The sequence below is a fragment of the Myxine glutinosa genome, chromosome 3 (assembly GCF_964187855.1).
Source record: "Myxine glutinosa chromosome 3, kmMyxGlut1.1, whole genome shotgun sequence".
In the NCBI taxonomy this organism is placed as follows: Eukaryota; Metazoa; Chordata; class Myxini; order Myxiniformes; family Myxinidae; genus Myxine; species Myxine glutinosa.
Genome location: NC_136263.1, coordinates 117,681,169 through 117,825,347, shown reverse-complemented (window position 1 = coordinate 117,825,347; position 144,179 = coordinate 117,681,169). Strand labels below are relative to the sequence as shown.

The 144,179-nt window shown below is 47.6% G+C and overlaps 1 protein-coding gene and 1 long non-coding RNA gene across 2 annotated transcripts; both read left to right on the top strand.

The window, feature by feature from the left end:
- Positions 1–56,296: 56,296 nt before the first annotated feature.
- Positions 56,297–74,441, top strand: LOC144891220 (uncharacterized). Its single transcript, XM_078773603.1, has 6 exons — positions 56,297–56,886; positions 57,017–57,189; positions 57,322–57,785; positions 58,021–58,635; positions 58,774–58,947; positions 74,385–74,441. Exons 1-6 carry the CDS (start codon positions 56,297–56,299, stop codon positions 74,439–74,441), a joined length of 2,073 nt encoding a protein of 690 aa, XP_078629729.1.
- An 854-nt stretch (positions 74,442–75,295) lies between these two features.
- Positions 75,296–127,852, top strand: LOC144891156 (uncharacterized). The gene is made up of 3 exons (XR_013622745.1): positions 75,296–75,368; positions 83,670–83,755; positions 127,807–127,852. It is a non-coding gene; the product is annotated as an uncharacterized LOC144891156 (long non-coding RNA).
- The last annotated feature ends 16,327 nt before the right edge of the window (positions 127,853–144,179 follow it).

Below are 144,179 nucleotides of genomic sequence, written 5' to 3'. Positions count from 1 at the left end.
CTCCGCTGCCCGTCTACTCACCCATTCCCGGACCCGTGACCACATCACCCCCGTCCTTTTTAAGCTTTACTGGCTCCCCATCCCCCAGAGAATCCAGTACAAAATCCTCCTCTTGACCTACAAAGCCCTCCATAACCTGGCCCCATCCTACCTGACTGACCTCCTCTCCAGACACACTCCCACCCGCAACCTCCGCTCTGCTGGTACCAACCTCCTGACCCCCCCCCCCCCCCCATCCGGACCAAATTCAGATCCTGGGGGGACAGGGCCTTCTCCATCGCTTCTCCCACCCACTGGAACTCACTACCTCACACCATCAGAGACTCCTCCTCACTCACCACATTCAAAACATCACTCAAGACCCACCTGTTCAACACTGCATTAAACATTAAACCCACAGCATTTAACCCATGACTATCTCTTCTCCTTCTCCTTCCTTTTGCTTTGATTATTTACCTATTGATTTTTGTCTTTTTGCACTTGTTTTTTGTACTCTGTCAAAGCGCCTTTGGGCTTTTTGAAAAGCACTATATCAAATAAATGTATTATTATTATCATTATTATTATTATTATTATTCGTGGATGTTTCGTTTGGTTTTGAAGAAGCGTCATTTATCTTTTCAAGAATACATTCAAAGTCAGCATATATCACGAACGGATGTTTTATAGTTTTATCAAAATCTTTGAATGTTATGTTTGAACCATATTCAGGTGTAGTAATTCTGATGGCTTTATGTTTACCACAGAATTCTAAGTGTTTGTTTAACGCTTCTTTGCTCCTGTGGGTGAGGGAGTGACATCGCAAACAGGGGTATATTTTACCCTGATGTTTACTTGCTTGTGAAGAAATTAATCTTGAAAATTTTTTGATATAAGCGTAATGTGAATTTTCTCGTGAATTATAATATAAAAGGTTAATATGAGTTTCATCATTTTTATTGTTATCAGAAATGTACAAATTCTGAACATTGTTTTTATCCGTTAGTCCATAAACATTAATAGATAGATTATTCATTTTCTCAAATTTAGGAATATCTTTCATGGACATTGAAAATGGTAAACCAGTAACATTTAACTCATTTTCATATTTCTCATAATGTGATACTCTTTGTACATTATGTTCAGTGGGATGTAGGCATGCAATAACACCCCACTGCTCCCCTCCCCCAAGGTGTCCCCCAAGGTTCAGTTCTTGGCCCCCTCCTCTTCATCCTGTACCTGTCCCCCCTTGGTCACTTAATCTGCCATCATGGTCTCCAATTCCACTGCTTCGCCGATGACATCCAGCTTTTCATCTCCACCAAGTCCATCTCCACCGCCACCCACTCAATCCTGACAAACGGCATCACTGAAATAAAATCCTGGCTTCAAATCAACTTCCTCAAACTTAACTATGATAAATCTGAAATAATCATCATTGGCCCAAAAACGCTCACCAAATCCACCCATAACTTTGCCCTCAACATCGACGGTTTCCCAGTATCCACCTCCCCTCACATCCGGAATCTTGGTATCATCTTTGACCAAACCCTCTCCTTCGACAAATACACTAAACAGATCACAAAGACAGCCTTCTTTCACCTGGAAAACATCGCCCGTCTCCGTCCATCCCTCTCCTCCACGGCTGCAGAAACCCTCATCCACGCCTTCATCACCTCCCGTCTGGACTACTGCAACAGCCTCCTCTATGGTTCACCCTCAATAATCATCAATAAACTCCAATACATTCAGAACTCCGCTGCCCGTCTACTCACCCATTCCCGGACCCGTGACCACATCACCCCGGTCCTTTACAAGCTTCACTGGCTCCCCATCCCCCAGAGAATCCAGTACAAAATCCTCCTCTTGACCTACAAAGACCTCCATAACCTGGCCCCATCCTACCTGACTGACCTCCTCTCCAGACACACTCCCACCCGCAACCTCCGCTCTGCTGGTACCAACCTCCTGACCCCCCCCCCCCCATGCGGACCAAATTCAGATCCTGGGGGGACAGGGCCTTCTCCATCGCTGCTCCCACCCTCTGGAACTCACTACCTCACACCATCAGAGACTCCTCCTCACTCACCACATTCAAAACAGCACTCAAGACCCACCTGTTCAACACTGCATTCAACATTTAACCCACATCATTTAACCCCTGACTATCTCTTCTCCTTCTCCTTCCTTTTGCTTTGATTTTATTTACCTGTTGATTTTTGTCTTTTTGCACTTGTTTTTTTGGACTTTGTCAAAGCGTCTTTGGGCTTCTTGAAAAGCGCTATATAAAATAAATGTATTATTATTATTATTATTATTATTATAGAAAACATTTATGATCTTTGTTTTGAATATTAATAACCGCATTTATATTTTTATAACCGTCGGCAATTCAATGTAAGAAGAAGCTTTTAGGAGGTTTGATTTTAGAACATGTATATCAAAGAAAAGTATTCTAGTAATAGTAAATCCACTACCCGCAAGCGAATGATCTACCTGTTCTTCTTGTTCTATAAGTTTATCATAAACGTCCGTTAATAAGAACCCCTGGAGTGTTATGATAAAGCAAGATTTTGTTCTCATATAACGTTTTATAATAAGATCCCCGATTTCAGTATTTGATTTTTTCAATTCTATTTTTACTCCCATATAAAATTTAAGGGGTTTAATCTCATCCAAAACATTCTTTACATAGCTTTCAACGGCGGGTTTGATTGTTTCAATCGCCTCAGCTATTGATTTTGGTTCTGGGGGTGGTAATTAAAAATCCTTATTTTAATATGTCCATTAAATGCCCCATCACAGTCCTTAATAGGGTATCCCCACAACTTTATGTGTTTTTTTGATTTAAGATGAGCAGGAAAGCTCCTCTTCAAGACTGTCTTATCACAAACGCGGCAATATTTTGTTTCTCGTTCGGGCGGAGCTACCATATGTAAAAGTTTGAGTGTGTGTTTGCGTGATTTAAGACGTATTTTACATTCACTTTTATAATCACGTTTACAAACATCACAAAACCATGTTTTTGGTTTTTCTTGTTCAAGTGGAGCCATCATCTGTGAAAGTTTGGCTTTGTGTTTGTTGGATTGAAGGTGTTGTTTATAATTGTTTTTATAATCGTGATCACAAACATTACAATATGTTGTGACCCGCTTTTTATATGTCCTCATATTGTTCATTTTATATAAGAGAAAGTTCTTTAAACTAAAAATCAATTTTTTCCCCACAACGTAAAATGAATAAAATTAAAATGTTGGTGTAAATGTCCACCCCAATGTGTCAAATAAGTTATGACAAATCTTATCATGAAATAGTTTACGCTCAATTGTTTTTAAACCAGTAAAATCTTCAAGATTACATTTATGATTATGTTTATACAATAACTGAAATAATCAATATTGCATATTCAGAATTTTTTTTCTATCTAGTGCTTCAACCTTATCTCTACCATGTTTTTCATAGTATAGGTTTAATAATGTTTTAAAATCGGTAATTAACGCTTGTTCTAAATGAGAAATATCATCCAATTTCTTCTTGGTTAATGTTACATATATTAGATTAATATTACCATAATGTTTAGTATATTTTAATTCTTTTAGAAACATGGTGATATGAGTTTTCGTGATATTGGAATATTTTACAACCTCATCTTCATGGTTGATCAAAAGTCTATATGCTTTAAACTTTTCATTCAAATCGTTATAAACCTTTTCTGGTATTTTACAATATTGTTTACCTTGATATCGAGTAATACATTTTTGGAAATGAGAAACTCGATTGTAAATATATTTTCCTATTATATTTACTCTCTTATAATCATTATAAGTCATATTAGTGTTAAAACTTAATTGTTGGTTATTACACCACAAACATGTTTTAATATTTGTGTTAGTTATTTCAAAATCAGATAAGTTTTGATTTTTACAAAACGAACAAGTAATATTAGCGATAGGTTTAATTTCATATAAAAATGGGTATATTCCATAATTTTAACCTTATTATTTCTCTAACAATATCTAAAAACTCATTTATAATAGATAATTTCTTTTTAAAGATTGGATTATGTGTATTCATCGGTGATAATGGTTTAGATAAAATTGATTTATATTCATGTATCAATAATCCTGTCCTTACAATGTAAAACATTTAATCCTGATTAATATTCTGTAGTGTTTGTTCAATATTTGCAATATTTGTTTTAATATCAACTGACGTTTCATTATAAGTTACAATTAAATCTTTTATCCTATTTAATTTTCCATGAAGTACATCAAATTCCATGTTAAATTTATGAATTATTTCATTATCAATGTTAATAATATCAATTTTTTCATTTAAGTTATTCATTTGTATTTATAATTCTCATCCTGTTAAGTAAAATTTCAATATTTTTATTTTTATAATTATTTTTGTGAAAATCGGATATTTTGGAAATTTATGGAAATTTAGGGAAATTTTAGAAAATTCGAGAAAATCGTGAAAATCAAATAATTAATTCGTCACTTCAGGTTTGTGGCGAGTCACTTCCTGTTTTTGAGTTGAGGCAGTTTCGGTTTGGGGACAAGGGGGATGTGGAGAATCTGGGGAGGGTGGGGAATATGGTCTGAGTTGGGGCTGGCCTAGAACTCTCCTTTTATATCTACTCTCAATAATGATACAATCAGCGGGTGGAATTCAAAATTGAAACCAAATCCAACTAGAAAGCATCTGGAAATGCAAAGCCCGTCTGAGTCCGTTTGGATTCAACGTCTTCTTCTTCGTCCATATGCTCAAAATAATGAAAATAGTTTAATAAATACAAAATGAAAATTGATGATTTTATGCAGCCTTGACCTTTGACTTATTGATCTAAAACAAAAACAAAAAAACAATCACTTTCTATCCTTAGAACCAATTTAGTGACCCAATATGACCTTTAGATCTAAAATAATAATCAGCTTCTAGCTTTTGATTAGTGAACTAATTTAGTCACCCAATATGCAAATTCCTTTAATTTCAGGTCAATTGGGTAAAAATTGGCAATTTTATGCAACTTTGACCTTTGACATTTGACCTTTTGATCTAAAAAAAAACGAACAATCAGCTTCCAGCTCTTCATTTGTGAACCAATTCAGTGACCCAATAAGCAAATTCTTAAAATTTCAGGCCAATCGGATGAAAATTGACGATTTTAAGTGATGCTGAACTTTGACCTTTTGACCGAATTATTACTTTTTTTAGGACAGTGACTACTAGTTGTCATGTGACACTTGAACGGTAAGTCCGATTTGGATGCCTGTGGTATCAAAATGCGGACAAGACCCTACAGAAAAAACTCATAAAGTGAGAATTTGAACCCCCCAGCGATTGCGAAAAATGTCGAGGGGGGCTTCCCAGCCCCCCACCCCCATTCCAGTTAAAGGTGAATACTCATCCTTACATTTCCTTGCGAAGCACAGTGCATTTGATGTGGTGCCCCTTGCTAGCTCTGCTTGGCAAAGGATTCTTATCAAATCACACTAAATCACCAATAAATATCACAGTGAAGATGTGAGAACGTAAGTTATCTTTACAATAATTATGCATTCATTGGTACTCTTGCGTTCCTAACATTATTCTCTTAGTAAACATGTTATGAAGTACAAACACCAACTTATTGAAGTTTTCAAGACCAAACACCACCAAAAGTATGGTGCACTAGCATGTGCTTCTCACCCCTCAGCCCAATGGACTAAGGGGTATTGTCGTCACGGGCGTCCGGGCGGGCGTCCATCAACTTTTGGTTTCCATCAATTTCAAGAACGGCTTGTCCGTTTAAATCCATTTCTGCAGTGTGTGTTGGGGTTGAGTAGAGGAAGGTTCCTTTCGAAAATGGGCGTGCTGCGATTTTCAATATGGCCGCCACGGCAGCCATCCTGGCTTCCGTCAACTTTTGGTTTCCATCAATTTCGAGCAGAACGGCTTGTCCGATTAAATCCATTTTTGCAGTGTGTGTTGGGGTTGAGTAGAGGAAGGTTCCTTTCGAAAATGGGCGCGCTGCTATTTTCAATATGGCCGCCACGGCAGCCATCTTGAAATTGGTTTCCGTCAATTTCGAGCAGAACGGCTTGTCCGATTACGAGCAGAACGGCTTGTCCGATTAAATTAATTTTTGCAGTGTGTGTTAGGGTTGAGTCGAGGAAGGTTCCTGGGCGCGCTGCGATTTTCAAATATGGCCGCCACGGCAGCCATCTTGAAATTGGTTTCCGTCAATTTCAAGCAGAACAGCTTGTCCGATTAAATCCATTTTTGCAGTGTGTGTTGAGGTTGAGTAGAGGAAGGTTCCTTTCAAAAATGAACGCGCTGCGATTTTCAACATGGCCGCCTAGCAGCCATCTTGAAATTGGTTTCCGTCAATTTCGAACAGAACGGCTTGTCAGATTAAATGCATTTGTGCAGTGTGGGTTGGGGTTGAGTAGAGGAAGGTTCCTTTAGAAAATGGGCCTGCTGCGATTTCAATATGGCCACCATGGTAGCCATCTTGAAATTGGTTTCCGTAAATTTCGAGCAGAATGGCTTGTCCGATTAAATCCATTTTTGCAGTGTGTGTTGGGGTTGGGTAGAGGAAGGTTCGTTTCGAAAATTGGTGCGCTGCGATTTTCAATATGGCCACCACGGCAGCCATCTTGAAATTGGTTTCCATCAATTTCGAGCAGAATGGATTGTCCGATTCAATTCATTTTTGCAGTGTGTGTTGGTGTTAGGTAGAGGAAGGTTCCTTTCAAAAACGGGTGTGCTGCGATTTTCAATATGGCCGCCACGGTAGCCATCTTGAAATTGGTTTCCGTCAATTTCGAGCAGAACGGCTTGTCCGATTAAATCTATTTTTGCAGTGTGTGTTAGGGTTGAGTCGAGAAAGGTTCATGGGCGCGAAATGGGTTAATGGTTTCATGGGTGAAAATTTCTTTACTGCAAGATCCTACTCGGTATACAACTTCGCTTCAAATAACAAATTATCATCAATGCTTACTTTCACCATGCATGGGCTGAGGGGTTACGCCCGCTTTGCGGTGTTATTTATTAAGCCTGGTGTTGGCTTAGCAGTTAGGGTGCTGGCTTGGGATTTCTAGGATCCTGGGTTTAAATCCTGGTCAATCGCTGAATTAACACCAGGGAGATTGACTCAGCCTGTCATCCTTCAGAGGTCGGCAAATTGAGTACCAGCTCACTGGTAATTCCCTGTGTGTTGCAAGAGGTGACTAACAGGGCTGGAGGCAGGAAAGGCATCCGGCCGCAAAGCATTACTTCAAAAAGGGGACCACGGTGCCAAAAAAAAGGCCAATCCCTGCTCTGCGGGGAAAAATGGCCTCGAAAGGTGGTTCTTTTTAGCATGTGCTTTTTGATACCTTCTTATTTTTGTAATTGTGCCCTACTTTCCCTCTTTGCTAAATTTTACATTGTTATTCCAACAAGTCACAATCACTGACTAATGCATACCTTCTGTGTTTATTGTTAAATATTTTTTACAAACCTGGACTGCTGTACACAAAAGGTTCATTTGTGCCGCAGTGTGTGTGATTACAGGTGCATGCTGCTGGATTCAAACTCATTGCCAGGTCGAAGTTTGTGCATTGCCTTGGCTTCCTGTCAGGACTGATTCATTCAATAAGTACTCAAAAAACCCCTGCGATCATTGGTTTTACAATTTCAAGGTACATTTGATTTCCACAGTAAGGTGGGAAAAAGTAAAATGAAGTATTTGAAGTATAGTTTTGAAAATGTATCAATAGATATTTTAAAACATTTAGGTAGATATTTTGAGGATTAATACAGGGTCCCTCCTCCCACCTCTTCCCCTCCCTCATCCCACCACAACCCCTGCCTCCTCCCATGCCCCACCCCCTCCCTCGAACCTCCCAACCACCACTTCCGCCTCCTCTCACTCCACCCCCCTCATTTGAAGGGGTCTTATCTCCCAAACATGTAAAAAGTCTTTTCTCAAGCATGTAATCTAATCTCTCTGGCATGTAAAAAGCATGCAAAGAGGGAGTCTTCGGGGTCTTTAAAGGCTAAGGTGGTGAATGAAAGTACCCTTGGGACAATCCCCGGGTTGAACTTGTTCTGTGTGCCAAATTTGGTGGTTGTCATCCCAGCCTCTTTACAAAAATGCAAACAGACAGACAGAAAGACAGAGTCTGCTTCTTCTTTGTGACTGAAATTTTGAGAGTGGGGAGAGAGGAGGGTGAAGGGTGAGAATGGGGAAGGAAAAAGGGAGGCAAGGGGAAAGGGGTGGGGGAGAGAGGGGGAGAGACAAAGAGGGGTGGGAGAGAGACAGAGGTTGGTGGGGGAGAGACAGTGAGGGTTGAGGGAGAGACAGAGAGATATGTCTGATGATTTGATCCGATCCTGAAAATTTGCACACGCATAGATCATCACGTAATGAACGCGATGATAAACGAAAGAATGAACGCGAAAGGAACCACAACATGTGGGCTGGGCTTAATCTTTTAACATGGGAGTGGGAGAGAGAGGGGAGTAAGAGAGTCAGAGAGAGAGGGCAGAGACATCGTGGGTGGGGAAGAGAAGGGTGTGTCACTGTGTCGGTGTGTGGGAGAGAGAGAGGGGTAGTTGGGAAATAGAGAAGGATGGGTGGATCAGAGGTAGCATCAAGGCCTGTAACTCTTTCAAAGAGTAACAGGCCTTCATGGCAAAGATTGGTCACTGTGTGCACGTGACAACAATATCCCAAGCACTCCACAAGTCTAGACTGTACGGTAGGGTGGCAAGAAGGAAGCCATTACTCAAACTAGAGGTTCCAGGGAACCTGAACTCAACTGGTCTATATCAATATGGTTAGAATATGCATAATAGAACCACAAACTATATAGTTTATATGTGCGTTTATATGTTTATATGTGCGTTTATATGTGTGTTTTCAAATATCTTTAAGTGGCAAAAGGCACAAGTTTCATCAAATTTGATCAGTATTTGTGACTTTTAGAGCTTGGACGTCGTCCAAACTGATGTTTAAGGGTCAAGTCATGTCATAGGTCACGACGAGGTCATTTTTCGGATATCGTCAAAACCCGTAATATATGTGTTGAGGTTTGTTACATACTGTCTACACACCAAGTTTCAGCCTTCTAGCTACATCAGGAAGTACCAGATTGACAAAAATTGATTTTTCAATATGTCCGCCCTGCCACGCCCATTTTTGGGCGTGCAACGCCCAAATGCAATCCCAAACTAGTTTATGTCTTAACGATGCTGCATAACAAGTTTCATCAAATTTAATCAATATTTGTGACATTTAGAGCGTAGACGTCAAATTGTTTACAGACGACAGAAAGACAGAGAGACAGACAGACGACAGACAGACGACAGACGGACGACTGACACTGGGTGTCGACAAAAACTCTCCGAACCACAGCTGTCTGCATCGATGCACCACCTTATGGACCACATGTCTGTGGCTGAGCACCACTTATGGACCCCATGGGTTGGGGCATGGCCCCTCTGCTGGAACCGGCCATGAAGGCCCGAGATCTTGCTGGCGGACCTTGGTCACAGGGCACCGATGCCACACAGGTGAACCACAATAGTCGGCCCTGTGGGCCATAAATAAATAAAAACGGACACGTTTTCTGTGCAAGTTTTATTATGTCCAAATAGGCCGCCAGTAAGAAAATGACGAAGTTGACAACATCTGGAAGAATACCAATGGCCAGCAGAGGGAGCCGAAGAGCAAGACACCACCAGGGTTTGTTGGTTTATTTTTGTTATTGAACTGTGGTGACTGTGCAGCGATTGGTGCTTGATGGTGTTTTGGTGCGGTTTTGGGTGCTTCATGGTGCGTCGATGTAGGGCAAGCTGTCTCCGCCCCCCCCCCCCCCAAAAGAACAATCACAGGTCCTGGGTTGAGTTTTGTAAATACCAGTAGAGTCATTGTAAATAATGCGCCCCCACCGTAAGTGTTTAGTTTGAAAACCATTCCGCAATTCGGTTAGTTGTGGGCGTGAGTCTGTTAGGCAGGGTGCAATGGAGCAGCGGGACATAGTTATTTGAGTTTAAAACTGTCACACTCAGGGTCAGGTTAAATGTAGAGGGAACTACACCTACATGCCACACAAAGTAAAGGTAATCGGCCCGGGACGTGCCTAAGAGGAGGAGGGTGCAGTGTTGTGGAAATGAGAATTGTGTTTTTTTTATTGTGTAATAAATTGTAAAATATCACCCTCCTTCCTCCAGTTGTTGTGTATAAAGGTCAAAGGGCGTCCCTTAGTTAGGTCATATACAATCACGTTAGCCAATCATAGATTTCGTCCTTGTTGGTAGTTTATTTCCTTATTCTATGTAGGTTAAGGCTGTGTCTTCCATTAATTAATACTCCATTGCACCGAATTCAAATAGAGTAGATTCCCTTTCATTCCCATTCCTAAAGCCTCGATTGCCAACTGCATTCGCCGCCATTGCCATGTGCTCCGGCTCGGAGAAGAAAGGCATGTCTCCACCTCGTCATAGAAAGGAGTAGTGAGTCGGCCCCGCTCAACCAACCCAGCCAAAGGGGTTTGGCTTGAGCGGGCGGAGAAAGAACGATCGGGGAGGTTCAAAAAGGTTAGAGGGAGGGGCATATATAACCCGCACCACGAGGCCCCCACCTGAGAGACGAGCTTCAGAGAGAGACGGGAGACGCGTAAGGGAGGAGCCCTGAGAGCAAGCATTGAAAGAGAGTCCTGAGAGAAAGCGTTGAGAGAGAGTCCTGAGAGCAAGTAAGAGCAGTACCACGCAGCTTTGACTCCACCAGGCAGCGTTGGCTCCACCAGGCAGCTCCGACCTGTTACCCCGCGGGAGCCAGATTGCGGTGGCATCGGTGGCCATCGAAGTCCAGCCCGACGTCCCATGCGGGGTCCAGCTCCAGCCAGCTCCGTGCCTTCCTCTCCCTCCAGCCATATACCACCTGCCGTTCCTGTCATCATCCCCCGTGTAAGTGTGCTTGTAGTCTGTCTTTGTCTTGTCCTGGGGTATTAATTAAGACTGTAGGTAAGCTAGCATTGCACTGTGTCTCCTTGATTCCTTCTGTCTTTATTTTATTATCTTTCCTTCTTCCTTGGTTATTTTGGTCCTGTAAATAACAGTAATAAATATAGTAGCATTTCCAACCCTTTTGCCTTCGTCTTCCTCTTCTTCACATCCTTGTCGTTTTGGTGATTTCCCAATTGAATACCGGTGGCACGATTTGGCCAACGTTTAAGGAATCGGGTCTAGTCATGGTAAACGGCTCACGCCGCAGTTTGCTTCGCTCGGCGCAACATTCATTACGCTGCGGCCGTGAGCGGGGGGTGTTCCTTCCCGTACCGGGAAGCGCTGGTATTTAGGTCATAGGACTTGTGGGCCTAAAACCCTACCCAGCGCCGACCGGGCGTGGCGTCATACCCCCGGGACCACGTCGGTCAGTAACAGTCGAGGGGCTTAATCCCCCCTCAATAACGGGAACCGAGGCCGACGTCGGGTTCCATAACAATTGGTGTCAGGAGTGGGATACGGACCTGAAGCGCTTAGCGCGTTCAAATTACGAGTGGCCCGAGATTGTATTTTAACATCCTAAATTTAACATCGTGCCATGGATAGTCAAGGCGACGGGATACCGATGGGGGAATTAGAGGGTGTAGAGTCGACCCAGGACCTCGGGGAAATATATGTGGGAGAAAGGGAAGAGGAGAGCAATGAAGATCTGGTTGCAGAGGCTTCAGGTGCACAAAATGGCGCTCTCGCGCACGTGGTTGTGGAGGCGCAAAATGGCGCCTCGCACGTGGGTGCGGTAGCCGAGCCCGCTCTACCAGCGGGCTTTGACCTGCAGGGCCTCATGGCGCAGCTACAGGCAGTCATCCAAATGGAAATGGGAAACCAACTTGTGGAATTGAGAAAGGATTTGGGAGGCCAAATGAGGGACGAAGCGCGGGGTACTAGTGCCCAAATTGGGAAGTTGGACAATAAATTTGAGGGGTTAGACAACGGGATAAAAGAGGTGAAGAATGGGTTAACGAGGATGGAAAATAGAATGGCTGCCCAGGAGAATCAGATAGAGGGGGTGAAAAATGGGTTAACGGGGGTGGAAAATAGAATGGCTGCGCAGGAGAATCAGATAGAGGGGGTGAAAAATGGGTTAGGGGGGTTAGAAAACAAGATGGAAGACAAATTGCAGGCAATAGGGGAGCAATCTGCCCAGGAAATCAAACGGATGGGGAACCAGATAGAGGAGGTGAAAATCGGGTTGGAAGGTAAACTGGATGCTCAGAGGGATGAATTGGGACAGATGAGGGCGGCATCTAATAAAGAAATGGGGGAGCTGGGGTAGGAAATAAGACGAGGTGTAAGTGAGGAGGTCTCGGGGGTACGCGAGGAGGTAAAGCGAGGTGAGAAGCGTATGGAGAAAGAGGTGAGAAATGGGACGGCCAAGTTACAAGGGGGCATAGAAGATCTGACGCAGGAGGTGGAACAGCTGACGGTGGGACAGAGGGAATTAGTGGAGCAGGTGGAAAAGAACACTGCGGTACTAGGAGGGTTGAAAGCGACACAAAACGAAATCAAAAATGACTTAATAGCGACGAAGAGGGAATGTCCGATGGTACGTGAGGGACTGACAACGAGGTTGGACGAGGTGACGGAGGGAATGGAGACAAAGGACCGGGAGGTGAGGACGCACATGGAAACGGTCAAGGTGGCATTAGAGGATGAAATTGAGGAGACGCACCGGGAAATAAAAGAGGTGAAGCAAAAGTTAGAGGAAGTGGAAGAGGGGGTGAGTGAAATTAAGAAGAGATGGAGGGAAACTAAAAAGGAGATAAAGGAGGAAGTGATGGAGTATGTACAAGGTCGGTGCTCAAATCGTGATGGTGTGCTCGCTAACCAAATAAAGAGTTTGCAGGTGGCGAAGGAGGTGTGGAGACGAGGTGCCAAGGTGAGTGGCGATATACGCGGAAATGTATATGGTGTGAGAGGAGATTCAGTCGGCTTGGGGGATGGTTTGGACCCGGGTGTTCGTGAGAGGCCGCTGGTAAAGTGTGCGACAGGTGCAGAGTGTGAAGGAGGAGGTGTGCGAGAATGTCCGACTATGGGGTGTGTGAGGAAAAAGTGCACGCCGAGGAGTGAGTGTGCTGTCGAGGGTGAGTTGGTCGTAGCGCGTGTGCGAGGGGGCACCTGGAAGCGCGTAGTGGGGAGTGATATAGAGGATGTAACGAGAGAGTGCACACCTGTGGTGAGTGTTACGGAGGGTGTAACGGGAGAGTGTGCGCAAGAGGATGCGCGAGAAAGGTGTGTGACAGACGAGTGCATGAGGACAGAGTGCGCGGTCGAGCATAAGGGTGAATGCGCTACCGAGTGTGGTGGTAAAAGTAGTGAGAGTGACACGGAGCGTGAGTTGGTTGTGGCAGGTGAGAGAGGATGCACACCTGGAATGGAAGGATGCACACCTGGAATGGTAGAGCGCGTATGGGAATGCACACTGGAGTTGGTAGTGAGGCACGTGATTGGGTGTACGGAGGAGAGCACACCTGTGGTTGTCACAGAGGAGGTGACCGAGGAGGGGGCGTGAAGAGGTGTGTTGGTGAGGTGTGCAAATGACGAGTGTGTGCAAAGGTGTGCGGTGGGCAGGCGTGTGACAAAGTCTGTGAGCGGAATGAGTGTACCTGGGTGTGTAAGAGAAGGTGCAATGACTAGGAGCATGGGAACGGCTGGATGTATGAGCAAGGAACGGGCTGCGAGGTGTAAGCATGCAAGTGGAGCATCGACGCTAACCGGGTTAGCGGTTAGATCGATGTTTAGCCGAAGCGGGCCCTCGGTTCGTGCCGGGGTTTGCGTGCCGCGGGGAACCGCGGGGATCGTAACCGCGGCGGATTCGAAAGAGCCGCCGTACGCGATCCACGCCGGGCCGCGCTCTGAACGGCCGCGTCCGTGCACCGCCAGGCGGAACGGGCGGCCCGGTAAGAAGGGTCGTCATGGCGACCCCTTTTTGTTGCGGCGTTCCGGCGGGGCGAGATTGGGCCATTGGACGGCTCCGGGCCGAGATGGTGCGTGGGATCTCGGCCCGAGTAAACCTCCTTCCCTGCAACGAGTGCCGGACGCATCCAACCGCCGGCACCAAACAACCCGCATTCATTGCTCGGCTTTGCGAAGCTGAGCTTTGGAGATGAATTGGCGCACCGAGAGGCTCCGGTGAGTAGACGTGTGATGATGATAGTGTTTTGGACCCGAAATTGAAAAGCAAAATTTGATGATTGGCAAGGATTGGCAGAGTGATGATTGGCAGATGATTGGTAGTGATTGGCAAATTTTTAATTGGCTGGAATTTGGTGAGCAAAATTTATAGTGAGAGATACCCGATGTGGTGGGACGGCAACTCTGCCATCCCTCACAGCGGGGGCAAAGGAGCACTAGATATGGGGTTTGTGGCAGTGAAAACTAGCCCGGGAGGGTTAGAATAAAATGATAGGGATCTAGAGAAGATGACCATAGGTAACGGTAAGGTTAGGTAGTGACACTGATACCTGTAGTGGGGACGCAGGTAGATTAGTTGGATGATAATGACGAGGGAGCGCAATAGTTTAAAGGGGCGACTGGGAAGCGCAAGTTCCAGAGGGGAGTAGTTAGATGAGATGATGCCGTGTGTTTGAGAATCGAAAGTGTATTGAGCGTGGAAGTGTATGGAGCAGTGAGTAAGGAACGATGGAGATTGCACAGGTGTGCAACTGAACAGGTGTATGGAGCAGTGTATGAGTGACTGATGGTGATGTGTGTTGTGTTGACCCAATGGTCCAGGGAGGAAGGAGGGTGCAGGTGGCACCAGGTGATTGCACAGGTGTGCAACTGCAGGTGTATGGAGAATGGTTGTGTGGAATACATGGAGTGTGGAATATATGGAGTATGGAATGGATGGTCGTGGAGTGAGTATGGTGGAAACTGTGGAGTGGAGTCGATGGAGCGAAGGTGTGGATGGGGGAAAGGAGGATGGACCCCATCACGAATACCCGGGGAGGGTAGTGTAAGTGTTAGGTAGAGGGTATAGGTAAATTGTGGTTGGATATTGGCATCTGTGGAGCGTGGTGGAAGAATGATGGTTGAATGGGTGCATTAGTGTCGTGGAAATGGCTGGGCGTGTGGCCTGTTAATATGTGTAGTTGGTTGAGCACTCCACCACTGTGAGGATGTCGGCCTGGTGAGGCCGCAGGTGGGCTCTGGGGGCCGGTAGAGTTGTTGTGGATGGGGCCCGAGGAGCCGGAGGACGGACCCGGGTAGCCCAGTGCCAGAGGGCACCGAGGGGTGACAGAGCCAGGAGGGGCCTTCCCCAGTTAGATAGGTTAGGGTGAGGAGCTAGGTAAGCTCGGGTGGCAACTACAGTGGTGGAAGTGTGCAGGTGGATAGACCTGCTGGGAGAGCAACACGACTCAGCCCGGAAATTGTGCAAGGGCACCGGGAGATGAATCGGGGGAGTGAGACCCCAAATTGATGAAGCACCACAGTTTGGTCAATGGGAATTTGGTTCTTAAAACCGCAAAGAGTAAGATGGCCAATGGTTTGGCAGGGAAAGACCCCGGGTAGTGTAAAGTGTGTAAAAGTCATTTTAGAAGGTAGTTAGGATTAAGGATCTCCTCGCACCATCTACATCCACTCACCTGAGGTGACGAAACTCCACACCATGCCAGGTTGTTTTTGATTATTTTTATTGTGCAAATGTTTGGAATGTGAGACGCATCATGACGTGGGTGTGACATTGTGCTGATGTTCCATCTCTCCCTCTTTATGAGGATTGATGATGAATTGGGTGATGGCAAATTTTGGATTAGTGGGAGTGAAGACGAATTTGGTGTCGGGGAAATATGGGGAAGACGTGACGATAGCGACGGATTTGTAAGGTGGAGTGTAATGTGTAGATTGTTGTAAATATGGGGTAAGGGCAAGGGCAGAGTAGGTGACAGGGGGGGTGACGTACGGTAGGGACGAGCTTTTCTCCGCTCCGTCTCCAAACGCACTTCGCCTTGCATTGCCTTGTTTGATGTGTACCCTTGTGACCTTACCCCTCGCTCACCTGTCTTTCCCCCTCCCCCCCCCCCCTTGTCTCCCACACGAGGACTGTGTGCCACTGGGCGCCGAGGGGAGCGTGCGGGAGTCCGCCATTGTGCGCCCGAACTCTCCCAACCACAGCTGTCTGCATCGATGCACCACCTTATGGACCACATGTCTGTGGCTGAGCACCACTTATGGACCCCATGGGTTGGGGCATGGCCCCTCTGCTGGAACCGGCCATGAAGGCCCGAGATCTTGCTGGCGGACCTTGGTCACAGGGCACCGATGCCACACAGGTGAACCACAATAGTCGGCCCTGTGGGCCATAAATAAATAAAAACGGACACGTTTTCTGTGCAAGTTTTATTATGTCCAAATAGGCCGCCAGTAAGAAAATGACGAAGTTGACAACATCTGGAAGAATACCAATGGCCAGCAGAGGGAGCCGAAGAGCAAGACACCACCAGGGTTTGTTGGTTTATTTTTGTTATTGAACTGTGGTGACTGTGCAGCGATTGTTGCTTGATGGTGTTTTGGTGTGGTTTTGGGTGCTTCATGGTGCGTCGATGTAGGGCAAGCTGTCTCCGCCCCCCCCCCCCCCCCAAAGAACAATCACAGGTCCTGGGTTGAGTTTTGTAAATACCAGTAGAGTCATTGTAAATAATGCGCCCCCACCGTAAGTGTTTAGTTTGAAAACCATTCCGCAATTCGGTTAGTTGTGGGCGTGAGTCTGTTAGGCAGGGTGCAATGGAGCAGCGGGACATAGTTATTTGAGTTTAAAACTGTCACACTCAGGGTCAGGTTAAATGTAGAGGGAACTACACCTACATGCCACACAAAGTAAAGGTAATCGGCCCGGGACGTGCCTAAGAGGAGGAGGGTGCAGTGTTGTGGAAATGAGAATTGTGTTTTTTTTATTGTGTAATAAATTGTAAAATATCACCCTCCTTCCTCCAGTTGTTGTGTATAAAGGTCAAAGGGCGTCCCTTAGTTAGGTCATATAAAATCACGTTAGCCAATCATAGATTTCCTCCTTGTTGGTAGTTTATTTCCTTATTCTATGTAGGTTAAGGCTGTGTCTTCCATTAATTAATACTCCATTGCACCGAATTCAAATAGAGTAGATTCCCTTTCATTCCCATTCCTAAAGCCTCGATTGCCAACTGCATTCGCCACCATTGCCATGTGCTCCGGCTCGGAGAAGAAAAGCGTGTCTCCACCTCGTCATAGAAAGGAGGAGTGAGTCGGCCCCGCTCAACCAACCCAGCCAAAGGGGTTTGGCTTGAGCGGGCGGAGAAAGAACGATCGGGGTGGTTCAAAAAGGTTAGAGGGAGGGGCATATATAACCCGCACCACAAGGTCCCCACCTGAGAGACGAGCTTCAGAGAGAGACGGGAGACGCGTAAGAGAGGAGCCCTGAGAGCAAGCATTGAAAGAGAGTCCTGAGAGCAAGCATTGAGAGAGAGTCCTGAGAGCAAGTAAGAGCAGTACCACGCAGCTTTGACTCCACCAGGCAGCGTTGGCTCCACCAGGCAGCTCCGACCTGTTACCCCGCGGGAGCCAGATTGCAGTGGCATCGGTGGCCGTCGAGGTCCAGCCCGACGTCCCGTGCGGGGTCAAGCTCCAACCAGCTCCGTGCCTTCCTCTCCCTCCAGCCATATACCACCTGCCGTTCCTGTCATCATCCCCCATGTAAGTGTGCTTGTAGTCTGCCTTTGTCTTGTCCTGGGGTATTAATTAAGACTGTAGGTAAGCTAGCGTTGCACTGTGTCTCCTTGATTCCTTCTGTCTTTATTTTATTATCTTTCCTTCTTCCTTGGTTATTTTGGTCCTGTAAATAATAGTAATAAATATAGTGGCATTTCCAACCCTTTTGCCTTCGTCTTCCTCTTCTTCACATCCTTGTCGTTTTGGTGATTTCCCAATTGAATACCGGTGGCACGATTTGGCCAACGTTTAAGGAATCGGGTCTAGTCTTGGTAAACGGCTCACGCCGCAGTTCGCTTCGCTCGTCGGCGCAACATCCATTACGCTGCGACCCTGAGTGGGGGGTGTTCCTTCGCGTACCGGGAAGCGCTGGTATTTAGGTCATAGGACTTGTGGGCCTAAAACCCTACCCAGCGCCGACCGGGCATGGCGTCATACCCCCGGGACCACGTCAGTCAGTAACAGACGAGGGGCTTAATCCCCCCTCGATAACGGGAACCGAGGCCGACGTCGGGTTCCGTAACAATATATATATATATATATATATATATATGTATATATATATATATATATATATATATATATATATATATATATATATGTATATATATATATTATATATATATATATATATATATATATATATATATATATATATATATATATATATACACTGTATATATATATATATATATATATATATATATATATATATATATATATATATATATATATATATATATATGTGTACAGTCGGACCCCGCTATTCACGGGGGATATGTTCCTGGAAAATCCGAGAAAAACCTGCGAATAGGGGGGGCGTTGTTTCAATGGAAAAAGGGGGGATAGGTTCCCAGGTTGCGAAAATCCACGAATAGCCAGGAAAAAACCGCGAATAACGAAACAAAATCCCAAAATGGTGAGGCAAATCCCGAGAATGTCGACGATAATCCACGAAGGTTGATGAACGTCCCGAAAGTGGCGAGACAAGACCCACGAATGTCGATGAAAATCCGCGAATGCATGCCATGCCATTGTTTCAATGGGGGAAAAGGGAGACAGATAATTGCACTAATAGATACTGTGGAGTGTTTTCATACCATACAGTAACTCACATGGATGATGTGTTATGGAGCTGGTGGAATTAGACGAGAAGCAATGTTTACCGTCTGTTGGGATATCCCGTGAAACATTGTTTACCTGTGAACGGTGGAATATCACGTGAAGCTATTCACAGTGTATTATGACGGGATATATTTTGCACCCCTGAAAAACCGCGAATTCGCGGAACACAGCCACGAATAGAAAAAAAACGCATTTTGGTGGAACACATCCATGAATATAAAAAACCATGATTTGGCGGAACACAGCCACAAATAGAAAAAAAACCGTGATTTGGCGGAACGCAGCCACGAATAGGAAAAAACCCCACGATTTGGCAGAACCCAGCTACGAATAGAAAAAAAATCCACGATTTGGCAGAACACAGCCACGAATAGAAAAAAAAACCCGCCATTTGGCGGAACACAGCCACAAATTTAAAAAAACGCGATTTGGCGGAACGCAGCCAAGAATAGAAAAAAAACGCAATTTGGCGGAACACAGCCGCGAATAGAAAAATGCTATTTGGCGGAACACAGCCACGAATAGGAAAAAACCACGATTTGGCGGAACACAGCCACAAATAGAAAAAAACTGCGATTTGGCGGAACACAGCCACGAATAGAAAAAAATCCGCGATTTGGTGGAACACAGCAACAACAACAACAACAACAACATGCATTTTAAGGCCATTTTCCCTGGTAGAGCGGGGGTTAGCCTTGCGGTCCCCATGACAATCTTCTCCATCTTGCCCTATTTTCTGCATCTCTCCTTGTTAACCCCCTTGCCCGCATTTCTTCTTCCACCATCTTTAGCCAAGTCTTTCTCGGTCTTCCCCGTCCTCTACTTCCTTCTACATTCATTTCCATCCCTCTTCTCAACCAGTCACTTTCATCCTTCCTCAACACATGACCAAACCATCTCAACCGGTTCCTCTTCACAGCATCAATCACAGGCTCTATTCCCATCATTTTTCGCAATTCATCATTTGTCTTCCTCTCTCTCAACGATACGCCGCACATCCATCGAACCATTTGCATTTCCACCCTTTCCAACCTTCGTTGCTGCTCTACGTTCATTACCCATGTCTCGCTCCCATAAATCATAACACTTCTCACACATGCAGCATACACCTTTCCCTTCAGCTTCAACGACTCTCCCCTCCTCATCAGCACGCCACTCAGATCCCGAAACTTCTTCCATGCACATCTCACTCGCGCAACCGTTGCCGAGTCAGAACCACTTTCTCCATTCAGCATGTCTCCGAGGTAGCAAAATGTTTTCACACCTTCCAGCTTCATGCCGTCTCCAAGATCTAACTCAACATTTCCTCCATCTGCAGCTCCCTCTGTGCACACCTTACATTTGAATGTAGCTGCCACACTGGTTAATGACCCTCTCAGACCACTACATTTTTGATGAGCCCACTCAGCGCACATTGTACATTGAATGGAGTTCACTACGGCACCCTTCCTGCACACAGCACAAGGGACACTTCCCAGTTCTTTCCACCTCACCACATGCTTTACCACTTGCCATCACCTTCGTCTTTCCGATATTCACCTTATAACCTTTTGTCTCCATACTTTCCTTCCACTTGTTCATCTTTTCCTTCAGTCCATCCATACTTTCCGCAATCAACACCAGATCATCTGCATACAACAACTCCCACGGTAAACCCTCCTTTACGTTCTGAGCCAGCACCTCCATCACAGCTACAAATAGTAGTGGACTTAGTACCAACCCCTGATGCACTCCCACCTTCACCTCAAACTCACCATTGTTCCCGTCCTTCGTCCTTACAGCTGTGCGTGCTCTTTTGTGCATTGCCATCACTACTCTGATCAACCATTCCTCCACTCCTAACTTCCTCATTGCCCATGTCAATACTTTGCATGGACCCCTATCGAATGCTTTCTCCAGATCAACAAACCCAAGAAACAACTTCTTCCTCTTCTCCATGTACTTCTCCTGCAACTGCCTCACAATAAAAAGCGCGTCTGTCGTTCCTCCTCCTGGCATAAATCCAAACTGCATTTCGTCGATCTTCACTTTCTTCCTTATCCTCCTCTCCAACACCCTTTCCAATACCTTCATTCCATGCTCCAATAACTTTATCGCTCGGTACGAGCCACACTCCAGAGGGTCACCTTTCCCCTTGTATAGAGGGACGAAGGTACTCAGTTCCCAATCCACTGGAATGCGGCCTTCTTTCACCACCAGATTACTGATCTCTGTCATTCTCTTCACACCCCAACTTCCTGCTGCCTTCAACATATCTCCCAGAACTCCCATCGGCCCTCCCACTTTTCTACTCTTCATTGCTTTTATCGCTTCCTCAACTTCCTTCTCAGTTATCTTCTCTGCCGGTCCTAAAACTGGGTTACTCTCTATGTTGCCATCCCATTCATTCTCTGTATTCAACAGCATTTCCATATATCTTTTCCATCTTCCTTTAATTCCATCTGGGTCCACAACGATTTGTCCCACTTCATCCTTCAAGCAACTCAACCCCTTCACATCACACCTCTCTTTCGCTATCTGCTTTGCAATCCTGAATACTGCTCTCTGACCCTCTTCCGAATCCAAGCGTTCTCCGAACATTTTCCTACATGCCTCCTATGCCTTTGCTACCTCTTTCTTTGCAGCCTTCTTGGCTGCCTTATAACTTTCATGCTCTGCTGTTTCTGCTCCCGTACTCTTCGCCTTCTGCCACTCCTTGAACTTCTTCCTCTTCTCGTCAATCCTCTTTCCAACTTCATCATCCCACCACCATGTTTCCGAGTGCCTCGGTGGTCCTTTTGTCCATCCACATACCTCACCAACGGCTCCCAACAGACTAGCTTTCATTGACATCCAACCACTTTCAAGCTCAACCACATCATCCTCGACCCTACTCAGCCTCTCTTTTAATGCCTCCCTTACTGTCACCTCTTTCAAGCTCCACACCTTCATTCTCGGTTGGTACTTCACCCGCCGAGCTCTCCTTGCACCTTTCACCCTTATGTCGCAGACAACCAAGTGGTGCTGTGAAACAGCCTCCTCCCCCGGGATCAACTTTGTGTCCCGGAGGTGCCCCCTATCTCTCATACGCACCATCAGGTAGTCAACGGTTGTCGTCGACCCACCTGACGTGTATGTAACAAGCTTATTATCCTCTTTCTGGAACTGAGTATTACAAATCAACAAATCAGCTCCATCAGCAAACTCCAAAATTCTTTCACCTTCTCCATTTCTCACACCATATCCGTAACCCCCATGAACTCCCTCAAAACCATCCATACTCCTTCCCACATGTCCATTTAGGTCTCCTCCTTCCACAACTTCCTCATCTTTCACGTTTTCCATCAGCTTCTCTATCGCACACCAGAACCTGTCCTTCTCTTCATCGCTCCGACCAACATGCGGAGCATATCCCGGGATGACGTTCACCAAGAGCTTTCCAATCATCATTTTCACCATCATCAACCTATCACTCACTCTAGTCACACTCACCACACTGTCTACAAACTCCTCAGAAAACAGGACACCAACACCATTCACACCCTCCAGGCACCTTTGCCACACAAACTTGTATTTCTGTCCCTGCCTACCCTTCACCATTCTCACACCACTTCCCTTCCATCTCATCTCTTGCACACAACATATGTCCACTCTTCTTCTGACCAATACTTCCACCACTTCTCCTGATCTCCCTGTCATTGTCCCTACATTCCATGTCCCAAACCTCAGAAACCGATCTCCACTTCGGGCTGTACCCTGCCCATATGTAGTTGTAATTGTCATGATTCTCTTTTTGAGGCAATGTTTTTATGGCCGGATGCCCTTCCTGATGCCAACCCTCTTAGTCGTCTATTACGACACGCAGGGATATGGTGTACCTATTCTAATCCAGGGTAAACACTGGGAAACGTTTAAAACATGGAAATTCGGGGGGGGGGGGGGCATCACGGCTGTGGGGGCCCCGTCAGCACCATGCCACGGCGGCCCCGTCAGCACCACACCACGTCGGCCCGGTCAGCACCACACCACGTCGGCCCAGTCAGCACCACACCATGGCGGCCCGGTCAGCACCACACCAGGGTGGCCGGTCAGCACCACACCACGGCGGCCCGGTCAGCACCACACCACGGCGGCCCGGTCAGCACCACACCACGTCGGCCCGGTCAGCACCACACCATGTCAGCCCGGTCAGCACCACACCAGGGTGGCCCGGTCAGCACCACACCACGTCGGCCAGGTCAGCACCACACCATGTTTGCCCTGTCAGTACCACGGCGACCCAGTCCGCACCACACCCTTGGAAAGGACTTCGATGCTGTGGAGAGATCGAAGCAAGCCTCCTTGCTCGGGCGGACCGGAAGCGGAAGTCCATATATATAAGCACATATATATAATGTGCACATACAGTATATATAAGGACATAATATATTGTGGGCTTTCACGAAAAATACGAGCAAATAATAACGGCGGGGTAGCAGAAAAGGAGGTGGGGTTGAGAGGTTTGGGTATTAAATCAAGCCTCTCAAAATATCAGCACCACACACCACGTCGGCCCGGTCGGCCCAGAGCCTGGCGCGAAGTCCAAGGACATCAGCACGTCATCCGAAAACAGCTCCGGTTGGTGCGAACCACTCGGTAAATGGCGCGAACCAGGTCCCGACATGCCCTTGCTCGCTTGGCCCCGATGAAGGCCTCGCTGAGTGTTCTCCAAACAGGGGCAAAATCGCCCAAGCCGCGCTGGATTTCGGCAGTGGAAGCCTTGCTCGCTCGGCCCCGATGAAGGCCTCGCTGGGTGTTCTCCAAACAGGGGCAGAATCGCCCAAGCTGCGCTGGATTTCGGCGGCAGAAAGCAGCCACGAAGCGACGATATTCGGTCGGGCTGTAATGCGAAAACCACGGTCAGCACCACACCCTTGGAAAGGACTTCGATGCTGTGGAGAGGTCGAAGCAAGCCTCCTTGCTCGAGCGGACCGGAAGCAGAATCACAGCCACAAATAGAAAAAATTGGTGGAACAAAGCCACGAATAGGAAAAAAAAACGCGATTTGGCAGACCACAGCCCAAATTTAAAAAACGTGATTTAGCGGAACACAGCCACGAATTGAAAAAAACTGCGATTTGGCATAACACAGCCACGAATAGAAAAAAACGCGATTTGAGGGAACACAGCCACGGATAGAAAAAAAACCGCGATTTGGCAGAACACAGCTGTGAATAGAAAAAAACCGGGATTTGATGGAACACAGTCGCGAACAGAGAAAAAAAACCACGATTTGGTGGAACACAGCCACAAATAGGAAAAAAAACGCGATTTGGCGGAACACAGTCGCCAATAGAAAAAAACCCCACGATTTGGTGGAACACAGCCGCGAATAAAAAAAACTCGCAATTTGGCCGAACACAGCCACAAATAGAAAAAAAGCCCCTAAATTTGCTGGACATTTTTCCGTGAATAGAGGAACAGGCCGCATTTTATCAACCGCGGATACACGGACTCTGCGAATAGCGGGGTCTAACAGTATATATATATATATATATATATATATATATATATATATATATATAAAAATATAAATATATATATATATATATATGTATATATATATATATATATATATATATATATATATATATATATATATATATATATATATATATATATATATATATATATATATATAAAATATATATATATATATATATTGTTACGGACACGGCTAGGATGTTAATTGCCGAGCGGATGGCCGCCGCGCCCGAACAGTTACCCCGACTAACCCGATTCCTGAACGTTGGCCAAATCGCGCCACAGATATTCAATGGGGAAAAGACTAAGGCGACACGGATGTGAAGAAGAAGAAGGAGAAATAGGGAATACGAATATAATTTATTTGCTATTTACAGGCCCAAAAAAACCAAGGAGAAGGAAGGATAATAAAATAAAGACAGAAGGACTCAGAGACACAGTGAAAATACTAGCTTATCTAACAGGCTTACTTATACCCAGGGACAAGATAAAAGACAGACTACAAGCACACTTACACAGGGGATGATGACAGGAATGGCAGGAGGTGGATAGCTGGAGGGAGCGGAAGGTTCAGCTGGAACCGCAGCACGGTCGGGTCGGGGATGAGCAGCCGCCACCCTTTCTCGATCGGTGCGTTTAGCAGCCGCCGTTCCTTCGCGGCCCCGCTCGAAAGTGCCGTCAAAGCCCCGAAGCTGCTGTGGCTGAAGCTGCTGTGGCTGAAGCTGCTGTGGCTGAAGCTGCTGCGTGCCGCTGCTCTTTCAGGGATCCTCTCTGGCGCAACTCCTTCTTGGAACCTTTGGCGCAACTCTTTTAATTCACCTCTCCCTCTCTTGCTTACTCCAACAACCACTTCCTTGCTTGGTCCAACAACAACTTTCTCTCTGGCTTGGTCCAACAACAACTTCTCGGCTTTTGCGCGCGCGCTTTTATAGCGCCTCAGGCGATCAAGCCGCTGGTGTCCAGGACACGCCCATCGGTCAGCTCGCCTCGGCCCTGATTGGTCGGCACGGCCCTCTGGCTCCGCCCTTGATGACGATGGGCGGGCACGCCCTTCTTCCCCGAGCTGACCACGCCGTAATGGCGGCAATTGCAAACAACAGCCAAATGCAGTTGGCAATTGACGAAAGGGGGGTTGGAAGGGAATCTACCTTATTTCACTTGGTGCAATGGAGTATTTCAATTAATGGAAGACACAGCCTTACACTAATACACATAATATAGTAAGGGAAACATATGAAAATCTGTTAACTAAATTGTTACCAAAAATTTTCTTCAACAATATGTTTGTAAAGGTGTGTAATAACATGTGTTAAAATGTTGAAGGTCAACTCCCGTGGGAAACCCAGAAAAAAGCTGTTGAATTCGGGTACCGAAAAATTATTTTCGAGAATTTTTATTTTTTTTAATCGGCCCTTAAGTAACTTATGAGGGGTCAAATAAGGGTTTTTCATGATTCTGAGTTGATTGTTAACATTTATATTTCACCACAGACACTCCTTTGTGGAAAAATAATTTCTAAATATATCTCATTTTCTACTTTGCAGGACATGGAGTCTAGCAATATGGATGAAGACGTTACTCCACCTGTGCTCAATTGCTTCATCTGTGCACGCTCGGATACACCAGCTGAAAGGCTCATACAGGCAACTCCAAAGGGATACTCAACTTTATTGAAACAAGCAGAAACTGTCGAAAATGTTACTGTTGTGGAACGTATGAAGGAGGCTCAAAAGGAAGGAAAACTGAGGTACCACCAGAAGTGTAAAAATGATCTGTACAACAACTTTGTTGCAACCACCAAGAAGTCAGCTCAAGCATCAAAGGCAGAGAAAGAGTCATCAAAGTTGAAGAGAAGACGCACTACTTGTGAGTTCAGTTCATCAACTGGCTGCAGTTCTAGAAGATCACAGTCAGTTGACCTCCTGTATAAGGATGTATGCATTCTTTGCAACCAACCAGCCCAGCTCTACAAAAATAATCCAGCACAAGCTAGAAAGAAATACAGAGTGCCAGATAATTTGACTGCAGATACACTGAAGGCAAGCTTGCTGAAGACAGCACGGAGTCGCGGGGATGACTGGGGCACTGAAGTCACTGGACGCCTGGAAGGGATCAACGACTTGGTAGCAGAAGAAACACTGTACCATTTGCGATGCAAACTTATGTTTGCGAGAGGTGACAGTTTGTCCAAGACTGATGAGGAAGGAAAAAGGAAGAGAGGACAGAGGAGTATTGATGAGGAGCGAGAGGCAGTTTTTATTGAATTCTGCGAATGGTTAGACTCAGAATTAGAGCATGGGGTAATGAACATGGACCAAGTCCATGAAAAGCTGCAGGAGTTTGATCAGTCACCAGAGAAGAGCCTTTCTTATTCAAAGCATTGGCTAAAGATAAAACTTCTAGAGAAATACGAAGACACCTTGTATTTCACAATACAGGAAAGAAGGGCAGATGTACTCTGTCTCAAAGATGGCACCGACAATATTCTGCGAGAGCATCATGCTAATCTTGACCATGGAGATGAGAAGACTCAGATCATAAAGACGGCACTCAAGTTCATATCCAATGATATTGCCTTGATTGATTTAGGTCCAAAGTCATACCCCACCACACACAGTATGACTGACATCGATAGTCAGCTGACACTTGTTCCTGCAAGCCTTCAGATGTTCTTGAGACCGATTGTCAAGACAGACGAAAGAGTTGCCGTTTGGGGGCAGAATTTTATTAAGGCCTGTCGACATCGGTCTGGAGTATTCCCACACCAAATGGGGCTTGCCATACAACTTGATCATAGATTTGGGTCAAAATGGATGCTCAACAAGTTCCACCGGCTGGGATACACTGAGACTTACACGGAGACACAAAACTACAAATACTGCTTCCTTAATAGTAGGAGTGGAGATGATGTTCCAGATACTTCTGGCACTCTTGACACCATTGTGGAGGAAACCGATGAAGAGATCAATGATGAGGTTGCGGTTGATGCTGCGCTTGAGGATCAATCAGTGATGACAGCCAAAGTGCCAGCCAGTGAAAGTGAATTGTCAAGTAATGATCAGGTGGTCTTTATGGAGGTTGGGGAAACAAACAATGCAGTCACTCAGTTTGTTGGAGACAATATAGATTTAAACATTGTCTCTATTCACGGAAACACTCCCTTTCACTCAATGGGTTGGATCGAAGTCACCTCTCCGGCACCACCTTTGCCAGATCCACAGACAATAGCAGCTTTCCCCCGGGTGAAGTTGAAGGCACTCGACAAAGCTAAGATCCTTAGAGGAACTGAAGTAAAGATTATTCCCTTTACGAACAGGAAACAATAGGAACAAACGCGATCATGTTTCTCCCCCTCGCTGAGCTTTCCACCTCCCTGGCTCATGATCAGCCACTCCTCACTCCAGGTGACACACTCTGGGCAGCGGGGTGGGTGATCAAAGCCAACGATCCTGAGTTCCCACACTCCAACTGGAATGGCTGGATGAAGAGAATCCATGCTAATGATGCAAAGCAGAGCACACAGATCGAGTTCCTCCCAGTTATTGAAGGAGACCCTAATGACCTCAACACCATCTTCACCACTCTGAAAGAGTGCATACGGCGCGCTGGGGTCGCTATAGTGACCTTTGATCTTCTGATTTGGCTGAAGGCTGTGAATATAATTAAGCAGGCAAATCTACCCGTCATTCCAAGGTTGGGTGGTTTTCACCTGCTGAAGTCTTATCTTGGATCAATGGGTAACATCATGGAAGATTCTGGACTACTAGATGTGATCCAGTTGATCTATCCTGGAAGTACGACAGCCAACCACATCATGGATGGAGGATGTTTTGACAAGGCAATCCGTGTTCACCTCCTCATCGATGCAGCCATCTATCAACACATCATGAAACTTGCCTTCACTGAGGAGGAGCGTGGTGACATGGTTTTGCGAAGGGGACGCGGCTGAGTACATCGACATCTTCCTTGACACAGAAGCCACCAAGGAAACAGTGATTCAGGCTGGTACTGCGATTTTCAAGTACATTTACCATGGACGAGATACTACATTGGGTGAAATTCGGTACAACATGTTCTCAAGGAAGGCAGCGGCAGGAGTGATCAAACCAGAGACTCTACCTCCAACAGAGGGTGCAGCTGCACAACATTCACTCCGTGCCTACCTGCAGACCCGGGACTGGATCCTTCTACAGAGCATGTCTCTGAACACGAGTGACTATGGATGGACAATAGGTGTGCATGGGTATGAGCCAGTTCCAACACTGGACCCCACGGCTCCTGAGGAGCTATTGCAGTTCACGAGCTGTAATTGTCATGGAGATTGCAGCAACCGGCGATGCAGCTGCAAGAAGAATGGGGTCACGTGCATCTCGGCCTGTGGAGTCTGTAATGGCATTACATGCAGAAACTGAAGTCATGATGTTGTTGAGTCTGAAGAAGACATAGACAATGACTGTTGAAACTTCTGACATTGTGAATGAGAAATAACTCTTGAGTATTATATATGTATGTGAAATAAAAGCTACTTTGTGTGTAAATGTAAAAGTGAAAATATAAATGTTAACAATCAACTCAGAATCATGAAAAACCCTTATTTGACCCCTCATAAGTTACTTAAGGGCCGATAAAAATAAAATAAAATTCTCGAAAATAATTTTTCGGTACCCGAATTCAACAGCTTTTTTTCTGGGTTTCCCACGGGAGTTGAACTTCAACATTTTAACACATGTTATTACACACCTTTACAAACATATTGGTGAAGAAATTTTTTGGTAACAATTTAGTTAACAGATTTGTGAAATATTTCATAAAATGCCCTTACTAATAAGGATATAACTGTCAACAAGGGGGGAAATCTATGATTGGTTAACGTGTGGTGTTTATGAACGAATTACGGGACGCACTTTGACCTTTATACATAACTGGAGCAAGGAGGGCGATATTTTACAACAATTTATACAACAACAACAACAACAAAAAACCATTCTCATATACACAACACTGCACCCTCCTCCTCTTAGCCACGTCCCGGGCCTCTTACCTTAACTTTTAGTGTGGCACGTAGGTGTAGTTCCCTCTACATTTAACCTGACCCTGAGTGCGACAGTTTTAAAACATAAATAAATATGTCCCGCTGCTCCATTGCACCCTGCCTAACAGATTCACGCCCACAGCTAACCGAATTTCGGAATTGGTCTTCAAACTATACATTTACGGTGGGGGCGCATTATTTACAATGACTCTGCTTTTATTTACAATACTAACCCAGGACCTGTGATCGTTCTTTGGGGGGGGGGGGGGGGGGGGGGACAGTCTGCCCTGCATCAATGCACCAGAAAGCACCCAAAAACGCACCAATACACCCTCAAGCACCAATCGGTGCACAGTCATCACTGTTCAATAAAAATAACCAAACAACCCTGAACCCTGCTGGTGGTCTCTTGCTCTTCGGCTCCCTCTGCTGGATAATGCTCTCTTCCTGATGTTGTCATCTTCTTTGCTGGCGGCCTATTTGGATTAAAAAATGCACCCAAAGTGTCCATTTTTATTTATTTATGGCCCACAGGGCCGACTACGTGTGGTTCACCTGTGCGGCATAGGTGCCCTGTGACCAAGGTCCGCCAGCAAGATCTCGGGCCCTCATGGCCGGTTCCAGCAGAGGGGCCATGCCCCAACCCATGGGGTCCATAGGTGGTGCTCAGCCACAGACATGTGGTCCATAATGTGGTGCATCGATGCAGACAGCTGGTTCTGGGAGTTCCGGGCGCACAATGGCGGACTCACTCACGCACGCTCCCCTCGGTGCCCAGTGGCGCACAGGTCCTCATGTGGGAGACAAGGGGGGAAAAGACAGATGAGCGAGGGGTAAGGTCTCAAGGGTACACATCAAACAAGGCAATGCAAGGTGAAGTGCGTACGGAGAGCGAAGTGAGAGAGCTCGTCCCTACCGTATGTCACCCCCCCTGTCACCTACTCTACCCTTGCCCTTACGCCATATGTACAAAATCTACACATTTACAAATTCGTCACAACTGTCACGTCTTCCCCATTTTTCTTCTATCCCAAATTCGTCTCCACAATCCCTCTAACCAAATTTGCAATCACCAATTCATCATCAATCCTCATAAGGAGGGAGAGATGGAACAACAAGCACAATGTTACACCCACATCATGATGCGTCTCACAATCCAAACATCTGCACAATAAAAATAATAAAACATGGCATGGTGTGGAGTTACGTCACCTCAGGTGAGTGGATGTAGATGGTGCGAGGAGATTTCAATCCTAACTACCTTCTAATTGACTTTAACACACTTTACACTACCCGGGGTCTTTCCCTGCCAATCCATTGGCCAACTTACTCCATGTGGTTTTAAGAACCAAATTCCCATTGACCAAACTGTGGTGCTTCTCAATTTGGGGTCTCACTCCCCCGATGCAACTCCCTGTGCCCTTGCACAATTTCCGGGCTGGGTTGTGCAGCCCTCCCAGCAGGTCTACCCACCTGCACACCTCCACCACTGTAGTTGCCACCCGAGCTTACCTAGCTCCTCACCCTAACCTACCTAACTGGGGAAGGCCCCTCCTGGCTCTGTCACCCCTTGGTGCCCTCTGGCACTGGGCTACCCGGGTCCGTCCTCCGGATCCTCCGGCCCCATCCACAACAACTCTACTGGCTCCCAGAGCCCACCTGCGGCCTCACCTGGCCGACATCTTCACAGTGGTGGAGTGGCCAAACCAACTACACACACTAACAGGCTACACGCCCAGCCATTTCCACGTCACTAATGCACCCATCCAAATACCATTCTTCCACCACGCACCACAGATGCCAATATCCAACCACAATTTACATGTACCCTCTACCTAACACTTACACTACCCTCCCCGGGTATTCGTGATGGGGGTCCACTCTCCTTTCCCCCATCCACACCTTCGCACCATCCACTCCACTCCACAGTTTCCACCATACTCACTCCACGACCATCCATTCCAATACTCCATATACTCCAGACCATTTATTCCATACACCTGTTCTTCCATACACCTGTTGTTGCACACCTGTGCAATCACACCTGGTGCTTCCTGCACCCTCCTTCCTTCCTGGACCATTTGGTCAGCACAACTAACATCACTATCACTCACTCAAACACTGCTCTATGCACCTGTTCAGTTGCACACCTGTGCAATCACAATACTACTCACAATCACAATCAGTTATTCATACCCTGCTCAGTACACTTTCGATCCTCAAACACTCGGCATCATCTCATCTAACTGTTGCCCTGCTAACTTAGTGCTCCCCGTCTTACCTTTAAACTAAGCACATACCACGTCATTATCATCCACTCTAATCTACCTGCGTCCCCACTACAGGTATCATTGTCACTACCTAACCTTAACGTCACCTAAGGTCAATCTTTTCTAGATCCCTACACACTATATCCTAACCCTCCCGGGCTAGTTTTCACTGCCAACCCCATAAGACTAGTGCTCCTTTGCCCCCGCTGTGAGAGATGGCAGAGTTGCCATCCCACCACATCGGGCATCTCCCACTACCAATTCCCCCCCCCCCCAGTCCTCTGACGCTACGAGCCCCCGTCCCAAGAGGTACTGGGTCCTGCGTCGGCATCTAGAGCCGAGGCGATCCACCAGGGTGCCTGCTCGCCGGCATAAGGTCTTATCCGGTCGGCATGGATGATCCGAGGGGGGGCCCGTGCCCCCATTTTGATCTTAATGACCACGTCACAGATTTGCGACAGGACGACTCCTGGGCCTTGCCAGGGGGAGGTGAGTTTTGGGCACCTACCCTTCCGCCTCCGGGGATTAAAGAACCAAATCTTCATCCCCGGAGCGTACTGACTCCCCTGGCTCCAGTCGTCGTACCTGCGCTTCATCTTGGCCCCCGCCAGATGGAGCTGGCGGCGGGCGAAGGCATGGACCCGCTCCATGCCTTCCTCCAGGTGACGTGCGTAACCCTCCCTCGGCGGTGTATCCGTGGTGTCTGGCACGGGACCGCATAGCAAGTCGGCGGGAGCCCGTAACTCCCGCCCATACATAAGCAACGCTGGACTGCATGCGGTGGCCCCGTGCTGGCTGGTTCGGTAGGCCATCAACAAGTACGGGAGATGTTCGTCCCAGTCATCCTGACGGGTGGTGGTGAACAATGCCAGTTGTTGGATCAATGTTCGATTGAACCTCTCCACCATCCCGTCAGATTGTGGCCGCAAGGGCGTGGTCCTGGTTTTTCGAATTGACAGGAGTCTGCACACATCTTTAAGCAATTGGCTTTTAAAATTTCGACCCTGATCGGTGTACAGCTCCTGTGGAATCCCGTGCCGACATACAAATCCTTCTACGAAGGCCTGCGCCACAACCCCGGCTTCTTGGTTGGGGAGGGCGTAGGCCTCCGGCCACTTGGTGAAATAATCCACCACAACGAGGATATACTTATTACCTTGGCGGGTGCGGGGCAGCGGTCCTGGAATATCCATAGCCACCCGCTCAAGGGGGGCCCCCACCTGATGTAATTGAAGGGGGGCCCTCATCCTCCATGCTGGTCCCTTTTTGGCAGAACAGGCGTCGCATCTCCGACACCAGTCCTGTATGTCGCGCCCCATATTCACCCAATAGAACCTCCGGCGGACCCGAGATATTGTCTTTGTCCTGCCCAAATGGCCTCCGGAGCGGGTACCATGCACCTGTTGTAATATGACGTTCTTGAATTTGTCAGGGACTATCACCAGCCAGGAAGTTCTATCAGAGGGAACCTCCACCCACTTGCGATACAAGATGTTGCCTTTCAATTCCAGGGTCTGCCACTGAGCCCAATATGCCTTCGTCTGCGCCCCGAGGGGGGTGACCTCTTCCCCTTTCGGTCTTTGCCACAATTTGACCCATTCGAACACCGGCCCTAGAACGGGATCCTCCTACTGGGCCGTGCTCCACGCCAAAGTTCCAAATTCTTCATCTGCGGTTAGTGGCAAAATTGGCCCTCTCACCCGGGTTGCCCGGACGACGAGAATCGGGGCAGAATCGCCCAATTGCTCCCTCTCCTCATGTCTCGCACAAAATTTGCAGTTTTCCCCCAGACAAGGACGCCGAGAGAGTGCGTCTGCATTACCATGGGCCTTCCCGGCCCTATGGGTCACATTAAAATCGTACTGCTGCAACTTTTCCAACCACCTTGCAATTTGGCCCTCCGGTTCCTTGAACCGAAGGAGCCATTGCAAGGAGGAATGGTCAGTTCGAACGGAAAATTTCCGCCCGTACAGGTACGGGTGGAAATGGTTCATGGCAGCCAGCATAGCCAATAACTCTTTGCGAGTGACACAATAATTTCGCTCGGGCCTACTTAAGGCCCGACTATAGTAACCAATCACTCTCTCCATGCCCTCCTGTGTCTGAGACAAAACTGCACCCAATCCTTCCTGGCTCGCATCCGTGTCCAGGGTAAATGTCCAGTCACTAGTGGGGTAAGCTAGAAGGGGTGCCGATGTTAGACACCCCTTCAATTTTTGGAAGGCGTCGTGGCACTCCCGTGTCCAATTAAATCGCGTCCCCTTCTCCGTAAGCCGGTGGAGGGGACGGGCCAACTCCGCAAATTTCGCCACAAAACGGCGGTAGTAGGAGCAGAGTCCCAAAAACCCCCGCACCTCTTTGATGGTACGTGGTGCGGGCCACTCCTCTACCGCTTTAATTTTGTCTGGGTCCGTTTTTACCCCCTCGCGGCCGATCACGTGACCTAGATAGGCCACCTCTCTTGCAAGCAAGGTGCACTTACTCGGGTTCAGCTTCAACCCTGCCGGTCTGAGGCACCCGAACACCTGGTCCAAATTAGCTAACGCCTGGGGGAAGGTCTTGGCATGTACTAGGACGTCATCCAGGTATACCAGGCATGATTGCCATGGCATGCCGCCTAGTACATGTTCCATTAATCGCTCAAAGGTGGCGGGGGCGTTACAGAAACCAAACCGCATCACAGTGAACTGATACAGCCCCTTACCTGTGGAAAATGCCGTTTTCTCCTTCCCTGTCCGATCCATCTCCACCTGCCAATACCCACTCTTGAGGTCCAAAGTTGTGAACCAATTTGAGCCCACAACGGCATCGAGGGTGTCATCAATTCTTGGCAGGGGATATGAGTCCTTGAGTGTCACGTTGTTTAGCTGGCGATAGTCCATGCAGAACCGCATGGTCCCATCCTTCTTTTTGACCAGCACAACAGGTGACATCCAAGGACTTCCCGAGGGCTCGATCACGCCTGCGTCGAGCATGTTTTTCAACCTGCTCGTCAGCTTCCGCCCTCTTGCTCCAAGGGAGCCGTCGGGCGGCCTGACAAATAGGCCGGGCCTCACCGGTGTGGATCTGATGTTTCACCAGGCCCGTACGTCCAATATCCTCGGTGGACAAGGAGAAGAGGTCCAAATGGGAACCAACCAGTTTGTGTAAGGCCTCCCTCTGGGTACCTCCCAACTCTACGCTACTACGATTTACCATCTCACAAATGGGATCGGGCCAATTCCTACTACTTATTGAAGGCTCCCCCTGGGGCCGGCTCGGCTGGACGTTCTCGCTCCTCACTGATGCGACTTCTCTAACTGGGGTGCAGCCAGCTACCTTCGTGCCCCTCACTATAGTGCGTGGTTCTGTGCTAATATTAATTACTCGGACGGCCACCACCGGCCCGTCCGTTTTTACAAGGGTGCGGCCCACGATTAAACCAGGTATGGATCGCGCTGCCACCGGTTCGACCAGGCCGCAGGACTCCAGCCATGTCGGGCGAGCTGACCATCGGGCCGGCACTACGGCCTCGGCCCCCGGAGGGATGGTCATGGCCTCAGGAGCCTCCAGCTCCACCCTCTCGGCCGTGCTCACCCCCTCCAATGGTAGCTCTTCCACTCCCCATCGCAGAATCCCCCGGCTCAAGTCGATTTTACAACCGCTGGCAGTCAACAAATCCAGCCCTATTAAGCATGGGTCGCACACCTCCGCCACCCAAACCTCTATCTCTTGCTTTACCGATCCCATCTTGAGGGTCACAAAACCACGCCCTATGATCGGGGCCGTTGCCCCGGTAGCCAACTGCAAACTATGATTTTCCAGACGCTGGATTTTACCCCAGCCGTCTGCACTCGAATTAAGGATCACGGGGCTGATGATCGTGGCGCTGGCTCCCGTGTCCACCACGGCGTCTACACCCACGCCGGCAATTTTGCACCGAATTGTCAAACTACCTGTTCCAATTTGGCCACAATGAATGACCTGTCGCGTCAATGAGGGCTCCTCTCCATCCCCTACTGCCGAACACCGCCCTGCATGCCCGGCACGTTCTAGTTTCCCGGGCCCTGGTGGGGGGGTGTCTGAGGTTGGCTAGGCCGATCGATACGGGGCGGAGTTGAGGGCATCGGTTGGCGGGGAACGTCCCGGCGCGGAGCTCGACACTCCCACGCACGGTGGCCCAACCGAGCACAATTATAACACCTTACCTGGTAAGGTGCTTGCCTCCGGTATTCCGAATTTCCCACCCTGTATGTCAGAATTGGGGTACTTTGTCGTGGACTACCGGGTGCCACCGCTGGAGCCGCCTGCCATGGTCCAGGTCCCGCTAGGCGCCGATCCACTAACCTCCGGACCATGCTCTCCAGGTCAGGGCCCCCGTCGGGGGGCCACCCCCCATCACGAGCCCTACCTGACGCACCGCCACCGCGTGGCGCTCGCCTCCCCGGGCCAGGGGCCTCGCTGCTTCCCAACGGGCTGCAGCGTCGGCCGCCTGACTCATGGTCTGCGGGCGCCACAGGGCGAGCTGTTGTCGGAGCTCCAGATCCGGAAGGGCCTGGATAAAGTAATCCAGCACCAGGCTTTCCTGGGAACTCGCTGCCATGTCCGCGTGTGCAATTCCCACTGCGCGGCGAATATCGTGAGCAAGTTCCCGATGGTCTCCTGGAGCTTGCGTTTTCGCTGCGCAAGTTGAGCTTTAACAAGCTCGCTTTGCTGTTCAATGCCGAAACGATTAATTAAAGCCGCACGGAGAGCTGGCAGGGTGAGAGCACCCGGTGGTAAAGCTGTCAGCACCTCCGCCGCCACACCGCGCAGTACCCCCACCAGGTGTACTCCACCTTCGTCCGGATTCCAACCGTTGCCTTTACACACGTACTCAAACTGCGCCAGGTACGCCCTCAAATCACTCTTGCCGTCATACGGCGCGAGTGGGACCTTGTGGGCGCCCGAAGGTCGGACCCCGCGCGTCACTCCTTGTGGGATCAACGCGGGACCAAACCGTTCGGGCTCCCACAGTACGCTATTCCCGGGGGGCTCCCGCGCATCCCCCGTCCCTCCAAACACTACCCCTCCGGGTGTCGATGCCTGGGTCGCCCTTCCGCAACCCGCTACCCACTCCATACCCGCACACCCTTGCTCACCAGCACCCCCCTCACTCCCCACAGCCAGACCTCCTAGCACACCTCCTCTTTCCATACACTCCGGACCAGGCATACATCTCACCATTGGTCCCTCATGAACACCCGCGTCTACACCACCCCCCAAGCCGACTTAAGCTCCCCTCACATCATATACATTTCCGCGTATATCGCCACTCACCTCGGTACCTCGTCGTCGCACCTCCTCTGCGACCTGCAAACTCTTTATTTGGTTAGTGAGCACATATTCATGATTTGAACACAGACCTTGCACATACTCCATCACTTCCTCCCTTATCTCCTTTTTAGTTTCCCTCCATCTCTTCTTAATTTCACTCACCCCCTCTTCCACCTCCTCTAATTTTTCCTTTACCTCCTTCATTTCCTGGTGCGCCCCCTCTATTTCTTCCTCTAACGCCACCTTAACCGTTTCTATGTGCGTCCTCACCTCTCGGTCCTTCGTCTCCATTACTTCTGTCACCTCTTCCAACCTCTTCGTCAACCCCTCATGTACCATCTGACATTCCTTCTTTGTCGCCATTAATTCGTTCTTGATGTCTTTTTGTGTCGATTTTAACCCCCCGATTATTGCAGTGTTCTTTTCCACTTGGTCCACGAGTTCCTTTTGTCCCACTGTCAGCTGTTCTACTCCCCTCGTCAGACCCTCTATGCCCCCCTGTAACCTAGCCGTATTATTCCTCACCTCTTTCTCCATACGCTTCTCACCTCGCTTTACCTCCTTGCATACCCCCGAGACCTCCTCGCTTACACCTCGTCGTATCTCCTCCTTCATCTCCTCCATCTCTTTTGTAGATGCCACCCTCATCTGTCCCAATTCATCCCTCTGAGCATCCAATTTACCTTCTAACCCGATTTTCACCTCCTCTATCTGGTTCCCCATCCGTTTGATTTCCCGGGCGGATTGCTCCCCTACTTCCCGCAATTTGTCGTCCATTGTGTTTTCTAACCCCCTTTACCCATTTTTCACCCCCTCTATCTGATTCTCCTGGGCAGCCATTCTATTTTCCACCCCCGTTAACCCATTCTTCACCTCTTTTATCCCGTTGTCTAACCCCTCAAATTTACTGTCCAACCCCGCAAATTTATTGTCTAACCGTTCACCTGTACCCCTCGCTTCGTCCCTCAATCGCTCACTATCAGCCCTCGCTTCGTCCCTTATTCGCTTACTATCAGCCCTCGCTTCGTCCCTTATTCGCTCACCTATTTTGTCCATAAGGGCCCCCATTTGTAGCAAAAAAAGGTTCGAATCCACCGGTGCTGCTACGGTCACGGGCGCCGCTAAATTTGGTGCCGCTACACCCACGTGCGCGAGGACGCCATTTTGCGCGCCTGAAACCTCCTCAACCACCTCCTCATTGCTCTCCTCCATTTCCTCCCTGTGGTCCTGGGCTACCCCTAACCCCTCTTCTCGTTCCCCCACCGGCATCCGATCGCCTTGACTAGCCATGGCGCGATTTCAAAGTTCGGGTTTTTTTTTAAAACAAAACAAATTTCGGCAGTTCGTAATTTTGAGCGCGTTAAGCGTGCTTCGGGTCCAATCCCGCTCCCGACACCAATTGTTACAGACACGGCTAGGATGTTAATTGCCGAGCGGATGGCCGCCGTGCCCGAACAGTTACCCCGACTAACCCGATTCCTGAACGTTGGCCAAATCGCGCCACAGATATTCAATGGGGAAAAGACTAAGGCGACACGGATGTGAAGAAGAAGAAGGAGAAATAGGGAATACGAATATAATTTATTTGCTATTTACAGGCCCCAAAAAACCAAGGAGAAGGAAGGATAATAAAATAAAGACAGAAGGACTCAGAGACACAGTGAAAATACTAGCTTATCTAACAGGCTTACTTATACCCAGGGACAAGACAAAAGACAGACTACAAGCACACTTACATGGGGGATGATGACAGGAATGGCAGGAGGTGGATAGCTGGAGGGAGCGGAAGGTTCAGCTGGAACCGCAGCACGGTCGGGTCGGGGATGAGCAGCCGCCACCCTTTCTCGATCGGTGCGTTTAGCAGCCGCCATTCCTTCGCGGCCCCGCTCGAAACTTCTGTCAAAGCCCCGAAGCTGCTGTGGCTGAAGCTGCTGTGGCTGAAGCTGCTGCGTGCCGCTGCTCTTTCAGGGATCCTCTCTGGCGCAACTCCTTCTTGGAACCTTTGGCGCAACTCTTTTAATTCACCTCTCCCTCTCTTGCTTAGTCCAACAACCACTTCCTTGCTTGGTCCAACAACAACTTTCTCTCTGGCTTGGTCCAACAACAACTTCTCGGCTTTTGCGCGCGCGCTTTGATAGCGCCTCAGGTGATCAAGCCGCTGTTGTCCAGGACACGCCCATCGGTCAGCTCGCCTCGGCCCTGATTGGTCGGCACGGCCCTCTGGCTCCGCCCTTGATGACGATGGGCGGGCACGCCCTTCTTCCCCGAGCTGACCACGCCGTAATGGCGGCAATTGCAGACAACAGCCAAATGCAGTTGGCAATTGACGAAAGGGGGGTTGGAAGGGAATCTACCTTATTTCACTTGGTGCAATGGAGTATTTCAATTAATGGAAGACACAGCCTTACACTAATACACATAATCTATATTATAATAGCCGTAGATGATTCTGTCTGTCTGTCTGTCTATCTGTTGGGTGTCTGTCCGGGGTGTGGCTTACTCGGTTTGCAGAGTAGCTCCACCCATAGCTCCACCCATTCTGGGAGTGGCTATAAACAAATATCCACCATTTTATTAACTCGCATAGCTTTGAGTCCTGTTTTGTAGGCCCGTGGTGTCTTGCTCTCCCCCAGTTTTATTTCAAATCAAATTCGATAAATCATTTCATTTTTCACAGTCGCTAACATAGTTTTAGACTCGGTTGAAAAAAAACGGGAAGAAAATCCGATGAAAGTTGCCGTTTATAGAACGAAATGAATTCTCAAAGGCCTGTAACTTCAAGGCCATTGAGTCTCTCTCACGCCTTTATCTCCAATCTAACTCACCATATGATTTCATTTTTATCGATGGTTTTACTTTTAGACTCGGTGTCAGCAATAATTGAGAACAATCCACACACGCGGGAAAATGCAGAGATATATTTTTTAAAATCGCGTCATGGTGTATCATACACCGCCCAACATGACACCGCCGGCAATGTGTCGATATATATTAAAAATTCGCTTTTGCTTTTCCGTTATGATATATTACTATTTCGTTTGATGATAGTCGTCACAAAAACGTCAACAATGATGCCGACATATATTTCTTCGTTTTTATTTCATTCAACATATTAGCCGGAAGTAAAATATGTTTCAGGAAATTACCGAGAGATATTTCTTCGTTTTTTTTATTAGTTATGTGCGCATACACTTTAAATAGGTTTATTTGAAATCTTTAATTTTCCACAAACATTCCACACACGCGGGAAAATGCAGAGATATATTTTTTAAAATCGCGTCATGGTGTATCATACACCGCCCAACATGACACCGACGGCAATGTGTCGATATCTATTTTAAATTCGATATATCATTTCATTTTTCACAGTCGCTAACATAGTTTTAGACTCGGTTGAAAAAAAACGAGAAGAAAATCCGATGAAAGTTGCCGTTTATAGAACGAAATGAATTCTCAAATGCCTGTAACTTCAAGGCCATTGAGTCTCTCTCACGCCTTTATCTCCAATCTAACTCACCATATGATTTCATTTTTATCGATGGTTTTAGAGTCGGTGTCAGCAATAATTGAGAACATTCCACACACGCGGGAAAATGCAGATATGTTTTTTAAAATCGCGTCATGGTGTATCATACACCGCCTAACATGACACCGACGGCAACGTGTCGATACATATTAAAAATTCGATATATCATTTCATTTTTCACAGTCGCTAACATAGTTTTCGACTCGGTTGAAAAAAAACGGGAAGGAAATCCAATGAAAGTTGCCGTTTATAGAACGAAATGAATTCTCAAACGCCTGTAACTTCAACTTCAAGGCCATTGAGTCTCTCTCACGCCTTTATCTCCAATCTAACTCACCATATGATTTCATTTTTATCGATGGTTTTGGACTCGGTGTCAGCAATAATTGAGAACATTCCACACACGCGGGAAAATGCAGAGATATATTTTTAAAAATCGCGTCATGGTGTATCATACACCGCCCAACATGACACCGACGGCAACGTGTCGATATATATTAAAAATTCGCTTTTGCTTTTCCGTTAAGATATATTACTTTTTCGTTTGATGACAGTCGTCACAAAAACGTCAACAATGATGCCGACATATATTTATTCGTTTTTATTTAATTCAACATTATTAGCCGGAAGTAAAATATGTTTCAGGAAATTACCGAGAGATATTTCTTCGTTTTTTAAAATTAGTTATGTGCGAATACACTTTAAATAGGTTTATTTGAAATCTTTAATTTTCCACAATATAATTTACTTGCCATTTATCATTTGATGATTACGAGACAAATTCCTCTTGAGGATCGTGACAATTCATGCGCTGCGTGGAAACTTCTATTTCCAAAATGAATGAGACGATCGATGAAGAACGCAGACTTGAACAGGATGCAGCAAGAAAACGAATGAGACGGGCGAACGAGTCCATCGACGAACGTCAATGCAAACTTGCGGGGTCACCCGTGGGAATCCCACGGGCATGGATGTGTGTGACATTTCGACATATTGAGTTAGATGCTGCACATTCATTTTTACAAAATGGTTACTGGCAAGTCATCAGATCCAGAAATGGTGTAAAAACCACCGTTTAGAGGCCATTTTTCCCCGCAAAGCGGGGGTTGGCCTTTTCGGGGACCGTGGTAGTTGTTGTTTTTTTGTCCCCTTTTTGTTTTGTTTTACGGCCGGATGCCCTTCCTGACGCCAACCCTTTTTGCCGCCTTCAACGACAAACAGGGAATTACCAGTGAACTGGTACTCAATTAGCCGACCTCGGAAGGATGACAGGCTGAGTCAACCCCCCTGGCATTAATTCGGCGATCGACCGAGATTCGAACCCAGGATCCTAAGCCGGCACCCTAGCCGCTAGCCCAACACCAGAAATGGTGTCATGAACACAATTTATTTACGCACAAGCACAAAAGCAAGACGGGCCGATTTCCGATTCCGACGGGCCGACGGGCGAGACGGGCCGATTTCCGATTCCGACGGGCCGATTTGGAGCAAGAAAAAGAACGAGACGGGAGAAAAAGGAGAGAAACGAGACGGGGAAAGCCGATTGGAGAGGCGAGTGAGGCGCGATTGGAGAGGAGTGTGAGGCGCGATTGGAGAGGAGTGTGAGGCACGATTGGAGAGGAGTGTGAGGCGTGATTGGAGAGGAGTGTGAGGCACGATTGGAGAGGAGTGATTGGAGGGGAGTGTGAGGCACGATTGGAGAGGAGTGTGAGGCACGATTGGAGAGGAGTGTGAGGCGCGATTGGAGAGGAGTGTGAGGCGCGATTGGAGAGGAGTGTGAGGCGCGATTGGAGAGGCGTGTGAAGGATTGCAGAGGAGAGGAGTGTGAGGGATTGGAGAGGTGAGGGATTGGAAAGGAGAGGGATGTGAGGGTTTGGAGAGGAGAGGAGTGCTAGGTGGAGAGAGGAGAGTGTCAGGTGGAGACAGGAGAGTGTCAGGTGGAGACAGGAGAGTGTCAGGTGGAGACAGGAGAGTGTCAGGTGGAGAGGAGTGAGGGGTCACATATTATGTGAAATAACTAAATTCACACCATTTCTGGATCTGATGACTTGCCAGTAACCATTTTGTAAAAATGAATGTGCAGCATATAACTCAATATGTCGAAATGTCACACACATCCATGCCCGTGGGATTCCCACGGGTGACCCCGCTAGTAAGGATATAACTGTCAACAAGGGGGGAAATCTATGATTGGCTAACGTGTGGTGTTTATGAACTAATTACGGGACGCACTTTGACCTTTATACATAACTGGAGCAAGGAGGGCGATATTTTACAACAATTTACACAACAACAACAACAAAAAAAAAAACATTCTCATATCCACAACAATATATATATATATATATATATATATACAGTGAAACCTTGACTTACGAGTGCACCAACTTACGAGTTTTCCGAGATACGAGCCGTCGCTCGGGCGGTTTTTTGCTTTGAGATGCGAGCCGAGATCTGAGTTACGAGCTTACGCCACCCGCCACCAGGTGGGTTCCGGTCACGTGGTTATCTTGCCGTGCAAGCATCTCTGCCGTATATCGCTGCTGCTTTGTTTTCGCATTTTGGTTATTTTGGAAAATTTCTTAGTTTTAACCATGGGTCCTAAGAAATTGAGTGCCAAGGGCAGTGCCGAGAAGAAGAAGAGGATGATGTGCTTGGATATAAAACACGCAATCGTCGAAAAACATGAGCGAGGTGTGCGTGTTGTCGACTTGGCGAGGCAGTACGATCGTAGTACTTCTACGATATGTACGATTTTGAAGCAGAAGGAGTCGATAAAGGCTATAACGCCAGCCAAGGGCGTTACGATTATTTCAAAGCTCCGGACCTCTATCCATGAAGAGATGGAGAAGTTGTTGTTTGTGTGGTTGACGGAGAAGCAGCTCGCAGGAGATACCGTGACCGAGAGCATCATGTGTGAGAAGGCCCGAGACATTTACGGGGATTTGGTGCAGCAGACGGCGGGAACATCAACGGACAAGGCATCGGAAGTCATTCAAAGCCAGTCGGGGATGGTTTGATAATTTTAAGAAGAGGACCGGCATTCACTTCGTCGTCAGGCATGGTGAGGCAGCAAGCTCGGATGTGAAGGCAGCTGAAGATTTTATTATAACTTTTGCCGAATTGATAGAAGCCGAACGATACATCCCCCAGCAAATCTTCAACTGTGACGAGACAGGGCTCTTCTGGAAAAATATGCCGAGGAGGACGTATATAACGGCAGAGGAGAAGAGCATGCCAGGCCACAACTTGTCCAGAGTGCCGGCGATAGCTCGCCTTCTCTTTGTGGAAAACACGGTGAGATCCTTAACATCCAACAACTAATGGGACGCAAACGGGGCGCCCAGTTTAGCGGTACACACATTGATGAATCACCCTGCCTGTGATTCACCCATGACAGGTTATAGCTGGGTCGGGATTCAAACCCAGGCTGGGCAGTTTAGAGTCAAGTGTGCGTACCTCCAGTCCAGGCCATCCTGCCAACTTGTATGCTGCATACAGGTGAAATATAAAGCGCGAGATATTTTTATATATACTGTATATTTAAAAAAAAATTGGTGTGGTTTTTGGCGGGCTGGAACGGATTAATAGCATTTCAATGCATTTTAATGGGGAAATTTAATTTGAGAAACGAGCAAATTGAGTTACGAGCTCGGTCACAGAACGAATTAAACTCGTAAGTCAAGGTTTCACTGTATATATATATATACATATATATATATATATACATACACAGGTTGAATGCCGTTAACTTGACAAAGAGGAAGCAAGGCACAGATTGAGTCTCACCCCAGCAATTGCTGCCAACCTGTTAGCAACAAGTGCAGCCTGCCACGCTGACACATTGTCTCTGCCCTGCTCCTCGACAATTAGGAGGTTTGCAGTCAGGAATATTAAATTTAACTAAGGAAGCACACTAACCCTATGACATGACACTGATTAACTAACCCTATGGTATAATTTATGTCCATGACGTCAGTGTCATGTCATAGGCCAGTGTCCAAAGCATCCCGAGCATCCAAACAATTTACCTAAACCCTCTACCTAACTTTAAACTACCCTCCCCGGGTATTTGTGAAGGGGTCCCTAGATAGATATATATATATATATATATATATATATATATATATATATATATATATATATATATGTATATATATATATATATATATATATATATATATATATATATATATATATATATATATATACAGTGAAACCTTGACTTACGAGTGCACCAACTTACGAGTTTTCCGAGATACGAGCCGTCGCTCGGGCGGTTTATTGCTTTGAGATGCGAGCCGAGATCTGAGTTACGAGCTTACGCCACCCGCCACCAGGTGGGTTCCGGTCACGTGGTTATCTTGCCGTGCAAGCATCTCTGCCGTATATCGCTGCTGCTTTGTTTTCGCATTTTGGTTATTTTGGAGCCTACGCCACCCGCCACCAGGTGGGTTCCGGTCACGTGGTTATCTTGCCGTGGAAGCATCTCTGCCGTATGTCGCTGCTGCTTTGTTTTCGCATTTTGGTTATTTTGGAAAATTTCTTAGTTTTAACCATGGGTCCTAAGAAATTGAGTGCCAAGGGCAGTACTGAGAAGAAGAAGAGGATGATGTGCTTGGATATAAAACACGCAATCGTCGAAAAACATGAGCGAGGTGTGCGTGTTGTCGACTTGGTGAGGCGGATGTGAAGGCAGCTGAAGATTTTATTATAACTTTTGCCGAACTGATAGAAGCCGAACGATACATCCCCCAGCAAATCTTCAACTGTGACGAGACAGGGCTCTTCTGGAAAAAGATGCCGAGGAGGGACGTATATAACGGCAGAGGAGAAGAGCATGCCAGGCCACAACTTGTTCAGAGTGCCGGCGATAGCTCGCCTTCTCTTTGTGGAAAACACGGTGAGATCCTTAACATCCAACAACTAATGGGACGCAAACGGGGCGCCCAGTTTAGCGGTACACACATTGATGAATCACCCTGCCTGTGAAACACCGACATGACAGGTTATAGCTGGGTCGGGATTCAAACCCAGGCTGGACAGTTTAGAGTCAAGTGTGCGTACCTCCAGTCCAGGCCATCCTGCCAACTTGTATGCTGCATACAGGTGAAATATAAAGCGCGAGATATTTTTATATATACTGTATATTAAAAAAAAAATTGGTGTGGTTTTTGGCGGGCTGGAACGGATTAATAGCATTTCAATGCATTTTAATGGGGAAATTTAATTTGAGAAACGAGCAAATTGAGTTACGAGCTGTCACAGAACGAATTAAACTCGTAAGTCAAGGTTTCACTGTATATATATATATATATATATATATATATATATATATATATATATATATATATATATATATATATATATATATATACATATATATATATATATATATATATATATATATACATATATATATATATATATATATATATACATACATGTATATATATATATATATCATTCATTCATTCATTCATTCATATATATATATATATATATATATATATCTATATATATATATATATATATATATATATATATATATATATATATATATATATATATATACACAAAGAATTAAGTTAAGCACCCCCCCCGTTTTTTTACAACCTCGCACATTACAAGTTTGTTGTCGTCAAAACAGTGTAATATACCCATGATATTGCTATATTTTCTGGAGAAGTGATATTATGGTCACATAAAAACATAACAATCATGCCGTTTTCAATATTTTATTCTGAATAATTTAAGGTGAAATTTTTTGGGAATTTTAGGCATATTTTCACCTCAATTTAAGTATGGAGCTATAGGTCCATCACGGACAGTGTGGATGACGTTTATGTTTTCTAACGTACAGTCATTGTTCTGAGAAGACCTCTAGCGATCTTTGCGTCAATAACGTGTGTAGGACCCACGTGATCGGATCACTGACTCAACCCTACGTCTCATAGACCCTGTAAGCCGTCGTATGCGTTGCTGTGGCAGGTTGTTCCATTCCCGATGTAATGCACGTTCCAATTCATCCAGATTGGCTATTGGAGGGACCATCTTCGCAATTTGTCGTCCCAACATGTCCCAAACGTGCTCGAGGGGGTTCAGGTCAGGACTGTACGCAGGCCAGGGGATGGTTGTCACAGCACCTTGCTCCAGCAAGGCTCGGACGCGTCTCGCACGGTGAGGCCTGGCGTTGTCATCCATGAAGATGGGATTGACGCAAAGATCGCTAGAGGTCTTCTCAGAACAATGACTGTACGTTAGAAAACATAAACGACATCCACACTGTCCGTGATGGACCTATAGCTCCATACTTAAATTGAGGTGAAAATATGCCTAAAATCCCCAAAAAATTTCACCTTAAATTATTCAGAATAAAATATTGAAAACGGCATGATTGTTATGTTTTTATGTGACCATAATATCACTTCTCCAGAAAATATAGCAATATCATGGGTATATTACACTGTTTTGACGACAACAAACTTGTAATGTGCGAGGTTGTAAAAAAACGGGGGGGGTGCTTAACTTAATTCTTTGTGTATATATATATCAGTCACTATGCGACCTTCATATCATCAGTGGAGAACCGCCAGCAAGGTGTCCCATACAGCTGCTGCTGCACCTTGCTGGGAGCGATACGCACCGCCTGCCACGCGCTGACGTTATCTCTGGTATCCACTCATCATATGGAGTCGACCTCGACGATATATGTCAAGGTATATAGCAATATATATATATAGCAATATAGCGACGATATATAGCAAGGTGTCGACGATATATGTATATATATATGTATATATATATATATATATATATATATATATATATATATATATATATATATATATATATATATATATATATATATACATATATATATATATACACAGACTTGGCATTTAATATGGAATATTTTTTTTTTCTTGACTTGGGTTTACTTTCTTAACTCAGTATATCAATCTGGTGAGTTTCTTTTACACTTTGGTGATTTATTTGTTAAAAGTACCATGTCACTGATTGTCTGTCGCAGCAAGAAGTCAACAACAGGATTATATCACAGGTGGCGTGGCAAAATGTACGGACAGGTGCATTTGATGATTGGCTTCACAGTCGGGTATACAACGGTTGTTGCATTCTGTATTCGTGGAAAACAACTGCTGCACGTCTCCAAAAGTTATTTCCGCTTCCTCTGGAGATGGTCCGTCAACTCGACAATGCTGTTTGTCATGGAGTGGTGGCTTTACAAAATTACGGCATGAAACAGCGTGCTATTGCTCGACAGTATGGCATCACTCAAGGTCAGGTGTCAAAGATCCTGAAACGAAATGTTCTGAGGGGTGTCCCTACTCCAATACCGAGGCCAGGACGTCCCCGCAGAACCACAAGGAGGGATGATCGCCAGCTGCACCTGTTAGTCCGCAATGGCTGTACCAAGTCAGCTAATCGGCTTAGGGCTGAGTGGCAGCAACTGACAAATGTGCCTGTATCCAGAAGGCTAGTCAACCAACGACTGGTTCAAGCAGGCTATCGTGCCAGGCGTCCCCTGAGAAAGCCACGCCTGACCAGACAACACCGCCAGCGCCTATTGCAGTGGGCCAGAGAGCACCGTCAATGGCAGCGAGGACACTGGAATCACGTGATCTTCAGTGACGAGTCTAGATTTCTGGTCTATCGTCAAGATGGCCGCGTCCGAGTGCACAGACAAGTGCATGAAGCCTACAAAAAAGATTGTATAGTGCCAAGAGTCCAAGCTGGAGGTGGTGGGGTGACCGTTTGGGCTGCTTTTCATGCAGGGGGCAAAACTGACCTGGTTGTTCTGAATGGAAACCTGAACCAGTTCAAGTACAGGGCCATTCTGTAAGACACATTGCTTCCATTTGCTCGTGCAGCCTTTCGAGGAAACTTTGTCTTCCAAGATGACAATGCACGGCCTCATCGTGCTCGCATGATCCAACACTTTCTTGCTGACTGTGGTGTAGAGCATATGGAGTGGCCTGCCATGTCCCCGGATATGAATCTGATAGAGAACTTGTGGGCAGAATTAATGCCTCAAATCGACCACTTGGACCAGCAGCCGACCTCTGTGCGTGAATTGCAGCAGGCTATTGTCACTGCATGGCAAGCGATTCCTGTCCAACCCTTGGCAAACCTCGTGAACAGCATGCCTCAACGTGTACGTGCTGTCCTGAATGCTCGTGGGGGTTACACAAAGTACTGAACTGTAATTTTACTGTCCGTAATCCCAGTCGTAATTTAACTTTTGTTTTTGTTAAAAAAAAATTTGGCTAATGTGCAAAATAAAGAGATACTTCTGGAAAACGCACAGAAGTTTAACATAGTACTGTCCATGAATTGAGTTCGATATCAGTTTACATCACTTTCAAGGATCAATTTATTTGTTTCGAAATGTCAAATGTGGTTTTTGTTTCTTTTAAAGGTCACATTAACAAAATCTAGAATAATTTCAACATAATTCCAATGAACGTTTGGTTCCAAGACATCTTGAAAAGTAAGTTCACCCCCACAAAAAAAATATTCCATATTAAATACCAAGTCTGTATATATATATATATATATACATATATATATATTTTTTTATTGGGTAAAATGCCAGGGGCGTAGAAAATGCCTCTTTATATAAGGGTATGTGGGGTGGATCCAGAAAATTTTTATGGGGGGTTCACTTGAGGCTAGAATATTGACAGATCGCAAAATCTACCACCAAGCCTTATTCAAGTCAATGTATTCATCTTCTATTTTTTTCACTTGACAATAAGCTAAAAGATTTAAAATGTCATGTAAAATGACAATATTTTACAAGCATCCCGAGCATCCAAACAATTTACCTAAACCCTTTACCTAACTTTAAACTACCCTCCCCGGGTATTCGTGAAGGGGTCCTTAGTTAAATATATTGTTGCGGATCTCAGATCACGGCACTCCCCTTGCCGAGGGGGGTTTAATCCCCTTGTCTTGTTAAGCTGGCCGTCTCCGGTCCTGGAACTATCCCGCTCCTTTGCGGGATGAGATTGGCCAGGGTGATTGTTCAAAGGTTTCCCAAATACCTTCACCAATCTCTCCGCAAACCAGGGAGATGAGTCCCTGCTCGAACCGCGGATGTGTTGGTAATTGCCGAGCGGTTTAGCAATCCACGATCCGAGCCATTAGCAGAAAGACTAACCCGATTCTGAGCGGTTCCTATATCGTGCCACCGATATTCAATTGGGGACAGGACGCAAGCGATCGGATGAGAGGAACCAAAGAATAAGAAGGGTGAAGGAAGAACAAATATGGTTTATTTACTACACTAAAAGAGGAAACGAAAGAAGGGAATATGCAAGGAGAAGGAAATAAAAGGACATAGGGCAAGCCTATCTAAACAGTCTTAACTTATCACGACCCCAGGACAAACAGACAGACTCACACGGAATTGGTAGCTGGTAGGGGAGGAAGGTCCAGGCAGATGGTTCCAGGCAATGGGATGGTCCAGGCTCTGGATCCACGGGCGAAGAACGGCAGGCAGCTTCGCGTCACGTTGGCGCGTGACCGGACCTTACATATGCGAGGGGCTGGAATGCTGCTTACGTCTAGCATGCCGAACGCTCTCAAAACCACACGGCAGTTCGTATCACCCGATCGTCCCAAGCGATCCTCCGCGCAATGTTCTTATCATTCGCCGCCTCTGCACTGTTCTCTCAGATTTGCCGATCATCTGCCGATCTTCTCTCCTCTATGCCGATCATCTCCCCTGCATCTGCGCAAAAGGGCTTCGCGCTCACGCTTTTATTACATGCCTCGCGTATCAAGCCGCGTCCGCTTCGCTCCGCCTACCGGTGAACACGCCTCTGCCCGGATTGGTCACGAGGGTTCATCGGTACCTCCCCTCGTGACGTGTTGATGGGGCCACGCCTATGTTCCTGGCCGCTCCTCCCTTCTTCTCCCACTCTGCCACGTGGCTTATGGCGGCTTGGGGCGAGCTCCAGCTCAAAGGCAGCGAACGCTGCTGGCAAAGGCGCGCCATACAATTTGGAGAGGGTAAAGCCGCAATATGAATAGGATGGGAATTTGAGAAGGGGGCCTAGGTTATTTGATTAATACAACGCAGATTTAACTATTGGGAACAGATCTTTACCTGAAACACATACTATTGAAATAATAGCAAGATTTCGGGCCCTCATGGCCGGTTCCAGCAGAGGGGCCATGCCCCAACCCATGGGGTCCATAAGTGGTGCTCGACCACAGACATGTGGTCCATAATGTGGTGCATCGATGCAGACAGCTGGTTCTGGGAATTTCGGGCGCACAATGGCCGACTCACGCACGCTCCCCTCGGTGCCCAATGGCACACAGGTCATGTGGGAGACAAAAGGGGAAAGACAAATGAGCGAGGGGTAAGGTCACAAGGGTACACATCAATAAGGCAATGCAAGGCGAAATGCGTACGGAGGGCGAAGTGAGAAAGCTCGTCCCTACCGTACGTCACCCCCCTGTCACCTGCACTACCCTTGCCCTTACCCCATATGTACAAAAATCTACACATTTACCAATCCGTCGCTACCGTCCCGTCTTCCCCATATTTCCCATACCAAATTCGTCACCACAATCCCTCTATCCAAAATTTGCCATCACCCAATTCGTCATCAACCCTCATAAGGAAGAAGAGATTCTTGTGCGCGAATCTAGAATCTCTAAAAAGAAGAGAAGAGAGGAAGCTAGAAGAGATCCCACTCCTGACACCAATTGTTACGGGTCGCCGACAAGATGTTACTTTGGGCCGAGCGGATGGTCAACCGCGACCGTTACAGGATCCCCGATTAGCCCGACTCCCCCAACGTTGACCAAATCGCGCCACAGATATTCAATATGGAAACCTCTAAAGCGACCGAAAGAGAAGGAAGAGAGAAGAAGACAGAGTTCGGAGGAATAACAGGATTTATTATACACACAAGCAAAAAGAAGGAGCGATCAAAGTTATTTACAAGCAATGGATGGAAGAAGCAGTCACACAGTGAATCGTTAGCTTATCTATGCAGTTTACTTAACCCCAGGACAACGATTAAGACAGAGGACGTTCACACTTACACGGGGGAAATTGCAGGCAGGAATGGCTTGAGGATGGATGGCTATTGAGAGGCAAGGGAGGTTCAGCTTCCACGTGTATTGCTGCCTGGCGCGCCCTTTTCGTGGCCTGCGTCCTCTTAACTGCAGCGCAGCTGGTTGCACGATGGCTCGCAGGCTCGGTCACACCTGCTCGTTCAGGCGTCTTCCTTCTCCCCAGCACCAAAGAGCGACAGCAAGCAAGAGGACGGGGTCAGAGCAAGAGGACTGGGTCAGAGCAAGAGGGCGGGGTCAGAGCAAGAGGACGGGGTCAGAGCAAGAGGGCGGGGTCAGAGCAAGAGGACGGGGTCAGAGCAAGAGAGTAAGAGAGTAAGAGGACGGAGGGCATCCCGCGGCGGTTTATATTGGTTTCTCACCGAACCTTCGCGCACTTTCTCGGGGGTTCCCGCTCCGCCCTCTCTTAGCCAAACCCCTTGTTCTGGGTTGGATGAGCGGGGCCGACTTACTCCTCCCCCCTATGACGAGGGGGGCGACCCGTCTTCTCTAGCCACTCCCCTTGTTCGTAATGGCCGCAAATGTCGAAAACCGGTCAGCAGCTGCAGGTAATGCGCCGTCACGTTGCACAGCAGTTCAGTACTGCAATAAACGGTTGCTGTCAAAGCTCAAGTGGGGGAATCCCTGGCACTTGAGCTGCCATGGATCATCGGAGGGGCCTACGCTTATTTCGTTTGATGCAATGCAGAGCCAATCTAGTGGGAAACACATATTTAGCCTACATAGAATAAGGAAATAAGCTATTTAAAAAGATATATCGTGGCCTGTCTGTAGGTTCATGGAATTAACTAGGGGGACGTCTTTCGATCTTATTTACTCTACGAGGGCCAGTTAAAATACAGCAAACCAGTTCTCACATTCTTTACACTTTCCAAATTCGTTACACTGCACCCTCCTTTCTTCAGGTCCGTTTCCGGGCCTACAACTTTAATTTAGTGTGACACGTAGGTGTAGTTCCCTCTACTTTTAACCTGACCCTGAGTGTGACGATTTAAAAACACAAATAAGTATGTCCCCCTATTGCATTGCACCCTGTCTAACAGACTCAAGCCCACAGCTACCCGAATTACGGAATTGTTCTCAAACTATACATTTACGGTGGGGAGCATTATTTACAGTGACGTTATTTCTTATTTACAACGCAACCCAGGACCTGTGTTTTTTTTCTTTTTTAGGGAACAAGAAAAAGAAATTCCTGTTGGGAGGGAGGAGACAGCACGCATTGCATCGATGCACCAGTACCAATACCACCAAAGCACCCAAAAGCACCAAAAGCACCACAAAGCACCAAAAGCACCACTCGGTGCACAGTCACCACTGTTCATAATAAACACAACAAAACAACTGGTGGTGGTCTTCTCTTTTTCTGCTGGGCCGATGTTCTTCCCGACGTCTTCTGGCTTCATGCGGCCTACTTGGAAATAATAAAAAGCACAACTTGTGTTCATTTTTATTTAGGGCCTCAGGGGCCAACTAAGGGTGGTCCACCTGTTTGGTATAGGTGCCACCTTACCGAGGTCCGCAAGCAAGATTCCCTGGCCACTATGGCCGGTCTCCAACAGAGGTGCCATGCCCCAGAACCTGGGGTCCATCAAGTGGTACTTGGCCGCAGAACAGCGGTCCATAAAGTGGTACATCAACGCAATGCATGCTGGTTCTGAGAATCTCGTGCGCACAATGGCCATCTCACGCATGCTCCCCTCGGCGCCCAATGGCGCACAGGTCCTCAAGTGGGAGACAAAAGGGGGGAAGACAAATGAGCGAGGGGTAAGGTCACAAGGGTACACGTCAATAAAGGCAATGCAGGGTGAAGTGCGTACGGAGAGCGAAGTGAGAAAAACTCGTCCCTACCGTACGTCACCCCCCCCTGTCACCTACACTACCCTTGCCCTTACCCCATATTTACAACAATTTACACCTTTACAAATTCGTCACTACGTCTTGTCTTCCCCATCTTTCCCTTCTACACCAAATTCGTCTCCACAATCCCTCTACTTCAAAGTTTGCCATCACCCAATTCGTCATCAATCCTCATAAGGAGGAAGGGATGGAACAACAAAGCACAATGTCACACCCACATCATGATGCGTCTCACATTCCAAACATCTGCACAATAAAATAACAAAACATGGCATGGTGTGGAGGTACGTCATCTCAGGTGAGTGGATGCAGATGGTGCGAGGAGATCCTTCATCCTAACTATCCTCTAAATGATTTTAACACACTTTACACTACCCGGGGTCTCTCCCTGCCAATCCATTGGCCACTTACACTATGGGTTCTAAAAACCAATTCCCATTGACCAAACTCTGGTGCTTCTCAATTTGGGGTCTCACTCCCCCGATTCATCTCCCGGTGCCCTTGCACAATTTCTGGGCTGTGATGTGTAGCTCTCCCAGCAGGTCCACCCACCTGCACACCTCCACACCTCCACCACTGCAGTTGCCACCCGAGCTTACCTAGCTCCTCACCCTAACCTAACTAACTGGGGAAGGCCCCTCCTGGCTCTGTCACCCCTTGGTGCCCTCTGGCACTGGGCTACCCGGGTCCGTCCTCCGGATCCTTGGGCCCCATCCACAACTACCGGCTCCCAGAGCCCACCTGTGGCCTCACCTGGCCGACATCCTCACAGTGGTGGAGTGCCCAAACCAACTACACACACTAACAGGCTACACGCCCAGCCATTTCCACAACACTAATGCACCCATCCAAATACCATTCTTTCACCTCGCACCACAGATGCCAATATCCAACCACAATTTACCTATACCCTCTACCTAACACTTACACTACCCGCCCCGGGTATTCGTGATGGGGGTCCACTCTTCCCCCATTCACACCTTCGCACCATCCACTCCACTCCACAATTCCACCATACTCACTCCACGACCATCCATTCCAATACCCCATATATTCCACACTCCATGTATTCCACACAACCATTCTCCATACCTGTTGTTGCACACCTGTGCACTCACACCTGGTGCCACCTGCACCCTCCTCCTCTTCCTGGACCATTTGGTCAACACAACACACAATCACCTTCACTCACTCATACACTGCTCCATACACCTGTTCAGTTGCACACCTGTGCAATCACACCTGTTCAATCCTCAAACACACGGCATCATCTCATCTACCTGTTGCCCTGCTAACTTAGTGCTCCCCGTCTTCCCTTTAAACTAAGCACATACCACGTCATTATCATCCACACTAATCTACCTGCGTCCCCACTACAGGTATCCTTGTCACTAACTAATCTTAACGTTACCTAATGTCATCTTCTAGGGCCCTACACACAATATCCTAACCCACCCGGGCTAGTTTTCACTGCCATCAACCCCATAAACTAGTGCTCCTTTGCCCCCCCGCTGTGAGGGATGGTGGATTGCCATCCCACCACATCGGGGAGGTCCCACTATTAGTCTAGTAGGAAGACTAGGTCCCCCTGCACCCCCCGGAGATATACTTCTAATCAGTGTTTCTAGATTGGAAAAAATGTGTAGAAAATGACTAGCTATGGCCCCAAGCTGAAAAAATGTCCCACATACCATTTTTATGCAAATTACTGCTGCCATTATCAAAAAAACGATTTTTGACATATCTCAGCCAATATTGCAGATAATTGAAAAATGAAGGTGTCTAGACCCATGTTTTGAAGGGCATAGATCATGATAGAACTATTCATAACATGATTACATGTGTCTATGGTATACTAGTATGCATATTAATGCTGTAATTACAAAATAATCAGTTTTACAAATGATAAGGATACGTTAATACTGCAGATAACTTAACATGGTACATAAGGGGTCTAAACCCAGGTATTTTCAAGGTTAAATGTCAACAAGATGCTCCTGAGTCTTGCATAGGGGCGGGACATTGGCAGTAACATTGGTACCACTCAACTTTTCTTCCCACCATTGACTTTGTATTGCGAGAGATTTTCACTTGCTTATTTAAAGGTTTCTCACCCAGCCCACGTAAAATCTACCAACAAAGCACATTCTCCTCTGTGTGACTGTAAGGCACCTGTTCCGAAGCAAACAGCTCACCACAATACTACACAGGCTTGGACACTCTGAGAGCTACGATTTCGCCTTGGAGTTGGAAACTGCTCTCGCCAAGGTCCTGGATGAAGTCTCAACTTATCGTACACCACAAATTGTGACAGGAGAGGGCAACCTTGTATTCCACTGTGAGTGGGACAACTTGAATAAAACCACTACCAGTGTGCACGGCAGCAACATTGTAAACAGTGCTGGAGGAATCATGGTGCAGGAGGTCAAGCCCGGGTTCGAGAGCAGCAAGGACCGAATGCTACCTACCATCAATAGGTCACAACAGCGTAGCCTGAAGGTCGACACACCAAAAACTCTCCCACCCTTGCACTTTACTCACGTTGGCCCGAAGTTCCCTGAAGGCTCATCATTCACACCGCCAGCAGAGAATGACACAGTCTATGCCACTACGATGCAAGAGTACTACATCTGGCTCTTCATCAGATACATCGGAAGCTGTGGCCTGCAGCCTGTGCCTGGGCTAGGGGGTTTCACCTCTGCAACTGGTTCTCCCCCACCCAGCAAATCAACAGTCGACTACTGCACGCCTATCCACCAACCGATCACAGACAACGCAGTTGTTCGTGAGCTACTGAAGCGTTCCGAGGCAGCAACTGCTGAGGTGGGTCAGAGATGGGTCCTGAATACATTTGATCTGGGTGTCTGCATGAAAGCCCTTCCCATCATCTGGCGCTGGCCAAATGAATTTGCTAGTCATGTAGTAACGATTGGACCCTTCCACACATCCATGAACTACATCGGGATGCTCACTGGACACAAGATGCGTGGTTCTGGATATGCAGAGATTCTCTTTGAGGCACAACTAGTAACAAGTGGATCTCTCAAAGGTGTTCTCAGTGGAAAGGCCTACGCAAAGTCCCTCTTTTGCCTCAAAACAGTGTGTGAGGCAATGGAGAGGCTGTTGATGGAGAGATTCACTGAGGAGGAGAACATCATGATCTCTGACCCTGCTGTGCTTCTCAGAATGACCCAGTCTTGCAACCGAGAGCACCTCGATGAAGCCCTCAAAGACCCCTCAACTCTACTCCTCATCAAAAAGTACCATGCCTTTGAGGAAAAGGTGCGCAAGGGCCACCTGGGGAAGACAGCTGCCTTCTGGATGTCGTTCATTACCCACTGCCATCTTGTCTTCATGCTCCTCCACTCTGTGAAGACCAACAACCTCCAGCTGTTTCACAAGTGTAACGGAGAGATGGCAGATATCTTCTTCGCCTTTGACGGACACAACTACTCCAGGTTTGTGTAGCATACATGGTGAAATGTATAACCATCACTGAGTAGATTTTAATTGATACTTGGGTTCATGTATTATGAGAGGAGCTATTCCAATAAATGTCTACAGTATTTCCCTCTCTGTACTTTACAGATATCTGACTTGGCTGGAAGTCCACCTGACAAATCTGGAAAGCACGCACCCAGGGGCCAAGGACCTGCTTACTATGGGTGCAATCGCAGTGGCTCGCTCGATGATACCAGGGGCACTCAGTGCTGTCGACAAGACAATGGAAGAAACGTTCATGCGCTTTGCTAAATCATCAGGTACATCATTTTCTTTCAGTACATTATACATTTGAAACTGTAGAAACCAGCTTTATATGATGTAAACTGCTCTTACAAAACATTTCCCTTTTAATGATTGGGTTATGCAATTAAAATATGTTCACTTTTCAGGTGGCTTTGCTGGCCTGTACAGTCAGTTTGGGGCATACCAGAGATGGTGCCGAACAACCACAGCACGGGCACAGTTCTATGAAAAGACCCTTGAGATGGTGGATCTCATCGATGACCCAGACTGCCCAAGAGCAGGGAGACATCGTGAACTAGAGAAGGCAGAGATCAGAAAAGGCGAGGAGGCCGTTCAGCGAACCCTAACTACTATCAAGAACTTCACCAATCCGTTCACCATCATTGATAAGGACAAACTCTACTGCCTGGCCTCTGGTGCTCCCGTCCCCATGGATGTTGAGATGGATGTGTTACAAGCAGAAGCTGTGGGGAAAGCTGCGAAAGCTGACTTCATCAGGCGCCTGGAAAGCGGAGAACCTGAGAGCTTCTTCAACCCAATCAAGAGAAAGAAACTCAAGACCATGGAGGCTAGTAACAAGAAGATCACACTAACATCCTCACAGGGCAAGGTAAGGATGTAATCCAATACCCAAGTGCTTTTGTATTTTATGTTGTATTTTTAAATGGCGTCCTGTACATGCTATATTGAGATACAAGATTGAACTCCAAATTTGTTTATTAAAGACAGTGCACATCAATGAACAATGTAAAGATTGTAAATATGCCAATTTATAGCACATGAATAATTTTCACCTGTAGTCCTTCCTGTAGTACATATCAACCAATCACCATTTATCATTCCAGGTCATCCAGTATCAGGAGCAAAGCAACCTTGCATTCCTGCTCCTTGTCAAGTCTCAGAGTCAAGATGAGCCATTAGACCTGGGAGAACTCATGAAGTACTGCCTGATGCCAGTGCCTCCTAGCCTTGGGACACCAGATGGGTTCTTCTGCAAAACCAACAAAGCCTCCATTCTGCACTACCTTTTAGAGGACACCACACCACAAGATCTGCAATACCCCAAGGATGCCCTGTTCATCCAGGATGGAATGGCGCTGCTGCATACCCTTGCCAACCTTCCCCCAACATGTGGTGAGATATGCTTGCAGGTGCTTGATCAGATGGTGGCCAAGCAGCACTTTCTGTTCTCCACTGACAGTTACCATCCTGAGTCAATCAAAGCGCAGGAAAGGCTGAGGCGGGGCAGCTCAGAGAAGATCATTCTGGCTGGACCAGCAACCAGGAAGCCATATGACTTCAAAATGTTCCTTGCAAATGACGACAACAAAAAGCAGATGTGCCAGCTTCTTCTGAAAGTGTGGAGTGGACAAGAGGCAGCTACCAGGCTGGAGAGAACAGAGATGGCTGTGCTGATCGTGGAGGGGAAGGCCCACCAACTTGCCTCAACGAATGGCAAGGTAAAATTGAAAGCCCTTCGTGAATGGCGATTCAATTTGTAATTTTTCCTGAAAAAAAGGTGATTACCTGTGATGTTTGTCTAGATCTGAAACTGGCAGTGACTGGTGATTGAAATGCGGTGCCTTTTTGTGTTTCAGGTCGAGGTACGTGAACTCCCCACGATCTACAGCAACCAGGAAGAGACTGATACCAGGGTGGTTCTGTACCTCCATCATGCTGCTACCATCGGATACAAGAACGCTGTAGTCAGAACACCGGACACAGACATCCTGCTGATCCTGCTCCACCATGCCCACAACATCAAGCTGACGGTGTACCTGGATACAGGGTCAGGGAAGCATCGCCAACTTGTCAACGTCTCTGAGCTGGCAGAATCCCTGGGAGAGGACTACTGTGCCACTCTCCTGGGGTACTGTGTTCAGCGGAGAAGACTGCACCAGTGCCTTCAAAGGGAAGGGAAAAGTCGGGCCCTTGAAAAAGCTGGAGAAGAATCCCAGGTTTCACAGGGCATTCGGTGAACTGGGTGACAACTGGGATGCCAACCCTGAGGTGGAGAGGCAGTTAGAAAAATTCACCTGTGTGATGTACGGCCAGAGTCGCGAGTCATCAGTGGACATTGTCCGTGCCAAGCTGCTACGAAAAATGGTGGGAGAGGACAAGACCCTCACATCCAAGTCCAAGGTTGATCTGGCTCGCCTTCCTCCATGCCAGTCTGCCCTGAAGCCGCACATCCAGCGTGTGAACCACCGCGTAGCATTGTACAAAAGAGCCGATCAACCTATCATCGAAAAGCCAAAACCTTATGAGGAGCAAGGATGGATAAGGACTGATGAAGGACTGTTGAAACCAATGTGGTCCAGTGGTCCCATCCTACCAACCTCACTGGTGGATCTTCTGAACACAGGAGAGCACGAAGAAGAGGAGGAAGAGGAAGGAGAAGAAGAGTTTGACTCTGACGATTTCGATGAAAATGATGATGACTGACTCAGTGTAGAATCACTAATGCTAATGATGTTTATCTAAAACAAGCAAGAGAAGAGTGGTCACATTGAGTGCTAGGACTATTTTGACAGTTGTAATATTTAGAAAAATAAAACTTTGTGTTAACGTCTGTGTAGACGGACCTTAATATGAGTCTATTATTTCGTAAAACTGTGATTATTTTGTAAATAAAGCACTAATTAGCATACTAGTATACCATAGACACATGTAATCATGTTATGAATAGTTCTATCATGATCTATGCCCTTCAAAACATGGGTCTAGACACCTTCATTTTTCAATTATCTGCAATATTGGCTGAGATATGTCAAAAATCGTTTTTTTGATAATGGCAGCAGTAATTTGCATAAAAATGGTATGTGGGACATTTTTTCAGCTTGGGGCCATAGCTAGTCATTTTCTACACATTTTTTCCAATCTAGAAACACTGATTAGAAGTATATCTCCGGGGGGTGCAGGGGGACCTAGTCTTCCTACTAGACTATATCAATTTTGCTCACCAAATTTCAACCAATCAAAAATTTTCTATTTACTGCCAATTCTATTCACTTTCTAAATTTCGTATCAAATCCACTATCACTATCATCATCATCACAGTCCACTATATCCTAGCCTCGGTGCGTCGTGACATCATTAAACTCGGTTCGTAAAGCCAAGCAATGAATTCGGGTGGTTTGGTCACCTGCAGGTTGAATCCGTCCGGCTTTCGGTTCAAGGGAGGTGGTTTGGTTGGGCCGAGATTCCACGCACCATCTCGGCGCGGCACCTTGCGGTCCCGGGCCCGATGGCTCAATCTCCCCCGGTCGGAACCCCGTCCCCACGAGGGGCACCGTTCCGCTTCCTCCCACTCGCCCTTGAACCGGACCGGTCGCCTCGCCCGACAAAGCCCGGACTCGACCGTGCGGGGCGGGGCCAAGCCCGAATCGGCAACGACGCTTCGAAGAGAAGCGACGCAGCATCGATCCGCGCCGGGCCTCGCACCCAACAAAGCACACCACGCCCCGAGTGCTCGCATCGGCTATCCGTCGCCCTAACCGCTAACCCGGTTACCGTCGATGCTTCACCGGCATGCTCACACGCATACGCTACCCCTTTCACACTCCCAAAACCCGGCGTTCCAACGCCGTCCGCACATTCCACCAACGCTCTCCCTGTTACACACCACACCTCTCGCGCACACCTCGGTCCACACCTCTCCTCCGTTACGTCCTCCGTAACACACACCATGGGCGTGCACTCTGGCATCCATCCACTAACGCGCTCAGATGGGCTCTCCCACACTCGCGCTACCACTAACTCAGGTGTGCTTCCTCGCACACCCTCGACCATTCCAAGCGTGCATTCTCGCACCCACGCCACCACCAACTCACTCCTTGTGTCACACTCCGTACACCCCGACGTGCATTCTCGCTCGCACTCGGTTTCACTCCCACACTTTATAACACACCCACTCGCTGACGCACACTTTTTCCTCACACGCGTGCCATTTCCACTCACACGGGACCCTTCACCAACGCCCGGGTGCCATATCGATCCCAATCGCGTGACAATTCTTTTGTCGCTAAACATCCTCCTGCAAAATCTACCCGCACAATATACAGCACGACTCACCTGGGGGATCCTTTTCTCCACGCGAACCTGCAAACTTCCATTTGGATTAGCGAGTACATCATCATGATTTGAGCAGGGACTTTGTACATTTTCCATTTCTCCCTGCAATTCCCGGGCTACCTCCGTTATCTCTTCAATTTTAATTCCCAGCCCTGCTTTGTCTTTGTTCCCCTCGACGACCGTTGGCTTTAATAAAATTCCCGCTACCTCATCGGTCGCCGGCTTTTCCAAACCCCGTGTTGCGATTTCTACCCCCGTCATTGTACCCGTGCTTTCCTCCGCTTCGCTCAACCGGCGCTTCTCGACCCGCGTTACCTCCTCGTGCACCCCTGGGACCCTTTCGCCCACCATGCGATCCATGGTCTCCCCACATTTTTGCATGCGGTCACCCATTCTGTCCCCAATCTTGCCGATTCGCTCCATTTTGCTTCCTAGCCTCTCAAATTTATTGTCTAGTCACTCCCCCATTCTGTCCATAAGGGCCCCAATTTCTCCCCCCATTTCCCCCATACTGTGTTTCAAACCTCCAATTTGGTCTCCCATTTGTCCCATAAGGGCCCCCATCATTCTGTTTTCCATTTCTTCATTATTCTTGTCCATAAGGGCCTTCATTTGTATAAAAAAAGGTTCAAATCCACCGGTGGCGCTGCTACGGTCGCGGGCGCGGTCGCCGTGGCCATGTGCGAGGTGCCATTTTGTGCGCCCATAACCTCGTGCGCGAGAGCGCCATTTTGTGCGCCTGATACACCCTCAACCACCTCATTGCTCTCCTCCTCCCTTGCTTCCCCTAAGTCCTGGGTTACCCGTAACCCGTCTATCTCCCCCACCGACATCCGATCACCTTGATTGTCCATGGCGCGATCTCAAAATTCGGGTTTTATAAAACAACAAAATTTCGGCAGCTCGTAATTTTGACCAAATTTTTTTCTAGACGTTTTAAAAATTTGGTTCGGGCCTCGTATCCCACTCCTAGACACCAATTGTTATGGTAATAACACAATTGGTGTCCAAAATTTGGGCTAAATAAATTTAGTCCCAGGTTCGAATCCCAACTCCTGACTACCAATTGTTACGGACGCGGTTATAGATGTTATTTACCGAGCGGTTGGTATTACCGCGACCGAACAGTTATTCCCCGACTAATACCCGATTTGCCCCAAACTTTGGCCGGATTGCGCCACCGCTATTCAATCGGGAAAACTCTAAAGCAACCGAATGCAAAGAGGAAAACGAAGGCAAGGAAAGGTTTGGAAATACTACTAAATTTATTTACTATTCACACACATAAGCAAAAAGACAGCAGTCACGTTTATTTACAAGCACATGAGACGCAGGTGACACAGTGAAAATACTAGCTTATACAGACTTATTGTTACTACCCAGGGACAAGACAAAAGACAGACTACGAGCACACTTACACGGGGAATGATGATAGGGATGGCAGGTGGGTGGCTGGTGGATGGCTGGCGGGATAGGGAGGTCCAACTAGTTCTGCAGCTGATCGACTCGTGGGCAGCCGCCGCTCCTTCGCGGCCCTGCTCCAAACTGCCGTCCAGGCCTCACGCTGCTGTGGCTGCAGTTTCGGTGGCTCGAGCTGCAGTGAGTGCAGTTTCGGTGGCTCGAGCTGCAGTTCAACCCTGGACTTCTTCTCGTCTCTCTGTCGTCAAAGCTCATCTCCCTTGTCTGCTTTGGGAACGCCCTGCCTGCGGGTTATATAGGCCCCGCCCCTCAACCTTCGCGAACCTCCTCGATCTTTCTTTCCACACCCTCTCCAAGTCCAACCCCTTGTTCGTGGTTGGTTGAGTGGGGCTGACTCACTCCTCCCCTCTATGACGAGGTGGGGACCCGCCTTTCTTCCCCAACCCTGCCTCGTGGTCAATGGCGGCAATTGGAGCGGAGGTAGTTTCCAATCGACGAAAAGGGGGAATGGAGGTTTTTGGGAATGGGAATGAAGGGAATCTATCTCTTTCACTTGGTGCAATGGAGTACTTCTATTAATGGGAGACACAGCCTTACCCTAAAACACAGAATAAGATATAACTATCGAACAGGGGTATTCTATGTTTGGCTGACGTGTATGCTTGTGGACTAATTATGGGACGCCCTTTTGACCTTTACACAGCTCCGGAGGCAGGATGCGCAGAATAACCAATAATAATAATAAAGCACACAATAAAAAAAATACAGTCCTCATATCCGCAACAATATATATATATATTATTGGGTAAAATGCCAGGGGCGTAGAAAAGGCCTCTTTATATAAGGGTATGTGGGGTGGATCCAGAAAATTTTCATGGGGGGTTCACTTGAGGCTAAAATATTGACAGATCGCAAAATCTACCACCAAGCCTTATTCAAGTCAATGTATTCGTCTTCTATTTTTTTCACTTGACAATAAGCTAAAAGATTTAAAATGTCATGTAAAATGACAATATTTTACAACAAATCTAAACTGCGTATCAGGAAGTAACACAGAGCTCGAGGAGAAAAGTAAAGTGGCTTGGATTAATTGCTGCATGAAAGAAAAAATTGCGTGCGATTGTCCATTGTTAAATGATATCTCGCACCACGATCATGTGACAAACTACAAAGGCACTCAGTAGGGAGCATACCTTCGCCAGGTTGAACAGTGTACGTTTTGTATCCCACTGATAAACCGGATCTGGCTTCAGACTTAAACCAAAACCTCAACGGCTTCTTATTGTCGCCTAATAAACTCATCCACCAAGTTTAGTTATAAAACGTCCACAACGTTTTGAGATAACATGCTACATATCGCTTTTAGGCCTATCAAGTATCACTCAATGGTGAATATAATCAATTATAAAATTAAATAACTATCGTATTTGGATCCTGATCCGGATCTTCGCCAAAATCGGATCGATTTATCCTTGTCACAAACCCATCCTGTCAACTAAGTTTCGTTTGAATCCGTCCACAACTTTTTGAAATATAATTGTATATATCGTTTTTAGACCAATCGCTTGCTATGGTGAAGAATCATTTTTTTTAAATTCTCATATCTGGATCCGTATTCGGATCTTCATCAAAATCGAATAAATTCTTCCTTGTCACACTCCAAGTTTCGGCCAAATCCATCAACAACTTTTTGAAATATCGTGCGATAATATCGTTGAAGCCCTATCTCTCAATGGTGAAGAATCACTTAAAAAAATTAATAATTCTCGTATCCGGATCTGGATTCGGATTTTCACAAAATTCAAATCAATTCGTCTATGTCACACACTCAACCTGCCCACCAGATTTCATCTAAATCCATCAATAACTTTTTGAGATATCCTGCAAGCAAACAAATTGACAGCAGTGAAAACAACCTCGGCCCATTCTAGTTGGCGGAGGTTTAAAAAAAAAGGTAGGGGTGGAGGGGTGGGGGGGGGGAGGGCGGGGGTTCACGTGCACCCAGTGAACCCCCCTGGATCCGCCTCCGGGTATGTGCCATGTGGCAAAGTATAGAAAAGAAGGGACATTCCATAGCTTGTAGAAAATGCCAAACAGTACAAAATAAGGGGCATTCAAAAAATCTCGTGTGCATGCCAGACTACTCTTGTGTTCTGAGGAGGAACCAAGGAGGAGGAAGGGGCAAATACTCTAGAAAAGGAGGTTCTGAGGAGGAAGCAAATGCTCTAGAAAAGGTCATACAAAGGGGTGGCAATTTGATTCATACAACTGCATGAAGAAGTAATTGTATTTTACTTGCCAGATGTAGGGCGCGTTACCTTTCGTGTGGGTTGGCAATGCAAATTGGGGCACGTACCCTCAGTGCTTACTCGCATATTTAAAAGGCAGAACCATCAAGTATGCACAGGGTAATTTACGGAGCCAACTAGTGGGTCAGAACTTCCCGTCTATCGAAACTTACACACTAAATTGAGCCAATAGAGAATGAGACAAAATGGGCAGGATGGAAACAAACCGTTTACCAAATAAGGCACACGTATTTACAAGCACAATAATCAATGATGGAAAGCACATACATACAGGCACAGCAATGAAGAAAAAGACATACAAGATCAGATTCTTACACATACAGTCACATGAAAAAGTAAGTACACCCCATGTAAAGTTTTGACTTTTTCAACATATTTCAACATACAGCTATTTGACCTTCATTTCAACAATATTGATAGATAAAGGTGATATAATATAACAAATATCATGAAACATTTACATTTTATAGTCCATTGTATAATTTAAATAAACATAAATGCAAATTTTGCATGTGGAAAAAGTAAGTGCACCCTTTGCTCTAATAGGTGGTATTGCCCCCTTTGGCAGAAACAACCTCAAGTAGGCATTTCTTATAACTGTCTACCAGTCTCTGACATCGACTGGGAGAAATTTTTGCCCACTCCTCCATGCAGAATTCTTTCAGCTGTGCGATGTTTGAGGGGTTTCTTGCATGCACAGCTCGTTTCAAATTCCCCCACAACATCTCGATGGGATTTAGATCCGGGCTTTGACTTGGCCATTCCAGAACCCTCCATTTCTTTCTTTTCAGCCATTCCTTGGTGGATTTACTGGTATGTTTAGGGTCATTGTCATGTTGCAAGGTCCACCTTCGGTTGAGCTTCAACTTTCCGACAGATGGCCTCACATTATCCTCAAGCACCCTCTGGTACAATGAAGAATTCATAGTGGATCCTATGATGGTGAGCTGCCCAGGCCCTGATGCAGCAAAGCTGCCCCAAGCCATAATATTCCCACCACCATGCTTTACAGTTGGTATCAGGTTCTTGTGGTCAAATGCTGTCTTTGGTTTTCGCCAAACATGTCTTCTGGTACTGAGGCCAAATAGCTCTACCTTTGACTCATCTGTCCAGAGCACATTGTTCCAGAAGTGCTGGTCTTTGCCTAGGTGTTCATTGGCAAACTTTAGTCTTGCCCTGATGTTCTTTCTGGACAGCAAATGTTTCCTCCTGGCACACCTCCCATGTAGATCAAATTCGTGCAGCCTCTTTCTAATGGTAGACTCGTGCACTTTGACATCAACAGTGGCAAGAGATAGGCTACCTGTAGGTCCCGTGATGACATTCTGGGGTTCTTAGACACTTCTTTCAGCATCTTGCGGTCTGCTCTCGGGCTGAACTTGCTGGGGCGGCCTGGCCTGAACACGTTGGCAGTTGTTTGGAATCTTCTCCATTTGTAGATGATCTTCCGGACAGTCGAATGATTGATTTCAAATTGTTTGGAGATTTTAAAATCCCTTCGCAGACTCGTAGGCATCTATAACCTTCTTTCTGAAGGCCTCGGAGAGCACTTTTGATCTAGGCATGGTGACGCCGCACACTTCAACAACAAAGAGCAAACCAAACTAAATGTCTGAGGTTTAAATAAGACAGGTTCCTCCAAGATCCTCTCTAACCATGTTCTAATCATTTGCACCTGAGCTGGTGCACCTGATTCTAATTTTAGGTATTTGAAGTAGTGATAAATGTAGGGGTGTACTTACTTTTTCCAAATGCGAAATTTTAATTTATGTTTCTTGAAATTATACAATGGACTACAAAATGTAAATGTTTCATGATATTTGTTATATTATATCACCTTTATCTATCAATATTGTTGAAATGAAGATCAAATAGCTGTATGTTGAAATATGTTGAAAAAGTCAAAACTTTACATGGGGTGTACTTAATTTTTCACGTGACTGTAGCTCTTATTTCCTTTCTACAGTCTTATCATAGCTACACACGGGACATGGTGCCAGCAGACTCATACGAGGAAATGTAAATAGGAGGAGAAGATAGAACGGCACAGCAAGATGTTGGTTCGGCCTTTGGCTTACCCTGGCACATGTCAACGGACGTGTGCCAATCCCGAAACGTGAAACAAATATAGAATATGGATGGATAAGGAATGCATAAAGTGTAAATGTAAATGAGACTGTGTAGGCCTGCATATGCAGAGAGGAAAATGTGAGGTGCATATGTAAGGCTCACCCGGAAGGATCAAGAGGCGAGGCACCATCAGCTCTTTAAAATTATCATGCTCTTCTTGAGTCAAGGGAGACGAATTACAAATTACTAGCAGAGTACCCACCCTACATGGATCTTGTTCCAATCATGCAACACGTGCTTCTAACACATACCTTTATTTGGGCGGTGTACAAGCAAGTATCAGTACCTCAATCACTCCCGGGAAAAAAAAATAACCCGGGTTACGTGCATGAAGCAAAAACATGCCCACTGCTTTTAATTCAAAACAACTCACTGCACTGGAAAACGTGGGGAATTGTAATAACCTCTCTCACCTGGAGGTGGCGCTGCATGATACACATTTACAGGGGAGAGCTAAGAATGTCACCAGAAGAGGGACAGAGCTATGAACGCATCCAAGGGTGGAGCGATGAACGCCACCAGGGGGGTGGAGCTATGAACGCCACCAGAGGGGTGGAGCAATGAACGCCATCATGGAGGTGGAGCCCAATGCTTCGAGGGGAGGACGGTTGTCAGCGGAGACGAGGGAAGAGCTGAAAAAGGTGCAAGAAGATTGCGCAAGTTCTGAGGAGAACGGGAGGGAGCCTGAGACGTGTGGGAGAGGATTGTGCCATCTCTGAGGAGAGCTTGCTAGTTCTGAATAGATTTGAGACAGGTCTGGGGAGATTACCTACCCTATACATGCGAGAGGGTGGAGAGTTTTAAGGGGTCGTCCTGTCTGCCTGCCTTGGCGCTGCTCTCATCTCCCCCCCCCCCCCCCTTGCCTGTTTATCTTACTGCTCATCTCATCAACTCTTCATCGTCCTGATCATCTCCTCCTCACCTCCTCACCACCTGTTTGTGGCTGCTCAATGCCCCCATCTTCCTCCCTTGCTACCACGACAGCTGAGACCACAGTTTTGTCCCTTTCCCATCTGTGATTGTGTCTGGTGTGAGGCACCATAGATTCCTTCAGATTTATTTTACCTCATTGTTTACCTCATTGTACATAGTTATTTGTTGTTCCTTGAATTCCTCATATCCCCTCCCTCAATCCCATCATCAAATTCCCCTATCGGGTCAATCTTCCCTGGATATTATTTGTTCGGGAATAAACCCGTTTAGTTTTAAAAGAGATAAGGATCCTCGTTTCTCCTCAGTTCTGAGTGAGCATAATATCTCCATAAATAGAACAGAATCTGAGGGAGTTAAAGCCTGTTCGGTCCATCTGTTCAGAGGCAGTCTTAATTTTTTTTTTTAATTGATAAATTTATAATAATCAATTAATGCGTTGTTAATCGCCCTGAACACGACAATAGATCAATACCCTTAGGACAATTCCCGTGTTGGACTTGGTCTGTCTGCCAAATTTGGTGGGTGGCAGCCCAGTGGTCTTTGCTAAAACCGTGAACGAACAGACACATCTGAGGAATATTATTTATTTGATATTGTCGCGTGATTCCCCTTGGTGAAGACCGGGAAATCATGGATGGAAACGAGCGTTAATGAAGGCGTTATTCAATACGGATTTTATATCTACGTGCAGGAGGAGGAGAGAAGAAGAAGAAGCGGGAAGCTTTTACCTGTCGGTCCCGCACAGCAGCTTTCAACCCTGTGGAAATTAACTCAAGCGGGAACGGTATTAGAATATACAGGGGAAAATAATATAAGGGTTTATTTTACAATGGAATGCCGGGACAAAGGAAACGCGATAATAATAAGGTTCCTATATGGGGCGCTCCCACACCAGACGTCTACAACAAACAAGGGAATATATATCAAAAATAAAGGGGTTGTCATGCATGTGTGTGTGGGCTGAAGTGTCAGGGATAGTCAGGCCTGTTGGCGGGAAGAAGGCCTCGATGCGCCCTTGTACGCGCACTGCTAGGCCAGCGCACGCTGCCGCGGCAAGCCTTGCATCCCCGCACGATCGCTCGCGATGTCCGGAACCAAAGGAGAGAGTCGATGGTGTAGGAAGGCGTAAGGGGCAGCAGGAGAAGAAGGGAAGAGAGTCCAAAGCGAGGAGAAGGACGTCCGGGCATGAAGGGATCCAGAACCAGAGGGCAGAAGGGGTAAAATGTCAGTCTCCTCATACTTTTAACGTCAGCTCCTGACGTCACCGGTGCTTCTCCTCCAATCAGCGCATCGCTTCTTGCTCGCCCCTCACATCCTCCAATCCGAGGGAAGCTTCTTGCCCCACCCCTGGCCAATCACCAGTCCTTCCTTACTCTGCCAATCGGCGCCCTTCGTCCTGCCTGGTGTCTTCCTTCCACCAATCAGTGGCCAGCTTCTTGCCCCTGCCTTGACCAATCACAAGCTTCATCCTGCCTCGTCTCCCTATTGGTGGTGTCTTGTCCAATGGTGTGATCTAGCCATCATACCCTTTGACCAATCCTTCGTGAGGTGGGCGTGTCCTCAGCCTGCCTGAGCAATGTGCGTCTGCCAAGTCGGGATTGTCAGCCCAAGCGCGTCATCTGGGTTCTGGTTAGCTTTATTGTTGTGGGGGGGGGGGGGGGGTAATTTGTGTGTGCGCTAATGGGGATGGATTCCTAACTAATGTCTAATGTGATGCCATAAGAGACACAGGGATGATCACAGAGGGAACGACGTACAAGGGGATTTTACCCTTATGCCCTAATCTAGTTAACAAGCTCACAAATATACACGTAATCCGACATCTGAGCTAAAAAGGTTCTCTACTTATTACATGGGGTGATTCTTCTTCTTCACGACAGTCGGAGCATGATACCTACACAGATCTACCTGATCTATATATCACTCTACCCCAAAATTAATAACGATATGTAGGTTGGGAGTAAATTGAGGATAATTTGACCGTAGGAAAAAGAAAGGAGCCGAGTGGAGATTTGGAGGGATTGGGAGGAAGATAGGGAGGATATAGGAGTTTGTGGATAGAAAAGAAGGGGAGGAGCAGAAAAAGGAAAGAGGTTAAAGAAAAAGTCTGTCATGTTGGCATAAAAATACTGTAAATAGATGATTCCAAAAGTGAAGGACAACAGGGTAGCAGAATGTCTTAGTGTAGTCAGAAGGGATGGGACTATTGGATGGGACAGGGAACTATGGAAGGGACTCATCTGAGAGATATTGCTGAAGGGTGTGGGTCGGGGAGTTCCCCATGCAGACGTCCCTCAAAATAATTTATTACATTATGACGTCATTGACATCCAGATTGGGGAAAATAGAGCTAAATAAGTGAGAAAAAAACTTCTTTTTTTTAATTAAAAAACAATTGTGGATATATATATGAATGAATGATCGTTTTAAGGCCATTTTCCCCGCTAGAGCAGGGGTTAGCCTTGCGGGCCCCATGACAATCATGGTTCCCTGTTTGAGGCAATGTTTTTATGGCCGGATGCCCTTCCTGGCGCCAACCTAACCGCTAAGCCAACACCAGGCCAACATTTGTTAGCCAACATTTTGCCAAATATTTTGGTATCCAAATATTTGGTAGCCAAATATTTTGGTATCCACAAATGTATTTCTTTGGTTTGCAGTGGAACAAAACAAAAAAGTGGAAAAAATTACTAAATCTTAGCTTATTCCACACAGAAATCCTAAAATGTCCCAGACAATATTATTGGCAACCTTTTAGAAATTGTTAGAAATAACTAGATTTCAAGCATCGCAATTTTAAGCCAACATTTATGGATGGAATCCACAAAAAGAAAGCAAACAAGGTAGGAAGGAATGACAAGGGAGAAATGAGACTACAATAGAACATCACAATCCTATTGTCGTGGCCAAAAATATTGGCACACTTGCACTTTTTCAAATAATGCACCATTTCTTCCAGAGAATTATTGAAATAAAAAAATATTTTGGTATCCACAAATGTATTTCTTTGGTTTGCAGTGGAACAAAACAAAAAAAGTGGAAAAAATTACTAAATCTTAGCTTATTCCACACAGAAATCCTAAAATGGCCCGGCCAATATTATTTGCACCTTTTAGAAGTTGTTAGAAATAATTAGATTTCAAGCAGGTGATTTTCCTTTACTTTGGAATTGAACTCACCTGTGGTGAGTTGCAGGTGCGTGCAATATAAAAATCACTCATTCAACCAGTTTGAATGGAGAAAAGGAGTCATTCTGCTGTTTTATGTCACTGTGCGTACCTCAATGAGCATGGAGAAAATAAAGAAAACCAGAGAATTGTCTGAGGTCAGACACAAGATTGTAGTCAAGCATGGACAATCTCAAGGCTACAAGTTTATCTCCAGAGACCTTGATGTTTCTGTGTCCACCGTACACAATGTTATCAGGAAGTTTAAGGCCCATGGCACTGTAGCCAACATCCCTGGACATGGCCGCAAGAGAAAACCTGATCGAAGATTGCAGCGAAGGATTGTTCGAATGGTGGAGAAAGCACCTCAATCAACTGCCAAACAGATTCCAGCTGACCTTCAGACACAAGGTACGACAGTTTCAACTCACACCATCAGTCGCCAACTCATTGAAAGGGGTTCTATGGTAGGAGACCCATGAGGACCCCACTGAGCGAGAGACATAAGAATGCCTGACTAGAGTTTGCCAAAACACACCTGAACAAGTCAAAATCCTTCTGGGAGAATATCCTGTGGATAGATGAGACCAAATTATAGCTTTGTGGTAAAGCACATCATCTCTATGTTTACAGAAAACAAAATGAAGCGTTGAAAGAAAAGAACACCTTTCCTACAGTCAAACATGGAGGAGGTTCAGTGATGTTTTGCTGTGCTGCCTCTGGCATTGGGTGCCTTGAATGTGTACATGGCATCATGAAATCAGGAGATTACCAAGGCATTTTGGAGCACAATATTGAACCCAGTGTCAGAAAGCTGGGTCTCCGTCGAAGGTCATGGGTCTTGCAGCAGCACATTTACCCCAAACACACTTCAAAAAGCACCCAGGAATGGTTCAAGACAAAATGCTGGACTGTTGTGAAGTGGCCAGCAATGAGTCCAGATCTAAATCACATTGAACACCTGTGGGGAGATCTGAAAACAGCAGTTTGGAGAAGGCACCCTTCAAATCTGGGAGAACTGGAACAATTTACACAAGAAGAGTGGGCCAAACTGCCAGTAGCGAGGTGTAGGATGATCATTTATGGCTATACGAAGAGCTTATAACCACCTTCAGAGGCCATTTTTCCCCGCAAAGCGGGGATTGGCCTTTTTCGGGAACCGTGGTTGTTGTTGTTTTTCGGTCCCCTATTTGAAGTAATGTTTTACGGCCGGATGCCCTTCCTGACGCCAACCCTTTTTGCCGCCTTTAACGACAAACAGGGAATTACCAGTGAACTGGTACTCAATTAGCCGACCTCGGAAGGATGACAGGCTGAGTCAACCCCCCTGGCGTTAATTCAGCGATCGACCGGGATTCGAACCCAGGATCCTTGGATCCTAAGCCGGCACCCTAGCCGCTAGCCCAACACCAGGGATTTGGGCTAGCGATTTGGGTTGGATTTGGACCCAGGGATTTGGGTTGGGCTAGCCCAACACTAGCAACACCAGGGCTAGCCGGCACCAGGGATACGAAGAGCTTGACTGCAGTTATTTTGTCCAAAGGCTGTGCTACCAAATATTTAGTCTAGGGTGCCAATATTTTTTGCCACGACTATATCTATATATATAAAACACAGTTTGTGTGTGTGTGTGCGTGTGTGTAATGTTACCGATAGACTCCTAAACGGAGAGGCTCACATACTTGATATTTGGCACAGACATGGCCATTGAGCCTGGGAAGAACATGGCCAACCTAAAAATTTATTTCATAATATTTTTTTACCATATTTTTACCTCAGCGCATTTCAGCGAGGAATATTATGCACGGAATCTGACCGGTGGCAGAGCAGCGTGCTGATTCGCTCAGAGCGATCACGTGAAGTTCCTTGCCGCCATTAACTCAGTTACGCATTCGCACGTATTTCAGAGCGAAAAGCGATTGCGTTTTTTCACATTTCAGCGAGGAACATTGCCATTCACACCACATAGGTTTTTTTTCTTTCATCTTTGGATCCATATTTTTTTTCAGCGAGGAATATTATACACGGAATCTGAATCGGTGGCAGAGCAGCGCGCTGATTCGCTCATTCGCGCTCATTGATGACGATCATGATCACGTGATGACGTGATCACGAATGATGTTTGTGACGCGATCACGTGATGTTCCTTGCCGCCATAAACTCACAGCAAGTAGCATAGATTTTAGCATGATTAGCATTTAGCATGATTTAGCATGATTTAGCATAGATAGTAGCATGTTTCACATAGATTTTTTTTCAGCGAGGAATATTATACACGGATTCTGACCGGTGGCAGAGCAGCGCGCTGATTCGCTCAGAGCGATCACGTGATGTTCCATCCCCGCCGCCAGTTGGCTTCACTTTTCACGGAGTATGAGCGTTCTATATATTTTCAATTCAGTGCGCCCGACTCGCTCACGTACTTGATTTGTGGCATAGACATGGCCATTGGGCCTTCACGGTGTAATTTGTGCGAGGCTTTTGTCCGAGTGAGCTTGAGTCGAGAGGGCGAATGTACGGGTTGGGAATGTATGGGTCTCCCTTCCCCCACCCTGCAACGCCACATCACAGGATCGGTGAGTCTCGTCACAGGTGGAGGACGTCACAGGATCGGTGAGTCTCCAAATCCGCTTCGTGCTGTTGCGAAGATTCAGGACGATGTCGCGATTGTTGTGCTGCTCTCCGACCATGAGAACTGCAACGTCATTGTTGACTGGCCCTCCCCTTCCCTCCCCCTTCACCCCCCTCCCCTATCCCCCTCCCCCCTCTTCTCCCTCACGTTTATACACGGAATGCCGGGTACTCCCCCCCTCCTCTTCTCCCCTCCCCCCTTCTCCTCCTCTCCCCCCCCGTTCCCCTCCCCTCCTCTTCCCCCTCCCCTCCTCTCCCCCGCCCGGCAATGCCGGGTACTTCTGCTAGTATATACATATATACATATATATATGAAGTTCCCAGAGATCCCAGAGAAATCGAGTGGATAAACAAATATATTTCATTAATGTAGTATTGATGTAGCGCAGGCCTAATGGGCCAAATGTCCACCTCCCGCGTTAAATGTCCTTGTGATTGTAAAAAATAGTTCCACATCTTAAGTTGATCTTATTGGGGGGTCAAAAAGGCATTACCATTTAAAAAGATTTTTGGAGTCACAAATGACTTATATTGCAATAACATCAGGAAACTCACCCACTGCTGGGAAAGATGGTTGAAATTGCTGGAAACTACATGGAATGATAGAAGAGGAAGAGCATGTGTGCTGCACTTCACTGGTGAGTGGTGCAGGTCTATTCCTTCAGGGCTGGGGGGAAATCCTTTTACCCACCCTCTCCCCACCCCATTTTATTCGTAATCCAGTCTTTCTACACAACCAGGAGAGCAACTGATTTTCCTGAATGACTCCATTGACAAGCAATTACCATTTAAGGAGAGTTCTGAATTCACAGTGTGAATTTGTACAACAACTATCACACAGTGCAAGAACCAGGATAACTATTGTGGTTTCTAAGTTGTCGGGTGTAAAAGTCCTCCCCAATTGTACCTTACACATGATACAAGCAGAACCTGCAAATACCTAAGTGTTCACCTTCGGAGGAGGCACATTATCATTTTGGGTAAAGTGCTGTAGCCTGTAGGCCTGAATTGGATTATCAAGTTCTCATGTTATGTGGTACCTGTTTCCATGGTGACATATGCAACTTGAGTACCAAATGAATCATGCAGCCCACTGACAAATGAACATGTAAATGAACGCAGACTTGCTTTGTGTTACTTGTATATATTGGAAGAGAGCAGGAGCAGAGTTGCTGGGGCCAAAGATGGCACCACAGGGGCTGTGAAAGATTAAGCAGTATCCAGTATGAGCATCTGGTACTGAACCTATCGGTCAAGTATCGGTATCGGTCGTGGAGCAGTATCGGGCAAGTATCGGTATCGGTCGTATTATGTAAATGTACACATTGTAGTAGAGAGTAGGGTGCAAGCGTTCGGTCCATCCGCACTTGTGAGATCCCTGAAGAAGGAAGCTGGAGGTGCCAGGGCCCGGGGCTCGTGGGAAAGAGACGCCCCCAGACAACTCGGCCAGCTCCGACCCAAAAAGCCGTGTGCAGAAAAAGGCGCCTTCTCAAAGCCGCCATTCATGCGATCCGGATGGAAGGTAAACAGGTGAGGTTGGAGTTTTACACTTAAACAGCTACTTCAATCGAAACAGTATACGGCGACGGCTCAAATTTCCCCTCATTGTCCTGCATATAATTTTCTATGCCGGTGAAGCGCCATGAATGGCTCGAGCGGTAACCACATGCATTCATGGCTCTGCTGAATGGGCAGAACAAACGTGAGCTTTGAGCAGGCGGGTCTGCTGGGGAGTGGCGAGCAGGGGGACGGCCACAAAAGCCTCTCGGATTGCTAGGCCTGCCTAGGCCGTGGCCATTGTCACCTCTTGCCAGGGGCCGAGCACACGGTTCAAGTCGGCCTGTTCCTTGCTTGCAAATCCTGCCAAATCTTCTCTGAGCAAGGCCAGCCTTTCAGGGGCTTTCCCGTTCCCCAACCCCTTCACCGTACACATTCCTCTCCACACTCGAGCAACACCCTTTCTCTCTCTGACACTCTCTCTCACCATATTGTCCAATTCTGTGTCGTTGTTTTTCTTTTCTTTTTCTCTCTCTCTCTCTCTGTATGTCTGTGTGTGTGTGTGTGTGTGTCTCCCTCTCTCTCTGTCTGTCTGTGTGTGTGTCTCCCTCTCTCTCTCCGTCTCCCTGTCTCCCTGTCTGTCTCTGTCTCTGTCTCTCTCTCTCTCTCTCTCCCCCCCCCCCCCTCTCTCTCTCTTATTAATTGTAATCGTAATGGACCGAAAAGTGATGGATTCCAACTCCAGACAAAGGACTGACAAGAGATAGCTGAGATGTAGAGTAGTCATCGTTGAGCTGTGTTAGTCTGAATTCCTTTTTCTTTTTTTTCTTTTTTTTGGTATACTTAGTCGAGGCTCATATGAGAGCTAAAAATGTTGACCCAACTATAATATAATATAATCGTAGTGTTTCATAAGGCATCAATGATGAGAGTGCGACCCCTCTACCAGCTTCTTCTGCCCATAGTGGACGTTAAAGATTCCAGGGTGTCTTTCCTGAAGAGTAGGCTAATGTGTGCCGGTATATTGAACAAATTACAAATTCCTACCCTGACTGCTACAACTGTGAAGGCAATGGCAAACCACCAAATGTTCCCTCATTATTGGACTGCTTCGGGAGTCGCGATGCCCCGTGAAGGTTATCAAATGATAATAATGACTATGATAATAACAGCCTGCGACTCTGTGAGTTAACGTGGATGTGTTGTGTGCTTGTGCAGTCGCGCGCACAAAACAGTGTTTGCGCAGTGCGGCGCTGGGACTGGTAGGGGGCGGGGGAATGTGAGGGCGGGGCGGGGGAATGCATCGTGGGGAGGGTTATGTGCGAGCCAATAGGAGAGAGGTAGAAAAGAGGCGCAAAACGCGGGGCGGCTGCTGAGCGTCCAAAACAGGAAACACGTGCGCTCGTCCACTCCGAACGCTGCCTCGTCCCACGCTGCGGCGCCGGAACCTTCAAACCGATGAGGACTACCCACGGCGGGCGGGCATGGATGGACTCGGTGCCAAGTTCTCTCCATTCGCTGCTTCTCGCTCTCTGATTTAAATTCATATATATATATATATATATATATATATATATATATATATATATATATATATATATATATATATATATATATATATACATATATATATACATATATATGTACGGGTGACTTTATTCGTCGTGATCCATGAGTTTTGCATAAAATGTATTTTTTTGTGAAGGGTGGAGGGGGTGGTGCAATTCTCAGCAACTCAAAGCGGGCGTATATGGGGGTGGGGGGAATGTTAACCAAATCAACAAGGGTCTCCCGGTGCGGTGGGGGTAATACTACTCAAATCTGAGAGGGTTGGGAAAAAGAGGGAAGGGGGGGGGGGGATTCCAGGGGCAAGCTCCCCATCAACATTTCAATAGCATTGAGATTTCATGCATTTGATGAGTCGAAACCTTTGGACCAACTTATAGTTATATTAATAGGACAAGAACATGTACCATGATGAAATGTAACAATGAAGTACAAATTATAATTATACCATAGCTATGTCAAAGTACAGGGACAGGTGCAACCGGAACGGCACTCGCTAGAGCGCACACCTCCGCCAAGCTGAACAGTTTATGTTTTGTATCCCACTGATAGGTCGGATCTGGATTTGGACCTCAACCAATATCTAATACTAATCGGCTTGTTCTTGTCACCTATCCAACTCTTCAACCAAGTTTTGTCATGAGGCATCCACAACGTTTTGAAATATCATGCTACATATTGTTTTTGTCCATATCATTGAATTGTGAAGAACTACGTAACAATTAAAAAAATTATCGTATCCGGATCCGAATTCGGATCTTCACCAAAATCGAACCAATTTGTCACACACGCAACCTGTCCACCATGTTTCGTCCATATCCGTCCATAATTTTTTGACATATCCTGCTATATGTGTTTTTTTTTTTTTTTGCCCGATCTCCCAATGGTGAATAATCACTTTAAAAATTCTCAGACCTAGATCCGGACACCAAAATGCAATCATTTCTTCATTGTCACATACCCAACTTCTCCACCAAATTTTGTTCGAATCCGTGCACAACTTATTCAGATATCCCATTCACAAACAAACAGACAGACAGGCAGGCATGCTATTATGGTCCCTATATCTGTATCATCTATGCACCCTATTATGTCATATACATTGTCATTATCTGTAGCTTTATTGATTATTAGCAAAAGTACCCATGGGACGGTAAGATCTAGCCATGGTGGTAGCGAGAATAACCCCAGACGATGACAGTCAGGCAGTTGTCCGGGGAAATTCAATCCATCCTGTAGCACTCAACTTCACCAAAGGTGGATCTATTCAAGCCAACTGCAACAGCAAGGAAGTATACCTCATCAATTTCCCCAGGGTTTTCCTGGAGGCCGAAGGAGCCGCTAACCCCGCTTAAACCTGGCCAGTACAACCTTTTACATCTGTGACAAATTTGGTACAAATCCATCCAGAGGTGTAGGGATGTATATGTAACACACTGACAGACATTTGTAGTCATAGATAGATTGATTATTTGGATATTTAACAACCACCTTTGTGCACATTAAGGCTAAATTGCGTCAATAAAGTGAATATGAAAAAAAAATTCAAACTATATATATTTCCAATGTCTAGTCGATCATATGTATGAAGTTTAAGATCGATCTGTTAAGACGTTAAGTGGTTCTGGAGCAGATTGTTTACATTTTTATTTTCAAGCCAATATGGCTGCCAGACAACGTGACCGATGACGTCATCAATTAAATTTTTCATTTGCATTGGGTTGTAAATCAGATATGTGAAGTTTCATTTTTTTTCAGAGAAGGATTTTGATTCAACCAATTATGGTAAGAATACCACTTTACCGAACACATCATCATTATCACCCTATATTCTCCCTTGGGGAGTTGATGAACCACCTTTAGAGGCCATTTTTCCCTGCAGAGCAGGGGTTGGCCTTTTTGGGGCACCGTGGTCCACTTTTTGAAACAATGTTTCAAAAATGTTTGACTTTTGCGCATGCGCAAGATTGGAGGTCACGTCTTTTTCGAAGCTGTCCATGCGCTCACGCTTTCGAAGTTAAGTAATTTTTCACAATTGTGTTTTTGTCGAAACTGTATCTATCCTTCGGTGTGTGTACCTATAGTGTGTCTTTAGTAAGATTCTCGGTGTTAATTTTTAGCCGCGTCGCAAGACGCTAGTCATAGAGTGCCCTCTGCTGTTGTTCCTGTTCTTCTTCTTCTTCTTCTTCTTCTTGTTCTTGCAGAGAAGACAAAACCTCAAAGCTCCACCCATTCTGGGAACCATAGCTCCACACATTGTGGGCGAGGCTTCATATAAACAAATATCCACCATTTTATTAACTCGCATAGCTTTGAGGCCTGTTTTGTAGGCCCGTGGTGTCTTCCTCTCTCACACAGTTTTATTTCAAATCAAATTCGATATATCATTTCATTTTTCACAGTCGCTAACATAGTTTTAGACTTGGTTGAAAAAAAACGGGAAGAAAATCCGATGAAAGTTGCCCTTTATAGAACGAAATGAATTCTCAAAGGCCTGTAACTTCAAGTACATTGAGATTTTTTTTTTTTAAATCGCGGCATGGTCAGTCATACACCGCCCGAAATAACAGACGGGAAAATGCCGAGATATATATATTTTGTTTAAATCGCGGCATGGTTAGTCATACACCGCCCGAAATAACAGACGGGAAAATGCCGAGATATATTAAAAATTCGTCCATTTCATGACAATCGTCACGATGAAATATTTAATTTATACGTCGTCACAATAATGTGGAGAGAGGAGCATAGCTTCGTTCACGTGTCGCCACATACGGGAAATTGCCGAGATATATTTTTTTTAAATCGCGGCATGGTCAGTCATACACCGCCCGAAATAACAGACGGGAAAATGCCGAGATATATTAAAAATTCATCCATTTGATGACAATCGTCACGATGAAATATTTAATTTATACGTCGTCACAATAATGTGGAGAGAGGAGCATAGCTTCGTTCACGTGTCGCCACACACGGGAAATTGCCGAGATATATATTTTTTAAATCGCGGCATGGTCAGTCATACACCGCCTGAAATAACAGATGGGAAAATGCCGAGATATATTAAAAATTCGTCGCCTCACACGGGAAATTGCCGAGATATATTTTCACTTTGCACAAAAATAACATCAAGTAATCGAATCAATAGGAATGTCCTGTGCCTATAACATCGACGTTATAGGCCCAGCTGCATCTAGGCATTGTGTAACATCGATGCGGCTTTTGTTTTAATTAAAACTTTTTGTACTTGTTCATACCTGTATACAAAATCGTCGGTTAATTTGTGTCGCGTATTTTGAGGCCTAGTACTAGTAGGCTACCTTGTCCGACCTTGAGGCTTTGCTTTTCTCTCAGCGGTCCGTCGATTGCGCTGCAATTACTTACTTTCGTTCTCTGTTTTTGTCCGTCTTTCACCCCATACTTCCTTGTTTAAAATCTCAACTCAAAAAAAATTAAAAAAAATAAAAATTCCTTCTCTGTTCTTATTCGTTTATTCGTTGTTCTTATTTGTTCGTTCGTTATTCGATCACGTGTTTCACCCCCATTTCCATTTTCCATTTCTCCAGATAGTTTTCACTGCTCAATTTAAAAATGTTTAAACTTTCCCCTGAAGAACTGTATTCTGTCGTATATTATAACACCTTTTTCTTCTTCTTCTATAAAAGGATGCTTTCGTCTTGCTCACCAAATCTATTCATTCCAAAAAAAAATTCCATCTCTTACAGTTCCTCTTTCCTACATTCCCGAAACTCTCCTGCACTCCACCCCTCCTTCAGCGTCCTCAAATGTATTTTGACTCGAAGGTCACAAGAACTCATTTTGCAACAAATGTTCGTTTCCCATTAATCGTACACTTTCTAAAATCCAATCTCACCCCTCGCCTCCAAATCTTCCCCATCACCCCTTCCCTCCAAAACTTCCCCATCGCCCTTCTCCTCCAAAACTTCCCCATCACCCCTCCCCTCCAAATCTACCCCCTTGCCCCACCCCTCCAAATCTTCCCCATCACCCATCTCTTTCAAATATTCCCCCTTGCCCCTCCCCTCCAAATCTTCCCCATCACCCATCCCTTTCAAATATTCCCCCTTGCCCCTCTCCTCCAAAACTTCCCCATCAAAACTTCCCCTCTTCCCCAAATTTCCTACAGGTCGCACAAGATCTGCCTGCAACCCTCTTATGGTTAAACTGCCAAAATAAAGACTCTCTGCTCACCTTCACTCCTTCATTCCTCTTTTCTCCCGCCTCTGGAACAAACTCCCTCACTCTCTTCAATCCCACTCCACCCTCCAGGTCTTTAAAACAGCTCTTCACCACCATCTCTTATCTTCCCCCATCCAAAACCTTGATCTTTTCTACCCCCGCTAATTTTACCCAAAATCCACTTTTTTGAAATACCAACTTCTGTCCTGGAAGTCCTTGGTGTCCTTGTGTTTTATACTTCTCCCACCCCCTCCCCCCCCCCCTTTCCCACGCCTCCTCCCTCCAAGCCCTCTCCCTCCCACACATCTCCCTGCTTTCAAATGTTGTGTTTGTGTGCTTCCCCTTCTCTCCCCATCTTGTCTTCCGCTCCCTCTTTTGATATATTTTGTTTGTCTGTTTGATTTGTTTGTGAAATAAATGTTAGCTCTTTCACGAGCCTCGATTCTGTATACAAAAAAAAAAAAAAAAAAAAAATGTTTTGTGGCCGGATGCCCCTTCCTGCCGCCAACCCTGTTAGTCGCCTCTTGTGACACACAGGCAATTAACAGTGAACTGGTACTCAATTTGTTGACCTCAGAAGGATGACAGGCTGAGTCAACCCCCCTGGCGTTAATTCAGCGATCGACCGGGATTCAAACCCAGGATCCTAGGAACCCAAGCCGGCACCCTAACCGCTAAGCCAACACCAGGCATTTCTCAACATGCATGGACCGATTTTGTTAAACTTGGCACAAAGACAATACATGAGAGTATACATAAGCAGAAGATTTTGTTTTGTAATCCGACCAAAGATGGCCGACTGACGGCATTTAACTCCGTATAGCAAAATTACTAAAACCATTCTTTGACATTTTATGTCTTTTTCTTCATGTTTTCAAAAGACACAGTGGAATCAATAACATCCATGAGTGAGTGCAAACAATTACTTTGAATCACAGCGTACTCTGTGATGCAACACCCTGCCTGCAAAGCACCAAGATGATAATTTGTAGCCAGATCATTCCCAAGGGGAGTTGATGACATGCCAAATTTCAATTTTTTTTTTTGTTGAGTGGTTTCAGAGAAGATGGCCAAATGTTTTCCTTTAATCCAATATGGCTCCCATACCATGTGACCTATGACATCGTTGTTATCAATAAAATATTATTCACGGGGAGTTCCTCCTATGTTTAAAGTTTTGTATCGATCAGCCAAGCGGCTGCAGGGAAAGGATTTAAACCGAAAATATTGTTACGTTTATGGGGGCAGATGAAAGAATCCCATAATAAAGGTAGGATTCCATAATCGTAGCATGGACAGTGGACACGAAGGAGAAATCGCGATGTACTTAAGTAGGGAAACTGTAGCTTAAGATTGTTTATGTGTACACCATATGTGGGCTGAAGCAGTGATAATTTATTGTGAATTAAGGTTAGTTTTACCCAGTATGTGATTTCCCTCTGTCATTTTCCCTTTACGTTTTGCTGACAAGGCCAGCCATGAAAACTTCCATTAAACCACAGCAACCATCCACTGCAAGTCAGGCAAGTACCCAGACACTAAGCCCCACCCAATGGACCTAATAAGGAAAGAGGCCATGCCCCCAGTGTGGTACGATGGGCGTGGAAGAAAGAGCCGACAGGCCACGCCCCTAAATGTTGTGATTGGCCGAGAGGACCATGGGGTGATTTGGAAAAAGCTTTGCCATTGGTCGGTATGACGAGCTAGAGTAGAGAAGCTTCGAGAGAAAAAGAGGCAGAGCGCATCTCGCTGGGTCCTGCTCGAACAAGAAGCTGCGCCATTTTGACTTATTGGCTGATCGTGAGCTGGACGGGGTTGGGGGTGCTTTTGTGTTGGGTTGGGGTTGGGGTGGACGGCCGAAAAGGGATTTTATTTCATTTCATTATCTTTCCCCTTGGCTGTTGATTTTGAGTCTTTATGTGGAGGTACCTCAGTTAGAATTTTAGTTTTACCTCAGCCTTCATTTCATTCTTTAATTCCTTTTTATTAAATCATATTTGTTGAATAATTCCTTGTCATGTTTACTTGATTGTGGTTTCGAAATAAACCAGTGTGTTCCGTTCAGGTAAATGCTTCGCCCCCATTCATTCTACGCACGACAAAAGTACCGCCATTTTCGGGGTGCGCCTCGGGAGTAAAACTGTCTCAGTTATCCGTCATGCAACGGTCTTAACCACTGGTGACAGGACAATACATAGACGTGGACACACGCACACACACACACACACACACACACACACACACACACACACACACACACACACACACACACACACACACACATTGCAAAAGTCTCGCAATGCGCAACCCGTTTGGGGAGGAGACTAAATGTCAATGCTAATAAGCTATTGCATAATATGGATAACGCAAAATGGAGTATAGTATAATGCATATCGTTTCAATTTAAAGTGTGAAACTTAAGAGGTGATTGAAAGCTGAGTGACAAGTCAAACGGTGCACGGTAACATTCAAATTGGTTGTTTTGTAATTAAGAAAAAGAGTCGTCGAGCAAGTAGAGCCATGTTTGTTCAAATTCCAATTTTCACTAATACTGTCGGTATCTCCTAGAAAGTGACTGGTTGAGAAGAGTGATGGAAATGAATGTAGAAGGAAGTAGAGGACGGGGAAGACCGAGAAAGACTTGGCTAAAGATGGTGAGAGAAGAAATGCGGGCAAGGGGTTTAACAAGGGGAGATGCAGAAAATAGGGTGAAATGGAGAAGATTGTCATGGGGACAGCAAGGCTAACCCCCGCTCTAGCAGGGGAAATGCCTTAAAATGCCTGTTGTTGCTGTCGGTGTCTCCTAGAAAGAGGAGTTTGATTTTGTCTCTGGCACTGGTTTATCTGTTTCCTGACTCAACAACTTTGCACCACCACCATGATGATGTGCCCTGCTTTCATAACAAACCCTCACCTTTAAATGAATTGCTCTCAGCGGATTATACAGTATGTCCTTCATGAAACTAGTCCCAATGATAAACAGAACGGTACTTGGTAGAGTATACCTCTGCCAGGCTGCACAGTTTACGTCTTGTATCTCACTGATAATACAGGTCTGGATTCGGACCTGAACCAAAATCTAATCAGCTTCACCCAACCTTAACCTACCCTAACGCCTAACGCTTCAGCGTTTCACCTAACGAACTCATCCACAAAGTTTCGTCATAACTCGTCCACAACTTTTTGAGATATCATGCTCTATATCGTTTTTGCCCTTATCTCTCAATGGTGACTAATATACATACATACATACATACATACATATATATATATATATATATATATATATATATATATATATATATATATATATATACATATATATATATTGTTGCGGATATGGCATTTGGCCTCCATATCCGCTTGTAAATATTCCCCTATTTCCCCAATACTCCCCAACTATCCCCAATCCCCCATCCCCTAGTCCCATTGCCTGTAAATAACACTCTGTAGAACCGACCTTCCCCTTTTTCCCCCATTAAATGTCGTGCCCAGGTCCACCGCATCTCACGTAGACAACTTTCGGACATCTTGCTAGTTATTCTTAGTCTATGTAAGTTAAGGACTCGTTTCCATTAATTCTGACTCTTCGTTGCACCAGAATGTGATTGTATGGCACCAGTAGTGAGTTTAGGACCTCCCCATACCTCCTCCCATCTTCCCCATGAAACAACAACAACAACAACAACAACTACAACAACAGAGGGGCGCGGCGCGGCACGGGGAGTGTGCGTCCTCACTCCGGCTCGGTTAGCCGCCATTGCCCATGCGCTCCACGGGGTTACCACGAAGGGGCTGGCTGTCAGCTCCTCGTCAGGGGCGGAGCCCGGTAACCCCCCGCAGCCAGTGAGAAGCGGCGGGCCGATTCCATCTGGGGCGGAGCTAACGAGCCGAGGGCGTGTCACTCCCCGCCGGATATGCGCAGCGACTTACCGGATGTGAGATGAGATGCGCCCCCAGCTTGGAAAGACAAGTCGCGACCTCCGAGCGCTGAGCGACCTCCCCGCATCTACTGGACCGGACCGGGTCGATTCTGTCCCTGAGCCAAGGTGCACCTTGAACCATCGACTACCCGCTTTCCTTGCCATCAATCCCCGTGTGAGTCCGTTTTGTCCTGTTTATCTGTCGTCTGTCGGGGCTACTATAAGACCGTAATTAAGTGCCTACCTTACTATGCTGTCTCTCTCATCCCTGTAATCTGACCTTCCGCAATATTATAACCTCCTCCGGAGGTCTTGAGAACCGTATCCCTGGTGTCGTGTCATTTTAATCCCAGCCGTTGTGTCCTTTTCCTTCATTGATCTAGCGTAGCGCGACTCGGCCAAGGTTCGAGTATAATCGGGTAACTTGTGCGGACACGGCGGCCATTCCGCTCGGCCCACCATAACATCAAAGTCGTGTCTGTAACAGTATATATATATATATATATATATATATATATATATATAAATATATATATATATATATATATATATATATATATATATATGTATGTATATATATATATATATATATATATATATATATATATATATATATATATATATATATATATATATATATATATACAGACTTGGCATTTAATATGGAATATTTTTTTTTTCTTGACTTGTGTTTACTTTCTTAACTCAGTATATCAATCTGGTGAGTTTCTTTTACACTTTGGTGATTTATTTGTTAAAAGAACCATGTCACTGATTGTCTGTCGCAGCAAGAAATCAACAACAGGATTATATCACAGGTGGCGTGGCAAAATGTACGGACAGGTGCATTTGATGATTGGTTTCACAGTCGGGTATACAAGGGTTGTTGCGTTCTGTATTAGTGGAAAACAACTGCTGCACGTCTCCAAAGGTTATTGCCGCTTCCTCTGGAGATGGTCCGTCAACTCGACAATGCTGTTTGTCATGGAGTGGTGGCTTTACGAAATTACGGCATGAAACAGCATGCTATTGCTCGGTAGTATGGCATCACTCAAGGTCAGGTGTCAAAGATCCTGAAACGAAATGCTCAGAGGGGTGTCCCTACTCCAATACCGAGGCCAGGACGTCCCCGCAGAACCACAAGGAGGGATGATCGCCAGGTGCACCGGTTAGTCCGCAATGGCCGTACCAAGTCAGCTAATCGGCTTGGGGCTGAGTGGCAGCAACTGGCAAATGTGCCTGTATCCAGAAGGCTATTCAACCAACGACTGGTTCAAGCAGGCTATCGTGCCAGGCGTCCCCTGAGAAAGCCACGCCTGACCAGACAACACCGCCAGCGCCGATTGCAGTGGGCCAGAGAGCACCATCAATGGCAGCCAGGACACTGGAATCACGTGATCTTCAGTGACGAGTCTAGATTTCTGGTCTATCGTCAAGTTGGCGCGTTCGAGTGCGCAGACAAGTGCATGAAGCCTACAACAAAGATTGTATAGTGCCAAGAGTCCAAGCTGGAGGTGGTGGGGTGACCGTTTGGGCTGCTTTTCATGCAGGGGGCTTAACTGACCTGGTTGTTCTGAATGGAAACCTGAACCAGTTCAAGTACAGGGCCATTCTGGAAGAAACATTGCTTCCATTTGCTCGTGCAGCCTTTCGAGGAAACTTTGTCTTCCAAGATGACAATGCACAGCCTCATCGTGCTCGCATGATCCAACACTTTCTTGCTGACCGTGGTGTAGAGCATATGGAGTGGCCTGCCATGTCCCCGGATATGAATCCGATAGAGAACTTGTGGGCAGAATTAACGCGTCAAATCGACCACTTGGACCAGCAGCCGATCTCTGTGCGTGAATTGCAGCAGCCTATTGTCACTGCATGGCAAGCGATTCCTGTCCAAACCTTGGCAAATCTCGTGAACAGCATTCCTCAACGTGTACGTGCTCTCCTGAATGCTCGTGGGGGTTAAACGAAGTACTGAACTGTAATTTTACTGTCCATAATCCCAGTCGTAATTTAACTTTTGTTTTTGTTAAAAAAAATTTTTGGCTAATGTGCAAAATAAAGAGATACTTCTGGAAAACGTACAGAAGTTTAACACAGTACTGTCCATGAATTGAGTTCGATATCAGTTTGCATCACTTTCAAGGATCAATTTATTTGTTTCGAAATGTCAAATGTGGTTTTTGTTTCTTTTAAAGGTCACATTAAAAAAAATCTAGAATAATTTCAACATAATTCCAATGAACTTTTGGTTCTCAGACATCTTGAAAAGTAAGTTCACCCCCACAAAAAAAATATTCCATATTAAATGCCAAGTCTGTGTATATATATATATATATATATATATATATATATATATAATATATATATATATATAATAATACAGGTAGGATTGTATAACTATAGCATGGACTGTGGACATGTAGGAGAAATCTCGATGTACTTAAGTAGGGTAACTGTAGCTGAAGATTGTTTATGTGTCTTCACACGAGGGGTGAAGCAGTGATAATTAGTTAGGGATTAAGGTTAGTTTTACCCAGTGTGTGATTTTTCCATCTGTAATGTTCCCTAATGTTTTACATTTACATGGCCGGCCATGAAAACCCTTGTTAATTAACATAAACGACCAGCGCCGGTCCTATAAACACTGACGGCAACTAAGCCCGCCCACATGAACACTTACAGCAAAAGGCCATGCCCCCAGAATGGTACGATGGGCATGGAAGAAAGAGCAGGCAGGCCACGCACCTGAAGGTCGTGATTGGCCGAGGGGGCTGGGGGTGACGTCAGAGCACGAATATTCTGGAGATGTTGGTGAAGAAGTCAATACTTGGTTTTGACGAAAGGAATTGGCCATTTTGTATGGGCTGAGGAGAGGGTTTTTGCTGCGGCGATTGAAAAAGGAGTTTCGAATATTGTTGGCTCACAAAGAATCTGAAGGCAACATGTGCTTCCCCAGACAGTGGAAGAGAAAGGAGCCTGTCTTGTCTGCTCGCCTCACCAACCTTGGTGCCATCTTGTGCGCTCCGGCGCAAGAGAACTTAGCTATTGCCCCACTCTCCACGAAGAGGGTCACTTGAGGCCAAAGGTGAGTACCGCCAGGCTAAAGGGATTTTATTTTATTTTATCATTCTTCTGTTGTGTGTTGTGAATCTGAGAGGAGGAACCTCACGTTAGAAAATTAATTAGCCTCAGCTTTTATTTCGATATTTTCATTCTTTGATTTATTTTCATTAAATCATTTTCATTAAATGTTTACTTGTGGCTTCGGAATAAGCCTGTGTGTTCAGATCAGATAAACGCTTCACATTCCTTCTTCCGCGCGTGACAAAAATACCGGTATTTTTCCGGCTGCCGCCTCGAGAGTAAAACTGTTTTGGCTATCCGTCATCCAGCAGTCTTTATCGCTGGTGACACGACAATATATATATATATATATATATATATATATATATATATATATATATATATATATATATATTGTTGTGGTTTTGGAATAAAGGATAATTCCCCCTCGTAGGTAGACGCACCACAACATGAAGCCTCGCGATAGTTCAGTTATTTCTTAGTGAATCTAAGCGTAGTCCTGTCCTGTGTTAGTTTTGCGTTGAGCAGGTCCGTGAGTAGGGCGGTTCTTTTGGCGATAGCATGCCACGTGGCAGGCCTGAACAAGTCTGGCGAGGCCGAAGGGAGGCGCTGCAGGAGGGAGTGGCCGGTAAGCCCCGAGCCACCAATCAGAGCTCGAGGGGAGTGGCTAACCACGACGATGAGAGGTGGGGTTTGGAACATTCGAGTGAGACTCTGGGGCGGGGCCATAAAACCCTGCTCCGAACCCCCCCAGGTCAAGTCAGTCAGAGTCTTGTGCAGGTCAATCAGAGCCGGAGAGTATCGTGAGTTCAAGTTCTGAGTTACAGTTCCCTATGAGACGAGAGATGAGTTCCCTGTGAGAGTGAGTGGAGTTGAGTTGAGCTTGAGAACGCACGAGAATGCGCCGCAGAATGAGTGCATTGAATTGCCGGTTATCGTGATTGTACACGAACTTGCCCCGTGCCCTGCGCTCTGCGCTGTATTAATCGCGGGCTCGAGAGGATGACCCGTGCCGGGCCACAGACGCGCGATTTCCTCCTGCCTGCCTTCTCCTGCATATGTACCGTGAGCGCCAGAGAGCCACGCCAGGCGAGCTGCCCCGGAGCGACCGACGGCAAAGCGCGCTTGGCGCGCGAACTTCTTCTCTTCTTCTCCCCGTGTGCGTGGGTGGGCCCTGTGTCTGGGGATAAGTTAAGATTGATTAAGCTTCTGCTCTGTGTTCCCTTTCCTTCTGCGAATCATTGTACGTAAATAATAAACCATGTTATTCCTCTGATTTGACCGTTCCCGTCCCTTCCATCGATTGGCCTCGCATGGTACGACTAGAACCACCCGAATCGGGTTCCATAAAAGTAATGGCACGGGTCACATGATACGCATACCGCTTGGGCATACTCGATTAAGCGTGGCTTGTGCGAGGTTCGGTCCCCGCTTTTGTGGCAGCGTGGGTTAAAGGTACGTGCGACGATGACCCGATACCCTTTTTCACGTTTGCTCCGGAAGTGGCGATTCGGCCTCGTGGACACGAAGATCCAGGGGAAAAAGGGGTTTAATCCCCCCCTTTGTAATGGGAATCGGGGTTCGGGAGATCCGCAACAATATATATATATATAATCGAATATTTATATGAATATTATCGAAGTTATCGAAGAAGAAATGCGGGCAAGGGGGTTAACAAGGGGAGATGCAGAAAATAGGGCAAAATGGAAAAGATTGTCATGGGGACCACAAGGCTAACCCCCGCTCTTGCAGGGAAAATTGCCTTAAAATGCCTGTTGTTGTTTGTTGTGTGTATATATATATATATATACAGTATATATATATATATATATATATATTGTTACAGACGTGGCTTGGATGTTATTTACCGAGCGGTTTTATGGTATGACCACGTCTGCACAAGTTACCCGATTGTGCCCGAACGTTGACTAGTCGCGCTATGCTGGCTCAATAAGAAAAAGAAGACACCCGGCTGGATTACAATAACACAATACGACACCAGGGGTTCAGTTCTCAAGACCTCCGGAGGAGGTTATATTAAGGCGGAAGGTTAGATTACAACTACAAGAGGGACAGCATAGAAAGACAAGCACTTAGACACAATCTTATATTATTCCCAACAGACGACAGATAAACGGGACAAAATGCTGACTCACACGGGGATTGATGGCAAGGAAAGGCAGGTAGCGATGGCTCCAGGTGCACCTGGGCTCAAAGGTCAGAATCGACTCGGTCCGGTCCAGAGATGCGGGGAGGTCGCAGCGCTCGGATGGCGTCTTGTCTGCTCAAGCTGGGGGCGCATCTGACTCAGCGCTCGCAGGTGGCTTTCCTTCTCCAAGCTGGGTGCGCATCTCTCTCAGCGCTCGCAGGTGGCTTTCCTTCTCCAAGCTGGGTGCGCATCTGACTCAGCGCTCGCAGGTGGCTTTCCTTCTCCAAGCTGGGTGCGCATCTGACGTCACATCCGGCGCGGGGCCGCGTATATCCGGCGGGGAGTGACACGCCCTCGGCTCGTTAGCTCCGCCTCGTGGAATCGGCACGTTGCTTCTCATTGGGTGCGTGCGGGGGGTTTACCAGGCTCCGCCCTTGACGAGGAGCTGACAAGGAGCCCCTTCGTGGTAACCCCGTGGAGCGCATGGTCTGGAGCTAATCGAGCCGGTGTGAGGACGCATCCTCCCCCGCTCCGCCGCCATCTCCTCTGTTGTTGTTGTAATTGTTGGGGAAGAAGATGGAAGGAGGTATGGGAAAGGTCCTAAACTCACTACTGATGCCATATAATCACATTCTGGTGCAACGAAGAGTCATAATTAATGGAGACGAGGCCTTAACTGACATAGAATAAGAATAACTAGGAAGATGTCCGAAAGTTGTCTACGTGTGGTGCGGTGGACCTGGGCACGACATTTAATGGGGGAATAAGGGGAAGGTCGGCTCTACTGATTGTTATTTACATGCAATGGGACTAGGGAATGGGGGATTGGGGAAAGTTGGGGAGTATTGGAGAAAATAGGGGAATATTTACAAGCGGATATGGAGGCCAAATTCCATATTCGCAACATTGCACCCTTCTCTACCCTCGGGGCGTCCCGACCCGATAAATTTTTACCTACTTTAGTGTGGCACGCAATGTAGTTCCCTCTACTATTAACTCTACCCTGAGTGCGACAGTTTTACAGATATTCACAAATGAGTAAATATGTCCCCCTGCGACGTTGCACCCTTCTCCTCACAGAAACACACCCACAGGATAACCGAATCCGGAAAGAATTCGCAAACTAAACATACAGCCGGTAGGGAGCATTATTTACAAGACTACGCTGCTATTTACACTACGATCCAGGACCTGTCTTTGGAGGAACACATGCAGATGTTATGCATAGAGAGAGCGCGCTTGCCAGCATCGATACACCAACCCACGAGTGCTCTGTGGCCGACGGCCTTTAATAACGTGCAGAGCACCCTTTCCCAGCATCAAAAGCACCACCCCACCACACAGTCAGCACCATCCGGTGCAGTCACCATTGTTCATTGGTATAAAAATAAATTCGACAACCCCTAACCCTGCAGGTGTCTCTTGCTCTTCTTGTGGTGCACTTGGTGGTAACTAAAAGTGGTTCACCTGTATGGCATAGGTGCCACGTTGACCCATAGGTCCATCCCCGGGTGGTGCTTGGCCGCAAACGAACTGCGGTCCATTGTGGGTGGCCACAAACATTGCGGTCCATATGGTGTATCGATCCCGGCAGCAAACAGCGAAAGTGCAGGCCCACAACTGCGCAGCCAGCACCTCTCTCTCCTCTCTCTCTACCCCAAAGCCAGATCCTCGGAGGTGGGAGACAAAAGAAGAAACAAGTGAGTAAGGTGGTAAGGGCGCAAAAGTGCACGCAATGTAAGGTGATGCACACTGGGGGCACATGGGAACCAGGTGAGACAGGTACGTTCCTATCGTACGCCCCCCCCCACCAGGTAACCTACATGGCCCCTCCCTTACCCCTTACTGCATCCACAAAACACAACACTACCCATAAACATCTACTTTACAAATCGACAAACATCCCTACTGTCTTCCCCGTTCCTCCCATAAACCAAATTCGTCTTCTCTCCCTCCTAACCAATCAAATTTGCCATTTTCAACTCTCATCAAAATTTGCCATCTCCAACTCAACATCATAATTTGCCAGCTCCAACTCATCATCAGTCCCTCCTAAGGAGGGAGAGATGGAATCACCCCAATGTCTCATCCACGTCGTGATGCGTCTCACCAACCCACACAGCAATTCATCTCCTGCAACAAACAAAGAAAACACAGGTGTGGAGTCATCATCATCACCACAGGTAAGTGGCTGCGTATGGTGCGACAGGTTCATCAATCCTAACTATTTCCTAAATGACTTTAACAACTTTACACTACCCGGGGTCTCTCTCCGGCCAAACCATTGGCCCTCTTACACTATGGGTTCTAAAAACCAATTCCCATTGGCCAAACTGTGGTGCTTTTCAATTTGGGGTCTCACTCCCCCGATTCATCTCCCGGTGCCCTCGTACAATTTCTGGGCTGCGACGTGTACCTCTCCCAGTGGGTCTACCCACCTGCACACCTCCACCACTGCAGTTGCCTCCGAGCTTACCTGCTCCTTACCCTAACCTAACTACCAGGGGAAGGCCCTCTGGCTCTCTCCCCACTCCGTGCCCTCTCTGGCACTGGGCTGCCCGATCCACACCCGGGATCCTCAGGCACCCACTCACAACTACCGGCTCCCAGAGCCCACCTGCGGCCTCACCTGGCCGACATCCTCACAGTGGTGGAGTGCCCAACCAACTACACACACTAACAGGCTACACGCCCAGCCATTTCCACAACACTAATGCACCCATTCACAACACCATTCTGCAACCGCACCACAAATGCCAATATCCAACCACAATTTACCTGCACCCTCTACCTAACACTTACACTACCCGCCCCGGGTGCTCGTGAAAGGGGTCCACTCTTCCCCCATCCACACCTTCGCACCATGCACACCACTCCGTACCACTCACTCCAACTCTCTCCACACACCTGTACCTGCACACCTGTGCTCTCACACCTGGTGCCACCTGCACCCTTCTCTCCCCAAGCGCATTCGCGCTGATCCACACACTCACTACTCATACACTGCTCCACACACCTGTCCAGTTGCACACCTGTGCAATCACACCTGTTCAATTCTCACAAACACGGCATCATCTCAGCTAACTACTCCCTTCTGAAACTTGCGCTTCCCAGTCGTCCCTTTAAACTATTGCGCTCCCTCGTCATTATCATCCACACTAATCTACCTGTGTCCCCACTACAGGTATCAGTCACTAACTAAACTTAACGTCACCTAATGTCATCTTCTCTAGATCCCTATCAATATAACCTAACCCACCCGGGCTAGTTTCCACTGCCATCAACCCCATAAGCTATAGCTCCTTTGCCCCACCTCAGGGGAAGGGTGGCAGGGATGCCATCCCACCACATCGGGGGTCTCTCACTACCAATTTTGCACATCAAATTTCAACAAATTAAAAATTTGCCAATCACTGCCCATCATCTGCCAATCACTACTGCCAATCCCTTGCCAATCATCAAATTTTGTTTTTCTCTAATTTTGGGGCCAAAACACTAACCTCATCACCCAGTCTACTCACTACTGCCTCTCGGTGCGCCAATTCCTGTCCAAAGCCCGGCTTCGTAAAGCCAAGCAATGGATGCTGGTTGTTTTGTGCCTGCGGCTGGATGCGTCCGGCATTCGGGACAGGGACGGGGGCTTACCCGGGCCGAGATCCCACGCACCCCCTCGGCGTGGAGCCATCCAATGTCCCGATCTCGACCTGCCGGCACGTCTCCACAAAACGTGGTCGCCATGACGACCCTTCCTATCCAGCTGCCCGCTCCACCTAGTGGAGCCTGGACGCGGCCGTTCAAAGCGAGGCCCGGCACGCACCGAGGGCCCGATTCGGCTATAAGTCGTTCTAAACTCTATCCCGTCCAACGTCGATGCTTCACCTGGACGCTTACACCCCGCAGCCCGTTCCTTGCTCACACATCCAGCCGTGCCCATGCTCCTCGTACCTTTCCTTACACACCCAGGTACACCCATTCCACTCACAGCCTTGGTCACACACCTGACCACCGAACACCTTGGCACACATTCGTTGGTCGCACACCTCACCAAAACACCTCTTCGCGCCCCCTCCTCGGTCACCTCCTCTGTGACAATCACAGGTGTGCTCTCATTCGCACACCCAACCACGTGCCTCACCACCAACTCCAGCGTGCATTCCCACTCACGCTCTACCATTCCAGGTGTGCATCCTTCCATCCCAGGTGTACATCCTCGCTCACCTGTCACAACTAACTCACTCTCCTTGTCACTCTCACTACTTTCACCTCCATTCCTGACAGAGCACTCACCCTTACTCTTGACAGCGCACTCTTTCCTCATGCACCTGTCCATCACACACCTTTCTCGCGCACACTCTCCCGTTACACCCTCTGTAACACTCACCACAGGTGGACACTCTTCCTTACTTCTGACAGCGCACTCTTTCCTCATGCACCTGTCCGTCACACACCTTTCTCGCGCACACTCCTGCGCACACTCTCCCGTCACACCCTCTGTAACACTTACCACACCGCGCTTCCATGTGCTCCCTCGCACACGCGCTACGACCGACTCACTCTCGCCAGCACCCTCACTACTCCTTGGCACGCACTTTTTCCTCACACACCCCAGAGTCGGACTTTCTCGCACACCTCCTTTTTCGCACACCAGACCTGTCGCACACTTCACCAACGGCCTCTCACGAACACCCGGGTCCATCTCGACCCCCAAGCTTCTTAAATCCCCTGGCGCATCATACGCACGACCATATTGGTCACCACTTACACCGGGTCCTCTTTCTCTTCGCTTCTCCTCCATCACCTGCGAATCCCTCATCCGGTTAATGAGCACATCATCACGATCCGAACACAGACTCTGGACCAATTCTTTTACCTCCTCTTTTATCTCTTTCTTATCCTCTCTCCGTCGCTTTTTAATTTCGCTCACCCCTTCTTCCACTTCTTCTAATTTTTGCTTCATCTCCTTCATCTCTTCGTGCGCCCCTTTAAGTTCTTCCTCTAACTCCACTTTATTTTTTTCTATGTGCTCCCGCACCTCCCGCTCTTTAACCTCCATTACCTCTACCACCTTGTCCATTTTCCTCGTCAGGTCCTCATGTACCGTCTGACACTCTTTTTTAATTACCCCTACGTCCTTTTTCATCTCCTTCTGTGTCGATTTTAAACCCTCTATTACCGCTGTGTTCTTCTTTACCTGGTCCCCCAACTCCTTTTGTCCCACTGTCAGTTGTTCTACTCCCAGCGTCAACTCCTCTATACCACCTTGCAATTTTACAGTCCCCTTTCTCACCTCTTTCTCCATGCGCTCCTTACAGTGCCTCACCTCCTCGCGCACTCCTCCGACCTCCTCACTCACTCCTCTTCTGATCTCCTCTCCCATCACTTGCATCTCCTGCCCAGATGCCACCCTCATCTGCTCCATTTCCTCCCTGTGAGCATCCAGTTTGGTTTCTACCCCCATTCTGACCCCCTCTATCTGCTGCTCCATTTGTTTAACTTCCCTTTCCGCTTGGTCCCTCATGTCCCTCAATTTGCCTTCCATACTGTTTTCTAACCCCTCTAACCCATTTTTCACTCCCTCTATCTGATTCTCCTGGGCAGCCATTCTATTTTCTACCCCCATTAACCCATTTTTCACTTCTTTTATCCCGTTGTCTAACCCCTCAAAATTATTGTCTATCTTCCCAAATTTCTTGTCTAACTCCTCAAAATTATTGTCTAACCCCTCACTGGTACCCCTCGCTTCGTCCCTCATTACCCCCATTTGCTCACTCTGAGCCCTCGCTTCGTCCCTCATTACCCCCAATTGCTCACTCCGAGCCCTCGCTTCGTCCCTCATTACCCCCAATTGCTCACTCCGAGCCCTCGCTTCGTCCCTCATTACCCCCATTTGGTTTCCCATTACCCCCATTTGGTTTTCCAATCGCTCACTATTCTTTTCCATAAGGGCCGTCATTTGTATAAAAAAAAGTTCCAATCTTCCCAGCGGCGCTACTTCGGTCGCGGGCACGGTGACCAGCGAGGCGCCATTTTGCGCGCCCGCTTCTTCGTGCGTGACGGCGCTATTTTGCGAACCTGCCGCCCTCACTGCTTCGCTCTCCTCCTGTCCCTCATTTTGGTCCTGGATCGACCCTACCTCACTCTCCTTTACCGGACCCCAGCTGTCTTGATCCGCCATAGCGCGACTTTCAAAATTCGGTTTTTTATTTTTATATTTTCGTAAAACAAATTCAAATTTCGCCGTTATAATTTCGCGCGGGAAACGCGCTCCGAATCGATTCGGTCGAGCGCCGTACGCGCTCCGGCTCGATTTTCCCTCCCAAAATTTGGGCCTAACTAATTTAGTCCCGGGTTCGAATTCCACTCCTCGACACCAATTGTTACAGACGTGGCTTGGATGTTATTTACCGAGCGGTTTTATGGTATGACCACGTCTGCACAAGTTACCCGATTGTGCCCGAACGTTGACTAGTCGCGCTATGCTGGCTCAATAAGAAAAAGAAGACACCCGGCTGGATTACAATAACACAATACGACACCAGGGGTTCAGTTCTCAAGACCTCCGGAGGAGGTTATATTAAGGCGGAAGGTTAGATTACAACTACAAGAGGGACAGCATAGAAAGACAAGCACTTAGACACAATCTTATATTATTCCCAACAGACGACAGATAAACGGGACAAAATGCTGACTCACACGGGGATTGATGGCAAGGAAAGGCAGGTAGCGATGGCTCCAGGTGCACCTGGGCTCAAAGGTCAGAATCGACTCGGTCCGGTCCAGAGATGCGGGGAGGTCGCAGCGCTCGGATGGCGTCTTGTCTGCTCAAGCTGGGGGCGCATCTGACTCAGCGCTCGCAGGTGGCTTTCCTTCTCCAAGCTGGGTGCGCATCTCTCTCAGCGCTCGCAGGTGGCTTTCCTTCTCCAAGCTGGGTGCGCATCTGACTCAGCGCTCGCAGGTGGCTTTCCTTCTCCAAGCTGGGTGCGCATCTGACGTCACATCCGGCGCGGGGCCGCGTATATCCGGCGGGGAGTGACACGCCCTCGGCTCGTTAGCTCCGCCTCGTGGAATCGGCACGTTGCTTCTCATTGGGTGCGTGCGGGGGGTTTACCAGGCTCCGCCCTTGACGAGGAGCTGACAAGGAGCCCCTTCGTGGTAACCCCGTGGAGCGCATGGTCTGGAGCTAATCGAGCCGGTGTGAGGACGCATCCTCCCCCGCTCCGCCGCCATCTCCTCTGTTGTTGTTGTAATTGTTGGGGAAGAAGATGGAAGGAGGTATGGGAAAGGTCCTAAACTCACTACTGATGCCATATAATCACATTCTGGTGCAACGAAGAGTCATAATTAATGGAGACGAGGCCTTAACTGACATAGAATAAGAATAACTAGGAAGATGTCCGAAAGTTGTCTACGTGTGGTGCGGTGGACCTGGGCACGACATTTAATGGGGGAATAAGGGGAAGGTCGGCTCTACTGATTGTTATTTACATGCAATGGGACTAGGGAATGGGGGATTGGGGAAAGTTGGGGAGTATTGGAGAAAATAGGGGAATATTTACAAGCGGATATGGAGGCCAAATTCCATATTCGCAACAATATATATATATATATATATATATATATATATATATATATATATATATACATACATATATATATATATATACATACATATATTATATATATATATATATATATATATATATATATATATATATATATATATATATATATATATTGTTGCGGATATGGGATTTGGCCTCCATATCCGCTTGTAAATATTCCCCTATTTCCCCAATACTCCCCAACTATCCCCAATCCCCCATTCCCTAGTCCCATTGTCTGTAAACAACACTCTATAGAACCGACCTTCCCCTTTTTCCCCCATTAAATGTCGTGCCCAGGTCCACCGCATCTCACGTAGACAACTTTCGGATATCTTGCTAGTTATTCTTAGTCTATGTCAGTTAAGGACTCGTTTCCATTAATTCTGACTCTTCGTTGCACCAGAATGTGATTGTATGGCACCAGTAGTGAGTTTAGGACCTCCCAATACCTCCCCCCAACCTCATCTCCGCATCCTCCCATCATCTCATGGAACAACAACAACTACAACCAAAGCGGGGGCGGCGCGGCTGCGGTGCGGGGAGTGGGCGTCCTCACTCCGGCTCGGTTAGCCGCCATGGCCCATGTGCTCCAGGTTACGGGGTTACCACGAAGGGGCTGGCTGTCAGCTCCTCGTCAAGGGCGGAGCCCGGTAACCCCCCCGCACCCAATGAGAAGCAACGGGCCGATTCCATCTGGGGCGGAGCTAACGAGCCGAGGGCGTGTCACTCCCCGCCGGATATACGCAGCCACTTACCGGACGTGAAGAGAGATGCGCCCCCAGCCTGGAAAGACAAGTCGCGACCTCCGAGCGCTGAGCAACCTCCCCTCATCTTTGGACCGGACCGGGTCGATTTTGCCCCTGAGCCAAGGTGCACCTTGAGCCATCGAATACCTGCCCCTCCTTGCCATCAATCCCCGTGTGAGTCAGTTTTGTCCCGTTTATCTGTGGTCTGTCGGGATTTAGATAAGTGTGTCTAAGTGCCTATCTTCCTATGCTGTCTCTCTCATCCCTGTAATCTAAACGTTCCGAACTAATATAACCTCCTCCGGAGGCCTTGAGAACTGTACCCCTGGTGTCGTGTCATTTAACCTAGCCGTTGTGTCCTTTCCTTCATTGATCAAGCGTAGCGCGACTCGGCCAACGTTCGAGTATAATCGGGTAACTTGTGCGAACACGGCGGCCATTCCGCTCGGCCCATCATAACATCTAAGTCGTGTCCGTAACAATTGGTGTCAGGAGTGTCGGATTCGGACCTGGGACTAAATTCATTTAGCCCAAATTTTGGAACACCAATTGTACCATTAGGGTAACAATTGGTGTCGAGGAGTGAGATTCGATCCGGAGCGCGTTTTACGCGCTCGAAATTATAACGGCGAAATTTGATTGTGTTTTACAAAATATAAAAACCCGAATTTTGAAAGTCGCGCTATGGCAGACCAAGTCGGCTGGGGTCCGGTAGAGGAGAGTGAGGCAGGGTCGATCCAGGACCAAATTGAGGGACATGAGGAGAGCGAAGCAGTGAGGGTAGCAGACGCACAAAATAGCGTCGTTGTGCCTGACGTTGCGGGCGCGCAAAATGGCGCCTCGCAAGAGCGCGCGGTAGCCAAGCCCGCTGTATCAACGGGCTTTAACATGCAGCCGATTGACATGCAGGCCCTCATTGCGCAGCTACAGGCAGCTGTACAGATGAGTATGGGGAGCCAAATTGAGCGATTGGGTGAGCGGTTGGGAAACCAAATTGTGGGAATGAGGGCTGATAGTGAGCGATTAGAGGGCCAAATGGGAGCAATGAGGGACGAAGCGAGGGGTACCGGTGAGGGGTTAGACAAGAAATTTGGGAAATTAGACAATAATTTTAAGGGATTAGACAATAATTTTAAGGGATTAGACAATAATTTTAAGGGATTAGACAAGAAATTTGGGAAATTAGACGATAGATTAGGGGAAATACAGGAGGGGTTAATGGGGGTAGAAAACAGAATGGCCGCTCAAGAGAATCAAATGGAAGGGATGCAAAAGGGGTTAGAGGGGTTAGAAAACAGGATGGAAGGCAAATTGAGGGACATGAGGGACCAAGCGGAAAGGGAAGTTAAACAAATGGGGCAGCAGATAGAGGGGGTCAGAATGGGGGTAGAGACCAAACTGGATGCTCACAGGGAGGAAATGGAGCAGATGAGGGTGGCATCTGGGCAGGAGATGCAAGTGATGGGAGAGGAGATCAGAAGAGGTGTGAGTGAGGAGGTCGGAGGAGTGCGCGAGGAGGTGAGGCACTGTAAGGAGCGCATGGAGAAGGAGGTGAGAAAGGGGACTGTAAAATTGCAAGGGGGTATAGAGGAGTTGACGCTGGGAGTAGAACAACTGAAAGTGGGACAAAAGGAGTTGGTGGACCAGGTAAAGAAGAACACAGCGGTAATAGAGGGTTTAAAATCGACACAGAAGGAGATGAAAAAGGACGTAGGGGTAATTAAAAAAGAGTGTCAGACGGTACATGAGGACCTGACGAGGAAAATGGACAAGGTGGTAGAGGTGATGGAGGTTAAAGAGCGGGAGGTGCGGGAGCACATAGAAAAAAATAAAGTGGAGTTAGAGGAAGAACTTAAAGGGGCGCACGAGGAGATGAAGGAGGTGAAGCAGAAATTAGAAGAAGTGGAAGAAGGGGTGAGCGAAATTAAGAAGCGACGGAGAGAGGATAAGAAAGAGATAAAGGAGGAAGTAAAAGAATTGGTCCAAAGTCTGTGTTCGGATCGTGATGATGTGCTCATTAACCGGATGAGGGATTCGCAGGTGATGGAGGAGAAGCGAAGAGGAAGAGGACCCGGTGTAAGTGGTGACCAATATGGTCGTGCGTATGATGAACCAGGGGATTCAATAAGCTTGGGGGTCGAGATAGACCCGGGTGTTCGTGAGAGGCCGTTGGTGAAGTGTGCGACAGGTCTGGTGTGCGAAAAAGGAGGTGTGCAAGAAAGTCCGACTCTGGGGTGTGTGAGGAAAAAGTGCGTGCCAAGGAGTGAGGGTAGTGGCGCGAGTGAGTCGGTCGTAGCGCGTGTGCGAGGGAGCACATGGAAGCGCGGTGTGGTAAGTGTTACAGAGGGTGTGACGGGAGAGTGTGCGCAAGAAAGGTGTGTAACGGACGGGTGCATGAGGAAAGAGTGCGCTGTCAAGAGTGGGGCAAATGCGCAATAGCTTATGGGGTGTATGGCAGTGAAAACTAGCCCGGGTGGGTTAGGATATTGATAGGGCCCTAGAAGATGACAGTAGGTAACGTTAAGGTTAGTTAGTGACTGATACCTGTAGTGGGGACGCAGGTAGATTAGTATGGATGATAATGACGAGGGAGCGCAATAGTTTAAATGGACGACTGGGAAGCGCAAGTTTCAGAAGGGAGTAGTTAGATGAGATGATGCCGTGTGGTTGAGAGTTGAACAGGTGTGATTGCACAGGTGTGCAACTGGACAGGTGTGTGGAGCAGTGTGTGAGTAGTGAGTGTTGTGGATCAGCGCGAATGCGCTTGGGGAGAGAAGGGTGCAGGTGGCACCAGGTGTGAGAGCACAGGTGTGCAAGTAAAGGTGTGTGGAGAGAGTTGGAGTAAGTGGTATGGAGTGGTGTGCATGGTGCGAAGGTGTGGATGGGGGAAGAGTGGACCCCTTTCACGAGTACCCGGGGCGGGTAGTGTAAGTGTTAGGTAGAGGGTATAGGTAAATTGTGGTTGGATATTGGCATTTGTGGTGCGGATGCAGAATGGTGTTGTGGATGGGTGCATTAGTGTTGTGGAAATGGCTGGGCGTGTAGCCTGTTAGTGTGTGTAGTTGGTTGGGCACTCCACCACTGTGAGGATGTCGGCCAGGTGAGGCCGCAGGTGGGCTCTGGGAGCCGGTAGAGTTGTGGATGGGGCCCGAGGATCCGGAGGACGGACCCGGGTAGCCCAGTGCCAGAGAGGGCACCGAGTGGGGAGAGCGCCAGAGGGCCTTCCCCAGGTAGATAGGTTAGGGTAAGGAGCAGGTAAGCTCGGAGGCAACTGCAGTGGTGGAGGTGTGCAGGTGGGTAGACCCGCTGGGAGAGGTACACGCCACAGCCCAGAAATTGTGCGAGGGCACCGGGAGATGAATCGGGGGAGTGAGACCCCAAATTGAAAAGCACCACAGTTTGGTCAATGGGAATTGGTTTTTAGAACCCATAGTGTAAGAGGGCCAATGGTTTGGCCGGAGAAAGACCCCGGGTAGTGTAAAGTTGTTAAAGTCATTTAGGAAATAGTTAGGATTGATGAACCTGTCGCACCATACGCAGCCACTTACCTGTGGTGATGATGATGACTCCACACCTGTGTTTTCTTTGTTTTGTGTTGCAGGAAGTAAGGATTGCTGTGTGGATTTGTGAGACGCATCACGACGTGGATGAGACATTGGGGTGATTCCATCTCTCCCTCCCTAGGAGGGACTGATGATGAATTGGTGATAGCAAATTATGATGTTGAGTTGGAGATGGCAAATTTTGATGAGAGTTGAAAATGGCAAATTTGATTGGTTAGGAGGGAGAGAAGACGAATTTGGTTTATGGGAGGAACGGGGAAGACAGTAGGGACGTTTGTTGATTGGTAAAGTAGATGTTTATGGGTAGTGTTGTGTTTTGTGGATGCAGTAAGGGGTAAGGGAGGGGCCATGTAGGTTACCTGGTGGGGGGGGGGGGGGGCGTACGGTAGGAACGTACCTGTCTCACCTGGTTCCCATGTGCCCCCAGTGTGCATTACCTTGTATTGCGTGCACTTTTGCACCCTTACCACCTTACTCACTTGTCTTCTTCTTTTGTCTCCCACCTCCGAGGATCTGGCTTTGGGGCAGAGAGAGAGGAGAGAGAGGTGCTGGCTCCGCAGTTGTGGGCCTGCACTTTCGCTGCTTGCTGCCTGGATCGATACACCATATGGACCGCAATTTTGGTGGCCACCCACAATGGACCGCAGTTCTTTTGCGGCCAAGCACCACCCGTGGATGGACCTATGGGTCAACGTGGCACCTATGCCATACAGGTGAACCACTAATAGTTGGCCCCCTGATGGCCACAAATTAGAAATGGACGCGGTTGGCGCCTTTCTTTATTTTTCTAGGGAAGCAAGAAGGCCAAGTGCACCACACGAAGAGCAAGAGACACCTGCAGGGTTAGGGGTTGTTGTTTTTATTTCAATGAACAATGGTGACTGCACCGGATGGTGCTGATTGTACATGATGGGGTGGTGCTTTTGGTGCTTGGAAGGGGTGCTCTGCACATTATTAAAGGCCGTAAGGCCACAGGGCACTCGTGGGTTGGTGTATCGATGCTGGCATGCGTGCTCTCTCTATGCATAACATCTGCATGTGTTCCTCCAAAAACAGGTCCTGGATCGTAGTGTAAATATCAGCGTAGTCTTGTGTAAATAATGCTCCCTACCGGCTGTATGTTTAGTTTGCGAATTCTTTCCGTGATTCGGTTACCCTGTCGGTGTGTTTCTGTGAGGAGAAGGGTGCAACGTCGCAGGGGGACATATTTACTCATTTGTGAATATCTGTAAAACTGTCGCACTCAGGGTAGAGTTAATAGTAGAGGGAACTACATCTGAGTGCCACACTAAAATAGGTAAAAAATTATCGGGTCGGGACGCCCCGAGGGTAGAGAAGGGTGCAATGTTGCGGATATGGGATTTGGCCTCCATATCCGCTTGTAAATATTCCCCTATTTCCCCAATACTCCCCAACTATCCCCAATCCCCCATTCCCTAGTCCCATTGTCTGTAAACAACACTCTATATAACCGACCTTCCCCTTTTTCCCCCATTAAATGTCGTGCCCAGGTCCACCGCATCTCACGTAGACAACTTTCGGACATCTTGCTAGTTATTCTTAGTCTATGTCAGTTAAGGACTCGTTTCCATTAATTCTGACTCTTCGTTGCACCAGAATGTGATTGTATGGCACCAGTAGTGAGTTTAGGACCTCCCAATACCTCCCCCCAACCTCATCTCCGCATCCTCCCATCATCTCATGGAACAACAACTACAACCAAAGCGGGGGCGGCGCGGCCGCGGTGCGGGGAGTGGGCGTCCTCACTCCGGCTCGGTTAGCCGCCATGGCCCATGTGCTCCAGGTTACGGGGTTACCACGAAGGGGCTGGCTGTCAGCTCCTCGTCAAGGGCGGAGCCCGGTAACCCCCCCGCACCCAATGAGAAGCAACGGGCCGATTCCATCTGGGGCGGAGCTAACGAGCCGAGGGCGTGTCACTCCCCGCCGGATATACGCAGCCACGTACCGGACGTGAAGAGAGATGCGCCCCCAGCCTGGAAAGACAAGTCGCGACCTCCGAGCGCTGAGCGACCTCCCCGCATCTTTGGACCGGACCGGGTCGATTTTGCCCCTGAGCCAAGGTGCACCTTGAGCCATCGAATACCTGCCCCTCCTTGCCATCAATCCCCGTGTGAGTCAGTTTTGTCCCGTTTATCTGTGGTCTGTCGGGAATAAGATAAGTGTGTCTAAGTGCCTATCTTCCTATGCTGTCTCTCTCATCCCTGTAATCTAAACGTTCCGAACTAATATAACCTCCTCCGGAGGCCTTGAGAACTGTACCCCTGGTGTCGTGTCATTTAACCTAGCCGTTGTGTCCTTTCCTTCATTGATCAAGCGTAGCGCGACTCGGCCAACGTTCGAGTATAATCGGGTAACTTGTGCGAACACGGCGGCCATTCCGCTCGGCCCATCATAACATCTAAGTCGTGTCCGTAACAATATATATACAGTATATATATATATATATATATATATATATATATATATATATATATATATATATATATATATATATATATATATATATATATATATATAATTGGGAGATTAAATAAGACGTGGACGTAGCTTCAGGACGGTCGATCTTTAATTCTTGACAAGCTTTCGACCAACAAAGGTCTTCTTCTTAGTCTACAGAAACAAAGGCATGTATATCAGACAAGTATGTATAGTGATATATGTATAAGATGTGTGATATGTGTAGAAGATGCATACAAAAAGAAGAGCTACGCTAAAGCTCACTCACCGTCCCCAAGTTCAGCGGAAGTGAAGCGCAGCTTACAGTTACCATTCACGTTACAGTTTGTGCACGTGCATATATATATATATATACATACATACATAAACACACAAGCATATATTCATTATACCATTTATATTTATATAAGTATGAATGAATGAATGAGTGAATGTATGAACGAATTAATGAATGAACGAATTAATGAGTGAATAAGTGAATGAATGGGTTACGGTTAATGATTTGATTGGGTTGATGTTGAAACATTCTTTAATCATCAAAATTTATGCCATGAGGGATTTTTGTCCGACGTTTATGTATCCAAAAGGACTCACGTTTCAGAATCGTGGTGTGTGATCGATTTGTAATTGATTCAATGGCAGAGATTTGAATGTCATTTATAGAGTGATCCGGTTGATTAAAGTGTATCGTGTAAGGTAGAGATTTGCCCTGACTGGTGTGGAACTTATTGATTTCTGACCGGGTGTTATTAAATCGTGTGTAGAGTGTATTCTCAATTTTTCCAACATATTGTTTGGTGCACTTTTGGCAAGTGTTACGAATTCCGGATTTATGTGAATTACTATTCAGATCCTTTCTTATTAATATTTATTCTATTAAAGGTTGTTGTGGTTAAATGGTTAGAAGCGCTCCTGGTAACAACGAGACCGGAAACGGGATCGTAAACCGGAAGGAAAAAGGAAGACAAGGTCCGGAGAGAAAAGCGGCCATCTTCTTCGACCAGCGGACGCGGGTCAAGTCGCGTTTTACCTGCGGCAGAACGCTGAGTTGGAAAAGCCCGTCTGGCACGAGGAGTTACCTGCGCGGGGTAATTACCTGTTACGTGTCCGGTTGCCATGGGTTCCTGGACGGAACCAAGCGTCCGGCACAGTTCGCCTCAACGTCTACGAGAACGAGTACGGGTGGTGCCTGGGGCTTCGCGCGCTTGGCGAGCCGTTCACCGCCCAGAGGCCGCGATCACGGGCTCTGACCTCGGTGGCTTGCCGAGAAGGGGTCCGCTGCAGCAGCTGTTCCCCTCACGGGACGTGCACGTTTGGAGCACGTCAGGAAGGTGTCTGTTCAACCGCCCGCGTGCGGAGATCGAGCTACTAAGGCACAGGGTCGGTGCGAACATCGCCATCCTAGTCGACCTTGTTCGGCCATTGACTTGAGATCGTGATTCGCCGGCGCGAATCGACCTTCACCGGGGTCGGGAGGGGCCCAGAGACATTGTGAGAGACATTGACCATTGAGGGTGCCGTAAGTAGGGGGCAAGGTGGGAATATATAAGATGGCCATCTTAGAAATATTGTTGGAATATTCATACTGAGCTTTGAAGTATTGTGTTGTTGATGATTCTACTCGGGGGTGAATATATTGTTGATTGATCCGGATCCTTGGTGTGGTTTCCTTATTGATTTGGATTGTTTCCTTCGTTGGTCTACTGGAGAATTTACTTAGTATTGATTGCGTTGCGAAAGCGTATAAATCATATATCTTTCTGGCGGGGTTCCTCTCAAGGTCCGGGGGTCACAGAGACCAGGTGGTCACAGGGAGGACCACGTAACAGAATTGGGGGCTCGTCCAATTGAATCGTCCGGGATCTAAAATTGTATAAAATAATAAAATAATATTTTTATTAATTAAAATTAATTAATTAATTATTAATTGGTAAAAGTATAAGATTCCCTGAATTTAGTCTGGTAAATTTTTGGGAAATTGTGGTAAAGTCTTGGGGGAAGGTTAACAGGTGTTAACGATAGTCACCATGGCGTTTGTTGCACAGAACTTTGCGGTAACCCCTAGTGAGGCACAGTTCCGAGCGTTACTAAAATCGGACCTCTTGAAATTGGCCAAACATTTTAACTTGGAGGTCCGAACTAATTTGAGGAAGGCAGAGTTGCAGACCATGGTGATACAGTCTATGGTGGGATTAGGAACATGGGACGAGTTAGCCTGGGAGTGGCTACCCGAAGAACCAGAAGACGTTGAGCTCCGGAAACTGGAGTTGCAATTACGGAGCCAGGAACGGATCAAAGAATAAGAAAGGAAAGCAGAAAAGGAAAGAGCAGAAGAAGAAAGGAAAGCAGAAAAGGAAAGATCAGAAGAGGAAAGGAAAGCAGAAGAAAGGAGAGAAGAGAAACAAGCAGAGGAAAGGAGAGTGGAACGAGAACTCCAGGAAAGGTTAGAAGGGAGAAAAGCAGAGGAGAGGAGAGCTGCAAGGGAACTCGAAGCAGAGGAGAGAAAAGCCGAAAGGGAGTTATCGTGGGGTGGCTCAAGTCCAAATTTAAGTGATATCGTGACACACTGGCCCAAAGGACCAAATTTGGCACAGTTCTACTTTAGGACCATACAAAACTTTTGAGAGGGGGCTGCCCGATTTTAGAGGCCCAGGTCAAGTTCAGGTCAAGGTCAAAGGTCAAATTATGTGTCTGTCATGTTTTTGCAATATCCAGCTTATATATAACCTAAAAAACTTGGTCTTAGTCACATAACCAACATATTTAGTCAATGAATCCATTACTATTATGGGAAGTTCCACCAGGTGACGGCTGGACTTGGAACGACTACTGGAACTGCAGACTCCTTCCTGAAGGTCGCACACCTAACAAGGACACGTCACGCACATCAGGTGACTGCAATGTCCCTGGCAAAACTGCAACGTGATGCGTTCAACACAATGTGCAATACACACGAGGAAAAAACGTTTGAAGACTGGAAAGAAAAAATGATACGAAACAGTCCAACTTTTGAATTCTGGGATAAAATCTTGCAGCTTGAACTGTTGGTACTCATCTTTATCCGATCACACAGAGAAAGGAACTTCGCCCTCTACATAGATGTGCTGGAAGCACTAGCGCCCTGGTTTTTCATGCTAGATCACACCAACTATGCCCGCTACGCTGGCTACCGGTCCACATCAGGGATATGAAGGCCCTGCCAAATGAGATCAGAGATGAGTTAAAACAGAACTGTGTGTTCATGAAGACTAGCCGAAAATTCTCGAGCATGCCCCTCGACCAGGCACATGAACAAAATAACGAAACAGTGAAGGGATCAGGTGGAGCCATCGGTCTCACTGAAAATCCAGCTGCCCTGAAACGATGGATGGTGGCAGGTCCTGAGCAAGCCAGAATCCTCACAGAGTTTCACGAATTATATCACTCGTCAGAGCAACCCTCCCAAAGTCACATCCAGGGACATTCGATTCAGAAAACGTTCCAGAAACAGGTTAACGATATGTGCGATGCCATAGTGACAATGGGGAATCCATTCATGGAGACATCAAAGGAACTCATGACACTGGACAAACATGATTGTGTGGATGATATGGTTGTCCAAGCACTGCACACGATGGAAACTTTGGGTAATGACCAGTATTCCAAGTACGTCAAGGCAGTGCTGGTTGAAAGACATGAATCAATTTACGTGGCCATCAAGAAAAACCAACTTCCTCTATTTAAACGTCCACATTCCACTACCATGAAATCAAAGGCGAAAAAGCAATTCGAGGAAATAAAGAGTGACTGCAATCTGTTCAGTCAGCTGTTCGTCACTGCCCAAGTCCATAATACCAAACTGGAGGTGTTCTTTAAACATGAAAACCACCCGTGGCCGCCAGCACTGTCTTTGCATGGGAGACTCCGACTACCAAGCAATAAATCAGAGCTATTGCATTGCATTGATGCAAGTGTCCAGCTATGAGCTGGATATGGCAAAAACGTGACAAACACATAATTTGACCTTTGACCTTGACCTGGGCCTCGAAAATCGGGCAGCCCCCTCTCAAAAGTTTTGTATGGTCCTAAAGTATAACTGTGCCAAATTTAGTGCTTTGGGCCAGCGTGTCACGATCATTTCCATAAGCCACTCCACTATTAAAGGAACGTGACATGGCGCTTCAGCAAGAAATTAAATTCAAGGAGCTGGATTTAATGAGAGAACGGGGAGAGGTACCACCCTTGCTGACTGGGCCGACACCTAGCCAGAACACCTGGGATGTGGGCAGACATGTGAGGCTGGTTCCACCCTTCAGTGAAAAGGAAGTCGCTAAATTTTTTCCACACTTTGAGAAAGTAGCTCGACAGTTAAACTGGCCGGAGGAGTCCTGGAGCATACTAGTGCAAAGTGTGCTGGTGGGTAAAGCTCAAGATATTTATTTGGCACGACCAATGGACCAATGTGCAGATTATGAGGTATTGAAGAAGCACATTCTCAAAGCCTATGAGTTGGTTCCTGAAGCTTACCGGCATAAATTCAGGAATGCCAGGAAGAGGGAGAGTGAGACCCATGTGGAGTTTGCCAGAGTGAAAGAAAACATGTTTGATCGGTGGTGTGAGTCAAAAGGAGTCGGGAAAGACTTCGAAGCATTGCGTGACTTGATACTGGAGGAGGAATTTCAACAGTGTGTCCACGAGGACATCAAAGTGTACCTGCAGGAAAAGAAAGTACCAAAGTTGTGGGACGCAGCCACCATGGCAGATGATTATGCCTTAACACACCGGATAGGGGTCCACAAACCTAACTCCTCGCCTAGACTTCAGCAGGGGAGTTATGGAACATCCGGTGCGGAGAACGACAATACATGGTGGCGGCCTCGAGGTGATTATGGGGACAACTCTGATACCCCAACTGCTCGAAATCAGGGGGCTACGGGCCCAAGACAAACATATTTTCCGGGGGGCCTGAGGCAGACCACGAGTTTTTCCTCCGGGCCTACTTGCGCTTTTTGCAAGAAACCTGGACATGTGATGTCCCAATGTTATGCCCTGAAAAAGGAAAATCAGGAGCGGAGTTCGACTAGTACTACTCCAAATGCAATGGCCAGTGTGAGAAATCGCCATCAAAAGGGTTACCAACCATTTATTTCAGAGGGGTTTGTGTCACTGGATGGAGCCTCGACTAACTGGAGACCGGTTAGGATATTGAGGGACACAGGAGCACATCAATCTTTAATGCTGGAAGGCATCTTGCCATGGTCCGAGGAGACGGCAACGGGGGATAGTGTTCGTTTACAGGGGATCGGTGGCTGTGTTTGTGCTCCACTTCATGTCATCCATTTGGAGTCCGATTTGGTGTCAGGACCGGTCACCGTCGGTTTACAAGCCACGCTTCCTGTAGAGGGTGTATCTGTGGTTATCGGGAATGATTTGGCCGGGGGTCAAGTTTATGGTAACCCGAGGGTTGATAAAGAGCCAAGCAGGGAAAATAACACCACACCAGCTCGGGATGTCGACAAAAGTACCAAGTTATTTGTAGGGGGACTGGACTTCAAAACAGAGGAAGAAGTTCTGACCTCTGTTTTCAACAGATATGGGCCACTGGTGGACGTGCAGTTGGTAAAGGACACGGAAACGCAACAGTCAAGAGGGTTCGGCTTTGTCACGTTTGCAAGCACAAAGGATGCCAAAGAGGCAGAGAAGAATTGGAATGGCAAGGATTTGGAGCGTCGGACCATAACAGTAGGGAAGGCATTTCGTAGGCGTCGAGAGGTCTACAGAAGAGGACAACTTGGTGGTAGTTTTGGTGGTGGCCGCAGCCGATATTACTATGGAGGCTCCCAGAGTTACGGCATCTCCCGAAAGAATGATTATCAGGGTAGCAGCCGAGAGGGAGACCGCTATTCCCGTGACTACTGTGACAAGTGGTCCCACCATAATTATTAGGAGTCCAGAGAAGTTGAAGCACTCTATATACGGCGGAGCCGCCGAGCCTGGGCTCCTACACGGGCTAACCGTGAACGTCACGTTCTTAAAAGGCGTCCCGGTAGGGAACGTTCCTGCACGGACTAACCGTGAACTCCACGTTCTTAAAGGCGTCCATGTAATGAACTTTCCTCCCCGGACTAACCGTGAACTCCACCTTCCTAAAGGCGTCCATGTAGTGAATACTCGGCTTGGCCTCCGGGAAAAAGGGCTATCGAGATGCGTAACTTTGGATTTTTGATCAACCCCTTAACCTTCATTCACAAGAAACTGACAGTCAAAGTCAGAGGGTCATGAGATGGAGTTTGGCTTGGCAGTAGTCCAACGGGAAATTGAACATGTAAAGGGCAGGGACAATGTCGTTGCTGGTGCTTTGTCCAGAGTGAATTACCTCTGGAAATCTCTGGGGGTTTTGTGAAATTTTGTTGCTTTATTTTTGAGATGTAATAATTGTTGCCCGGGGGAACTGATGATTTGGGGGTGTGAGTTATCTTGTTTGTTTATCAAAGTTGGCCTGCAAAGAAAGTTTTCGCGGTGTTCAAACTTTCTTTCTTGAAGGGGGGGAGTGTTACGAATTCCGGATTTATGTGAATTACTATTCAGGTCCTTTCTTATTAATGTTTATTCTATTAAAGGTTGTTGTGGTTAAATGGTTAGAAGCGCTCCTGGTAACAACGAGACCGGAAACGGGATCGTAAACCGGAAGGAAAAAAGAAGACAAGGTCTGGAGAGAAAAGCGGCCATCTTCTTCGACCAGCGGACGTGGGTCAAGTCGCCTTTTACCTGCGGCAGAACGCTGAGTTGGAAAAGCCCGTCTGGCGTGAGGAGTTACCTGCGCGGGGTAATTACCTGTTACGTGTCCGGTTGCCGTGGGTTCCTGGACAGAACCAAGCGTCCGGCACAGTTCGCCTCAACGTCTACGAGAACGAGTACGGGTGGCGCCTGGGGCTTCGCGCACTTGGCGAGCCGTTCACCACCCAGAGGCCGCGATCACGGGCTCCGACCTTGGTGGCTTGCCGAGAAGGGGTCCGCTGCAGCAGCTGTTCCCGTCATGGGACGTGCACGTTTGGAGCACGTCAGGAAGGTGTCTGTTCAACCGCCCGCGTGCGGAGATCGAGCTACTAAGGCGCAGGGTCGGCGCGAACATCGCCATCCTAGTCGACCTTGTTCGGCCATTGACTTGAGATCGCGATTCGCCGGCGCGAATCGACCTTCACCGGGGTCGGGAGGGGCCCAGAGACATTGTGAGAGACATTGACCATTGAGGGTGCCGTAAGTAGGGGGCAAGGTGGGAATATATAAGATGGCCATCTTAGAAATATTGTTGGAATATTCATACTGAGCTTTGAAGTATTGTGTTGTTGATGATTCTACTCGGGGGTGAATATACTGTTGATTGATCCGGATCCTTGGTGTGGTTTCCTTATTGATTTGGCTGTTTCCTTCGTTGGTCTACTGGAGGGTTTACTTAGTATTGATTGCATTGCGAAAGCGTATAAATCATATATCTTTCTGGCGGGGTTCCTCTCAAGGTCCGGGGGTCACCGAGACCAGGTGGTCACAGGGAGGACCACGTTGAGAAAATGTGGTGCCGAGTGTTTCTGATTGATGGAGGAGAGGAAGGGCCTTATTCGGAATACTTGGCAATTGGGATGAGGTAGGAGAGTAGGTGGTTACCAGTGGGACACGGTTAGTTGCAGGTTTGGGTTTGTAAGTCAGAAGGTCTGCTCTCGGTATGCGTTTTGCTCGGTTAATTGCTTCTTTCGCAGAGTGAGGGTCATAGTTTCTTGCAATGAAGTGTGTTTCTAACTGGCAGAGAGAAGTTTCTTCTGCCATTTTTGTTGAGCAAATGCATCTTACTCTGAGTGCTTGACTGTATGGTATGCTTGCAATTGTATGTTTAGGATGAGATGAAGAAGGGAGAAGGTAAGAGTGAGTGTCTGTTGGTTTGGTGTATAGTTCTGTTTCGAGTCTGTTATTTTGAAGCGTGAGTGATGTGTCTAGAAAGTGAACTTAGGACTGTGAGCTGTCGAATGTGAAGTTGATGGTCGGATTAATCAAATTTAATTCATTTTGGAATTGTGTGAGACTACAGGGGGGGGGGGGGGGGGATTTTGACCAGGTGAACTGGATGTCATCAATATAATGTACCCAGGATTTTTCCAAGATGCCGTGATGAGGTTGTGCATAGATCTTGGCCTCTATCATTCCCATGAAGATGTTGGCGTACGATGGTGCAACAGGGGTACCCATAGCGGAACCTTGAGTTTGAATGTAATGTCGTCCGTTGAATTGGAAATTATTCAGTTTGAGTGTCAGTTCTAATAGGCGCATAAGGTCTTGAGTAGGTGGTATTGGGACTTGTCGTGTATCTAGTGCTTTGCGGCATGCAGACAGGCGTTCTGAATGTGGAATATTAGTGAAGAGGGATGTAACATCTGCTGTGACTAAAATGGTTTGGGAGTTGAAAGGTGAGTATATTCTGTTCAATCCTTGGATGTGAGTCAGAAAACTGGTTGTGTCTTTGTGTCTTATACTGTAAGATATGAGGAGAGATTCATCACGAGAGGACGTAAATGACAGTCAAGAAATTTTGATATCAGAACAGTTGGACATGTGCAGCCAGATACGATTGGTCTACCTGGATTGTTTACCTTGTGTATTTTAGGAAGAAAATAAAGGTTAGGGCAATGAGGATCTTTCGGAACCAAGCGAGATTTGATGGTTTTATCCACCCGAATAGAATCTACTATGGTTTTAACCTCTTCAAGATGTAAAAGGGTCGGGTCGGATGGGAGCTCTTTGTATCACTATGTCGTTGACGATTACCTTCTGCAACGTAATCGGTAGTCGACATAATGACAATGGCAGTACCTTCATGTGCTGGCTTTATGACTCTCTTTTCATTATTTTGGAGATTGTGAAGTGCTCGTCGCTCTGCCTTTGTAAGATTGTCCTTATGTCTGGAACAATTATACTTTTGTGCCACCTTTTCAATTTCATTGCTCACTTGTTCCATATAGACAAAGAAGATATGGATTGTCAACACGTGGTGTCCAGGTGCTTTTTGGTTTCGGTAAAGTGAGTTGTGGTGTATTAGTATCGGTGTATGTGATTGTATGCGTGTTTGTTGGTGTTGTCTATTGTGGTGCTGACGGTGCTGGGTGTACTTTAGCAAAGTGTGCCTTTAATGTCATTCACCAACAGAAATCTTTTAAATCCTCTTTCAATTGTAATTGGTCTATTTGTGGAGCGATTGGGCAAAATTTTAAACCCTTAGAGAGCAGGTTTATTTCCGCCTCACTGAGGGAATGATTGGAAAGATTGACGATCCCGAGTTTAGGTAGATCCACAAGTTTGGTTGTAGTAGAAGTTCTATTGTTGTTGGTTTGACTATTTTCAACCTCAGCTGTGTGTATTTTCATGGAGGAATGGTTCTGTATGTAATGATGTCTGCGGTTTGTGTATTGTTTTTTACGATAATGTCGATTTTTGTGTTTATGTTTAAGTTTATGCATAAAAATGGCAGAAGAACCTTCTCTCTGCCAATTAGAAACACACTTCATTGCAAGAAACTATGACCCTCACTCTGTGAAAGAGGCAATAAACCGAGCAAAACGCACACCGAGAGCAGATCTTCTGACTTACAAACCCAAACCTGCAACTAACCATGTCACACTGGCATCCACCTACTCTCCTACCTCATCCCAATTGCCAAGTATTCTGAATAAGGCCCTTCCTCTCCTCCATCAATCAGAAACACTCGGCACCACATTTCCTCAACCTCCACTAACATCATTTCGACGTGGTCTGACACTCAGGGACCTCTTGGTAAAAGCAAAGCACCCACAGCCCCACAACAAACAAACTAGGATCCCTGGCTTCTATAAATGCACAGCAAACAAATGTATTAGTCACAAGCATTTACTGGAAGGAAACAAATTTTGTAGTTCTCGCATTGGACAAAAATTCCCCATCACCTCCTATATGAATTGCAAATCTACATGGGTCATATACCTAATCACTTGCCAAAAGTGCAACAAACAATATGTTGGAAAAACTGAGAATACACTCTACACACGATTTAATAACACCTGGTCAGAAATCAATAACTTCCACACCAGTCAGGACAAATCTCTACCTTACATGATACACTTTAATCAACCGGATCACTCGATAAATGCCATTCAAATCTCTGCCATTGAATCAATTACAAATCGATCACACCACGATTCTGAAACGTGAGTCCTTTTGGGTACATAAACTTCGGACAAAAATCCCTCATGGCATAAATTTTGATCATTAAAGAATGTTTCAACATCAACCCAATCAAATCATTAACCGTAACCCATTCATTCACTTATTCACTCATTAATTCGTTCATTCATTCATTCATACTTATATAAATATAAATGGTATATGAATATATACTTGTGTGTTTATGTATGTACAGTCACGTGAAAAACTAAGTACCCCCCATGTAAAGTTTTGACTTTTTCAACATATTTCAACATACAGCTATTTGATCTTCATTTCAACAACATTGACAGATAAAGGTGATATAATATAACAAATATCATGAAACATTTACATTTTGTAGTCCATTGTATAATTTAAATAATCATAAATGCAAATTGTGCATGTGGAAAAAGTAAGTCCTCTAATAGGTGGTATTGCCCCCTTTGGCAGAAACAACCTCAAGTAGGCGTTTCTTATAACTGTCTACCAGTCTCTGACATCGACTGGGAGAAATTATTGCCCACTCCTCCATGCAGAATTCTTTCAACTGTGCGATGTTTGTGGGGTTTCTTGCATGCACAGCTCGATTCAAATCCCCCCACAACATCTCGATGGGATTTAGATCCGGGCTTTGACTTGGCCATTCCAGAACCCTCCATTTCTTTCTTTTCAGCCATTCCTTGGTGGATTTACTGGTATTTTTAGGGTCATTGTCATGTTGCAAGGTCCAACCTCGGTTGAGCTTCAACTTTCCAACAAATGGCCTCACATTATCCTCAAGCACCCTCTGGTACAATGAAGCATTCATTAGTGGATTCTATGATGGTGAGCTGCCCAGGCCCTGATGCAGCAAAGCTGCCCCCAAACCATAATATATCCACCACCATGCTTTACAGTTGGTATCAGGTTCTTGTGGTCAAATGCTGTCTTTGGTTTTCACCAAACATGTCTTCTAGTACTGTGGCCAAATAGCTCTACCTTTGACTTATCTGTCCAGAGCACATTGTTCCAGAAGTGCTGGTCTTTGCCTCGGTGTTCATTGGCAAACTTTAGTCTTGCCCTGATGTTCTTTTTGGACAGCAAAGGTTTCCTCCTGGCACACCTCCCATGGAGATCAAATTTGTGCAGCCTCTTTCTAATGGTAGACTCGTGCACTTTGATATCAGCAGTGGCAAGAGCTACCTGTAGGTCCCGTGATGACATTCTGGTGTTCTTAGAGCTTTCTTTCAGCATATTGCTGTCTGCTCTCGGGCTGAACTTGCTGGGGCGGCCTGGCCTGAACAAGTTGGCAGTTGTTTGGAATCTTCTGCACTTGGAGATGATCTTCCGCACAGTCGAATGATTGATTTCAAATTGTTTGGAGATCTTTTTTAAATCCCTGCCCAGACTCGTAGGCATCTATAACCTTCTTTATGAAGGCCTCAGAGAGCTCTTTTGACCTCGGCATGGTGACGCTGCACACTTCAACAACAAAGAGCAAACCAAACTAAATGTCTGAGGTTTAAATAAGACAGGTTCCTCCAAGATCCTCTCTAATGATGTTCTAATCATTTGCACCTGAGCTGGTGCACCTGATTCTAATTTTAGGTATTTTAAGTAGTGATAAATGTAGGGGTGTACTTACTTTTTCCACATGCAAAATTTGCATTTAAGTTTATTTAAATTATACAATGGACTACAAAATGTAAATGTTTCATGATATTTGTTATTTTATATCACCTTTATCTATCAATATTGTTGAAATGAAGATCAAATAGCTGTATGTTGAAATATGTTGAAAAAGTCAAAACTTTACATGGGCTGTACTTACTTTTTCACATGACTGTATGTATATATATATATATATATATATATATATATATATATATATATATATATATATATATATATATATATATATATTTGTATATGCACGTGCACAAACTGTAACGTGAACGGTAACTGTAAGCTGCGCTTCACTTCCGCTGAACTTGGGGATGGTGAGTGAGCTTTAGCGTGGCTCTTCTTTTTGTATGCATCTTCTACACATATCACACATCTTCTACACATACTTATACACATACTATACATACTTGTCTGATATACATGCCTCTTGTTTCTGTAGACTTTAAGAAGAAGACCTTTATTGGTCGAAAGCTTGTCGAGAATTAAAGATCGACCATCCTGAAGCTACATCCGTGTCTTATTTAATCTCCCGATTATTTATTTAATACAAATGAGATGCCCTGCTCGTACTGTGGAGTTTCTACTATTTCTCACAGCTATATACAGACTTGGCTTTTAATATGGAATTTTTTTTTTTTCTTGACTTGGGTTTCCTTTCTGAACTCAGAATATCAATCTGGTGAGTTTCTTTTACGCTTCGGTGATTTCTTTGTGAAAAGAACCATGTCACTGATTGTCTGTCACAGCAAGAAGTCAATAACAGGATTATATCACAGGTAATCAGGTGCACAGGTGCACAGGTGGCGTGACAAAATGTACGGACAGGTGCATTTGACGATTGGCTTCACAATCGGGTATATAAGGGTTGTTGCGTTCTGTATTAGTGGAAAACAACTGCTGCACGTCTCCAAACGTTATTGCCGCTTCCTCTGGAGATGGTCTGTCAACTCGACAATGCTGTTTGTCATGGAGTGGTGGCTTTACGAAATTCCGGCATGAAACAGTGTGCTATTGCTCGGCAGTATGGTATCAGTCAAGGTCAGGTGTCAAAGATCCCGAAACGAAATGCTCAGAGGGGTGTCCCTCCTCCAATATCGAGGCCAGGACGTCCCCGCAGAACCACAAGGAGGGATGATCGCCAACTGCACCGGTTAGTCCGCAATGGCCGTACCAAGTCAGCTAATCGGCTTAGAGCTGAGTGGCAGCAACTGACAAATGTGCCTGTATCCAGAAGGCTAGTCAACCAACGACTGGTTCAAGCAGGCTATCGTGCCAGGCGTCCCCTGAGAAAGCCATGCCTGACAAGACAACACCACCAGCGCCAATTGCAGTGGGCCAGAGAGCACAGTCAATGGCAGCCAGGACACTGGAATCACGTGATCTTCAGTGACGAGTCTTGATTTCTGGTCTATCGTCAAGATGGACATGTCTGAGTGCGCAGACAAGTGCATGAAGCCGACAATGAAGATTGTATAGTGCCAAGAGTCCAAGCTGGAGGTGGTCGGGTGACCGTTTGGGCTGCTTTTCATGCAGGGGGCAAAACTGACCTGGTTGTTCTGAATGGAAACCTGAACCACTTCAAGTACAGGGCCATTCTGGAAGAAACATTGCTTCCATTTGCTCATGTAGCCTTTCGAGGAAACTTTGTCTTCCAAGATGACAATGCATGGCCTCATCGTGCTCGCATGATCCAACACTTTCTTGCTGACCGTGGTGTAGAGCATATGGAGTGGCCTGCCATGTCTCCGGATATGAATCCGATAGAGAACTTGTGGGCAGAATTAACGTGTCAAATCGACAACTTGGACCAGCAGCCTACCTCTGTGCGTGAATTGCAGCAGGCTATTGTAACTGCATGGCAAGCGATTCCTGTCCAAACCTTGGCAAATCTCGTAAACAGCATGCCTCAACATGTACTTGCTCTCCTGAATGCTCGTGGGGGTTACACGATGTACTGAACTGTAATTTAACTGTCCGTAATCCCACTTGTAATTTAACTTTTGTTTTTGTTTTAAAAATTTTTGGCTAATGTGCAAAATAAAGAAATACTTCTGGAAAACGTACAGAAGTTTAACACAGTACTGTCCGTGAATTAGGTACAATATCAGTTTACATCACTTTCAAGAATCAATTTATTTGCTTCGAAATGTCAAATGTGGTTTTTGTTTCTTTTAAAGGGCACATTAACAAAATCCAGAATAATTTCAACATAATTCCAATGAACTTTTGGTTCTAAGTCATCTTGAAAAGTAAGTTCACCCCCACCAAAAAAATATTCCATATTAAATGCCAAGTCTGTATATATGTGTATATATATATATATATATATATATATATATATATATATATATATATATATATTAAAGCGCGGTGCTACGCGCGCTTACTTATACAACAAGAAGGAAGCGGACAACGCGGTAAGTTTAAGAGTCTTTATTATCAGAGCTCAACTGAAGCACTGGAGCGCTCCGGGCTGCGCGCCCGGTGTATATCCCACGGCCACGCCTACCCCTCAGGCGTGGCCGCCGCCCACTTGGTGCGTGGAATGATGCCCTCACGCCAGTGAGCTTTCGTGTCCGCCACACGCGCCCCCCCAGAATTCCCGCGCACCTGGAGGGCCAGTTTGCGGGGCAAACGGATGACCCGGCTGAAGCGCCCTCTGGCGACCGGCGGCGTCCGGGGTGCAGGGATGCCAGCTGGGATGCCTCCGGCTGCACCCGGGATGGGTGCAGGACCGGGGGGCAGCATGCCGGCGGGCCTGGGCGGTGCAGGGGGTCTGCCCGCAGGGGGGCAGCCCCGACGCGGGGGACGAGCCACCGGCGGTGGGTTGTCCTCGTCGAGGTGGGCCGGTTTGAGGCGATCCACCGAGACGCGGTCGGGAGTACCGCCGATGTCCAAGGTGAAATGTTTCACCCCGGTCTCCAGCACGCGGAAAGGCCCGTCATACGGGGGCGGCAGTGGTGTCCGGTGGGCGTCGTGCCGGATGAAGACGTACTCCGCGGTGCGAAGCTCCGGGGCGACGTGCGTAGGCGGGTGCCCGTGGTGCGCCGTCGGCACCGGGGCGAAACTCCGGGCTGTCTCTTGCAGCGCGGAGCGCTCCTGCGCCGCGGACCATGGTGCCGTGGGGTCGGGGAGGAACTCGCCCGGCACCCGCAGCGGTTGTCCGAAGACCAACTCCGCCACCGATGTGCGCAGGTCGTCCTTGGGCGCCGTCCGGAGGCCCAGCAGGACCCAGGGGAGCCTGTCGAACCAGCCGCCGTCGCGGAGGGTGGCCCGGAGCACGGCCTTCAACGAGCGGTGGAACCGCTCGCACAGGCCGTTGGCCTGGGGGTGGTAGGCCGTGGTTCGGTGCACCTGGACCCCGAGCCCCCACGCGACAGCCCCCCAGAGCTCCGAGGGGAACTGGGGGCCACGGTTGGATGAGATGTCCGAGGGGGTGCCGAACCGGGTGACCCAGGTGGCGATGAACGCCTGTGCGACGTCCGCCGCCGTCGTCACCGCCAAAGGCATGGCCTCCGGCCACCGGGTGGTGCGGTCCACCATTGTCAGGACGTGGGTGAAACCCCGCGAGGGGGGCAGAGGTCCCACCAGGTCCACGTGTACGTGGTCGAACCTTCGTTCCGGCACCGTGAACGGGGCCAATGGGGCCTGGGTGTGCCGGTGCACCTTCGCGCGCTGGCACGCGAGGCACGTCCTGGTCCAGCCGCGGCGACCAAACTTGTCGGCGACCAACCTCTGGGAGGCCTTCGTGCCCGGGTGGGACAGGCCGTGGATGGCGTCAAAAACCTGGCACTGCCAGCCCGCGGGCACGATGGGGCGAGGACGCCCGAGGGAGACGTCGCACAAGAGGGCTGTGCCGTCGAACGGCACCTCGGTGATGCGGAGGCCCGTGACGGCGGTCCGCAAGGCCTGGATGCCGGGGTCGGTGGCCTGGTCCGCCACCATCCGGGCATAGTCGATGCCAAGGTGGACTGCATGGGCGACGGACCGGGAAAGGCAATCCGCCACCGGGTTGTCCTTCCCCACTACGTGCCAGATGTCCGTCGTATATTCGGACATGGCCGAGAGGTGACGCTGCTGCCGGGCCGACCACGGCTCGGCGACCTTGCCCATCGCGAAGACCAGTGGCTTATGGTCGACGAAGACCGTGAACGCACGGCCCTCGAGCAGATGGCGGAAGTGCCTGACAGCCAGGTGAAGCCCGAGCAACTTGCGATTGAAGGTACTATAGCGGCGTTCGGGCGAGCGAAGCTGCCGGCTGAAGAACACCAGCGGTTGCCAAGCACCACGCACCCATTGCTCGTGCACCGCGCCCACCGTGTAGTCCGAGGCGTCGGTGGTGAGGGTGATCAGTGCATCGGGCGCTGGGTGTGCGATCATGGTGGCGTTAGCCAAGGCGAGCTTCACGCCTGCGAACGCCGCGTCCATCTGCTCGGTCCAGGTAACGTACCTTTGCCCGGCTTCCCTCGGAGGGCCTCGTGCAAGGGGCGCAGGAGCTGGGCGATGCGGGGCAGGAACCGATGGTAAAAGCTTACCATGCCCAGGAACTCCTGGAGCCCCTTGGTCATGCGGGGGCGCGGAAACCCCTTCACCGCCTCCACCTTGGCCGGTAGGGGGACGGCCCCGTGCCTGGTGACACGGTGCCCCAAAAAGTCGATGTCGGCGACGCCGAACCTGCACTTGGCGGGGTTCACGATGAGGCCATGCTGGCCCAGACGTTCGAAGAGCGTGCGGAGATGGTGAAGGTGCTCTTCGCGGGACGCGCTGGCGATGAGGATGTTGTCCAGGTAGACGTACACGAAATCCAAGTCTAGCAAGACGCTGTCCATTAGTCGCTGGAACGCCTGAGCCGCATTCTTCAAACCGAAGGGCATCCGAAGAAATTCGAAAAGTCCGAACGGCGTGATGACCGCCGTCTTCGGGATGTCCTCCGGCCTGACGGAGACCTGATTGTAGCCGCGTATGAGGTCCACCTTAGAAAAGAAGGACATGCCCGCCAACCGGGCAGAGAAGTCCTGGATGTGGGGGACGGGGTAGCGGTCGGGGGTGGTGGCGTCGTTGAGGCGCCGGTAGTCCCCGCACGGTCGCCATCCCCCGCCGGGCTTTGGCACGATGTGAAGCGGCGACCCCCAAGCACTCTCGGAGCGCCGCACGATTCCGAGCCGCTCCAGCGTAGCGAACTCCGCTTTAGCTACCGCGAGCTTCATCGTCTCGAGGCGGCGTGCCCGGGCGTAGACCGGTGGCCCGGCGGTGGGGATGTGGTGTTCCACCCCGTGCTTGACGGCCCCCGCCGAGAAGGTGGGCCGCGTGAGGGCCAGGAAACCCGCGAGGAGGCGGGTGAAGTCGTCCGCTGCCGGAAGCGTACAAACTAACCTCGCCGGGACCGAACCGCTCAGCAAGCCGCTTGGCGAGCCGCTCAGTGAGCCGCTCAATGAGCTGCTCAGCACGCAAGCAAGCGAGCTGAACGTTTCAGCCTGGACGAGACTTTTCTTCACATCGACCAACAACCCGTGTGCACAGAGGAAGTCCGCACCGAGCAGTGCCATGGGGACACTAGCGGTTACGAACGTCCACGCGAAGCGTTGCCTTCCGAACCGCAGGGAGAGGCAGCGCTTCCCGAATGTGCGTATGGGTGTTCCATTCGCGGCAAGCAACGCGGGTTTCCGGCCCGCGGTGTGCTTGTCGGACGTAGAGGCAGGGATAACTCTCACCTGTGCCCCCGTATCGCATAGGAAACGGCGCCCGGACAAGGTGTCCATTATAAAAAGAAGGCTGCCGGAATGGCCGACGCTCAGGGCCGCTACCAAGCGCCGGCTTTGTAGTTTCCCTACTTGCCGAAGGAGCACGGCGGGCAACAATTCCTCACCTTGTGGCCAAACCTGGCGTGGAAATGGCACCAGGTTTGCGGCGAAGGCGGAGGCCGCGGTTTTCGCGGTGGTGGTGGGCGTGGCGTGGCGGCGGCCATGCGGTGTGCATCAGCCTCGGGATCCACGAGGTGTGGTGCATCAGCATCAGGGTCAGCCTCGGGATGCGCGACGGCCGTGCCAAAACTCGCCTGCGTGTCCAAAGCCGCGAAGAACCTGTCGGCCTCGGCAGCGAGAGCTCGGAGTTCCGTCGTCACAGAACCGGCCAACGCGAGGCGGACTCGTGCCGGCAGCTGGCGTCGAAATAACGCCCGGAAAAGAGCGTTCGGGGTTTCGTCGCCCATCAACGACAGCATATGGTCCATGCGGACCGACGGTCGCGTGTCGCCGAGCTCGGGGAGGTCCAGGAGGCGGTCAGCCCGTGCGTCCACCGTGAGGCCGAACGTGGCGAGGAGGAGACGCTTGATCGCCTCGTACCTGCCGTCGGCCGGTGGGTTCCTCAGGACCGACACGACGTGGGCAGCCGTGCCGGGTCCAAGGGAGGCGACCACGTGGCAGTACCTGGTCTCGTCCACCGTGATGCCTCAAAGTCGGAACTGGGCTTCTGCCTGCAGGAACCAGACTTCGGCTTGCGTCTCCCAGAACTCGGGGAGTTTCATTTGGACCGCGTTGGTTGCCATTGCTGTGGCGGGTTTGGGTGGTCAGCGACGGCTGACCAGAACGTCGGAGGGTCACCAATAAAGTGCGGTGCTACGCGTGCTTACTTGTACAACAAGAAGGAAGCGGACAACGCGGTAAGTTTAAGTCTTTATTATCAGAGCTCAACTGTAGCACTGGAGCGCTCCGGGCTGCGTGCCCGGTGTATATCCCGCGGCCACACCTACCCCTCGGGCGTGGCCGCCGCCCACTTGGTACGTGGAATGATGCCCTCACGCCAGTGAGCTTTCGTGTCCGCCACAATATATATATTGTTGTGGATATGAGAATTGTGTTTTTTTATTGTCGTAAAATGTCACCCTCCTTCCTCCAGTTGTTGTGTATAAAGGTCAAAGGGCGTCCCTTAGTTAGGTCATATACCATCACGTAGCCAAATCATAGATTTCCTCCTTGTTGGTAGTTATTTCCTTATTCTGTGTATTAGGTTAAGGCTCTGTTTCCAACTAGTTAACACTGCATTGCATCGAATTCAAACAAAGGTAGTATCCCCTTTCAATTTCCCCAGAACCTCCATGGGATCCCCCTTTTGTCAGCCGCATTAACAAATTCCTCTGCGCGGTTTGCTGCATTACGCTGTTCTTTGGGCTTGTGGTTTTCGCCGCAGCTGCTGGGCGGTTTTCACCGCGACTCCATTAGCCACGAGGTGGGCTCGGAGAAGAAGGGGGAGGAGCCGCCGAATCCAGGGCCTTGGCCGCCCCTCGTCATCAAGGACGGAGCCAAAAGAGGCCGTAAGAGCCAACCGGCACGGCAGTAAGCGACCCGGTAGGCGTGCCCAGAGAGCTCGCGGAGAGAGGTCGAGGCGCGATATAAAACGCGTGCGCATGCGTCAAGAAGGAGAGTTCTAAGAGTTGAGTGAGAGGGTTCAAGAGTGGCTGAAGAAGGAGAGTTGCGTTGGAGAGTTGCTGAGTTGCGTAAGGGGAGGACGTTGAGTGTGGTGTGAAGTGGCGCTGAAGTGGAGCTGAGGAGCCCGGAGTCCAGCATGAAGCGCCCATCCGCTGGCGGTGAATGATACGCGCCGCTGGACACCAAGGTTTTACCGCCAAGAACGCGAGTCGACTCCTGGAGCCGGACCTCGACACCTAAAGTGGCCTGGGCCTTCCCATTCCTCCTTCCAGCCAATCCACTCTGCAATCCCCCGTGTGAGTCTGTCTTTGTTTGTGCTGTCCCTGGGTTAATTAAGACTGTAATAGATAAGCTAGCATTTTCACTGTGTCCGCTTCCTCCTCTTCTGTTTTTATTTTATTATCTTTTCCTACTCCTTGGTTGCTTTCAATTATGTAAATAGTAAATAAATCATATTTGTATTTCTTACCCTTTGCCTTTCTTTCCTCTACATCCGTCGTTGTTGTCTTTTCCCTCATTGAAAACCTGTGGCGCGATTTTGGCCAACGTTTGAGAATCGGGTCTAGTTGCTGTTAACGGTTCGTGCAGCGGCCGCCATCCGCTCGGCAAATTAACATCTTATCCGTGGTCGCGAACGAAGCTGCTCACCTGCCTTTGGAGGGAGCTTGTGCAGCTTCAGGACTCACGTCGGTCAGTCACAAACGAGGGGACTAATCCCCCCTCGAGAAGGGATCCGAGGCCGACGGAGAGATCCGTAACAATATATATATATATATATATATAAATATATATATATATATATATATATCTGTGCAGTGTCTATGTTGTATTGTCTTGTCTTGTCACTGAACTACTCCCTCAAACTTTTGTGAAATTGTACCAAACTTCTGGTATGCACCTCTCTCTCCTGTGTGTATGTCCAAGGGGTGTATTTTTACAATTTATTTGAAAAAAACAAAATTCTTTTTCATTTTTGAATTTTTTTTGAACTTCAATTGTTTATAAAATGTAATATACTGTATATTACAAATACATTTGTGCAAAATAATTGTTTGTATTATGATTGGCGTAAACCATGACAAAACAGCATCTCAGGTGCAGTCATCTATCTATATATAGAAATATCTGGGCAGTGTCTGTGTTGTCACTGAACTACTCCCTCAAACTTTTGTTTGGGTGGTTGTGAAGTGTTTTTAATAACGTGGTGTGCGTGGTGTGCGACTGTGCACCACCCGCATCATTGGCTGAGGGCGTGACTGTCCCCCACCCGCATCATTGGCCAAGGGCGCTGCTATTCACCACTCACATCATTGGCTGAGGGCACGACTGTGCACCACCCGCAGCATTGGCTCAGGGCCTGCCTGTCTACCACCCGCATCATTGGCCAAGGGCGCTGCTGTTCACCACCCGCATCGTTGACAGAGGGCGTGGCTGTCCACCACTTGCGTCATTGGCCAAGGGCGCTGCTGTGCCGCTGATGCAATGCCCTCTGCTGGTTTGGACAGGAATTTGAAATTGATAACAGGTGGTGAGGTGTTTTGAATTAGGTGACTGTGAGGTGTTTTGATTTTCGTGGTGGTGAGGTGTTTTGAATTTCGTGGTGGTGAGGTGTTTTGAATTACGTGGTGGTGAGGTGTTTTGAATTTCGTGGTGGTGAGGTGTTTTGAATTACGTGGTGGTGAGGTGTTTTTAATTTCGTGGTGGAGAGGTGTGATTGTCCCAAACTTCCAGTCTGCACCTACCCCTCCCGTATGTATGCACTGAAGGGTTCCTTTTTTTCTTTTTCTTTTTTTTCTCAACCTGAATTGCTTATAAAAATGTAATATCACAAACACTACAAATAGCAAAATAATTGTTTGTATTATGATTGGTGTTTAATCATGACAACACAGCAACTCAGGTACAGTCATTATCCTCAGCTAAAACAAGCCCGTTCCTCTGTAACGACGCGTGATGAGCCAAGCCAAGCTAGTGTATATATACACTACATGACCAAAAGTATGTGGACACCCGAACATCACAAATCTCATTCCAAAATCATGGGCATTATTATGGAGTTGGTCCGCCCTTTGCTGCTATAACAGCCCCCACTCTTCTGGGAAGTCTTTCCATAGATGTTGAAACATTGCTGCGGAGATTTGCTTCCTCTCAGCCACAAGAGCATTAGTGAGGTCGGGCACTGATGTTGGGCGATTAGGCCTGGCTCGAAGTCGGCATTCCAATTCATCCCAAAGGTGTTCGATGGGGTTGAGGTCAGGGCTCTGTGCAGGCCAATCAAGTTCTTCCACACCGATCTCAACAAACCATTTCTATATGGACTTTGCTTTGTGCATGGGGCCATTGTCATGCTGAAACAGGAAAGGGCCTTCCCCAAACTGTTGCCACAAAGTTGGAAGCACACAATCATCTATCATGTCATTGTATGCTGTAGGGTTAAGATTTCCCTTCTCTGGAACTAAGGGGCCTTGCCCAAACCATGAAAAACAGCCACAGACCATTATTCCTCCTCCACCAAACTTTGCAGTTGGCACTATGTATTCGGGCAGGTAGCGTTCTCCTGGCATCCGCCAAACCCAGATTCGTCCGTCGGACTGCCAGACGGTGAAGCGTGATTCATCTCGCCAGAGAACGTGTTTCCACTGCTCCAGAGTCCAATGGCGGCAAGCTTTACACCATTACAGCCGACGCTTGGCATTGCGCATGGTGATCTTCGGTTTGTGTGCGGCTGCTCGGCCATGGAAACCCATTTCATGAAGTTCCCGACGAACAGTTGTTGTGCTGACGTTGCTTACAGAGGCAGTTTGGAACTCGGTAGTGAGTGTTGCAACCGAGGACAGACGATTTTTATGCGCTACGTGCTTCAGCACTCGGCGGTCCCGTTCTGTGACCTTGTGTGGCCTACCACTTCGTAGCTGAGCTGTTGTTGCTTCTAGACTTTTCCACTTCACAATAACAGCACTTACAGTTGATCGGGGCAGCTCTAGCAGGGCAGAAATTTGACAAACTGACTTGTTGGAAACGTGGCATCCTATGACGGTGCAACGTTGAAAGTCACTGAGCACTTCAGTATGGCCCATTCTACTGCCAATGTTTGTCTATGGAGATTGCATGGCTGTGTGCTTGATTATATATACCTGTCAGCAATGGGTGTGGCTGAAACAGCCGAATCCACTAATTAGAAGGGATGTCCGCATACTTTTGGTCATGTAGTGTATATTAGTGCTGTGCCGATATCGGCTATTTTTCGGTAATCTGTAACGGTAGATTACAATCAGTGTACAGTTTCGATGACCGATTAAAGTTGTACTGTACTCTTTCTTATACAATCCCAAACCTTGAGTAGCTTTCAGGCTTGTTTTGAGCGAATTTCAATAAGCAAATTGAAGAAAACAATGTTGTACCTTTTGCTTTCGAAACAGCTGCATGCACAAAGTAAACGCGATGGCTCGTACCGTTCCATACGATACGCGATGGCTCTTCTTGAATTCCTGGCAGAGTAGCTAACGTATTGACGTCACATGCGTTGACGTCATACGTTCCAGGCGTGCATCAAAGTGCCCGTTAAATTACTTATTTTCACATTTAAAAGGTGGACTCACAGTATTCTGGCTTCCCGAGCAAAATGAGGCACATTTTACATGCAGTTTGTAAAATTACTGCTTCATTCGTCACACCATATGCTATGACGTGGTCTCGCGCAATCTCACGTGATCCTAAGGCGCATGGCGTTTCCAAAACACGTCAACAAACACATGCAGCTCTATTTATTCCTCCGTAATAACAATTACTTAGTTTTTAATATTTTCTTCCTCCTCCTCCTACCTCCCCTCGTTATTTCCCGGTGCGCTCATTCTTTCTCTCATCAGCTCCATTCGTGATTTGGACTGGACCGTAAAGATCCCATATTGAGTGGTGCTGGTGCACTACCCTGTGGTACAAGTTCCATGGATGCCGAATTTTCCTTGTTTTGGTTTTTCTCACGCTAACCTTGTGAAATCACCAGGTGAGTACCTACACTCGTGCGCTGATAACACCAGATATAACACTGAGTGAACAGGTGATCGATTTATTTAATGAATTAATAATTGTTCTGAACGGAATCCCTTGTAAACCTGGGGATTCCCACCCTGTTCCTGCATTTTCATATTTTGTGTTAAAGTTGATTTTCACACGACTAGAAAACCAGGAAAAGCTTCATTTTATATCCGTCAATAACTTATCAAATGAGCATACTTCCTTCCTTCCTCCTTCCTCCTTCCCTCCCTCCTTCCTTCCTTCCTCCTTTCCTCCCTCCTTCGTTCCTTCCTCCTTTCCTCCCTCCTTCGTTCCTTCCTCCTTCCCTCCCTCCTTCCTTCCTTCCTCCTTCCCTCCCTCCTTCCTTCCTTCCTTCCTTCCTTCCTTGTAAATGCTGCTTCATCGGAATGAACATTACCACACACGGTACCTCATTGTTCGTTTTTAAAATAACAGAATGCTGTTCTGTTCGATGAACCAATTGATTAGAGAACGAATTTAAAATGTATCAATTCACAGACATTCAATTACGTCAATCCGAGCATGGCACTGATCAAGCACGATGAACACTTAATGTGTGCGAAATGACGTCATTATTTAATTTTTTTTTATAATTAGAATCGGTAATATATAAATCGGCAGATATATATATTTTTCTCGGTTTTATCGGTTATCAACAAATTTCTTAACCGGCACAGCGCTAATATATTGTTGTGGATTTGAGAATCTTGTTGTAAATACCACCCTGAGTAGTGTAATGAATACTTGTAAATATCTCCGATTTGTGTGTAAAGGTCAAAGGTCGTCCTCTTAGTTAGTCCATATACATATACCTAGCCAATCTTAGAACCTCTAAATAGTTATTTCTTTATTATGTGTATTAGTTGAAGGCTGTGTTTCCCATTAGTTGACTCTACATTGCACCGAATTCAAATAAGATAGATCCCCTTTCAATTCCCCATTTGTCTGCAATTGCCAACTGCATTCGCCCTCCATTGAACACTCGGTCGGTACGAAGAAGAAAGGCGTGTCTCCGCCCTCGTCATCGGAAGGAGGAGTGAGCCAGCCCTTGCCGACCAATCAAGCACGAGGGGTTTGGCTTGAGAGGGTGGAGAAAGAACGATCGGGGAGTTTCGCGAAGATTCGAGGGTGTGGCCTATATAACCCGTCACACGATGCCCCCACCGAGATGATTGAGGGAGAGAGATGCGCGCAAGAGTTCAGTGAGGGACTGCTTGGTGAAAGAGGTGAAGAACAAAGTCATTGAGGGAGCCAGAGAGTTAAGGAGCCCGAATAGAGAGCTCTGGGAAAGGAGACGCTGTTCCAACCAGCTTTGCCACGACAAGCTCCGACGTGTTGCTGCGAGCATCCCGGCCGTGTGGACCCGAGTGCGGAGGGGCGGCGGCTGCTCACTCGCGGCCCGACCATTCTCCTGCTCCAACTGAACCTTCCTCTCCTTCCAGCCATTCGTTCCTGCCTTCATTCCCCATTCGTGTAAGTCTGATTGTCGTCTGTTTTGTGTGTCTTGTCCTGGGGTATAAGTAAGTTTGTATAGGTAAGTTAGTATTTGCACTGTGTATTCTGGTCCTTCCATCCTTTCTGTCTTTATTTTCATATCTTTCCTTCTCGTTGGTTCTTTTGGTCTTGTACATAATAGTTAGTAATAAATCATATTTGTTCTTCCTACTTTTGCCTTCTTCTTCTTCCCATCCATTCGTCTTAGAGGTTTCCATCATTGAACACCTGTGGCACGATTTGGCCAACGTTAAGAATCGGGTCAGTTACTTGTTAATGGTTCGTGCCGCGGCTGCTAATCCGCTCGGCAATTAACATCTTGTCCGCGGTCGCGAACGGGGTTGCTCACCTGCCTCTCCGGAGGGAGCTTGGGCAACTTCAGGACTCACGTCGGTCAGTCATACACAAAGGGATTAATCCCCCCTTCTTAAGGGGAAAAAGGCTGACGTAGAGATCCGTAACAATATGTATGTACATATATATATATATGTATATATATATATATATATATATATATATATATATATATATATATATATATATATATATATATACATACATATATATATATATATATTGCTACGGTTTTGTGATTGCACATATTGATCATTAAAGGTTAAAGGGTTGCCCCTCATAGTTAGTCCACGAGCAACACGTAGGCCACCTGTACTATTAGTTATGTCATAGTATGTGTAAGTATAGGCCATTTCCCCTCGTAATATCTGCGTTGTGTAAAGACATGAGTTTAGGTCCCCCTTCATTTTTGCGTCCACCCTCCAATTCCACCTCATGGGCATATTCATCCCGCGCCCCATTTGGCTGACCCACGCAGCATTTGTTACGCTTTGGCTGCCCGCTGCATTTGTTACGCTTTGACTGCCCGCAGCATTTGCTGCCCTTTGCTCGCTCACTAGTCAAGTAACACGAGGTAGGCCTGAGAAGGAGGAGGAGCGCGGGGTCGGGGTGGGGCAGCGTCAAGGCAGCGCGTCAGAGGCGATGACAGTAAGAGCCACCAGCCAACCAGGGCTCTAACGGCATGGCATGAGGGGGCGTGGAGAGGCGCGTCTGGTGAGTTCTGGAGGGTTCGCGGGGCGTGCCTATAAAAGTGATTGCACAAAGCCCTTGAAAGGAGTTATGCACAGAAATTTGAGGACTGAAGCGAAGCACTGATTTGCACCAGAGGACTCACAAGGGGAGAGCGCACGTGAGAGGACTTGTTGATCAAGAGGACTTTGGAGAACTTGATGCGCAGCGCTCGCTTTGGAGGCATTGCACTATATCTCAAGTATAACGTACGCACCGAAGGAAAGGCAAACAGACGCGCCGGTGGCAAATAGCGCCTATCTCAGCCACGCGAGTAAACGTGGCAATAGCCGCCAGTGATCACCGCTAACCGCCCAAGTCCGCTCCCTACCAAATCGCCCCGTATTAACCTCTGTGCGCCAAACGACACGCGGAGAGCCCCCGCCATCCCTACTTACCATCTGCACGGGACGGGACGAAACGGAGACTGGAGGGAGTTGCACGAGAGCCATCCCTGGACGTGGTGAACATCACCCTGCAGCTGCAAGCCCCGTGTGAGTGTGTCTGTGTGTGAGATGGACCCTTTTGTCCTGAGGATTAAGTTAAGACTGTTTTAAGGCTGCACTGTGTCCCCTTTTTCTGGAATCCCTGTATAGTGTAAATAAATCTTGTTAGCCCTTTCTTCCCAATTCGATCGCCTTTGTGATTTCTCCATTGGCTAAGCATGGTACGAACGAGATCGCTAGAACTGGGGTCACCATATAAATGGCACGGATCGCGTGTACGCACCGCTCGGCATCTCAGCACGCGTGATTCGTGCGGGGCTTATTTCCTCCTTTCAGGGCAGCGCGAGTAATTAGGTAATAGTGATTCTAGTCCTAAGACCCTATTTTGCGCTGTCCGGGAAGGACGTCATAGGTCCCGGGTCCCGTCGGCTAGTCAAAGACAAGGGGACTAATCCCCCCTTGGTAAGGGGAGAAGGCCGGCGCTGAGATCCACAACAATATATATTGTTGTGGATCTCGGTTACGGCACTCCCCTTACCGAGGGGGGTTTAATCCCCTCGTCTATTTCACTGGCCGTCCGAGTCCTAGAAGATATCGCGCTCCTTTGCAGGGTTGAGGTCGACCAGGGTGACTGGTCAATGGAGTCCCAGATACCTTCGGCAACCTCTCCGCAAAGCAGGACGATACTTCTGCTCGAGCCGCGGACAAGATGGAAGTTTGCCGAGCGGTTTAGCAACCCGCAGCTCGAGCCGTTAACAAAAGGGACTAAACCCGATTATAGCGGATGGCCAAATCGTGCCACAGGTACTCAATGGGGAAAGGACTAAAGCGATCGGGGGAAGAAGAAACCAAAAGGGTAAGAAAGAACACAGGTTAATTCACTATCTACAAGAGGAAACGAAAGAAGGGAATATACAAGGATTGGAAATAAAAGGACATAGGGCAACCCTAAAAACAGTCTTATATTATCATACACCCAGACAGAACAAACAGACTTACACGAATAGGGAATGGCAGGAAGGAATGGCTGGAAGGGGGAGAAGGTCCAAGCAGATGGCAGGGCAGGAAGGTCCGGGCAGATGGCATAGCGTTGAGGTCCGCTCCAGGTCGTGCTTCGGTCCACGCTCCGGGCTTGAGGCGAAACCCGGCGGCAGCTGCACGTATCCGTTTCACGCGGTCGGACAATGCGAATATATTGCGGTTTTGTCGTCGTCAACGGACCCACTCTCCTGCCTTACGATTCAGCTGTAGGCTCATCTGGTACCTCGTATCTCGGACCTTCGCACTCATCTCCCTTGAAGCAGTCCCTCCCAGCCGTTTTTATTGGGCGTTCCTGTATCCAGCCGCCGGCTCCTAGGACACGCCTACCGGTCGGCTCACCTCAGCCCTGGTTGGCTGGCGAGGGCTCGCTGGCTCCACCTCTTGAGGAGACATTGACAGGCCACGCCTCGTTCCTGGCGCTCGAACCCACTCCTCCCCTTTTTCCTGCAGATTACCGCGTGCGTAATGGAGGCTTGGGGCCAGCAAACAAACCAAAACAAAGGGCAGCGAACGCTGCCATACCGCTACTGCACTTTGAAGAGAGAGAGAGAGAGAGAGAGAGAGAGAGATGATTGGGGATAATTGAAGGGGCCTATCTTATTTGATTAATGCAACGTAGATTCAACTATTGGGAAAAGGTCCTTAACTAAAACACATAATAATGAGATAACTACAGAGAGGTCCTGTGGTGTTCTACGTGTTGTACATGGACTATCTAGGGTGCGATCTTTAACCTTTACCAAAAATTGGAATATTTACAGGGGATTATTTATAAGGGAACATTTACCAAAATTTACAAAGTGAAGGTTCTTAAAACCATAACAATATATATATATATATATATATATATATATATATATATATATATATATATATATATATATATATATATATATATATATATATATATATATATATATATATATATATATATATATTGTAATGAATTTGAGAAGTGTAACGAATTTGAGAAAATGTAAAGAATGTGAGAATTATGGTTTTGTTGTGTGTACATGGCACCCTCCGTAAGTAAAGAAAGGTCGAAGCTCATCCTCTTAGTTAATTCCATAAACCTACACACAGGACACCATATATCCTTTTAAATAGTTAGTCCCTTATTCTATGTAGGTTAAGGATGTGTGTTCCCAATAGTTTGACTCTTCATTGCACCGAATTAAATAAGAGTAGGCCCCTCCGACGCCCCATGGCAGCTTCCAAGTGCCAGGTTTGCCAGGTTTGCTGCAATTGATCTCTTTAGCCACTTTGCTGCAATTGACTCTTTAGCCACTTTGCTGCATTTTCATCCCCTGTCCACTGTTTGCTGTATTTGACTCCATTACGCACGAGGTAACCAACGGAGAAGAAAGGCGTGTCTCCACCTCATCATCGGGGGGAGGAGTTAGCCAAGTGCGAGGAACAAGGCGTGGCTTTGCCAATGCGTCATCAAGAGGGGCGGGATCGGTAGCCCTCGCGACCAATCAAGGCCGAGGCGAGCTGACCGAGGGGCGTTTACAACGCACACAGGTAAGAAACCCAAAAGCACGTTATAAAAGGACACGCGCGGGTTTCTATAGGGCTTTTTGGAGAAGATTGAAGTCCTGGAGAAGTCACAGAGTCCTGAGAAAAGATTGAGAGGTCCGGAGAAGATTGAGAGAGAGGTGCGGCAGATGCGCGATCCAGCTAAAGCAGCCAAGAGAGAACGAGACGTGAGGGGGTGCTGATACTGCAGCAATACGCCGAGACCCTCTAGGCCCTATTGCCGGTTGTGGAGACGCGGAGCTGCCAGCTGCTGTTCGCTTCGAGCACGGAACGTGGACCTCGACGGTGTGGAATTGCCCGGACCTTCCTGCCCTGCCATCGGCTTGGACCTTCTCCTCCCTCCAGTGATTCCTGCCATCATTTCCCCGTGTAAGTGTGATTGTTCGTCCGTCTTTCATGTTGTCTTGGGGTATTAATTAAGACTGCCATATATATAAGCTAATCATTGCACTATGTCTCCTGCTCCTTCCATTGCCTTATAAATCATCTTTCTTTTCCTTTCTGCTTAGTGTGTATAAATAGTAATAAATCTTGTTATTCCCTACTTTGTCTTTACTTCTTCATGCTCTTTCGGTCGCTTTAGAGGTTTCCATATTGAGTGTACGTGGCGCGATTCGGCCAACGTTCAGGATCGGGTTTAGTGAAGGCTAATGACTCAAACTTCGGGTTGCTAAAAACCGCTCGGCAACTAACTAGACCATCCAAACCGGGGTTTGAGCGGTACTTGTCTCCCTAGTCTGCGGAGGGACGGATAAAGGTATTCGGGATAAACCCTGGACCCATAACCCTGATCCGTTCCATCCCACGGGATAGCGTTACAAGTGCCAGGAGTGGAGACGGTCAGCTTAACAAGACAAGGGACTAACCACCCCTTGCTAAGAGGGAAGAGCCGTACTCCGTATCCGTAACAATTGGTAGTCAGGAGTTGGGATTCGAACCTGGGACTAAATTTATTTAGCCCAGATTTTGGACACCAATTGTACTATTGGCCTTAACAATTGGTGTCTGGGAGTGAGATTCGAGACCCGAACCAAATTTTTTATAACATCACAAAAATTTGGTCGAAATTACGAGCGGCCGAAATTTTGTTTAACATCCCAAATTGAGTCGTGCCATGGACAATCAAGGCGATCGGATGCAGGTGGGCGAACTAGAAGAGGGGTTAGGGGTAACCCAAGACCAGAGGGAAGAGATGGAGGAGGAGAACAATGAGGAGGTGGTTGAGGAGGTGTCAGGTGCACAAAATGGCGCCCTCACGCACGTGGTTGAAGGGACACAAAAAGGCGGCTCACACATGGTTGAGGGGGCCACGCCCGCGGTACCAATGGGCATGGTCCAAATGCAAGCCTTCATGGCCCAATTCATGGTGGAAATACAGAAAGAGAACGACAGTATGGAACGAATGGAAAACAGAATGAGGGCTAATAGTGAGCAATTGGAAGCAATAACAAACGAAATGAGGGCCGATAAGGAGGGGTTGGAGAGGGACAGAGACCGCGGGTTGAGCGAGCAGGTCCCAGGGGTGCACGAGGAGGTAATGCGGGTCGAGAAGCACTGGTTGGGCGAAGTGGAGAAAAGCACGGGTAAGATGACGGGTGTAGAAATTGCGAACCGGGGTTTGGAAAAGCCGGCGACCGCTGAGATAGGAGAGAAAATTTTATTAAAGCCAACGGTCGTCGATGTGAATAAAGAAAAAGCAGTAGTGGGAATAATCGAAATTGGAAAAACGACGGAGGTAGCCCGGGAATTGGAGGAAGGAATGGATAATGCTCAAAGTCCCTGCTCACATCACGATGCTGTGCTTAACCCGAATGGAAGTTTGCAGGTGCGCGTGGAGAAAAGGATCCCCCAGGTGAGTCGTGCTGTGTATTGTGCGGGGAGATTTTGTGGAAGGATGTTTGGCGACAACAGGATTGTCACGCGATTGGGATCGATATGGCACCCGGGCGTTGGTGAAGGGTCCCGTGTGAGTAAAAATGGCACATGTGTGAAAATAAAGTGTGCGTCAAGGGGTGAGCATGTTACGAAGCGCGAGTGTGAAACCAAGTGCGAGCGAGAATGCATGTCGGGGTGTACGGAGAGTGAGTTGGTGGTGGCGCGAGTGCGAGAGGGCACATCGGAGCGTGAGTGTGAAACCGAGTGCGAGCGAGAATGCACGTCGGGGTGTACGGAGTGTGACACGAGGAGTGAGTTGGTGGTGGAGCGGGTGCGAGCATGCACGTATGGGATGAACGGCGAGGGTGTGCGAGAACGCACACCTGAGTTGGTGGTGGCGCGATTGCGAGAGAGCGCATCGGAGCGCGTTAGTGGGTGGATGCAAGAGTGCACGCCCATGGTGAGTGTTACGGAGGACGTAACGGAGGAGAGGTGTGGACCGAAGTGTGCAAACGGCGAGTGTGCGCAAGAAGGTGCGCGGGACATGTGGTGTGTAACAGGGAGTGCGTTGGTGGAATGGACGGAGTGTGTGGAATGTACGGACGGCGTTGGAACGCCAGGTTTTGTGAGTGTGAAACGGGTTGCGTATGCAAGTAAAGCATCGACGTTGACCGGGTTAGCAGCTAGGGCGACGGATAGCGGGCGCTCGGTGCATGGAGCCCTTTGTTGGATGTGAAGCCTCGCGCGGGGCGCCCTTTGGCTTTGTTGGATGTGCAGCCTCGCGCGTGGCGCCCTTTGGCTTTGTTGGATGCGAAGCCTCGCGTGGGGCGCCCTTTGACTTTGTTGGATGCGAAGCCTCGCGCGGATCGATGCTGCGTCGCCCCGTTTCGGGGCATTGCGCACGATTCGGGCCTGGCCCTGCCCCGCATGGTCGAGTCCGGGCCTTGTCGGGCGAGGCGACCGGTCCGGTTCAAGGGCGAGTAGGAGGAAGCGGAACGGCGCCCCCTAGTGGTGGGGGCGGGGTTCCAACCGGGGGAGATTGAGCCATCGGGCCCGCGACCGCAAGGTACCGCGCCGAGATGGTGCGTGGAATCTCGGCCCGACCAAACCACCTCCCTTGAACCGAAAGCCGAACGGATTCAACCTGCAGGCGACCAAACCACCAGCGTTCATTTCTCGGCTTTGCGAAGCCGAGTTTAATGATGTCATGACGCACCGAGGCTAGGATATAGCGGACTGTGATGATGGTGATACTGATAGTGTTTTTGGATTCGAAATTTTGGGATAGAAAATTTTTGATTGGCTGGAATTAGGTGAGCAAAATTGATAGTAGAGGATGCCCGATGTGGTGGGATGGCAACTCTGCCATCCCTCACAGCGGGGGCAAAGGAGCACTAGTGTTATGGGGTTGGCAGTGAAAACTAGCCCAGGACGGTTAGGATAATGATAGCGATCTAGAGAAGATGACCTTAGGTAACGTTAAGGTTAGGTAGTGACAATGATACCTGTAGTGGGGACGCAGGTAGCTTAGTTTGGATGATAATGACGTGGTATGTGCTTAGTTTAAAGGGAAGACGAGGAGCACTAAGTTAGCAGGGCAACAGGTAGTTCAGATGATGCCGTGTGTGTGTTTAAAGGTGTGATTGCAGAGGTGTGCAACTGAACAGGTGTATGGAGCAGTGTATGAGGGAGTGATGGTGATGTGTGTTGTGTTGATCCAAATGGTCCAGGGAGGAAGGAGGGTGCAGGTGGCACCAGGTGTGATTGCACAGGTGTGCAACAACAGGTGAATGGAGAACAGGTGTATCGAATAAATGGTCTGGAGTATATGGAGTATTGGAATGGATGGTCGTGGAGTGAGTATGGTGGAAACTGTGGAGTGGAGTGGATGGTGCGAAGGTGTGGATGGGGGAAAGGAGGATGGACCCCATCACGAATACCCGGGGAGGGTAGTCTAAGAGTTAGGTAGAGGGTACAGGTAAATTGTGGTTGGATATTGGCATCTGTGGTGCGTGTGGAAGAATGATGGTTGAATGGGTGCATTAGTGTTGTGGAAATAGCTGGGCGTGTAGCCTGTTAGTGCGTGTAGTCGGATGGGCACTCCACCACTGTGAGGATGTCGGCCAGGTGAGGCCGCAGGTGGGCTCTGGGAGCCGGTAGAGTTGTTGTGGATGGGGCCCGAGGATCCGGAGGACGGACCCGGGTAGCCCAGTGCCAGAGGGCACCGAGGGGTGACAGAGCCAGGAGGGGCCTTCCCCAGTTAGATAGGTTAGGGTGAGGAGCTAGGTAAGCTCGGGTGGCAACTACAGTGGTGGAGGTGTGCAGGTGGGTAGACCTGCTGGAAGAGCTACACGACACAGCCCGGAAATTGTGCAAGGGCACCGGGAGATGAATCGGGGGAGTGAGACCCTAAATTGATAAGCACCACAGTTTGGTCAATGGGAATTGGTTTTTAGAACCCATCATGTAAGTTGGCCAATGGATTGGCAGGGAAAGACCCCGGGTAGTGTAAAGTGTGTTAAAGTCATTTAGAAAGTAGTTAGGATTAAGAATCTCCTCGCACCATCTACATGCACTCACCTGAGGTGACAAAGCTCCACACCATGCCGGGGTTTGTTGGTTTTTATTATTTTAATTGTGCAAATGTTTTGGATTGTGAGACGCATCATGACGTGGGTGTGACATTGTGCTTTGTTGTTCCATCTCTTCCTCCTTATGAGGATTGATGACGAATTGGGTGATGGCAAATTTGGTTAGAGGGATTGTGGGGACGAATTTGGTGTAGGGGAAATATGGGGGAGACGTGACAGTAGTGACGAATTTGTAATGTGTAGATTTTGTACATATGGGGTAAGGGGAAGGGTAGCGTAGGTGACAGGGGGGGTGACGTACGGTAGGGACGAGCTTTTCTCCGCTCCGTCTCCATACGCACCTTGCCTTGCATTGCCTTTATTGATGTGTACCCTTGTGACCTTACCCCTCGCTCACCTGTCTTTTCCCCGCCCTTGTCTCCCACACGAGGACACCACGCCACTGGGCGTCGAGGGGAGCGTGCAGAGGTCGCCTTGTGTGCCAGGACCCTCGCAATCAGCATGCATTGCATTGATGTACCACTTTATGGACCGCTGTCCTGCGGCCAAGTACCACTTGATGGACCCCAGCTTCTGGGGCAGGGCACCTCTGTTGGAGACGGCCATAGTGGCCAGGGAATCTTGCTTGCGGACCTCGGTAAGGTGGCACCTATGCCAAACAGGTGGACCACCCTTAGTTGGCCACTGTGGCCCTAAATAAAAATGGACACGGTTTGTGCTTTTTATATTTCTAAGTAGGCCGCATGAAGCAAGAAGACATCGGGAAGAACATCGGCCCAGCAGAGAAGGAGAAGACCACCACCAGTTGTTTTTTTTTGTGTGTTTATTACAAACAGTAATGACTGTGCACTGGTTGGTGCGTTTGGTGGTTGGTGCTTTTGGGTGCTTTTGGGTGCCTTGGAGTTATTGGTACTGGTGCATCGATGCAATGCGTGCTGTCTCCTCCCTCCCAACAGGAATTCCTTCTCTTTGTTTCCCGAAAAAGAAAAAGAAAAACACAGGTCCTGGGTTGCCTTGTAAATAAGAAATAACGTCACTGTAAATAATGCTCCTCACCGTAAATGTATAGCTTGAAAACAATTCCGCAATTCGGTTATCCTGTGGGCGCAAGTCTGTTAGGCAGGGTGCAATGCAGCAGGGGGACATATTTATTTGTGTTTTAAAATTGTCGCACTCAGGGTCAGGTTAATTGTAGAGGGAATTACACCTACGTGTGTTACGGGGTCAACCTCGAGGGGAGCCCCGGCAGAAAGATGTATGGTCCTTGGGTGAAAATAAGTCAATCAATAACGAGTCCACACCAAGGGTTACGAACAAACCCCAATATATTCCCAAATCCCGCACAGGAATCACAATGCGTTTACAGCACTTCCATATAATCCTTATCTATAGTATAGGTGGCGCCACCTTAACTCACAACAGTGTTGGCAACACTAACGGCCCTTGCCCCCAATGTCTCTGCACGCCTCCCAGGTGACGTCGAGTCGATCCAGCGATCGGGGAAGCAATGTCCGATTCCTGCACGCCTCCCAGGTGACGTCGAGTCAATCCAGCGATCGGGGAATCTTTGTCCGATTCCAATCTGGGGCTGGGAGTGAGGATACTCGACAACCTCAGCGAGGATACCTGACTTTGCAGGTTCCGCAGTAATCTGGCGCTCTCCTGACGCGCGGACTTCGGTTCACAGAGGCACGGTTCCCTTGTCCTTCACGTTCGGCGGCTCGGTCTCGAGCTGCAGTCTCAACTCTCAACCGTCTCCTTCCAATCTCTTTCGCGTGCCAGGCCCAAGGTGCGACCCGTACACGCCCTCGTAGGCGTCGAGGCGAACAGCACCGGGCACTTGGTTCTTTCCAGGACCACACGGCACCTTGACACGTAACCGGCAATCAATCACCCCGCGCAGGTAACTCCTCTCGCCAGACGGGCTTTTCCAACTCCGTTCCAAAGTAGGTAACGATCGCCTCCCTCGCGTCGGAGCTCTCGAAGCTTAAGATGGCCCCCCTCCTTCTCCCCCTCCTCTTCTTCACGATCCCATTTCCGGTCTCGTTTTTCCCAGAAGGGCTCCTGACCCTTTAATCACAACAACCTTTAATAGAATATACATTAATAAGAAATGACCTGAATTGTAACCCCCATAAACCCGGAATTCGTAACACTCCCCCCCTTCAAGAAAGAAAGTTTGAACACCGCGAAAACTTTCTTTGCAGGCCAACTTTGATAAACAAACCAAAATAACTCACACCCCAAATCATCAGTTCCCCCCGGGCACAATTATCACATCTCAAAAATAAAGCAACAAACTTTCACAAAACCCCCAGAGATTCCAAAGGTAATTCCCTCTGGACCAAGCGTCAACAACTTCTAGTTTCTCGTGGATGACGGTTAAGGGGTGGTGTTATTTTCCCTGTTGTGCTCTTTACCAACCCTTGGGTTACCATAAATTTGCCCCCCGGCCAAATCATTCCCGATAACCACAGATACTCCCTCTACAGGAAGCGTGGCTTGTAAACCGACGGTGACCGGTCCTGACACCAAATCGGATTCCAAATGGATGACATGAAGTGGGGCCCTAACACAGCCACCGATCCCTTGTAACCGAACACTATCACCAGTTGCGGTACTCTTTGACAATGGCAAAATGCCTTCAAGCATTAAGGATTGATGGGCTCCTGTGTCCCTCAATACCCTAACAGGTCTTGGGTTAGTCAAGTCTCCCTCGAGTGAGACAAACCCCTCATAAATAAATGGTTGGTAACTCTTCTGTGGGCGATTTCTTACGCTTGCCATCGTATTCGGAGTTGTAATAGTCGGACTCCGCTCTGGGTTTTCCCTTTTCATGAGGTAACAACTGGACATCGTGTCCAGGTTTCTTGCAAAAAGCGCAAACAGGCCCGGAGGAAAAACTCGTGGTCTGCCTCGGGCCCCCCGGAAAATAAGTTTGTCTTGGGCCCGTCGCCCTCTGATTTCGAACAGTTCGGGTATCAGCGTTGTCCCCATAATCATCTCGAGGCCGCCGCCATGTATTGTCGTTCTCCGCACCTGCTGTTCCACAACTCCCCTGCGGAAATCTAGGCGAGGAGTTAGGTTCGTGGACCCCTATCCGGTGTGTTAAGGCATAATCATCTGCCATGGTGGCTGCGTCCCACAACTTCGGTACTTTCTTTTCCTGCAGGTACACTTTGATGTCCTCGTGGACACACTGTTGAAATTCCTCCACCAGGATCAAGTCACGCAATGCTTCGAAGTCGTTCCCGACTCCTTTTGACTCACACCACCGATCAAACATGTTTTCTTTCACTCTGGCAAACTCCACGTGGGTCTCACTCTCCCTCTTCCTGGCATTCCTGAATTTTTGCCGGTTAGCTTCAGGAACCAACTCATACGCTTTGAGAATGTGCTTCTTCAATACCTCATAATCTGCACATTGGTCCATTGGTAGCGCCGAATAAATCTCTTGAGCTTTACCCACCAGCACACTTTGCACTAGTATGGTCCAGGCCTCCTCCGGCCAGTTTAACTGTCGAGCCACTTTCTCAAAGTGTGGAAAAAATTTAGCGACCTCCTTTTCACTTAAGGGTGGAACCAGCCTCACATATCTGCCCACATCCCAGGTGTTCTGGCTAGGTGTCGGCCCAGTCAGCAAGGGTGGTACCTCTCCCCGTTCTCTCATTAACTCCAGCTCCTTGAATTTAATTTCTTGCTGAAGCGCCATGTCACGTTCCTTTAATTCCCTTTCGGCTTTTCTCTCCTCTGCTTCGAGTTCCCTTGCAGCTCTCCTCTCCTCTGCTTTTCTCCCTTCTAACCTTTCCTGGAGTTCTCGTTCCACTCTCCTTTCCTCTGTTCTTTCCTTTTCTGCTTTCCTTTCTTCTTCTGCTCTTTCCTTTTCTGCTTTCCTTTCTTCTTCTGCTCTTTCCTTTTCTGCTTTCCTTTCCTCTTTTTTCATCCTTTCTAACCTTTCCTGGAGTTCTCGTTCCACTCTCCTTTCTTCTTCTGCTCTTTCCTTTTCTGCTTTCCTTTCTTCTTCTGCTCTTTCCTTTTCTGCTTTCCTTTCTTCTTCTTTGTTCCGTTCCTGGCTCCGTAATTGCAACTCCAGTCTCCGGAGCTCAACGTCTTCTGGTTCTTCGGGTAGCCACTCCCAGGCTAACTCGTCCCATGTTCCTAATCCCAACATAGACTGTATCACCATGGTCTGCAACTCTGCCTTCCTCAAATTAGTTCGGACCTCCAAGTTAAAATGTTTGGCCAATTTCAAGAGGTCCGATTTTAGTAATGCTCGGAACTGTGCCTCACTAGGGGTTACCGCAAAGTTCTGTGCCACAAACGCCATGGTGACTACTGGTAACACCTGTTAACCTTCACCCCAGAAATTTCCAACAAAGAAAAGCAACAGTATTACTATTATTGCTATTTTTTTTTTTTTTTTTTTTTTTGTTGTTGTTTTGTCGGCAGAGCAAAACAATTTTGGGAACGTTGGAAAAGTTCCCACTCTTGGGAATTCTTTCCCGGACTAAAATTTAGAAAATCTTATAGATCCCGGACGTAGACCCAATTGCGAATCCGCAAATTGTAATTTGGACGAGCCCCCAATTCTGTTACGGGGTCAACCTCGAGGGGAGCCCCGGCAGAAAGATGTATGGTCCTTGGGTGAAAATAAGTCAATCAATAACGAGTCCACACCAAGGGTTACGAACAAACCCCAATATATTCCCAAATCCCGCACAGGAATCACAATGCGTTTACAGCACTTCCATACAATCCTTATCTATAGTATAGGTGGCGCCACCTTAACCCACAACAGTGTTGGCAACACTCACGGCCCTTGCCCCCAATGCCTCTGCACGCCTCCCAGGTGACGTTGAGTCAATCCAGCGATCGGGGAAGCAATGTCCGATTCCTGCACGCCTCCCAGGTGACGTCGAGTCGATCCAGCGATCGGGAAATCTATGTCCGATTCCAATCCGGGGCTGGGAGTGAGGATACTCGACAACCTCAGCGAGGATACCCGACTTCGCAGGTTCCGCAGTAATCTGGCGCTCTCCTGACACGCGGACTTCGGTTCACAGAGGCACGGTTCCCTTGTCCTTCACGTTCGGCGGCTCGGTCTCGAGCTGCAGTCTCAACTCTCAACCGTCTCCTTCCAATCTCTTTTGCGCGCCAGGCCCAAGGTGCGACCCGTACACGCCCTCGTAGGCGTCGAGGCGAACAGCGCCGGGCGCTTGGTTCTTTCCAGGACCACTCGGCACCTTGACACGTAACCGGCAATCAATCACCCCGCGCAGGTAACTCCTCTCGCCAGACGGGCTTTTCCAACTCCGTTCCAAAGTAGGTAACGATCGCCTCCCTTGCGTCGGAGCTCTCGAAGCTTAAGATGGCCGCCCTTCCTTCTCCCCCTCCTCTTCTTCACGATCCCATTTCCGGTCTCGTTTTTCCCAGAAGGGCTCCTGACCCTTTAATCACAACAACCTTTAATAGAATACACATTAATAAGAAATGACCTGAATTGTAACCCCCATAAACCCGGAATTCGTAACACGTGTCACACTAAAAGTAAAGTTTTATAGGCCCGAGAATGGGCCTGAAGGAAGGAGGGTGCAGTGTAACGAATTTGAGAAGTGTAACGAATTTGAGAAAATGAAAGAATGTGAGAATTATGGTTTTGTTGTGTGTACATGGCACCCTCCGTAAGTAAAGAAAGGTCGAAGCTCGTCCTCTTAGTTAATTCCATAAACCTACACACAGGACACCATATATCCTTTTAAATAGTTAGTCCCTTATTCTATGTAGGTTATGGATGTGTGTTCCCAATAGTTTGACTCTTCATTGCACCGAATTAAATAAGAGTAGGCCCCTCTGACGCCCCATGGCAGCTTCCAAGTGCCAGGTTTGCCAGGTTTGCTGCAATTGACTCTTTAGCGACTTTGCTGCAATTGACTCTTTAGTCACTTTGCTGCATTTTCATCCCCTGTCCACTGTTTGCTGCATTTGACTCCATTACGCACGAGGTAACCAATGGAGAAGAAAGGCGTATCTCCACCTCATCATCGGGGGGAGGAGTTAGCCAAGCGCGAGGAACAAGGCGTGGCTTTGCCAACGCGTCATCAAGAGGGGCGGGATCGGTAGCCCTCGCGACCAATC

Coding starts and splice junctions, on each gene's coding strand:
- LOC144891220 (XM_078773603.1), top strand. CDS start 56,297: ATGAAAGCCCTTCCCATCATCTGGCGCTGGCCAAATGAATTTGCTAGT. Junction 56,887..57,016: donor GACGGACACAACTACTCCAG/GTTTGTGTAGCA, acceptor TGTACTTTACAG/ATATCTGACTTGGCTGGAAG. Junction 57,786..58,020: donor TAACATCCTCACAGGGCAAG/GTAAGGATGTAA, acceptor TTATCATTCCAG/GTCATCCAGTATCAGGAGCA.